Source organism: Haliotis rufescens, unplaced genomic scaffold (genome assembly GCF_023055435.1).
Source record: "Haliotis rufescens isolate VD_foot unplaced genomic scaffold, xgHalRufe1.0.p SCAF_9, whole genome shotgun sequence".
Lineage (NCBI taxonomy): Eukaryota > Metazoa > Mollusca > Gastropoda > Lepetellida > Haliotidae > Haliotis > Haliotis rufescens.
The window spans coordinates 29,951,918-30,096,096 of NW_025964383.1; the positions used below are offsets into that span (position 1 = coordinate 29,951,918).

A 144,179-nucleotide genomic window follows, 5' to 3' on the forward strand; every position below is an offset into this window, starting at 1 on the left:
ATATTGTACTTTAAAATGCGCGCATTCCAGGAAAAAGTCGCAATGTTTCGGTAATGTTTGTGAGAGAGGGAAAGCGATTTTGAAGCACAGAATTAAAGAATGACATTATATGATAAAGAGGTTATCACGCTTGTGTGTTTGGGGATGATAAATATCCTGTATTAGGAATAAACACCACGTATTTAGCTCGCCAAGGCTCGCTTAATACAATGTTTATTCCTAATGCAGGATATTTACCATCCCCAAACACACTCGCGTGATAACCTCTATAGGTCGTTCAGACCACTAGGCATATTTCACATATTGTCTATTAATCTGTGTACAATGGTCAGATAAATAATGGTTTTGTTTTTCTCCAGAACATCCATGACTTGCTTTCGAGAATGTGTGCGCGGGTAGGCCAGCCCACTAGTTGTTAAGTTGACTAGTGATGCTGGGCCCTGTTCCACAAAGCGATCTTAACGGTAAGATGATCGTAACTCCCATACTTTAACATAGGCTTACGACAGTCGTTGCGCTAAGATCGATTTGTGAAACGGGTCCCAGGTTTTAACCACTACGGTCAAACCCACGAGCACGTGCATGGTGCTGACAAACCTAGAAACATAATCCCTGTTACCCGGGATTCGAACCCACGACCATAGGTTTCTAGCGTGCCCAAGGGACGCAACTCTGCACAGCGAATCGCCTAAGAACAAGAGGATCACATATACATTTGTAGTTATCACGCCCTAGAGCCAAATCGGAACTTCCGTAATCCAGCCGAGAAGGCAGTCAGACACATGAGATAACAAACTCCAACCACATTGTTGGTTTAAAGTGTTATCTAATATAGACAAGTAGAGATTGCTGCAGAGCATCAATAGCTCCCCGACATATAATGTTATGTGCAGAGGAAGGAAGTGTAAGCTATGGGAGGAGAGAATTTGTGTTAAGTACAAATTGGTTGTTATTAATGTACTTATCTTTGGAAGGACACTAAAAGAAACAGTGTCTTTAATTGGTCAGCACAAAGAAAACCCAGGCAAGAAAACTGGGCCTGTCAGGCAAAACTTAAAAATACCCACTATTAGTACCAATAAAAAAAAACTATATAGATAACACAACAAATGTCATTCTAAAGCATGCTTTTGCAGCAAATATCAATATTTCTGGTCAAAATGTTGGTTGGGTTAAATAAAGCAAACTTTTAAAATAGTAAACACAAAATATGTAATGAATCCACTCTAAATATACTTCAGTTCAAATGTAAAAATTCACGCAATCATTAATGGATTCCCATTTATCTAGCAGCAAGTTAGGAACATACAGTTTGGTCACGTTATCTATAGATATTGAGAATTATCTTACATATTGTAAAAACAAAGGCCATTAGTCACTTTTCTCAAAACTTCGTTTAAGTAATCACAAACTAAAAATTGAAAAAAATTGTAGATATACAAAAACACCAACCCCATTTGAACAACGTCTCTGTGAAACATGTGATGTCTCAGAAGATGAACAACATTACGCACTGTCTTACATAATACAACCAAGAAAGAGAATCACAAATAATCCCCAATCATATAAAGAATTTGGTACACTCTGTTAAAAGGAGCAGATTCTTAATAAGTTTACCAACAGTTATCCAGAAACAACTTGCAAGATCTGTTAACATATCAACAATTACAAACAAATTCCTTGTACATGTATGTACAACATTACCATAGTTTTGTTCAATTCTCATATTGTTTCCATATCATTATAATACACTTGTTTTTTAAATAAAATTGTTATAATGTACCTCCTTTGAATGTTGAATGTTCCTGTGTTTTTTAATTGTCGTTTATTGTGCATGTATTTTGTAGTTTGTGATTGTGTAATATTGCCACTGTTTCTTCATGGAATTTTCCGCAATACATATCTCATCTAAAACATCTTTGTTGTATAATAGTTTCTTACAGTTGTTTACGGGGGCATGGTTGGCCCAGTCGCCGAAGGCGCTGCAATTCGCTATGCAGAGTTGAATAAGATACGATGTACAGCAATGCAAGGTCAGTGCGTGATTTATCACTTCTATACTACGCCTATAGCTAAAGGAGATAATCGCTCAATGCGCAATTGTTTCTTCTTACAAAACATAGACCGGTTAACTTTAGCGAAATGGGATCATTTTTAGCTCTTTTAAAAACAAAATGATCAAATTTCATGGGTTATCAGCATTACAAAAAGTGACTTAGTCTCAGAATAGCAAGACGATTTTGAAGTATCTCTTATTGCTGGAAAAGATAAACATCAACATTTCACGCACATTTCACATGATTTGTATGTTTCGTTTCGGTAACTGTGTGGCTTGAAATTTCAAAGAAACCAACATGTCGACTTACATGCTAACAAATTAACCTCTCCCGTATACTTCACCGCCTTAAGGGCGGGGAAGAATAATGAAGTTATTATGCACTGGGTATGTTTGGGAGCGAGGATGCTCAGGCTCCCATCAACAATGGGTGATATGATACTCCGCCTTTAATTGAAAACCTGAGTGGAGACTGTTTTGCGAATTGCGAAAGGTTTGTTAAATCATAAGCCGCTCTTGATATTCATATATTATTATTTACAACTATTTGAATTTTACGTGCATGCTGAATTTAAAGTTTGGATATAACATGATCGTTGTTACACGGGACCCAATTACTATGTTAAAGTTCTGTCATGGAAATGCGTGTAATTTTAGTTACACGGGCCAGTATATACATAATGAGATAAGGGCCCCAAACTTACATACTACATATCTACGGTCACATATGAACACACAATGCCATTTAGAAAGTAGTCAAGTGTCACAGACATTATATTTGGAATGACACTTTCTCCGTAAAGTACAGATTCTCGTACTTTTGGGGTTGAGTCCCGTCCATGGGTCAACTCACAAAGAGCCCTCTCTGACTTCTTTGAGTGGCATTTAGAAGTTGGAATGGTAACTAAGACAAAATTGTTATGGATGAGCAACTTCTTTTTTACAATTGGGCGACGTTTCGGTGTAGATTTAACTTAGACAAAATTGTTATGGTGTTATTGTTATTATTTTCGGCGTAGATTTATCTACACCGAAACGACGCCCAATTGTAATAAAGAAGTTGCTCATCCTTAACAATTTTGTCTTAGCCCTCTCTGATTCAAACAGTTGATCTGAGGCCGCTTGACCATGGAACCGTTATTTAAGGAATTATAGAATCGTATTTACCAATGGTCTTAGGCATTTTAAAATAATTGTATGTAAATATATTGGTTAAAAAAGTACAAAGTTGGGGTTTCAAGGCGTAACATATGTTCGAGTGGTGTATAAGGATGTACAGAAACAGCGCCATATATTGTTTAAAGGCTGAACAATGGCCTATTTATGAACATGTGCATTTGGTGCATATCAGAACATGTTTAAGATGTTTGGAAGTGCTAGGTACGTTGGCGATGAAGCTGTGAGTGTTCCAGTGAACTTAAACGCATTGCAAACGCCCCAGAGGAAATATATAAAACTGTGAACACACGTGCTGTGACGGTGAGGTGACTTACTTTAAAAAGTGTATCAATTCATGTAGGCCATACACAACCGAAAAAAACAAAAGCAATGACCCACCTTCAGGTAAAAGTCCCGAAATGAAACGAGGGGTCAAAACGCAAAGTCAATAACGTGTGTGGCCGCCTTGTGAAGCAACGCCAACCGTACAGTGTCTCCTCATAGACCCAACAAGTCTGTGAATAACGTATAGTGGTATCCTGTTCCATTCACGTTGCAGAGCAGTTCTAGTTCCCTGGCTGTATTCATCTGTGCGAGACGTGAAAGACGGTGCCCAAGGTAATCCCACAAATTCTTAATTGGTGAAAAGGCAGTCCAGTGAAGAACTAGAAGGTTGTTTTGCGCCAGAAATTGCGTCGAGACCAGTGCTGTGTGCGCCCGCGCGTTATCCTGCTGGAACGTCGGCAGATCGTGATGTTGAGGAAAGAGTGGGACGAAGTGATATCTTAGAATGTGATCCCTGTAGTACACGGCGTTGACCGTACCACGACAGATATGGGGCAGTGTCCTCCCACTGATACCTGATACCAGCCCACACCACCACGCTTCCACCACCACAGCGGTCTGTCTGTTCAAGGCAGGTCATCAGCGTTCCTCGGTTTAAACGAGAACAGGACGCCATGCCAACGCTGTAATCTCCAGTGACGATGTCCCTCAGCCAAGCACCGGGGATCGTTTCGATGTCATTGCGTCAGGATGGAGCCAACGTAAGGTCGTCTGACATTCAAACCGGGGGCACGCAGTCGAACACATACAGCGTCTGAGCTGTTTTCTCGTCGACATGGAAGTGTTTCGAATATGGCTGCGAACAATATTGGCGATCTTGTCGTGGCGTTGTAACAACGGGACAAGGGCGATCTCTTGTGGTTCCAGTCTGTTGGAATTTCTGATTAAGTCTGTTAATTGTGCAATGATGGCATCCAAACCGTTCCGCGACAACTCGTGACGTCATAAGTAGTGAGTGAGTGAGTCGGGTTTTACGCCGCTTTTAACAGTATTCCAGTTATATCACGGCGTGTAAGCTTAATGTGGGAGGAAAGCCCGAAGTGATGCAGGTCTCAGACGTTTACCACTTCGGTGAAACCGAAGAGCACGGGTATGGTGCTGACAAACCTAGAAACATAATGGGGCGAGCCGGGATTCGAACCCACAATCAAAGGGTTCTGGAGTGCCAAAGGGAATGTATTTACAAGAAGTGAACACCTGTCAACTACTATATTAATATCATTCGGTTCTAAATGCAGTTACTTTATACAATTCATGCGTGTTAATACCATGGAAACAGGTCGCATGAGGGTTTAACTCGAGCTCATAGCTGATTCTTCTTATAAAAGGTCTCCCTATAAAAGACACTTAAGTCCCAATCCAACGTATGATTGTTGTGAGAGGTTACGCCCAGTTAGTAGATGGGCCTTTCTTCATTTTGACATTCGATATGTCCTGTCATTGCATCAAATACAACCGTCGAGATAATTGGGGTCTGGTACGAGTCAATAAACCTACAAGGGACAATGTTAACACACCTTCGTGAAAGAGCAAGCGTGACGCGTGTGTATACGTGTATTTGCACAAAGTTCGAAATGTTTGCATTGTTATTACTGTGCTTCAATTGAAACTACAGAACCGTCAAATGTTTGAAAACGCTCACGGTTTACAGCGCACCCGGTTGAAGGAATGTGCAGTTTAATACCCCGTTCTACCATTCTAAATATATATGTTAAATTATATTTACTCACATCCTTTGCCTGTGTATCTTCGTTGTTAAGATTTCCAGGTGGATATCTACCTAAGGGATAGTCTCCCAGAAGCAGTCCCCGACGGCAGTTTCAAGATGTCCGAGAGGTATGTCCACTAATACTTTTTCTGGCACATTATCAAGTTCTTCAAGGGGGCACGGGTGGCCCAGTCGTCTAAGGCGCCGCGATTCGCTGTGCAGAGTTGCGTCCATTGGGCACGCCAGAAACCTATGATTGTGGGGTCCAATCCCGGTTCGCCCCAATTATGTTTCTAGGTTTGTCAGCACCATACCCGTGCTCGTGGGTTTTACCGAAGTAGTAAACGTCTGAGACCTGCATCACTTCGGGCTTTCCTCCTACATTAAGCTGACACGCCGTGATATAACAGAAATACTGTTAAAAGCGGCGTTAAACCCAACTCACTCACACTCACTCAAGTTCTTCAAAGTAAACAATATCTGAGATGTGGGACCAATAGCTGGCGTCCTTTGCCCAGTATATAACGCGCCTGGGGCATTGGCGAGTAAGTGTAAATCCTGCGCTTCAGACATTCATATATATATACAGACACACAGACACACAGACACACAGACATACACACACTCACATAAGTGAATGCACAAAGTGCAATAATCTAAAGTCGGTGTTAAACCCCATTTCACTTCACCTCACTTTGAAACTAGTGGTTATAACACATTTAGTATGCATGTTCATATGCACCATTGAAATCATGTGAATATTCAATATACAGTCGACCCTCGTTGTGTCGAACTTGGATGTGTCAAATTCGCGGTTGTCTCGAACTTATTTGAGATCCTACGTATCCAAATTAAGTAAATAATTTCCCTGATGTCTCGAACCCCGGATAACTCGATTTTTCAAGGTCTCTGCGTTCGACACAACGAGGTTCGACTGTACATAAGAAAGCCTGCCAGTGTATGCAAATGTAACATAAACACCCTTTTCTCGCAGGTACACAAGTTATGTTCATGCGCACATCGGATAATTGTTTGTTTGGGTCATATAAGGGAATAACAAGATTACATTTGGACGGGTAATGGGTGTTTCAGTTAACGAGTAACATAACATCTTCCCGAGGCACCGCCTCCGTGGTCTAGTGGTAGAGCGTCCGCCCGGAGAGCGGAAGGTCCAGGGTTCGATCCCCGGCCGCGTCATACCAAAAGACGTTAAAAGACGGTGCTTGTTGTTACCCTGTCTGGCGCTCGGCATTAAGGGGCTAAAACAAGGACTGGTCGGCTCGGAGTCAGTATACTGTGTCTGAGTGGGGTATTCATGTTAAACTGCGGCATGGTATCTCGGCTATGGCTAGCACTATAAATCGGCATCAGTCCAGACTAGTACAAGCAGACACACACACACACACACGTGCATGCACGTCGCTATATACGTGCAATAATCTTGGACGCGACGTTAAACCCAATTTCACCTCACCTCACCTCTTCCCGAGGCAAGGGAGTTAACTGACAATAAAAGTTGGTTAGAGGACCAATCTGAGGATTTAAAAAAAAGCGGTATTAAAAGCTTGAAGGACAAATGGAATAAGTGTATTGAGGTGAATGGATATTATATTGAAAAATAAAAGTGCAAAAGATATTCTGCGACTTGGTCTTATATTGAAATTGCAAAACGTATTGAACGCCCCTCGTATCAAGAAGTACCATCTTTTAACGTCTTTAGTTTGACGCAGCCCTGGGATTGAACAACCGACCTTCTGCTCTCCTCCCGGCTGACACTCCATCCAGGACACTACGAAGGCGGTCTTTGAGAGTTGAAGGCGGTCTTTGAGAGTTGAAGGCGGTCTTTGAGAGTTGAAGACAATCTTTGGGAGTTGAAGACGGTCTTTGAGAGTTGAAGGCGGTCTTTGGGAGTTGAAGGCGGTCTTTGACAGTTGAAGGCGGTCTTTGACAGTTGAAGGCGGTCTTTCAGAGTTGAAGACGGTCTTTGAGAGGTGAAGGCGGTCTTTGGGAGTTGAAGGCGGTCTTTGAGAGTTGAAGGCGGTCTTTGAGAGTTGAAGACGGTCTTTGAGAGTTGAAGGCGGTCTTTGAGAGTTGAAGACAATCTTTGGGAGTTGAAGACGGTCTTTGAGAGTTGAAGGCGGTTTTGGGGAGTTGAAGACGGTCTTTGAGAGTTGAAGGCGGTCTTTGACAGTTGAAGGCGGTCTTTCAGAGTTGAAGACGGTCTTTGAGAGGTGAAGGCGGTCTTTGGGAGTTGAAGGCGGTCTTTGAGAGTAGAAGGCGGTCTTTGAGAGTTGAAGACGGTCTTTGAGAGTTGAAGACGGTCTTTGAGAGTTGAAGACGGTCTTTGGGAGTATATATATAAATTATGAATACATTCTGAATGAATATACTCAAGTCTCTTCCAAGATGTAGATGTTGGGACCGACCCATTTGATATTCGGGGTGGGGTGAGGGGTTTGGGTGAAGATGGGGTGAAGGGATGGGGGTGTTTCGGGGGTGGGGGTATGATTTGTGTGGAGACTTGCATGGTCCAGACATCATCTGAGGTTCAGGTTACAGAACTAGCTGTCTTCCTAGATGAGTTCTGACAGCACTGATGGTCTGCGTGTTTATTGACGTCGGATGGAACGTTATGCTAATTTTGTTCAAATTTCTGCATTCGACGGTCGGAGCGTAATGGTGTGGGGAACACATCACAGGACCCCCTAGTGGTCATCGATGGCAATTTGACAGGTGTGCGGGACGGTGTGACGAAGTTACCCGTCCTCGCGTCACTTCAGACCCATGGACATCACATCACTTTACAGTAGGACACTGCAAGCCCTCAAATTTCAGATGTGGTCACAGATGCCATTGCACAAAGGAGCATCCCCACACTCCATTCGTCACCACTCGCCCCTTTCCGTAACCTGCAAGAAGACTCGTCCCCCTATCGATGAATGTTATGTACGGAATTACGACAAACCAATAAGAATGTGCGTATTATTTCAAGTTCTTCGTCACAGAATCCCTGAGAAATATTTTTTACATATGTCGTGCATCTAAAAGTATACCCAAGACACAGTTAAATGTGTCACACTGTAAAATTCCGCACGCCCCGATGTGCTTTAAATTGCATCTGAAATATGTATAATATATATGGGGAAATATATGTAAAACATTACACGAGTTGACAATTGTTTTAGGTATGCCCGTTTGCGCTAAGACGGAACCCGTTTGCAAAAATGTCCATGAGAGGTGCGTCGCTATTCGGCTTGTCCCGGAATAACAGGAGTTGGTCACGAATGCCCACACTCCCTTGGCCTGCGGTTTCATCAGATCTGTCGCCCATCGAACATGTGTGGGATGAAATTAAATGTCGTTTATGCCGACTTCCAAACCAGCTGATGAGGATGGACCAGCCGCAACAAGCCTTGGTCCATATCTGGAATGACACGCCACAAGCCTTCTTCAACAATCATCTGTAGTCAATGAAGCGCTGAACGACATCGTCAGGTTTGTGTCACTGTCAATGATGGTCATAGCGGATACTGATTTGAGAACTGACAATTGAACCTGCGCCACTTTAAGTCTAAGACGACTTGAACAGAGGACATGTGTTCACACTGTCATGATGAATTCATGTTTCATGGACATCAATATATCAAATTCTTTGTTTGCTCCATATGATATCCCATGAGAGTCAGTGATGCACATGAGTAGTATATGCTTACAGGCCAGTATATTTCCACTCGGATAGCCCAGTGGTTAGAGTGTTGGCTCATCACACAAAACACGACACCTCCGTGGTAGAGTGGTCGAGTCTGCCTGAAAAGCGGAAGGGTGGGGGTCTCATCCCAGGCCCCATCATACCCAAAGACTAAGGCTGGGACGGGTAACTCGGGTACTCGGGTCGGGTGGGTCCTGAGTAGGACCCCGGTACCCACAGGACTACCCTGACCATGGCTAGACACGTGATATATTGTTTTATGACAAAAATTATCTAAAACTCATAGGTTACACTATAAGTCACTAATGTTGCCATTTCTTTCTGACAATGCACCTATTCCTTCTGACTTTAATAGGGGCGGTCGGGTAGCCTGTGGTTAAAGCGTTGGCTCATCACGCTGAAGATCCGGTTTTTGATTTCCGACATGGGTACAACGTGTGAAGCTCATTTCTGGTGTCCCCCACCGTGATGTTGCTGGAATTAAAAGATGGTACTTGTTACCATACCTGGCCCTTGGCATGAAGGGGCAAAAACAAGGACTGGTCAGCTTGGAGTCAATAAACTCTGTCAGAGTGGGGTATTCATGTTCAACTGCAGCATAGTATCTCAGTTGTTTGTTTGTTTGTTGTTTAACACCGCACTCAGCAATATTCCAGCTATATGGCGGCGGTCTGTAAATAACTGAGTCTGGACCAGACAATCCTGTGATTGATATCATGAGCATTGATCCACACAATTGGAATACGAGGACATGCATCAACCAAGTCAGTGAGCCTGACCACCCGATACCATTAGTCGCCTTTCATGACATGCACAGCAAGCATGGGTTGCTGAAGACCAATTCTCTCCCGGGTCTTCACGGGTCTAGTATCTCGGTAGGCTAGCAACATAAAATCGGCATTAGTCCGGACTGGTACAAGCAGCCACATGCACACGTCACTATATAAGTGCAACAATCTTGGATGGGACGGTAAACCCCATTTCACCTCACCTCACACCTGGGTTCCATTGCCACATAGATATATCTATTTCTGGTTTACAAGCGAAGTTCTACAGCTGGAATTATGCTCAAAAGCACAAAACCCTGCTCATTCTCAACATGAGCGAAAGCAAAAAAGCACACGGAAAATTTCAATGTCATTACTTTTATTCCATAACATGACAAGGGCAGTATCACACATGATTGTCTTAAACAAAACACACAACAACCATATCATTTCCTCACTATTTTCACATTTCCATCTCAAACAAAACAATCAGAATAGTTCACAAAGCTCACTACATCATATTTGTGATAAAATAGGTACATGTGTACACACATGCACACACATTAAATACACACCTGGAAAATGGCAAAGCACCACTTAGTACGTATTTCCCTAAAAAAACCAAAACATTCATAATAATAGGGGAGTATATGTGGCCAAGTCTTCTAAGGCTGTGCATAGTTGATTGCCTTGAGCACACCACAACCCTGTCATTGTGGGTTCGAATCCCGGTTCACCCCAATTGTTTTTTGGTTTGCCAGCAAACTCTTGTTCATTGTTATTAGATAATCAGTTTTGTTTTCAGTTACTGTTTAAGGGCAAATAGTTTTTTGGTATTCCCTGTCAACAACTTCATGTGATGATGAAAAACCAGTACTTGTCAGTCTAACATAACAGTTCCATTTTTTTGTCATCATGTATCTTGTTTTTGTTTTTTTTAAATGAAAACAATGTCATATGTTTGTTTTTTTGTTAATTTTTTAACGCCACACTCAGCAATATTCCAGCTATATGACGGTGGTCTGTAAGTTATCGAGTCTGGACCAGACAATCCAGTGATTGACAACATGAGCATCGATCCACGCAATTGGGACAACATATGTAAATGTGTCCAAAAGTAACATTAAAGTTCAGGATAAATGAAGCTATGTTTATTCAACCAGCAGTAAAATGGGTACCCGGTAGGATGAGATGGTAATGTGACTGTTAACCTAGTGCTTCATAGGCAGCTTGGGTTGAATACTCTGCAGAGAGCAGAGAATGAAAGTGCACACTGTTCCACTGACTGGGTAATGCTGGTTTGGAACTTTGAGCATGACGGAGCATGGAGTAAATGCTATATAGGAAGCAATATCCTAAAATAAAGAAATGATGCTTACCTGCTATCCAGGTATATACAGGAAATATTTACTATTTAAAAAAGATACAAGTGGTTTAAGATGTAATAAAAACATAAGAAAGGTTTGATTAAATCTTAAGCCAGAAGATATTTGACATCATTCATACATTTGAACAGCAATCATTTTTTAATTTTTTATTTTGGATGCTTGTGTCAGTAATGTTTATGTCAACTGTCTGTTGTTTAATACCACATTCAGCAACATTCCGGTTTTAAGATAGCAGTCTGAAAATAATTGAATCGGGACCAGACAATCTCATTATTGACACTAAATATGCTTCGTGAATATGCCCAGCAATGATTGTTGTTTCACACCACACTCAACAATATTCTAGCTCTATGACCGCTGTCTGGACCGTACAATCCACTGACTGACATCGTGAGAATCAATAGATTCAATTGGGAGACGATGACATGCATCAACAATCAGCGAGCCTGTCTACCCGATACTGTTGGTCCCTCATTTGACAAGTATGGGATCCCGAAGACAAATTCTTAACTTGATCTTCACAGGTGTTGAGTGGAGGTGTATACGCCAAATCCATTGTCAGTAAAGAGTGAATGAGTGAGTCAGATAGTTGGGTTTAAGCCCCTTTTGACAATATTCGAGTTACAGGTATCTCAGGACGTGTCAGCTTAATGTGGAAGGAAAGTGAAGTACGGTAGGTCTGAGATATTGACCACTTGGTGAAACCCAAGGGCATGGTACTGACAAACTCAGAAACAATCACAAGGAGTGCATCTTAGTTGTCAACCAGTGATGAGGGTCCACCGGGGATTCAGTTCCACAAAGCGACCATAACTTCCATATGTTAACGTAGGCTTACAGCGGTCATAGTGCTGAGATCGCTTTGTGGAAAGAGGCCTAGAGTCCACTTGCACAAAGCGCTCTTAGCGCTATGATTATCGTAAGTCTATGTTAAGTATGCGAGTTACGTCGTCGTAACACTACTGTTGCTTTGAAGCCCTGATCCCTGATCTGCCAATGGCAGTTCTCACTGCAATCTAGTAGCTTTCCACACACAGGAAGCCTGGGTTCAATTCCCTACAAGGGTATATTTCGTGCAGAACACCTCTGGTGTCATGGTAACGCTGGCTCACTGCTAAAAACAGCCTTAAACCTCACTCCCTCACTCACTCATACATGGCCATCCATGAAGTCCACATTTCCTGGCTCTCACATCACACATTTCTGCTACGTGATCTGTTGGCTGCTTCATGATATACAGTTGTTTTAGAGTTTTACAATTGTCTGCGTAACTCTGCTATGTACCAAGCAGCCTTGCTCCTTCATCCAGATCCTGTACAAGTGACATCACCAGTGTCTCTGCTGTCGGCGTCTCTCCAAGCATGCCTGGAACAAGCAAATAATTGAACCTAAAATAAACAAGCAAGCTTCTAATCATAACAAGTTTCATACAGACATGGAACACTAAAAGGATTTTTATTGGCTTTTGTAGTTGGGTTATTAAGCCGTAGTCTGTAAATATCTTTTTAAAACCAGCATCCTATATTTTAGACAGAAGACTTAACAAGCAGTGTGAACATCACAAATGTTTCAACAAGATCCATTTTCACAACCAACAAATAAATTAAGTCTATCATGAAGTTTAAGACTTCTATTAACAAGCATACATCATTTTGTACAAATTGTCGATTTTCAAAGCTCTTGGATATTAACACTTAAAGTCAAGGATTATCAAGAAGGACCATACAATTCAAGGCCTTTTCAAGCCTGCATGAACCTTGTATCAATGGCAACAAGTTAGCTTTTTAAGCTAGCATAATTATGCATACCAGGGACGGCATTCCCCTGATTCCTTCACACACCAAGATAGCTATCAACTCCCTCTCCCCAACTCCACGCAAGCCTCTGGTTATTCTTCTACCATCTTCCTGAGGTAAGGGTGTTAACAGACTATAAAAGTCCAGTTTCCACCCTTGCTGAATTAGGCTGGAATTTGCAGGTTCGATCGTATTGCCACTAGTGCCTATTATGAGTTACATCCCTTCTATGTCCCTCCTATATTCCACCTCTCATATCACTTGCATTTGCTTCAAACAAAATGGCGGTGCCCAGTCAAGACGATCTGATCAATAACCAAGATCTGCATTGTAATAAAACGGGTCTTACCCTTCACAGTGCATCAAATCACTTGAGCACCTTGATTAAAAACATGAAAAGATTTGCAAAATTTCTGTTGCACCCAGTACATTGTACACATGCTTTGCAAATCCTGCAGTCGACTGTAATGTACACATTGAAATCTATGTTGTTTACAAACTGGATGACTACGCATAGACTCGTTATTCCAGCCAAATTGAAGCTCCGGAATTCCAGACTGGTTCGGCAAGGGTGGAAACTGGACTATTATAGTTAGTTAACTCCCTTGCCTCGGGAAGATGCTCTTCTACCCTTGTGAGCACTTATTGATTTTCCTGACAGTTGGACCAACATCCTCCTTCTGAACTAGGAAATACAAAGAGCCCCTTCACTGACCCTTCCAGAATGCCCCCAAAAATCAGATCATGTCTCCTTGCCCTTCCTATCTGGAATGATTACTTTTGCTTAAACAGTAAACATACCCAATACAGCCTATTGATTCCCCACGTGCCTAACCTGTATAATTCCCCGGACACCCTGTCAACGCCCCAATTACAGCACATCTGATTCCCCATGTGCCTAACCTGTATAATTCCCCGGACACCCTGTCAATTCACCAATTACAGCATATCTGATTCCCCATGTGCCTAACCTGTTTAATTTCCCGGACAACCTGTCAATTCACCAATTACAGCACATCTGATTCCCCATGTGCCTAACCTGTATAATTCCCCGGACAACCTGTCAACTCCCCAATAACAGAACATCTGATTCCATTTGGGAAACACATGCTTCAACATAAAACCCAGATAAACTATAAGATAGCTCATCTGATTCATATACTTTCCCTGTTTCCCTGAATCTGAGCCTCTTTCCTGTGCCGCTTTGAACACCCTGTCTACCTACCCTGTACAGCTCCCCCGACACCCTGGAACACCCTGTCTACCTACCCTGTACAGTTCCCCCCCGACACCCTGGAACACCCTGTCTACCTACCCTGTACAGCTCCCCCGACACCCTGGAACACCCTGTCTACCTACCCTGTACAGCTCCCCCGACACCCTGGAACACCCTGTCTACCTACCCTGTACAGCTCCCCCTGACACCCTGGAACACCCTGTCTACCTACCCTGTACAGCTCCCCCTGACACCCTGGAACACCCTGTCTACCTACCCTGTACAGCTCCCCCGACACCCTGGAACACCCTGTCTACCTACCCTGTACAGCTCCCCCGACACCCTGGAACACCCTGTCTACCTACCCTGTACAGCTCCCCCTGACACCCTGGAACACCCTGTCTACCTACCCTGTACAGTTCCCCCGACACCCTGGAACACCCTGTCTACCTACCCTGTACAGCTCCCCCCGACACCCTGGAACACCCTGTCTACCTACCCTGTACAAGCTCTGTTGGGGGTGTCTTCCCTCCATGGGCCAGGACCTCCTGCCTGTACAGCTCCCCTGACACCCTGGAACACCCTGTCTACCTACCCTGTACAGCTCCCCTGACACCCTGGAACACCCTGTCTACCTACCCTGTACAGCTCCCCTGACACCCTGGAACACCCTGTCTACCTACCCTGTACAAGCTCTGTTGGGGGTTTCTCCCCTCCATGGGCCAGGACCTCCTGCCTGTACAGCTCCCCCGACACCCTCGAACACCCTGTCTACCTACCCTGTACAAGCTCTGTTGGGGGTTTCTCCCCTCCATGGGCCAGGACCTCCCGCCTGTACAGCTCCCCCGACTCCCTGGAACAAATAAAGAAACATAACCATCATATATACGACTAAAAAGAATTTGAAGAACACCATTTTTATATTAACTAACAGTAATAGATCATGTGTTCTTAAACTTCTTTTGAGTCACATACTTTGGCACATTTTAACAACTCCTTTCCTTTTGGTTTATAGAGTTTGACCGCCCAAAGCCAAAAACATGCAAACCACTATCAGATAATAAAACCATAATAACAGTTAGAAAAAGAAAAACATACAGCTACACTTTTTAAATAATACTTGATCAAGTGTTTGTAGTCTTCACACAAAGAAATCTCTCCGAAAACTAGAGAACTGGTAGGTCTTCACAGAAGCAAATACATGACACCAAAATTGGGTGTACTGTTAAGTGTAAAAAAGGATCCTAAACGTAAGATGAATCAAATTTTATCATGAATAATTAACCTGTAATGTCCTTAAAAAAAGCTGGGGGTAAATTAAAACTTTAATGTTTAACAATGCTAAATCTTGTGAAAGACATATAACTAGATCTCGCAACACAACAAAACCAGTCAGTGTATACTACAGTAATAAAACAAACAAAACCAGCTGGTCATACGTTTCCCTGACAATCTGCATTTGCAAAGAGATTTTTTCACATTTAAGATTCAACTTGATAGCTTGTCTGTCATTTGAGCATTTTGTTGACATCAAGGTTTTTTTCCAAGACATCTGTTGACTTCAAGGGTTTTTTCCAAGACAACTGTTGACATCAAGGTGTTTTTCAAAGAAATCTGTTGTCTTCAAGGGTTTTTTCCAAGACAATTGTTGACATTGAGGTGTTTTTCAAAGAAATCTGTTGACTTCAAAGGTTTTTCCCAAGACAATTGTTGAGTTGAAGGTTATTTCAATCCCTGCATAAACCTTGTTCATATTCAGGATATTTAAAGGTTCCCAGTAATTTTGATGGCGTGGAACTCACCTGCTGAACGGGTTCTGGTTAAAACTCTGGTACCAGATCTTGGATGCCACTGCTCGTGAGAGTAGATATGAGTAATACTTGGCCCCGTAGCCAACCAGATGACCAAAACGTAACTGCCATGCCTGGAACAGTAGGGGGGTTTGACACTGATTTGAACAGTTTGCATGAAAAATCTAAGGACTAACAAGGACTACTACTAAGGACTAACATTTAGCATTTAAATCCTTATTTCAACAAAACATGACGTCATAAATGTTCAGCTTCCTCAGTTTGGACACTTTCTGAGGGAGGGGGGGCAACTATGTATTTTGCAAGAATTTTAGACCATTGACCAATCACAAAGATCAAAATGTAAATACTGCTGAAAACAACTACATCCACCTACTAAGTAAACGTACACGAAACTTCACTGCATTTTTAGATATAATGTCTCACTAATGGCCATAAATATGTGGCTCAATATGGATGCTGTGTGAGTATCTACAGCATAGAGATCGGAGTTAGAATAGGTCTTCAGCAAACCATGCTTGCTGTGAAACGCGACTATGCTTATCGTAAGAGGCAACTAACGAGATCGGGTGGTCAGACTCGCTGACTTGATTGATGCATGTCATCGTATCCCAATTGCGTAGATCGATGTTCATGATGTCAATCACTGGATTGTCTGGTCCCAACTCGATTATTTACAGACTGCCGTCATATAGCTGGAATATTGCTGAGTGCGGCGTTAAACAACAAACAAACTAAAATATATTCTCTGTTCATTTAGCAGCGAATGGGTACCCGGTAGGTTTATATGATAAAGTAAAGGCAAACCTTTCCCTGTGAGTAGAGATTGCAATTGGAATGGGTTTTTTAAAAGAGGTGTCATACAATTTGGGTTTTTTTTCACAACATATTTTTTTTCATGACATTCAGCAATTGTATTTGTTTGCAAAACTCGAGATACAATCAGTTTATCCAGTAATTTCTAGAACAAAATATTTTTTTAAATTATCTCTGCCCTCCCAACCCAAGAACATGAAATGGTGAGTCTCTTACCGTGTTGTCAATGTAGGGCGTGCCATGGTACTCGACCTGCAGATCTGCCAGGACCTGTGTTGTGGACCTTCCTAGAGGGTGGGGCCCATGGTACACTTGGTCCAGGACAGAGTAGAACACCTGCAGCTGCATCTCCTGAAGAAAGTCAAACAAGGTTCTTAAACTGAACAGTCAGACCATCCTTCAGCAGACAACACTTGAAGGAAGTCAAACAACATTCTTCAACTGGGCAGTCTGAATCGCCTTCAGAAGAAAAACGCCTACAACTGCATCTCTTGAATAAAGTCAAACATGATTCTTCAGCTGGACAATCTGGCGGTACCAATTATGGAAGGCCTGTCTGAGGCAGGGTAGCAACAAGTACCATCTTTTTACGTCTTTGGGGCCAGATTGTACCACCGACCTTCCACTCTCCAGTCAGACGCTCCATCCACTACACCATGGAGGTGGTGGACCTTTAATGATTGATAATCATTTGCACATCCTGTGATGATTCCACAAGTCACCTTCTACAGTACTAAGAAAGTCAATAACTTCTTTTTCTATTAAACTGTACGGTTGTGATAAAAAAGAGAAAAGAAAAAAAACAAAACAAAACAAAACAAAGAAGAAAAAAAGAACGTCAATAACCTGTTACATTCCCTGTGTGCAAACAGTCCTGTTACAATGGTCATGTCAGGACTACATATTTGCAATTATTTTCAACCTAATGGTTCATGGGCATTGCATAACTGTGTTAATAATTCCTACCGAAGCAGCAAACATTCTCTTGGACTGACACAGATCTTGGATGGTAGAGGGTGACAGGGCTTCACCAGTCTTGTAGTGTCGGGCAAATGTCGACAGCACCTACAAAGAAGATCATCCGATGACATGAAGGCTACAACCAGATGCTGTTGACGCAGGACACCACTCAGCTATCCAGTAACACACTGTGTTGTATGTAGACAGCATGTTGGTAGTATGTTATTTAACTCTACAAAACGGCACATACTGTCAGGGTACTACATCCATCAAACAAGTCCCTAAGTCCCAAACAATCTATTTAGATGCCGCGTATGACAGCAATGGTTGCTGGTGACCTTAGCTTTGTTTGTTTGTTTGTTTGTTTGTTTTTTAACGTCGCACTCAGACCAGACAATCCAGTGATTGACATCATGAGCATCGATCCACGCAATTGGGTTGGTTGGTTGGTTTGTTGTTTAACGCCGCACTCAGCAATATTCCAGCTATATGACGGCGGTCTGCAAATAATCGAGTCTGGACCAGACAATCCAGTGATTAATATCATGAGCATTGATCCATGCATTTGGGATCGATGACATGCATCAACCAAGTCAGCGAGCCTGACCACCCGATCCCGTTAGTCGTCTTTTACGACAAGCATAGTCGCCTTTTACGGCAAGCATGGGTTGCTGAAGACCTATTCTACCCCGAAATCTTCACGGGTCCCACGCAATTGGGATACGATGACATTGGAGACATGCTCTACCCCAGAATTTGTATGAGGAATCCTTAAAATAAAATATAGCATATCTGTAAAAGAATTGAATCTGTGCTTAATACTGAGTTTACATTGTTTGTTTGATGTTTAATGTCGCACTCAGCAAGGCTCCAGCTGCAGGATGGCCACATGTAAACAATAGAGTCTGGACCTGCCAAACCAGTTATTGATATACTTGGCGTATGATGACATGCGATAAACCAAGTCACTGAGCCTGACAACCCCATCCATATATTATGATCAATAGCATGATTGATATTACATCCTTCATGCAAAGAGGTGAGGGTTTAATGTCACATTCAAGATTATTGCACTTATACAACGATGTGCGTGCATGTCTGTATGTGTGGCTGCTCGTACTAGTGCCGATTTTATAGTGCTCACCCACTGAGATGCCATGCTGCAGTTTAACATGGATATTCCACTCACATACAGTATTCTGACTCCAAGACGACCAGTGCTTGTTTTTTCCCCTTAATGCCGAGCATCTGGCAGGGTAACAAAAAGTACCATATTTCATTATCTTTTGGTATGACATGCCCAGGGAATCAAACCATCAACCTAACGGTCTGGCCAGACATTCTATCCACTGGATATCCCATGCAAAAGAAAGTCCTGTTTTAGACAGCTTGTTGTAAAAGGCGGCTATGCTTGTCGTAAGAGGCGACTAATGGGTCAGACTAGGTTGATGCATGTCATCGTATCCCAAATCCCAGATGCTCATGATGTCAATCACAGGATTGTCAGGTCTAGACTCGATTATTTACAAACCGCTGTCATATAGCTGGAATATTGCTGAGTATGGCGTTAAACAAACAAACAAACAAACAAGCGCTATAAACATATTTGTAGAATTTTCCTATTCGGAATATTCTATAAGTAATACGTTACCACTGTTATACCGAGGCTGTTGTCTCCCACAACTGCTGCTATAGCGAAATCTACCACAGAGATCTCAATTACCTCATGCAGCACGTGCGTAGCCACCTAGCTGCCATGTGACACCCTTCACTCTTGTCTCCTGCGAGAGCAAGTGCTCGGGGGACGGACGGGCGGGCAGCAGCCCAGTGGTAACGTATTACTTATAGAATATTCCGAATAGGAAAATTCTACAAATTACATTAAGTAATACGTTACCACTGTTATACCGAGGCTGACTACCACAGTAGGCGGTGGGGAGCACCTACAACCCGAATCCTGACTGCTAGCGTTCCTTCCGACCAGCGGAAGTAAACACCAAGGCGGAAGCACTCGATGCGCATGCACCTAGCTAGGCGTTACCCTATAGGAATACCAAAGCACTGTCATGCGCATACCGTAAGGCTCAATCGTCATTGCCAAAACGATTGGTGACTCCAAACGGCCCCACTGGATAGGTATTTCATCGCCGCAGCGGATGAGAACACTGTATCCGCGTGAGCTAAATCTTAGATCAGGTTAAACAGTCGAAAAGAGGGAAATTAATTTCCTTCAGACCGTATATCCCAGAGCAAGCCTACTGAAAGTATGCATTAGGCGCGTGACCTAATTCCAGTATTCGTAAGCATGTATCGCAAGGTTGGAATACACGACAGACAATTAAATGCATAATTGTCAAAATACAAATAAGGACAAAACACACATAAAGCCGCCTCACCTGTGGTGTGAGTGCGCTGGTTTGCAGGACCCCCACTCCTGTACCCACGGCGTGGGAACATTGGAGACGACCCAGATTGACCACCGTGCAAGGACTGACGACTGCGGAGTTTGAAATTGCGCTGGACACACCCCCTAGATGACCGCTTGTGCCGCGATCAGCGGCCCAAGACGGTGCACCCCCTCCACGTCTTCATCAGAAACCTTTCTGAGGTAATGATTGGCAAAAACCGAGTCAGAACGCCAGTAACAACCTCGTAATATTCTGTGAACAGAGATATTCGAGTGTAGGGCAAATGTTGCCGCTAGCGCCCTGATCTCGTGCGGGTTTGACCCCGCTACCGGTAACCCCCGAGACCGGTACGCCAGATTGATGACAGAACGAAGCCACAACGCAATCGAGTTGCGAGTTATGTCAACCGTGCGATTAGGGTTACACGATATGAACAGACGGTCACGTCCTTGTCTACGTTCATTCGAAGCCTTAAGATAATACTTAAGGGCCCTAACCGGACACAGCGCTCTGTCCTCAGTATCAGCAGGATGTAAGATTTCTTTGAGTGATCTTACAGTGAATTCTCTCTCCGCTTGCCCGACTCTCTGATTCTTGGCGACGAAGCCCATGAGCAGGCCCAGGCGGACCGCTCCTTCGTCACCCCTATCGAATCGTACCTTGGCGACATCGAGTGCATGAATTTCGGATACACGTGCCGCCGTGGCAAAGGAGAGGAGAAATGCTGTTTTCCAAGTCACATGCCGGAACGAAGCACTATGCAAGGGTTCATACGGAGCTTCCGTAAGTGATTGCAACACTAGGGGGGATCCCAGGCCGGTGCCCGAAGGCGGCCCTTCTTAAGATCGTGCTGTTTGAAACCCTTGATAATACCCCGTATCACCGGCTCTTTGGAGAGACTGGTACCCATAGCAACGTCCCGTACCGTAGCAACGGACGAGACATAGTTGGCAATGGAACCCCCGGAGAGTTTCCGGGTCTCTCGCAAGTGAGACATGAAACGAGCAATATCCTGCACAGATACCTTATCTGGCGAATGAATGTGATGTTTACAACACCACTTCGTGAAAATAACCCAACGTGCATTATACACCTTCTGGGTAGAATCACGATGCATACTAACGTATGCCCGAGACGCCCGGCGAGAAAAACCTTTACTCCTCAGACGCTCGGTGACAACATCCACGCGTGCAGATTGAACTGCCCTGCGTTTGGATGAAGCTGACGGGTGTGAGGGTGGATCAAGAGATCCGGTCTCACAGGCAGTGGGAGTGGCGACTGCGTGACCTGGGTCAGCAAGTCGGGGTACCACGATCTGTTCGGCCACATGGGCGCGATCAGTAACATTCGACAGCGAACTCCTCGAAGCCGGCTTAGAATGTGTGGTATCAACGCTGTCGGCGGGTAAGCATAAGCGTCCAAGCCCGTCCAGTCTAACGCGAGAGCATCGTGATCGATGGCCCTCGGGTCCGGGACTGGTGATACAAACAACGGGAGTTGATTGTTGAACCGCGTTGCGAACAGGTCGACCATCGGACGACCCAAACGTTCGCACAGCCACTGAAACACTACTGGGTTCAGCATCCACTCTGTGGGGCTCGGATCCCGAGGCCTCGATAGAGCATCGGCCAGTACGTTCCGCACACCTGGGATGTGACGGGCGCGTATCTGGCACGGGACACTGTCCACCAGAGCGTAAAACTCGAACGTGAGATCGAGCAGCGAGTGACTGTGGGTTCCCCCCAGTTTGTTCACATAGGACACTACCGTCGTGTTGTCGGTCGCCAGCATGAGCCGGGCGTCGACGAGACGATGCTTCCAGTGATTGACTGCGTTGATCACTGCCTTGAACTCGAGACAATTGATGTGAAGACCTAGTTCGTCTACGCACCACAGCCCCGAGCTCACCTCCCCCTCTAGATGGGCGCCCCAGCCCACTAGAGAGGCGTCTGTATACAGGTTCAACGTGGCCCGGTAGGGCCGCATAGAGACTCCTGATAAGACATTGTAAGGGACCGTCCACCACTCCAGATGCGGTCGGAGCCGATCCGGGAGGGCGACGGTCGCACTGTTCACCTCCGTTGCTAACAACTGGATTAAAAACCGTTGCAGCGGGCGGAGTTGGAGACGACCCCGTACGGTGCAGTCCTGGGCTGACACAAGTAGCCCTAACAGCTGTTCCCAAAAGTGAACAGTCTGTTGCACCGCTAAGACTTTGGCAATCATCGCCTGAATTTTGTGCCACCGGTCTGGGGGGACAAATAGGCGATGGGACACCGTGTTGAACCGACCTCCGATGAACTGCAAGTTCTGAGAAGGGGTTAACTCGCTCTTGGGGAGATTGACAATCCACCCCAATTGCTCCAAGAGCCGACGTGCGAAAACGAGATGGCGTGACAGGGTGTCCGACATTCGATTTGCTACTAGCGAGTCGTCCAGGTACGCGAAGTACCGGACACCCCTCCGGTGGAGGAACCCCACTATGGGGGTGGTTAACCGGGTGAACAGCCAGGGAGCGGACGAAAGACCGAATGGGAGTACAACCCACTCGTAGTGCCTGCCTTGAAAGACAAACCTGAGATACCTGTGATGATCCGAGTGAATCGGAACATGCAGATAAGCATCCTTCAGGTCGATCGAAGCTAGCCAGTCGGCCGGCATGATCAGTGCTTTCAGGTCCGTCAAGCTCAACATTCTGAACTTGGGCGGCTTGCACAGGTAGAACTCGTTTAACGATTTCAAGTTGTGAATCATTCTGAGTTCGGCACTGTCCTTCTTGGGAACGAGAAATATCCTGGAGTAAAACCCCGGTGTTATTTCTGGTAGAGCTAACTCCCGAACTGCCCTCTTCTCCACCAACCTGCCGATGGCATCGGCGAGGAAGGGAAGATCGGTTTCCGAATAGAAACCTGCCGACGGGGCAACGGTGAGCGGCGGATTCGCTTTGAGATCGAGCCGATAGCCGTACCGAATCGTGTTGACCACCCACGGGTCGTCGAACACTTGTTCCCAATTCTCCCAGTAAGTCTGGAGTCTGGCTCCCACTGGGGAAAGAGAGGGGGGCCGGACGGGCTGCGGCAGGCGCAACTGTCCAGGGCCGTGTGACTCGGGTTCGCCTACGGGCCAACCGAAGTTGGCGCTGTCGGCATACGAACCCCTCCAATGAGAGTCACCTGGAGGGGCCCTTGCCGTCCTTAGACGACTTGGGCTTCCCCCAGTTCCCCTTCTTCCCGCGAAAGGGCTGCTGAGAACCCTTACCGGAGCCCTCAGAGCGGGGCTTCTTCCCGGAGGAAGAAGGACCCGACCCCTTAGGCCTGCCGGACGCAGCAACCTGGGGCGCGCTCCGCTTCGGAGCGGCACCCAGGCGCCTATGCAAGGACCCCACAAGATCCAGTGTGTGCCGAGAGGCCTCGGCAGACACAGCGGCCTGTTGTTCCTTCAGAACCCCAGGGATCTTGTTATTAAACAGGGTCCGAGCAGACCAAGGCTGCGAAAGGAGCACCTCCTGATTGGCAGCGTCCAACCCTGAAGCAACCAGATACGACTGGCGCCGAAGAAAATGGCACGTGCCGGAAACAAAGGCCGAAGCCCCGGCAACGTACTCCAGGGAAGCATTCAAACCGAGCAAGCAGTTGTAAATGCGCTGGTCACGGTCCGTGGGAGAACCTTCGACCAGACTGGCCGCCGCAGCCAGGTATGTGTCTCCGTGAGACATAGCCAGCATGGAGTGTCGAGCGAGGGTGTCCAGCTGTTGCAGGGTACCTTGCGGTACCGTGGCAACCGGTGGGGCACGGACCCCCAAACGCTCCACATGGGCTTCCGCAGAAGGACCAGCCTCGGGAAAGGCAAGGTCATGAACTGGGAAAGACCCTTTTCTCCACGACGGGGGAGGTAACGGGAGACCCCGACCGGAGGCAGCCGTGAAGGCTTTCTCCAAAGACGGCTTAATCCCGCGCAGCAAGGTTGATGCCGGGAAAGCCTTGTCGGACGACTCGTCGTATACCTCGGAGGAACCCACGGAACCGTGGATACCCCGCGGTATCGGCAGGGGCTTTGGCATGTCCTCGAAGAGGTCATACACCATGGCCACGCGGTCCTTAACCGATAGCGGAAGCAACGGTTCGGGGGAAGGACCGGTAACCACGGCAGCCGGCGCCGTACCGGTGGACCCCGCGTCCGAACCCGCGGCCACCGAAGAGGCCGGGGACGGAACAGCCAGCGGCCTATCTTGCGATAAGGCCGCCAGCTTGGAGTCCACAATTTGCGACAACAATGCGGCGACGGAAGCCCCAGACAGCCCGAGGGCCGCAAGGGGATCCGCCGCAGCCGACAAGGAGGTGCCCGCACGGGGGCCCCGACCGGACGAACCGGCCACCACAGGGGTGGAAACGGACTGCGCGCACAGCCTGTACCGCTCAAACTCCGCAGGTCCCAGACCTTCGCACAGGGTGCACCGGGTTTCCTCGCAAGGAACCCTGCACCGCGGGCAACGATCGTGGGGATCCCGGGACGACAAAAACTTTCTGCACACCCCACAACTCCGAGGAGCAGGGGTAGAGGGGGTGGATACAGGGGACATATCCATGTCAGACATTGATTGTTTTCTAGAAACAAAGAACAAAACATGGTTACAACGCACGCACCACAATGATTCACAAACGAACATTTTCACAAGAAAATAAACGAGCAATGTGAACATATAACATACACATATAACTTTTACTAAAGAAATAAGTTATGTTAACCCCCAAAACATACAAGAACAGGGGAAATGTAAAACACAACGTGCATACGCGAACCCCGCAAGTATATAGAAAAAAGGGCGGGAAAAATTTTCCGTTTGGCGGGAAAATTATAACCAAGCGTAGCTACCGCAACGCCCCATAAAAGCACAGTTTATTAGAGAATAAACGATAATAAATATCACCAAATCTTCAAGGAACGCTTCAGCAGGAGAAAACACGTCTTGCTAAGCAGACGAAGGAGACAAGAGTGAAGGGTGTCACATGGCAGCTAGGTGGCTACGCACGTGCTGCATGAGGTAATTGAGATCTCTGTGGTAGATTTCGCTATAGCAGCAGTTGTGGGAGACAACAGCCTCGGTATAACAGTGGTAACGTATTACTTAATGTAATTACCCTTGGATCAGCTGCAAAGAACTCCATCAATACTGACGGCACCTCAGCAAAGTCTGTTGAACATCGTGTACCTGCAAGTGATTAAACATATGTAAGGCTGCATAAAAGACATTAAAAGTTTCTCGGGCACATTTAGCTTAACAGTGAGGAGGGAGGCTGGACATTCTTTAAATTATTATTATATTGAAAAAAAGTGATAAGGAAAGAAGGATATCAACAACACAATTGAGCACACAGTGAACTCAGCTCTTTAATACAATGTCAGTTGTCAAGCATGGATAACAGAGTCTGCTATATTTATGTGGAAATCTGAAGAATAGTTTTGATATTAGCAAAAAAAGTGACTGATGCCTGAGAACAAAATTCATTTTTTATTATACATTTTTTGGTGAAATGAGTGAGTGATTTGGGTGTTTATGCCTCATTTAGCATAATCATAGGGACAAAAAAATGAGCTTCACACATTGAACACAGGCCTTAGCATGACAAGCGAACTCTCCAGCCACTAAGTTACGGTACCCCACCGCCCACTGGTGAACAGAAATGGAGAGTGCTAAGGTTCATAAAGGAATGAAATAGCCAGATGAGAATTTCAGTGGCAAAGACTATATTAAGCTATCATTGCCAATGAATTATTTGGAGCGGAAATCATTCTATCTGTTGTGGATAGTGTGGTGCTACCATGGCCATCAGAGCTTTTCACTTTCCTCCATTCAAGTTGTTGTCCAGGATGACAGTACACCGACTTGGAACATGCACTGTCGAATTCATGGGACAAGTTTTCCATGGCCACACTAGAGAGGGGCTAGGCTCTGAACACTATGCTGTACCTGTGACTACATGGCCCAATTCATGGGACAAGTTTTCCATGGCCACACTAGAGAGGTGCTAGGCTCTGAACACTATGTTGTTCCTGTGACTACATGGCCCAATTCATGGGACAAGTTTTCCATGGCCACACTAGAGAGGGGCTAGGCTCTGAACACTATGCTGTACCTGTGACTACATGGCCCAATTCATGGGACAAGTTTTCCATGGCCACACTAGAGAGGGGCTAGGCTCTGAACACTATGCTGTACCTGTGACTACATGGCCCAATTCATGGGACAAGTTTTCCATGGCCACACCAGAGAGGGGCTAGGCTCTGAACACTATGCTGTACCTGTGACTACATGGCCCAATTCATGGGACAGGTTTTCCATGGCCACACTAGAGAGGGGCTAGGCTCTGAACACTATGCTGTACCTGTGACTACATGGCCCAATTCATGGGACAAGTTTTCCATGGCCACACTAGAGAGGTGCTAGGCTCTGAACACTATGCTATACCTGTGACTACATGGCCCAATTCATGGGACAAGTTTTCCATGCCCACACAAGAGAGGGGCTAGGCTCTGAACACTATGCTGTACCTGTCACTACATGGCCCAGTTCATGGGACAAGTTTTCCATGGCCACACTAGAGAGGGGCTAGGCTCTGAACACTATGCTGTACCTGTGACTACATGGCCCAGTTCATGGGACAAGTTTTCCATGGCCACACTAGAGAGGGGCTAGGCTCTGAACACTATGCAGTACCTGTGACTACATGGCCCAATTCATGGGACAAGTTTTCCATGGCCACTATACAGTACCTGGGACATGCTGGTACTTTGTGCGACCAAGCATGGAGTGCATAGCAAGGCCGACCTCATGGAACAAGTTCCCTATCGGAGGGAGTAAGACTGAACACTATACAGTACCTGTGACATGCTGGTACTTTGTGCGACCAAGCATGGAGTACATAGCATGGCCGACCTCATGGAACAAGTTCCCTATCGGAGGGAGTAAGACTGAACACTATACAGTACCTGTGACATGCTGGTACTTTGTGCGACCAAGCATAGAGTACATAGCATGGCCGACCTCATGGAACAAGTTCCCTATCGGAGGGAGTAAGACTGAACACTATACAGTACCTGTGACATGCTGGTACTTTGTGCGACCAAGCATGGAGTACATAGCATGGCCGACCTCATGGAACAAGTTCCCTATCGGAGGGAGTAAGACTGAACACTATACAGTACCTGTGACATGCTGGTACTTTGTGCGACCAAGCATGGAGTACATATTGTGGCCGACCTCATGGAACAAGTTCACTATCGGAGGGAGTAAGACTGAACACTATACAGTACCTGTGACATGCTGGTACTTTGTGCGACCAAGCATGGAGTGCATGGCATGGCCAACTTCATGGAACAAGTTCCCTATCGGAGGGAGTAAGACTGAACACTATACAGTACCTGTGACATGCTGGTACTTTGTGCGACCAAGCATGGAGTGCATGGCATGGCCAAACTCATGGAACAAGTTTTCCATGGCCCCGGGGGTGAGTAAGGAAGGGGAGCGAGACTGAGGGGGTGGCAGGTTCAGCTGGAGGACCACCACAGGGAGCTGGTAGCTGCCATCTCGCTTCTCTCGGCCTCCTTGGATAGTGAAATGGCAGTCCTGTCAACAATAAAAGCACGAGTGAGAAATGCGTGATTGAGAATTGACACTGCTTCAAGCAATATTTCAGCAAAATCAGGTTCTTTTTCTTGTGCCCTTTGCTTCTTGTTGCTGAATGCAGCAACATTCCATTCCAGTCAAACACTGATGTGTCAAACCTGCGGTTGTCTCGGAAAAAAAAGTTTGGTTCCTGCGCCGTCTGTCTTTATTCATCCTTTTCGGTTGTGAGTGAGTGAGTATGGTTTTACGCTGTTTTTAGCAATATTCCAGCAATATCACAGCAGGAGACACCAGAAATGGGCTTCACACAATGTACCCATGTCAGGAATCAAACCTGGTCTTTGTCGTGACGAGGGAACACTTTAACCACAAGGCTACCCCACCAACCCTTTAATGAATGAGATTGTATACACTACATATATGGTCAAGTTACTGAAAATGAGAAAAGAAATCCAAAAAGAATTATGAAAAAAATCCTGATAATCTAAATAAGGTTATTAATGAAAGAACCAGATATAATGTGGGGAAAAGGGAAAAGAGATGCCATGTAAAACTAGCACTGAAGTCACAGCATTGATTCACCGGAAGGTATATAGTTACAGCAGGTAAAAGGCAATGGTTAAATAACATCCTGTCAAAATCAAAGCAGGGCTACAACTCTGCAAACAAGCCACAATGGCTAATTAGTTCGGACCAAGCATTGGAGAACTCCATCCCTGTAGGTCTCTATCAATCACTTCACAAATTCCAGGAAGTTGGTGAGATTGTATCTATATCATGATAATAATACATAATATACGTATGCACCCATGCACACACGTTTTGTAGCATAAGGGCTCCTTTTCTCTGTCTTGGTTCTAGGAAAACCTTTCCTGATGAAACTAAATCCTCAAAAATACAGACTTGTGATGATTCGAGTAAATACACTGAAGGCAGGCAATCAATGTCAAGCTGTCTTGAGTTTCGCGCTACGTTCATGAACAGGGTGAGTGAGTATGGTTTTAGGCTGCTTTTAGCAATATTCCAGCAATATCACGGAGGGGGACACCAGAAATTGGCTTCACACATTGTACCCATGTTGGGAATCGAACCCGGGTCTTCATCGTGACAAGTGAAAGCTTTAACCACTAGGCTACCCGACCGCCCCTTCATGAACACAGAGATGGATCTTGTGACATGACTTCCCCAGTGATGGTGGTGTTCAGGTCCAGGGTACTGATCATATCAGAATGGGCGATCTAACACATCAGATAATCGAGGATGCCGGGACCTTATGACCGTAACGTTACATCCTGACTTTCCAACACTTCTCACGTACCTGGGGTGGTTTTCCTGCTCTTTCAAAAAAATCACAGTAGATGTATCCCTGCACTCCTTCAGCCTCGTGAACCACTGCCTGAAACATGGTATGTGTGTACCTGGTCAATCATTCATCATATAGTGGATAGTATTATTGATGCAAGCCTTGTGAACCACTGCCTGAAACATGGTATGTGTGTACCTTGTCAATCATTCATCATATAGTGGATAGTATTATTGATGCAAGCCTTGTGAACCACTGCCTGAAACATGGTATGTGTGTACCTGGTCAATCATTCATCATATAGTGGATAGTATTATTGATGCAAGCCTTGTGAACCACTGCCTGAAACATGGTATGTGTGTATCTGGTCAATCATTCATCATATAGTGGATAGTATTATTGATGCAAGCCTTGTGAACCACTGCCTGAAACATGGTATGTGTGTACCTGGTCAATCATTCATCATATAGTGGATAGTATTATTGATGCAAGCCTTGTGAACCACTGCCTGAAACATGGTATGTGTGTACCCGGTCAATCATTCATCAAATAGTGGATAGTATTATTGAAGCAAGCCTTGTGAACCACTGCCTGAAACATGGTATGTGTGTACCTGGTCAATCATTTGTCATAAAGTGGATTGTGTTATTGATGCAAGCTTCGTGAACCACTGCCTGAAACATGGTATGTGTGTACCTGGTCAATCATTCATCATATAGTGGATAGTACATGTATTATTGATGCAAGCCTTGTGAACCACTGCCTGAAACATAGTATGTGTGTACCTTGTCAATCATTTATCATAAAGTGCATAGTGTTATTGATGCAAGCTTTGTGAACCACTGCCTGAAACAGGGTATGTGTGTACTTGGTCAATCATTTATCATAAAGTGGATAGTGTTATTGATGCAAGCCTTGTGAACCACTGCCTGAAACAGGGTATGTGTGTACTTGGTCAATCATTTATCATAAAGTGGATAGTGTTATTAATGTTCATACCCCAATGAACTCACACAAAGTGAAAGTCAAATTCTTAAGAAACATGTTCCTGAAAACTGCTTACATCACAACACAAGATGAGGTTAAGCCTCCCCTCTACATTTTGTGTAAAGTGCATGAAATGAGTATAATTCTCATTCACATAATCACATCTACTGTCATGACAATTTCCAAAAGTTTGGCTGACCTCAAATATGGGTGTGGACCAGAAAATCCAGTGATCAATATCATAAGCATCAATCCAAGCAATTGGGATTGATGACAGGCATCAACCATGTCACCCGATCCTGTTAGTCGCCTCTCACGATTATTTAAAGACCGCCGTCATATAGCTGGAATATTGCTGAGTGTGGCGTTAAACAACAAACCAACCAACCAAATCAAATATGGGTGGTGGTTTTACCCAAAAACAATATTTTGTCCTAGTCACACAAATGGAATGGATGGAAATGATTTAAACTGTGAGTCCTGTGGGATGCAAAATAATTAAATTTGTCAAAATAGTAGATTGCATGGTACATATTACTGACAATCTTACAGTCAAACTTCAGGGTGTCAGTGGTTGATTTTCTTCAAGGGAACATTGATATCCCCTCTATACTACTCAAATGCCATGACAGATTAACTACAGTCAAGTCTCGTTAATCCGACACTTGTTAATCCGACAATCGACTTTATCCAACATAAATGATGGGAACCGATTAAATCCATGCTATTTAGACCCGTTAATCCGACAGTCTCGCACTCCAACACACCTAATTTGCAACGAATTGCTGAAATCACTCATTAATCAGTCTCATTAATCTGACACAGTGATTAACATACTCTGTGGTCATCTGCCCGCCAGTACACAGCCCTGTGTTTTGATGTGAGACAAGTTGGCAAGAAGCCTCATATCTAAACGGCTGCAGAGATAAACTTGCTTAACAATAAACAATTACTGCTGTAAATAAACAAAACAGGATTAATCACTTGCCAATATTACCTCAATCTCATTAAAATGGGATACAAGTTCTTTCTACCGCTGAGGACATCCTATTACAGGTCACGTCAGAACGTTCTTTCGCGAACTTTGACCGACCAATGAAATTACTAGGCATTCAATGTTGGCCCAAAAGGATGCTTATGATCCCTTATCCTTTAAGCATAAAACTGTTAATACAGAAATTGTCTCACCAGCTTATGAATGTCATGTGACCAGCACTCCCCCGGCTGTGTTTTCTGCCGCTGCAGTGTGACGTTGTAGAGACTGTGGAACAAGTTGTTGAGACCTTCCATGCACGAGCCAAGGGAGAAGAAGGGAGACAACTCTGTTGAACTTGCATTGCATCTGTTTGAAATATCAATACCAGAAGGTTATATTTTCATTTCTACATTTTCACATCCCGTAAAACAAAGACAAGCACCTTCATACAGACTTTCAAAGAAACTGCTGTAAAACTTTACAGCAAGGAACAAATAATAAATCTAGTCTCTGAAATGAACATATTTTCAGAAAAAGTAAAGTTGTTACATTTTAATATAAAGGAGACTTTCATCATTTTCAGAACTATTCAGAGAGTTCTAACCTACATAGGATTACTAAATCATAGTTTCTAATAGTATGAATATGACGATCCCAAGGATGAATGAACCTACACAGACAGAAAATAACAAAATCACCATGAAAACATGTTTCTTAGTGACCCATGGCAAACATCATTTACACATCCCAACGTGAGGATGCAGACACATAAAAGGGAGGCAAATCTGTACAGATAAGCTACCTGTGCTCTCAAAGCTCCAATATGTTTGTTTGTTTGGCTATATATGACTCAAACATGTAAGTAATGGGCCAAGAGGTAACTGCAGTTTTTTAGTTGCCAGAACTAATTTCAGTTCACAAAGGACAAGGTATGGCCCACATGATTTGGATAATTTAAGAAATGAACACAATGTTTAGAAATTGTTATGAAAAATATTGATAGGTTCCTATGAATCATAACTTGACTCTCCATTTCAACACATGCATGTTCTTGACTTAGAGAACACTGAATGGATAGATAAGGCAGAAATATGTCAAAAAGGCAGATTACAGGAAGTGTTTTCATAATATGTTAAACATGAGCAAGTATCTGACCCAAGCTCACATTCTTAGAGGAAGCAGGTAAACACTCTACAAACACACAGCAGAACGTTTATCTGAGGTCACAGACTTGCTCATCGTCATCTGAGGTCACAGTCTTGTTCAGAGTCATCTGAGGTCATAGTCTTGTTCAGAGTCATCTGAGGTCACAGTCTTGTTCATAGTCATCTAAGGTCACAGTCTTGTTCATAGTCATCTTAGGTCACAGTCTTGTTCATAGTCATCTAAGGTCACAGTCTTGTTCATAGTCATCTAAGGTCACAGTCTTGTTCATAGTCATCTTAGGTCACAGTCTTGTTCATAGTCATCTAAGGTCACAGTCTTGTTCATAGTCATCTAAGGTCACAGTCTTGTTCATAGTCATCTTAGGTCACAGTCTTGTTCAGAGTCATCTTAGGTCGCAGTCTTGGTCATAGTCATCTAAGGTCACAGTTTTGTTCATAGTCATCTACGGTCACAGTTTTGTTCATAGTCATCTAAGGTCACAGTCTTGTTCATAGTAACTTAGGTCACAGTCTTGTTCATTGTCATCTAAGGTCACAGTCTTGTTCATAGTCATCTAAGGTCACAGTCTTGTTCAGAGTCATCTAAGGTCACAGTCTTGTTCATAGTCACTTAGGTCACAGTCTTGTTCATAGTCATCTAAGGTCACAGTCTTGTTCAGAGTCATCTAAGGTCGCAGTCTTGTTCATAGTCATCTAAGGTCACAGTTTTGTTCATAGTCATCTACGGTCACAGTTTTGTTCATAGTCATCTAAGGTCACAGTCTTGTTCATAGTCACTTAGGTCACAGTCTTGTTCATAGTCATCTAAGGTCACAGTCTTGTTCATAGTCATCTAAGGTCACAGTCTTGTTCATAGTCATCTAAGGTCGCAGTCTTGTTCATAGTCATCTACGGTCACAGTTTTGTTCATAGTCATCTAAGGTCAGTCTTGTTCATAGTCATCTAAGGTCACAGTCTTGTTCATAGTCATCTTAGGTCACAGTCTTGTTCAGAGTCATCTTAGGTCACAGTCTTGGTCATAGTCATCTAAGGTCACAGTTTTGTTCATAGTCATCTACGGTCACAGTTTTGTTCATAGTCATCTAAGGTCACAGTCTTGTTCATAGTAACTTAGGTCACAGTCTTGTTCATAGTCATCTAAGGTCACAGTCTTGTTCATAGTCATCTAAGGTCACAGTCTTGTTCAGAGTCATCTAAGGTCACAGTCTTGTTCATAGTCACTTAGGTCACAGTCTTGTTCATAGTCATCTAAGGTCACAGTCTTGTTCAGAGTCATCTAAGGTCGCAGTCTTGTTCATAGTCATCTAAGGTCACAGTTTTGTTCATAGTCATCTACGGTCACAGTTTTGTTCATAGTCATCTAAGGTCACAGTCTTGTTCATAGTCACTTAGGTCACAGTCTTGTTCATAGTCATCTAAGGTCACAGTCTTGTTCATAGTCATCTAAGGTCACAGTCTTGTTCATAGTCATCTAAGGTCGCAGTCTTGTTCATAGTCATCTACGGTCACAGTTTTGTTCATAGTCATCTAAGGTCACAGACTTGTTCATAGTCATCTTAGGTCACAGTCTTGTTCAGAGTCATCTAAGGTCACAGTCTTGTTCAGAGTCATCTAAGGTCACAGTCTTGTTCATGGTCATCTAAGGTCACAGTCTTGTTCAGAGTCATCTAAGGTCACAGTCTTGTTCATAGTCATCTAAGGTCACAGTCTTGTTCATAGTCATCTACGGTCACAGTTTTGTTCATAGTCATCTTAGGTCACAGTCTTGTTCAGAGTCATTTAAGGTCACAGTCTTGTTCAGAGTCATCTAAGGTCACAGTCTTGTTCATAGTCACTTAGGTCACAGTCTTGTTCATAGTCACTTAGGTCACAGTCTTGTTCATAGTCATCTAAGGTCACAGTCTTGTTCATAGTCATCTAAGGTCACAGTCTTGTTCATAGTCATCTAAGGTCACAGTCTTGTTCATAGTCATCTAAGGTCACAGTCTTGTTCAGAGTCATCTTAGGTCACAGTCTTGTTCATAGTCATCTAAGGTCACAGTCTTGTTCAGAGTCATCTTAGGTCACAGTCTTGTTCATAGTCATCTAAGGTCACAGTCTTGTTCATAGTCATCTAAGGTCACAGTCTTGTTCATAGTCATCTAAGGTCACAGTCTTGTTCATAGTCATCTAAGGTCACAGTCTTGTTCATAGTCATCTAAGGTCACAGTCTTGTTCAGAGTCATCTTAGGTCACAGTCTTGTTCATAGTCATCTAAGGTCACAGTTTTGTTCATAGTCATCTAAGGTCACAGTCTTGTTCATAGTCATCTAAGGTCACAGTCTTGTTCATAGTCATCTCAGGTCACAGTCTTGTTCAGAGTCATCTGAGGTCACAGTCTTGGTCATAGTCATCTAAGGTCACAGTCTTGTTCAGAGTCATCTTAGGTCACAGTCTTGTTCAGAGTCATTTAAGGTCGCAGTCTTGGTCATAGTCATCTAAGGTCACAGTTTTGTTCATGGTCATCTAAGGTCATAGACTTGTTCAGAGTCATCTTAGGTCACAGTCTTGTTCAGAGTCATCTTAGGTCACAGTCTTATTCATAGTTATTTAAGGTCGCAGTCTTGGTCATAGTCATCTAAGGTCACAGTCTTGTTCATAGTCATCTAAGGTCACAGTCTTGTTCAGAGTCATCTTAGGTCACAGTCTTGTTCAGAGTCATCTTAGGTCACAGTCTTGTTCAGAGTCATCTGAGGTCACAGACTTGCTCATCGTCATCTAAGGTCACAGTCTTGTTCAGAGTCATCTTAGGTCACAGTCTTGTTCATAGTCATCTAAGGTCACAGTCTTGTTCAGAGTCATCTTAGGTCACAGTCTTGTTCATAGTCATCTAAGGTCACAGTCTTGTTCAGAGTCATCTAAGGTCACAGTCTTGTTCATAGTCATCTTAGGCCACAGTCTTGTTCATAGTCATCTTAGGTCACAGTCTTGTTCATAGTCATCTAAGGTCACAGTCTTTTTCAAAGTCATCTTAGGTCACAGTCTTGTTCATAGTCATCTTAGGTCACAGTCTTGTTCATAGTCATCTAAGGTCACAGTCTTGTTCATAGTCATCTAAGGTCATAATCTTGTTCATAGTCATCTAAGGTCATAGTCTTGTTCATAGTCATCTAAGGTCACAGTCTTGTTCAGAGTCATCTTAGGTCACAGTCTTGTTCATAGTCATCTAAGGTCACAGTCTTGTTCAGAGTCATCTTAGGTCACAGTCTTGTTCATAGTCATCTAAGGTCACAGTCTTGTTCATAGTCATCTAAGGTCATAATCTTGTTCATAGTCATCTAAGGTCATAGTCTTGTTCATAGTCATCTAAGGTCACAGTCTTGTTCAAAGTCATCTAAGGTCACAGTCTTGGTCATAGTCATCTAAGGTGACAGTCTTGTTCAGAGTCATCTAAGGTCACAGTCTTGTTCAAAGTCATCTAAGGTCATAGTCTTGTTCATAGTCATCTAAGGTCACAGTCTTGTTCAAAGTCATCTAAGGTCACAGTCTTGGTCATAGTCATCTAAGGTGACAGTCTTGTTCAGAGTCATCTAAGGTCACAGTCTTGGTCATAGTCATCTAAGGTGACAGTCTTGTTCAGAGTCATCTAAGGTCACAGTCTTGTTCAGAGTCATCTTAGGTCACAGTCTTGTTCATAGTCATCTAAGGTCACAGTCTTGTTCATAGTCATCTAAGGTCACAGTTTTGTTCATAGTCATCTAAGGTCACAGTCTTGTTCATAGTCATCTAAGGTCACAGTTTTGTTCATAGTCATCTAAGGTCACAGACTTGTTCATAGTCATCTTAGGTCACAGTCTTGTTCATAGTTATTTAAGGTCATAGTCTTGTTCAGAGTCATCTAAGGTCACAGTTTTGTTCATGGTCATCTAAGGTCATAGACTTGTTCATAGTCATCTAAGGTCACAGTCTTGTTCATAGTCATCTAAGGTCACAGTCTTGTTCATAGTCATCTAAGGTCACAGTCTTGTTCAGAGTCATCTTAGGTCACAGTCTTGTTCATAGTCGTCTAAGGTCACAGTCTTGTTCAGAGTCATCTAAGGTCACAGTCTTGTTCATAGTCATCTTAGGTCACAGTCTTGTTCATAGTCATCTTAGGTCACAGTCTTGTTCATAGTCATCTAAGGTCACAGTCTTGTTCAAAGTCATCTTAGGTCACAGTCTTGTTCATAGTCATCTTAGGTCACAGTCTTGTTCATAGTCATCTAAGGTCACAGTTTTGTTCATAGTCATCTAAGGTCACAGACTTGTTCATAGTCATCTTAGGTCACAGTCTTGTTCATAGTTATTTAAGGTCATAGTCTTGTTCAGAGTCATCTAAGGTCACAGTTTTGTTCATGGTCATCTAAGGTCATAGACTTGTTCATAGTCATCTAAGGTCACAGTCTTGTTCATAGTCATCTAAGGTCACAGTCTTGTTCATAGTCATCTAAGGTCACAGTCTTGTTCAGAGTCATCTTAGGTCACAGTCTTGTTCATAGTCGTCTAAGGTCACAGTCTTGTTCAGAGTCATCTAAGGTCACAGTCTTGTTCATAGTCATCTTAGGTCACAGTCTTGTTCATAGTCATCTTAGGTCACAGTCTTGTTCATAGTCATCTAAGGTCACAGTCTTGTTCAAAGTCATCTTAGGTCACAGTCTTGTTCATAGTCATCTTAGGTCACAGTCTTGTTCATAGTCATCTCAGGTCACAGTCTTGTTCATAGTCATCTAAGGTCATAATCTTGTTCATAGTCATCTAAGGTCATAGTCTTGTTCATAGTCATCTAAGGTCACAGTCTTGTTCAGAGTCATCTTAGGTCACAGTCTTGTTCATAGTCATCTAAGGTGACAGTCTTGTTCAGAGTCATCTAAGGTCACAGTCTTGTTCAAAGTCATCTAAGGTCACAGTCTTGGTCATAGTCATCTAAGGTGACAGTCTTGTTCAGAGTCATCTAAGGTCACAGTCTTGTTCAAAGTCATCTAAGGTCACAGTCTTGGTCATAGTCATCTAAGGTGACAGTCTTGTTCAGAGTCATCTCAGGTCACAGTCTTGGTCATAGTCATCTTAGGTCACAGTCTTGTTCATAGTCATCTCAGGTCACAGTCTTGTTCATAGTCATCTAAGGTCACAGTCTTGTTCATAGTCATCTAAGGTCACAGTCTTGTTCAGAGTCATCTTAGGTCACAGTCTTGTTCATAGTCATCTAAGGTCACAGTCTTGTTCAGAGTCATCTTAGGTCACAGTCTTGTTCATAGTCATCTAAGGTCACAGTCTTGTTCATAGTCATCTAAGGTCACAGTCTTGTTCATAGTCATCTAAGGTCACAGTCTTGTTCATAGTCATCTAAGGTCACAGTCTTGTTCATAGTCATCTAAGGTCGCAGTCTTGTTCAGAGTCATCTTAGGTCACAGTCTTGTTCATAGTCATCTAAGGTCACAGTTTTGTTCATAGTCATCTAAGGTCACAGTCTTGTTCATAGTCATCTAAGGTCACAGTCTTGTTCATAGTCATCTCAGGTCACAGTCTTGTTCAGAGTCATCTGAGGTCACAGTCTTGGTCATAGTCATCTAAGGTCACAGTCTTGTTCAGAGTCATCTTAGGTCACAGTCTTGTTCAGAGTCATTTAAGGTCGCAGTCTTGGTCATAGTCATCTAAGGTCACAGTTTTGTTCATGGTCATCTAAGGTCATAGACTTGTTCAGAGTCATCTTAGGTCACAGTCTTGTTCAGAGTCATCTTAGGTCACAGTCTTGTTCATAGTTATTTAAGGTCGCAGTCTTGGTCATAGTCATCTAAGGTCACAGTCTTGTTCATAGTCATCTAAGGTCACAGTCTTGTTCAGAGTCATCTTAGGTCACAGTCTTGTTCAGAGTCATCTTAGGTCACAGTCTTGTTCAGAGTCATCTGAGGTCACAGACTTGCTCATCGTCATCTAAGGTCACAGTCTTGTTCAGAGTCATCTTAGGTCACAGTCTTGTTCATAGTCATCTAAGGTCACAGTCTTGTTCAGAGTCATCTTAGGTCACAGTCTTGTTCATAGTCATCTAAGGTCACAGTCTTGTTCAGAGTCATCTAAGGTCACAGTCTTGTTCATAGTCATCTTAGGCCACAGTCTTGTTCATAGTCATCTTAGGTCACAGTCTTGTTCATAGTCATCTAAGGTCACAGTCTTGTTCAAAGTCATCTTAGGTCACAGTCTTGTTCATAGTCATCTTAGGTCACAGTCTTGTTCATAGTCATCTAAGGTCACAGTCTTGTTCATAGTCATCTAAGGTCATAATCTTGTTCATAGTCATCTAAGGTCATAGTCTTGTTCATAGTCATCTAAGGTCACAGTCTTGTTCAGAGTCATCTTAGGTCACAGTCTTGATCATAGTCATCTAAGGTCACAGTCTTGTTCAGAGTCATCTTAGGTCACAGTCTTGTTCATAGTCATCTAAGGTCACAGTCTTGTTCATAGTCATCTTAGGTCACAGTCTTGTTCATAGTCATCTTAGGTCACAGTCTTGTTCATAGTCATCTCAGGTCACAGTCTTGTTCATAGTCATCTAAGGTCATAATCTTGTTCATAGTCATCTAAGGTCATAGTCTTGTTCATAGTCATCTAAGGTCACAGTCTTGTTCAAAGTCATCTAAGGTCACAGTCTTGGTCATAGTCATCTAAGGTGACAGTCTTGTTCAGAGTCATCTAAGGTCACAGTCTTGTTCAAAGTCATCTAAGGTCACAGTCTTGGTCATAGTCATCTAAGGTGACAGTCTTGTTCAGAGTCATCTAAGGTCACAGTCTTGTTCAGAGTCATCTTAGGTCACAGTCTTGTTCATAGTCATCTAAGGTCAAAGTCTTGTTCATAGTCATCTAAGGTCACAGTTTTGTTCATAGTCATCTAAGGTCACAGTCTTGTTCATAGTCATCTAAGGTCACAGTTTTGTTCATAGTCATCTAAGGTCACAGACTTGTTCATAGTCATCTTAGGTCACAGTCTTGTTCATAGTTATTTAAGGTCATAGTCTTGTTCAGAGTCATCTAAGGTCACAGTTTTGTTCATGGTCATCTAAGGTCATAGACTTGTTCATAGTCATCTAAGGTCACAGTCTTGTTCATAGTCATCTAAGGTCACAGTCTTGTTCATAGTCATCTAAGGTCACAGTCTTGTTCAGAGTCATCTTAGGTCACAGTCTTGTTCATAGTCTTCTAAGGTCACAGTCTTGTTCAGAGTCATCTAAGGTCACAGTCTTGTTCATAGTCATCTTAGGTCACAGTCTTGTTCATAGTCATCTTAGGTCACAGTCTTGTTCATAGTCATCTAAAGGTCACAGTCTTGTTCAAAGTCATCTTAGGTCACAGTCTTGTTCAAAGTCATCTTAGGTCACAGTCTTGTTCATAGTCATCTCAGGTCACAGTCTTGTTCATAGTCATCTAAGGTCATAATCTTGTTCATAGTCATCTAAGGTCATAGTCTTGTTCATAGTCATCTAAGGTCACAGTCTTGTTCAGAGTCATCTTAGGTCACAGTCTTGTTCATAGTCATCTAAGGTCACAGTCTTGTTCAGAGTCATCTGAGGTCACAGTCTTGTTCATAGTCATCTAAGGTCACAGTCTTGTTCATAGTCATCTTAGGTCATAGTCATCTTAGGTCACAGTCTTGTTCATAGTCATCTTAGGTCACAGTCTTGTTCATAGTCATCTCAGGTCACAGTCTTGTTCATAGTCATCTAAGGTCATAATCTTGTTCATAGTCATCTAAGGTCATAGTCTTGTTCATAGTCATCTAAGGTCACAGTCTTGTTCAAAGTCATCTAAGGTCACAGTCTTGGTCATAGTCATCTAAGGTGACAGTCTTGTTCAGAGTCATCTAAGGTGACAGTCTTGTTCAAAGTCATCTAAGGTCACAGTCTTGGTCATAGTCATCTAAGGTGACAGTCTTGTTCAGAGTCATCTAAGGTCACAGTCTTGTTCAGAGTCATCTTAGGTCACAGTCTTGTTCATAGTCATCTAAGGTCACAGTCTTGTTCATAGTCATCTAAGGTCACAGTTTTGTTCATAGTCATCTAAGGTCACAGTTTTGTTCATAGTCATCTAAGGTCACAGTTTTGTTCATAGTCATCTAAGGTCACAGACTTGTTCATAGTCATCTTAGGTCACAGTCTTGTTCATAGTTATTTAAGGTCATAGTCTTGTTCAGAGTCATCTAAGGTCACAGTTTTGTTCATGGTCATCTAAGGTCATAGACTTGTTCATAGTCATCTAAGGTCACAGTCTTGTTCATAGTCATCTAAGGTCACAGTCTTGTTCATAGTCATCTAAGGTCACAGTCTTGTTCAGAGTCATCTTAGGTCACAGTCTTGTTCATAGTCATCTAAGGTCACAGTTTTGTTCATAGTCATCTAAGGTCACAGTCTTGTTCATAATCATCTAAGGTCACAGTCTTGTTCATAGTCATCTCAGGTCACAGTCTTGTTCAGAGTCATCTGAGGTCACAGTCTTGGTCATAGTCATCTAAGGTCACAGTCTTGTTCAGAGTCATCTTAGGTCACAGTCTTGTTCAGAGTCATTTAAGGTCGCAGTCTTGGTCATAGTCATCTAAGGTCACAGTTTTGTTCATGGTCATCTAAGGTCATAGACTTGTTCAGAGTCATCTTAGGTCACAGTCTTGTTCAGAGTCATCTTAGGTCACAGTCTTGTTCATAGTTATTTAAGGTCGCAGTCTTGGTCATAGTCATCTAAGGTCACAGTCTTGTTCATAGTCATCTAAGGTCACAGTCTTGTTCAGAGTCATCTTAGGTCACAGTCTTGTTCAGAGTCATCTTAGGTCACAGTCTTGTTCATAGTTATTTAAGGTCGCAGTCTTGGTCATAGTCATCTAAGGTCACAGTCTTGTTCATAGTCATCTAAGGTCACAGTCTTGTTCAGAGTCATCTTAGGTCACAGTCTTGTTCAGAGTCATCTTAGGTCACAGTCTTGTTCAGAGTCATCTGAGGTCACAGACTTGCTCATCGTCATCTAAGGTCACAGTCTTGTTCAGAGTCATCTTAGGTCACAGTCTTGTTCATAGTCATCTAAGGTCACAGTCTTGTTCAGAGTCATCTTAGGTCACAGTCTTGTTCATAGTCATCTCAGGTCACAGTCTTGTTCATAGTCATCTAAGGTCATAATCTTGTTCATAGTCATCTAAGGTCATAGTCTTGTTCATAGTCATCTAAGGTCACAGTCTTGTTCAGAGTCATCTTAGGTCACAGTCTTGTTCATAGTCATCTAAGGTCACAGTCTTGTTCAGAGTCATCTGAGGTCACAGTCTTGTTCATAGTCATCTAAGGTCACAGTCTTGTTCATAGTCATCTTAGGTCATAGTCATCTTAGGTCACAGTCTTGTTCATAGTCATCTTAGGTCACAGTCTTGTTCATAGTCATCTCAGGTCACAGTCTTGTTCATAGTCATCTAAGGTCATAATCTTGTTCATAGTCATCTAAGGTCATAGTCTTGTTCATAGTCATCTAAGGTCACAGTCTTGTTCAAAGTCATCTAAGGTCACAGTCTTGGTCATAGTCATCTAAGGTGACAGTCTTGTTCAGAGTCATCTAAGGTGACAGTCTTGTTCAAAGTCATCTAAGGTCACAGTCTTGGTCATAGTCATCTAAGGTGACAGTCTTGTTCAGAGTCATCTAAGGTCACAGTCTTGTTCAGAGTCATCTTAGGTCACAGTCTTGTTCATAGTCATCTAAGGTCACAGTCTTGTTCATAGTCATCTAAGGTCACAGTTTTGTTCATAGTCATCTAAGGTCACAGTTTTGTTCATAGTCATCTAAGGTCACAGTTTTGTTCATAGTCATCTAAGGTCACAGACTTGTTCATAGTCATCTTAGGTCACAGTCTTGTTCATAGTTATTTAAGGTCATAGTCTTGTTCAGAGTCATCTAAGGTCACAGTTTTGTTCATGGTCATCTAAGGTCATAGACTTGTTCATAGTCATCTAAGGTCACAGTCTTGTTCATAGTCATCTAAGGTCACAGTCTTGTTCATAGTCATCTAAGGTCACAGTCTTGTTCAGAGTCATCTTAGGTCACAGTCTTGTTCATAGTCATCTAAGGTCACAGTTTTGTTCATAGTCATCTAAGGTCACAGTCTTGTTCATAATCATCTAAGGTCACAGTCTTGTTCATAGTCATCTCAGGTCACAGTCTTGTTCAGAGTCATCTGAGGTCACAGTCTTGGTCATAGTCATCTAAGGTCACAGTCTTGTTCAGAGTCATCTTAGGTCACAGTCTTGTTCAGAGTCATTTAAGGTCGCAGTCTTGGTCATAGTCATCTAAGGTCACAGTTTTGTTCATGGTCATCTAAGGTCATAGACTTGTTCAGAGTCATCTTAGGTCACAGTCTTGTTCAGAGTCATCTTAGGTCACAGTCTTGTTCATAGTTATTTAAGGTCGCAGTCTTGGTCATAGTCATCTAAGGTCACAGTCTTGTTCATAGTCATCTAAGGTCACAGTCTTGTTCAGAGTCATCTTAGGTCACAGTCTTGTTCAGAGTCATCTTAGGTCACAGTCTTGTTCATAGTTATTTAAGGTCGCAGTCTTGGTCATAGTCATCTAAGGTCACAGTCTTGTTCATAGTCATCTAAGGTCACAGTCTTGTTCAGAGTCATCTTAGGTCACAGTCTTGTTCAGAGTCATCTTAGGTCACAGTCTTGTTCAGAGTCATCTGAGGTCACAGACTTGCTCATCGTCATCTAAGGTCACAGTCTTGTTCAGAGTCATCTTAGGTCACAGTCTTGTTCATAGTCATCTAAGGTCACAGTCTTGTTCAGAGTCATCTTAGGTCACAGTCTTGTTCATAGTCATCTAAGGTCACAGTCTTGTTCAGAGTCATCTAAGGTCACAGTCTTGTTCATAGTCATCTTAGGTCACAGTCTTGTTCATAGTCATCTTAGGTCACAGTCTTGTTCAAAGTCATCTAAGGTCACAGTCTTGGTCATAGTCATCTAAGGTGACACTCTTGTTCAGAGTCATCTAAGGTCACAGTCTTGTTCAAAGTCATCTAAGGTCACAGTCTTGGTCATAGTCATCTAAGGTCACAGTCTTGTTCAGAGTCATCTAAGGTCACAGTCTTGTTCAGAGTCATCTTAGGTCACAGTCTTGTTCATAGTCATCTAAGGTCACAGTCTTGTTCATAGTCATCTAAGGTCACAGTTTTGTTCATAGTCATCTAAGGTCACAGTCTTGTTCATAGTCATCTAAGGTCACAGTTTTGTTCATAGTCATCTAAGGTCACAGTTTTGTTCATGGTCATCTAAGGTCATAGACTTGTTCAGAGTCATCTTAGGTCACAGTCTTGTTCAGAGTCATCTTAGGTCACAGTCTTGTTCATAGTTATTTAAGGTCGCAGTCTTGGTCATAGTCATCTAAGGTCACAGTCTTGTTCATAGTCATCTAAGGTCACAGTCTTGTTCAGAGTCATCTTAGGTCACAGTCTTGTTCAGAGTCATCTTAGGTCACAGTCTTGTTCAGAGTCATCTGAGGTCACAGACTTGCTCATCGTCATCTAAGGTCACAGTCTTGTTCAGAGTCATCTTAGGTCACAGTCTTGTTCATAGTCATCTAAGGTCACAGTCTTGTTCAGAGTCATCTTAGGTCACAGTCTTGTTCATAGTCATCTAAGGTCACAGTCTTGTTCAGAGTCATCTAAGGTCACAGTCTTGTTCAGAGTCATCTTAGGTCACAGTCTTGTTCATAGTCATCTTAGGTCACAGTCTTGTTCATAGTCATCTAAGGTCACAGTCTTGTTCAAAGTCATCTTAGGTCACAGTCTTGTTCATAGTCATCTTAGGTCACAGTCTTGTTCATAGTCATCTAAGGTCACAGTCTTGTTCATAGTCATCTTAGGTCATAATCTTGTTCATAGTCATCTAAGGTCATAGTCTTGTTCATAGTCATCTAAGGTCACAGTCTTGTTCAGAGTCATCTTAGGTCACATTCTTGTTCATAGTCATCTAAGGTCACAGTCTTGTTCAGAGTCATCTTAGGTCACAGTCTTGTTCATAGTCATCTAAGGTCACAGTCTTGTTCATAGTCATCTTAGGTCACAGTCTTGTTCATAGTCATCTTAGGTCACAGTCTTGTTCATAGTCATCTCAGGTCACAGTCTTGTTCATAGTCATCTAAGGTCATAATCTTGTTCATAGTCATCTAAGGTCATAGTCTTGTTCATAGTCATCTAAGGTCACAGTCTTGTTCAGAGTCATCTTAGGTCACAGTCTTGTTCATAGTCATCTAAGGTCACAGTCTTGTTCATAGTCATCTAAGGTCACAGTCTTGTTCATAGTCATCTAAGGTCACAGTTTTGTTCATAGTCATCTAAGGTCACAGTCTTGTTCATAGTCATCTAAGGTCACAGTCTTGTTCATAGTCATCTAAGGTCACAGTTTTGTTCATAGTCATCTAAGGTCACAGACTTGTTCATAGTCATCTTAGGTCACAGTCTTGTTCATAGTTATTTAAGGTCATAGTCTTGTTCAGAGTCATCTAAGGTCACAGTTTTGTTCATGGTCATCTAAGGTCATAGACTTGTTCATAGTCATCTAAGGTCACAGTCTTGTTCATAGTCATCTAAGGTCACAGTCTTGTTCATAGTCATCTAAGGTCACAGTCTTGTTCAGAGTCATCTTAGGTCACAGTCTTGTTCATAGTCATCTAAGGTCACAGTCTTGTTCAGAGTCATCTAAGGTCACAGTCTTGTTCATAGTCATCTTAGGTCACAGTTTTGTTCATAGTCATCTTAGGTCACAGTCTTGTTCATAGTCATCTAAGGTCACAGTCTTGTTCAAAGTCATCTTAGGTCACAGTCTTGTTCATAGTCATCTTAGGTCACAGTCTTGTTCATAGTCATCTCAGGTCACAGTCTTGTTCATAGTCATCTAAGGTCATAATCTTGTTCATAGTCATCTAAGGTCATAGTCTTGTTCATAGTCATCTAAGGTCACAGTCTTGTTCAAAGTCATCTAAGGTCACAGTCTTGGTCATAGTCATCTAAGGTGACAGTCTTGTTCAGAGTCATCTAAGGTCACAGTCTTGTTCAAAGTCATCTAAGGTCACAGTCTTGGTCATAGTCATCTAAGGTGACAGTCTTGTTCAGAGTCATCTAAGGTCACAGTCTTGTTCAGAGTCATCTTAGGTCACAGTTTTGTTCATAGTCATCTTAGGTCACAGTCTTGTTCATAGTCATCTAAGGTCACAGTCTTGTTCAAAGTCATCTTAGGTCACAGTCTTGTTCATAGTCATCTTAGGTCACAGTCTTGTTCATAGTCATCTCAGGTCACAGTCTTGTTCATAGTCATCTAAGGTCATAATCTTGTTCATAGTCATCTAAGGTCATAGTCTTGTTCATAGTCATCTAAGGTCACAGTCTTGTTCAAAGTCATCTAAGGTCACAGTCTTGGTCATAGTCATCTAAGGTGACAGTCTTGTTCAGAGTCATCTAAGGTCACAGTCTTGTTCAAAGTCATCTAAGGTCACAGTCTTGGTCATAGTCATCTAAGGTGACAGTCTTGTTCAGAGTCATCTAAGGTCACAGTCTTGTTCAGAGTCATCTTAGGTCACAGTCTTGTTCATAGTCATCTAAGGTCACAGTCTTGTTCATAGTCATCTAAGGTCACAGTTTTGTTCATAGTCATCTAAGGTCACAGTCTTGTTCATAGTCATCTAAGGTCACAGTTTTGTTCATAGTCATCTAAGGTCACAGACTTGTTCATAGTCATCTTAGGTCACAGTCTTGTTCATAGTTATTTAAGGTCATAGTCTTGTTCAGAGTCATCTAAGGTCACAGTTTTGTTCATGGTCATCTAAGGTCATAGACTTGTTCATAGTCATCTAAGGTCACAGTCTTGTTCATAGTCATCTAAGGTCACAGTCTTGTTCATAGTCATCTAAGGTCACAGTCTTGTTCAGAGTCATCTTAGGTCACAGTCTTGTTCATAGTCATCTAAGGTCACAGTTTTGTTCATAGTCATCTAAGGTCACAGTCTTGTTCATAGTCATCTAAGGTCACAGTCTTGTTCATAGTCATCGCAGGTCACAGTCTTGTTCAGAGTCATCTGAGGTCACGGTCTTGGTCATAGTCATCTAAGGTCACAGTCTTGTTCAGAGTCATCTTAGGTCACAGTCTTGTTCAGAGTCATTTAAGGTCGCAGTCTTGGTCATAGTCATCTAAGGTCACAGTTTTGTTCATGGTCATCTAAGGTCATAGACTTGTTCAGAGTCATCTTAGGTCACAGTCTTGTTCAGAGTCATCTTAGGTCACAGTCTTGTTCATAGTTATTTAAGGTCGCAGTCTTGGTCATAGTCATCTAAGGTCACAGTCTTGTTCATAGTCATCTAAGGTCACAGTCTTGTTCAGAGTCATCTTAGGTCACAGTCTTGTTCAGAGTCATCTTAGGTCACAGTCTTGTTCAGAGTCATCTGAGGTCACAGACTTGCTCATCGTCATCTAAGGTCACAGTCTTGTTCAGAGTCATCTTAGGTCACAGTCTTGTTCATAGTCATCTAAGGTCACAGTCTTGTTCAGAGTCATCTTAGGTCACAGTCTTGTTCATAGTCATCTAAGGTCACAGTCTTGTTCATAGTCATCTAAGGTCACAGTCTTGTTCAGAGTCATCTAAGGTCACAGTCTTGTTCATAGTCATCTTAGGTCACAGTCTTGTTCATAGTCATCTTAGGTCACAGTCTTGTTCATAGTCATCTAAGGTCACAGTCTTGTTCAAAGTCATCTTAGGTCACAGTCTTGTTCATAGTCATCTTAGGTCACAGTCTTGTTCAAAGTCATCTCAGGTCACAGTCTTGTTCAAAGTCATCTAAGGTCACAGTCTTGGTCATAGTCATCTAAGGTGACAGTCTTGTTCAGAGTCATCTAAGGTCACAGTCTTTTTCAAAGTCATCTAAGGTCACAGTCTTGGTCATAGTCATCTAAGGTGACAGTCTTGTTCAGAGTCATCTAAGGTCACAGTCTTGTTCAGAGTCATCTTAGGTCACAGTTTTGTTCATAGTCATCTTAGGTCACAGTCTTGTTCATAGTCATCTAAGGTCACAGTCTTGTTCAAAGTCATCTTAGGTCACAGTCTTGTTCATAGTCATCTTAGGTCACAGTCTTGTTCATAGTCATCTCAGGTCACAGTCTTGTTCATAGTCATCTAAGGTCATAATCTTGTTCATAGTCATCTAAGGTCATAGTCTTGTTCATAGTCATCTAAGGTCACAGTCTTGTTCAAAGTCATCTAAGGTCACAGTCTTGGTCATAGTCATCTAAGGTGACAGTCTTGTTCAGAGTCATCTAAGGTCACAGTCTTGTTCAAAGTCATCTAAGGTCACAGTCTTGGTCATAGTCATCTAAGGTGACAGTCTTGTTCAGAGTCATCTAAGGTCACAGTCTTGTTCAGAGTCATCTTAGGTCACAGTCTTGTTCATAGTCATCTAAGGTCACAGTCTTGTTCATAGTCATCTAAGGTCACAGTTTTGTTCATAGTCATCTAAGGTCACAGTCTTGTTCATAGTCATCTAAGGTCACAGTTTTGTTCATAGTCATCTAAGGTCACAGACTTGTTCATAGTCATCTTAGGTCACAGTCTTGTTCATAGTTATTTAAGGTCATAGTCTTGTTCAGAGTCATCTAAGGTCACAGTTTTGTTCATGGTCATCTAAGGTCATAGACTTGTTCATAGTCATCTAAGGTCACAGTCTTGTTCATAGTCATCTAAGGTCACAGTCTTGTTCATAGTCATCTAAGGTCACAGTCTTGTTCAGAGTCATCTTAGGTCACAGTCTTGTTCATAGTCATCTAAGGTCACAGTTTTGTTCATAGTCATCTAAGGTCACAGTCTTGTTCATAGTCATCTAAGGTCACAGTCTTGTTCATAGTCATCGCAGGTCACAGTCTTGTTCAGAGTCATCTGAGGTCACGGTCTTGGTCATAGTCATCTAAGGTCACAGTCTTGTTCAGAGTCATCTTAGGTCACAGTCTTGTTCAGAGTCATTTAAGGTCGCAGTCTTGGTCATAGTCATCTAAGGTCACAGTTTTGTTCATGGTCATCTAAGGTCATAGACTTGTTCAGAGTCATCTTAGGTCACAGTCTTGTTCAGAGTCATCTTAGGTCACAGTCTTGTTCATAGTTATTTAAGGTCGCAGTCTTGGTCATAGTCATCTAAGGTCACAGTCTTGTTCATAGTCATCTAAGGTCACAGTCTTGTTCAGAGTCATCTTAGGTCACAGTCTTGTTCAGAGTCATCTTAGGTCACAGTCTTGTTCAGAGTCATCTGAGGTCACAGACTTGCTCATCGTCATCTAAGGTCACAGTCTTGTTCAGAGTCATCTTAGGTCACAGTCTTGTTCATAGTCATCTAAGGTCACAGTCTTGTTCAGAGTCATCTTAGGTCACAGTCTTGTTCATAGTCATCTAAGGTCACAGTCTTGTTCATAGTCATCTAAGGTCACAGTCTTGTTCAGAGTCATCTAAGGTCACAGTCTTGTTCATAGTCATCTTAGGTCACAGTCTTGTTCATAGTCATCTTAGGTCACAGTCTTGTTCATAGTCATCTAAGGTCACAGTCTTGTTCAAAGTCATCTTAGGTCACAGTCTTGTTCATAGTCATCTTAGGTCACAGTCTTGTTCAAAGTCATCTCAGGTCACAGTCTTGTTCATAGTCATCTAAGGTCATAATCTTGTTCATAGTCATCTAAGGTGACAGTCTTGTTCAGAGTCATCTAAGGTCACAGTCTTGTTCAAAGTCATCTAAGGTCACAGTCTTGGTCATAGTCATCTAAGGTGACAGTCTTGTTCAGAGTCATCTAAGGTCACAGTCTTTTTCAAAGTCATCTAAGGTCACAGTCTTGGTCATAGTCATCTAAGGTGACAGTCTTGTTCAGAGTCATCTAAGGTCACAGTCTTGTTCAGAGTCATCTTAGGTCACAGTCTTGTTCATAGTCATCTAAGGTCACAGTCTTGTTCATAGTCATCTAAGGTCACAGTTTTGTTCATAGTCATCTAAGGTCACAGTCTTGTTCATAGTCATCTAAGGTCACAGTTTTGTTCATAGTCATCTAAGGTCACAGACTTGTTCATAGTCATCTTAGGTCACAGTCTTGTGCATAGTTATTTAAGGTCATAGTCTTGTTCAGAGTCATCTAAGGTCACAGTCTTGTTCAGAGTCATCTGAGGTCACAGTCTTGTTCAGAGTCATCTGAGGTCACAGTCTTGGTCAGAGTCATCTGAGGTCACAGTCTTGTTCATAGTCATCTAAGGTCATAGTCTTGTTCATAGTCATCTAAGGTCACAGTCTTGTTCAGAGTCATCTTAGGTCACAGTCTTGTTCAGAGTCATCTAAGGTCACAGTCTTGCTCATAGTCATCTAAGGTCACAGTCTTGTTCAGAGTCATCTTAGGTCACAGTCTTGTTCAGAGTCATCTAAGGTCACAGTCTTGTTCATAGTCATCTAAGGTCACAGTCTTGTTCAGAGTCATCTAAGGTCACAGTCTTGCTCATAGTCATCTTAGGTCACAGTCTTGTTCAGAGTCATCTAAGGTCACAGTCTTGCTCATAGTCATCTTAGGTCACAGTCTTGTTCAGAGTCATCTTAGGTCACAGTCTTGGTCATAGTTATTTAAGGTCGCAGTCTTGGTCATAGTCATCTAAGGTCACAGTTTTGTTCATAGTCATCTTAGGTCACAGTCTTGTTCATAGTCATCTTAGGTCACAGTCTTGTTCAGAGTCATCTTAGGTCACAGTCTTGTTCATAGTCATCTAAGGTCACAGTCTTGTTCATTAGTCATCTAAGGTCACAGTCTTGTTCAGAGTCATCTTAGGTCACAGTCTTGTTCAGAGTCGTCTTAGGTCACAGTCTTGATCATAGTCATCTAAGGTCACAGTCTTGGTCATAGTCATCTAAGGTCACAGTTTTGTTCATGGTCATCTAAGGTCATAGACTTGATCAACGTCATCTAATTTTCCAGCAATATACAGCCAGAGACATGGGCATGACAAGCAATCGCTGTCACCACTAGGCTACCCCACCGCCCCAAGCTGACTGAAGCATAATCACCTCTCCTGCCTGCCAATGGCTGAGTAGTAAGGTGGGTCCCATGGCATAATACGCTGCAACAAAACAGGGAAGAACCATTGCAAGTACAACTGTGAATGTCTGGTAGCATAAGGACATCACCTGTTTTAATACTCAAGAATGTATTTTTTAGAGTTAAAATATCATTTATTCTTATCCTGACTCATACTATATGCTTATCTCATGTCATTTCCGAAAGGTAGTGGAAACTTCCTGTGCTGTGTTCCCGGAGAACAGAAAGAACATCTCACCCGAATGCAGCCCTAATTGCAGTGTCAAAAAAGACTCAAAACAATCGAACATTATTAAGTGTTTGTGATCTATTCTACCCAAGGTTCCTACTGGTAAATAGACGACTATTATATATCAAAAATATATTTTAAAGTCATAGAAATACATCATACAGTAGCCATAGCAACAGGAGTTTTGGTAAAACAGCAGTTGATACAACACAAACAAGAATAAGACAAAATGTATAAATGATGATATGCTTGCCTTATTAGGTAATAAAGTAGACACGCCTCACCTGATCGGAACTTGAGTGCCTCTGCTTCAGGTGGAGAATGTCTACGTAGTCCTTGCCAGCTCTGAGAAGACATGTATCATCATGATGATGATATTCATTGTTTGTATTGTTACGAAATTAATCAAGAAATCTTTCAGTTTAAATCAAATAACAAATTTGGGGGTGCATTCACAGTGAATGAGTCGGATTCATCCTGCTTTGAAAGTATTTCAGTTGTGCAACAGTGTTTCAGCTCAATGTGGACAAGAGCCTGAAGCTGGTTTTGTTTGTTTGTTTGTTTGTTAGTTTGCTTAACACCACACTCAGCAATATTCAAGCTAAATGACGGCTGTCTGTAAACAATCGAGTCTTGACAAGACATTCAAGTGAATGACCTCATGAGCATCGATCTACACAACTGGGATACGATGACATGTATCAACCATGTCAGCGAGCCTGACCACCCGATCCTGTTAGTCGCCTCTTACGACAAGAATAGTCGCCTTTTAAGGCAAGTATGGGTTGCTGCAGACCTAGTCTAACCCGGATCTTCCCGGGTCCAGTGAGTGTGTCAAATAATGTTGAGTTCCTATGACAGGCAGTGAGTTTGGGGTCTTAGAAGGCCTATCTGCACTCATGCAATCCGGAGAGATCTGGCAGTTTACACTTTTCACTGACACAGTTTTCATAAAATCTGACATGTAGGTCGGATCTTGTAATTTTAATAGGAAGATTCTGGTCCTGTTGACAGTGCCCTTACTCTTACCTATGTTTTAGCTTGTTGGAAAGGTTCCGTAAGAACTTCATCACAGACTCTGTGAATATCCAGAAACATATTGTTATCAACGTTTAATAGATGGGTCACTTTGAGAGATAAACTAAGGCATCTTTGAGGCAACCATTGCATTTGCCACCTGAAGAAAGACGTGGCTTTGTCTGGTTTCCATCTTACAGCCTAAACGTGGACCCTTTCCCATGTGTGAAAATTAAGTGAGACACTGTCTTAGTACGTTAAGGGCAATTGTCTCCGTACAATCAGGGTAATTGTCTTAGAACAATAAGGGTAATTGGGTAATTGTCTCCGTACAATCAGGGTAATTGTCTTAGAACAATAAGGGTAATTGGGTAATTGTCTCTGTACAATCAGGGTAATTGTCTTAGAACAATAAGGGTAATTGGGTAATTGTCTCTGTACAATAAAGGTAATTGTCTCAGTACAATCAAGATAATTGTCTTGGAACAATAAGGGTAACTGTCTCAGTACAATAAGGGAAATTATCTTAGTACAATAAGGGTAATTGTCTTAGTATGGTAAGGGTAATTGTCTAAATATGATAATCAGTACAGTTAGAATTGAATCAAACTGCTATTTAGCCCAAATTAAGACCCTCTAAAGAACATAAATGTGCTCCTGAGGCAATAACTAGAAGGACATAGTCGCACAAGTACTCTTTCACAAATGAGTGAGTGAGTGAGTTGGGTTTAACGCCGCTTTTAACATTATTCCAGTTATATCACGGCGTGTCAGCTTAAAGTGGGAGGAAAGCCCGAAGTGATGCAGGTCTCAGACGTTTACCACTTCGGTGAAACCCACGAGCACGGGTATGGTGCTGACACACCAATCGCAGCGCCTTAGACGACTGGGCCACCCGTGCCCCCCTTTCACAAATGAAACTGAAATACATAGACAGGACTAATTCATATTTAGTGATGTAGCAACAATATGGTTTAATGTTGGTTTAATAGTTTAACGTTGCAGTCAGCAATGTTCTAACTATATCACAGCGACTCATCAATGCTCCAGTCCAGAACAGTGACAAAGCATGATCAGTGATCTCCACCATTCAACCAGCCACATCACCAAGATGTTTGTTTGTTTGTTGCTTAATTCTGCACACAGCCTTATTCCAGCTGTATGACACAGGTCTTTAAATAATTGGGGGCGGTCGGGTAGCCTAGTGGTTAAAGCGTTCGCTCGTCACGCCGAAGACCCGGGTTCGATTCCCGACATGGGTACAATGTGTGAAGCCCATTTCTGGTGTCCCCCGCCGTGATATTGCTGGAATATTGCTAAAAGCGGCGTGAAACCATACTCACTCACTCACTTTAAATAATTGACTTTGGACAAGACAATCCAGTGATAAGCAACAATCTATGTCATAGGGATACGATGACATGCATCAACCCAGTAAGTGAACCTGACCACCTGATCCCCTTAGTCGACTCCTAAGACAAGTATGAGTTGCTGAAGACCAATGCTAAACCGGATCTTCACAGGCCTATACACTAGAGGCTGCTCCAACAGTGAGTGAGTATGGTTTTACACGACTTTTCACAATATTCCCGCAATACCACAGTGGAGGACACCAGACATGGGCTTCACACATTGAACCCACGTGAAAACTGAACCCGGAAACATGGAGTCGAGGACTCTAAATAACAAGAACATACTGAGAACCTCTTCTTCCCTGGGATGACCTGTTTCAGTGACTCACCACACACAGTGACTCAACACACACAGTGACTCACCGCACACAGTGACTCACCGCACACAGTGACTCACCGCACACAGTGACTCACCGCACACAGTGACTCACCGCACACAGTGACTCACCACACACAGTGACTCACCACACACAGTGACTCACCGCACACAGTGACTCACCGCACACAGTGACTCACCACTCACAGTGACTCACCACACACAGTGACTCACCACACACAGTGACTCACCACACACGGTGACTCACCACACACGGTGACTCACCACACACAGTGACTCACCGCACACAGTGACTCACCGCACACAGTGACTCACCGCACACAGTGACTCACCACACACAGTGACTCACCACACAGTGACTCACCACACACAGTGACTCACCACACACAGTGACTCACCACACACAGTGACATTACTGGGGTTGCACAAGCCATTGCGTCAGACCAGGCATTAATCTACGATTCGTAATTGGGATACGATGACATGCATCAGCCAAATCAGCAAGGACGACTACCCGATCCAGTTAGTCGCCTCTTTCATCAAGCATGGGTTGCTGAAGACCAATCCTTACCCGGATCTTCATGGGTCCCATAACATGAATTGGGAAATTGGTAATTCTAATTTCAACAAGCATGGGTTGCTGAAGGCCAATCCTTACCCACATCTTCATGGGTCCCATAACATGAATTGGGAAATTGGTAATTCTAATTTGGACCTTTGGTTCAGACTTGGGGCCAAATATCGGCCTCTGAGCCTGTCTAAATAAATCACTGCAGACAGAAATCTATCACAACAGTGGTTCATTCCGGTTGCGAGACAAGATCCTTCTGACCTGGGTTTTCCAGTATCGTGCCCCTGGTGGCTCTATGAGCGTAGGTCGGGAAGCCGACAAGTTCGGCCAACTGGTGTCGAGCGCGTAACAGTGCATCTAGGATCTCCAACTGGTGCTGGTCTGGATACAGAAATGTTTTATATGCCGTCTCTCGCACCTGAAACACAATACCACCAATGTAGATCAGACAGGAATTTATCCAGGACTTTACACTATGTGCCTTTGGCAGGCAAATTGAGAAGACATAGTTAATTTGTTCTCATCTTCCTAAATTCCGTGGAATACTACTCAAACGAAGTTAAAAGAACATACAATCTTTTCATGAGACTATAGTTAGTCTATCATCTCATGACAGATTAACTATTGTCATCTGAAAAAATTGGGTGTCCTTTAACTTCTTTTGAAAAGTAACAAAGAATCTTGGTTCTCAGACACCGCCCGCTTTATCACAAAGTCCACTGCACGTTTCGTTTTTATTTCCATTTTTAAAACAAACTAAAAATCCTTAAATATTCCAAATCCAACAGTAGTCCAATACTGTATTCCACTATTTTACTCATCAATGAATACGTTTATGTAGGGAGGCCCTTTATTTGGTTACACAACTGTTTATTTGGTTGAATACTAGTTTGACACCCCCCCCCAACCCCCCCAACCCCAAAAAAAGACAACGCCCACCCGCACTATATTTTCAAAAACCATTGCCTGAGAACCAATTCTTTTATTTTATTAAGCCTAGTATAGTATGAATACATAATGCCATTTACAAAGCGGTCAAATGTAACTGATATTATATTTGGGATAGCGCTTTCTTGGTAAATTTCAGATTGTACTATTTTTGGTTGAGTGAGTGATCAAACCCAGTCATTGAAAATCAATGTGCTTTCTTATGTACTTAGTGATGAAAAAAATGTACTTCGTGACCCGTGAAGATCCGGGGTAGAATAGGTCTTCAGCAACCCATGCTTGCTGTGAAAGGGGACTATGCTTATCGTAAGAGGCACCTATTGGGATCGGGTGGTCAGGCTCGCTGACTTGGTTGATGCATGTCATTGATCCCAATTGTGAGGATCGATGCTCATGATATTAATCACTTGATTGTCTGGTCCAGGCTCGATTATTTACAGACCGCCGTCATATAGCTGGAATATTGCTGGGTGCGGCGTTAAACAACTAAGAAAAAAACAAAAACAAACCTACTTGGTGATGAAAAACATTATTTTGAAAAATAAAATCAATATTTCAAATTTAAAAGTGAAGTATCACTTTCTGACAAACTACTTTCAGACTGCTTCAATGAACCTACAGTTTCCAGAGTGAGACCATGACGATCATCAGGAACGTACACCACTAATAGGATAGTAACTTTCCCTGCCAAGTAACATGTTCATCTCATCGAGGGACCCGACAATGTTGATAGTTTCACGAGGGTCATAGCCATGAGTGCAAATGTCAATTTTTTCACATTCAGATCTATTTTCCTTAGACGCTTAATGAAAGGCAACATCGTTGAACAGCCGCAACTGACCATCAGCAATCATTGACATGTCCTGACCTGTAAGAAAGATTACTGAGACTAGTGAAAGGAGACTATCCTTGTCCCGTGGTCTGTCACTCACCACGTCGCTGTAGTGGTCGGAGCACAGGCCTGTCACGTAGGTGTTGTCGCCATCCACGTTGAAACTGTAACAAACACAAGTTGTTAATGTTGCAGCCATGTGGTGAGTGAGTGAATGAGTGAGTTGGGTTTAACTCTGCACAGCGATCAAGGGTCCTTAGAGGAGTGAGTGAGTCTGGTTTTACAACGCTTTAAGCAATATTCCAGCAACATCGCAACCAGAAATTGGGTTCACACATTGTGCCCATGTGGGGAATCAATCCCGGGTCTCCCCACCACCCCAGGGTTCTTACAGGAAGTATAAGGTTTAAAATAAAATAATGAAAAGGTTTACTGTCCTGTAAGATTTGATAATTACTTAAATCACAGGACCATTACATTTCTTGTCAAGAAATAAGTTCAATGAATATTGTGCATCCCTTGCGATGCAATGTATGCTTTTCTGCAGCTATTCAATACATTTGTGTTAAACCCAGGGTGCTGTTGTACCAACCAACCTACAACCTAAACATATTTTTATTGCAAATATAAGGCACTTGTGATGTGCATCATTCCAGGTCGCCTTATACACGGAGTATAGGATTTTGGGTTGATTTTGAAGGCGTGTACAGGGGGGTCGTCTTATACGTGGGGTCGCCTTATACACAGCAATATACGGTATGCGCTATGTCTATTATAAGGTATGGGAGTAACGACAACCTTAGTGCTAAGATTGCTTTGTACAACAGCACCTGGGTCATCTGTGCGATGACGCCACACCATGCTACACACTCCCCTGTCTACAGAAGGGACATCTTGGGCTGAATAGTAGGGTACTGAGACCTGTTTCTTTTACATTAAATATGACCATGCTCAATCACACATTGGGAGCCAATGTACAAAACAAACTTAGCTTTATGTCTATGTTGAGGTATGGGAGTAACGACAACCTTAGCGCTAAGATCGCTTTGAACAGCACCTGGGTCATCTGACGCCACACCATGCTACACACTCCCCTGTCTACAGAAGGGACATCTTGGGTTGCCACACATTGACAGCCAATGAAACGGGGGCAAAATGCTAAAATGGGCTTTCAAACCATGGACCTTTTGATGCAAGTTTGGACACCTTGTCCCTAATACCAAAGCGGTTACCACCATCAGTAACCAAGCTAAGGTTGTCCACTCCACACCTGACTACAGAAACAATGTAGATTTTGACCATGCATAGGACATAGTGAATGTGCAATAAACATGATACAGACAACAGGCTCGATGACTATGACAACTGTCGGAATCATGTGGTACTTTCATCTAATTCAGAGTGAGTGATTGAGTATGGTTTTACGCAGCTTTTAGCAATATTCCAGCAATATCACGACGGGGGACACCAGAAATGGGCTTCACACATTGTACCCATGTCGGTTATCGAACCCGAGTCTTCGGCGTGATGAGCGAATGCTTTAACCACTAGGCTAACCGACCGCTCCCCATCTGATTCAGATGTTATTCAGAATAGAACTAATGAAAAATCCATTTGAGGCCAGTTAAAGAAATAGTTATGTTTTTCATGCCATTTTAAACAAGTCATCAGAAGATGTCAAATTCCCAAGGGCCCCACAATAGCAAAAGGCAGCACTTCAGTCCCTGGTAAAACATGTACCAAGTTTGCATGGGTGGGTGGGGAGTAACGGGGGAGGGAGGGAAGGAGAAACAGAGGGGGGGAGGAGTAAGTGAGTGAGATAGTGAGTGTGTGTGTGGGGGGGGGGGGGAAGATGGGGGTATTGGGTGGGTGAATGAGTCAGTGAGTCAGTGAGTGTGTGTGTGTGTGTGTGAGTGAGTCAGTGAGTGAGTGTGGGGGGTATTGGGTGCGTGAGTGAGTCAGTGAGTGAGTGTGGGGGGGGGTATTGGGTGGGTGAGTGAGTCAGTGAGTGAGTGTGGAGGGTATTGGGTGGGTGAGTAAGTCAGTGAGTGAGTGTGGGGGGATATTGGGTGGGTGAGCGAGTCAGTGAGTGAGTGTGGAGGGTATTGGGTGGGTGAGTGAGTCAGTGAGTGAGTGTGGGGGGGTATTGGGTGCGTGAGTGAGTCATTGAGTGAGTGTGTGGGGGGTATTGGGTGGGTGAGTGAGTCAGTGAGTGAGTGTGGGGGGGTATTGGGTGCGTGAGTGAGACAGTGAGTGAATGTGGGGGGGTATTGGGTGGGTGAGTGAGTCAGTGAGTGAGTGTGGGGGGGGAATTGGGTGGGTGAGTAAGTCAGTGAGTGAGTGTGGAGGGTATTGGGTGGGTGAGTAAGTCAGTGAGTGAGTGTGGGGGGGTATTGGGTGGGTGAGTGAGTCAGTGAGTGAGTGTGGAGGGTATTGGGCGGGTGAGTAAGTCAGTGAGTGAGTGTGGGGGGGTATTGGGTGGGTGAGCGAGTCAGTGAGTGAGTGTGGAGGGTATTGGGTGGGTGAGTGAGTCAGTGAGTGTGGGGGGGTATTGGGTGCGTGAGTGAGTCATTGAGTGAGTGTGTGGGGGGTATTGGGTGCGTGAGTGAGACAGTGAGTGAATGTGGGGGGGGGTATTGGGTGGGTGAGTGAGTCAGTGAGTGAGTGTGGGAGGGGGAGGGGGGTATTGGGTGGATTAGTGAGTCAGTGAGTGAGTGTGTGGGGGGGTATTGGGTGGGTGAGCGAGTCAGTGAGTGAGTGTGGAGGGCATTGGGTGGATGGGTGAGTCAGTGAATTAGTGTGTGGGGGGGTATTGGGTGCGTGAGTGAGTCAGTGAGTGAGTGTGTGTGGGGGGTATTGGGTGGGTGAGTGAATCAGTGAGTGAGTGTGGAGGGTATTGGGTGGGTGAGTGAATCAGTGAGTGAGTGTGGAGGGTATTGGGTGGGTGAGTGAGTCAGTGAGTGTGTGTGGGGGGTATTGGGTGGGTGAGCGAGTCAGTGAGTGAGTGGGGCGAGGGGGGGGGGGGGGGTATTGGGTGGGTGAGCGAGTCAGTGAGTGAGTGTGTGTGGGGGGTATTTGGTGGGTGAGCGAGTCAGTGAGTGAGTGGGGGGGGGGGGGTATATTGGGTGGGTGAGCGAGTCAGTCAGTGAGTGAGTGTGTGTGTGTGTGGGGGGGGGGGGGGGGTATTGGGTGGGTGAGCGAGTCAGTGAGTGAGTGTGGGGGGGGGTATTGGGTGGGTGAGTGAATCAGTGACTGAGTGTGGAGGGTATTGGGTGGGTGAGTGAATCAGTGAGTGAGTGTGTGTGTGTGTGTGTGTGTGGGGGGGGGGATTTGGGTGGGTGATCGAGTCAGTGAGTGAGTGTGTAGGGGGGATATTGGGTGGATGAGTGAATCAGTGAGTGTTGGGGGGGGTATTGGGTGGGTGAGCGAGTCAGTGAGTGAGTGTATGGGGGGGGTATTGGGTGGGTGAGTGAATCAGTGAGTGTTGGGGGGGGTATTGGGTGGGTGAGCGAGTCAGTGAGTGAGTGTGTGTGTGGGGGGGGGGGGGGGGGGGGGTATTGGGTGGGTGAGTGATTCAGTGAGTGAGTGTGTGAGTGAGTGTGTGGGGGGGGTATTGGATGGGTGAGTGAATAAGTGAGTGAGTGTGTGGGGGGGTATTGGGTGGGTGAGTGAATCAGTGAGTGAGTGTGGGGGGGGGGGGGGGGGTATTGGGTGGGTGAGCGAGTCAGTGAGTGAGTGTGTGTGGGGGGGGGGGGGTATTGGTCGGGTGAGCGAGTCAGTGAGTGAGTGTGGGGGGGGGGGGGGGGGTGTTGGGTGGGTGAGTGAATCAGTGAGTGAGTGTGGAGGGTATTGGGTGGGTGAGTGAATCAGTGAGTGAGTGTGTGTGTGTGTGTGTGGGGGGGGGTTATTAGGTGGGTGAGCGAGTCAGTGAGTGAGTGTGTGGGGGGGGTATTGGGTGGATGAGTGAATCAGTGAGTGAGTGGGGGGGGGGGGGGGGGGGGTATTGGGTGGGTGAGCGAGTCAGTGAGTGAGTGTGTGGGGGGGGTATTGGGTGGGTGAGTGAATCAGTGAGTGTTGGGGGGGGTATTGGGTGGGTGAGCGAGTCAGTGAGTGAGTGTGTGGGGGGGTATTGGGTGGGTGAGTGAATCAGTGAGTGAGTGTGTGGGGGGGGGGGGGGTATTGGGTGGGTGAGCGAGTGAGTGAGTGAGTGTGTGGGGGGGGGTATTTGGTGGGTGAGCGAGTCAGTGAGTGAGTGTGGGGGGGGTATTGGGTGGGTGATAGAATCAGTGAGTGAGTGTGGAGGGTATTGGGTGGATGAGTGAGTCAGTGAGTGAGTGTGGGGGGGGTATTGGGTGGGTGAGTGAGTCAGTGAGTGAGTGTGTGGAGGGTATTGGGTGGGTGAGTGAGTCAGTGAGTGAGTGTGGGGGGGGTATTGGGTGGGTGAGTGAGTCAGTGAGTGAGTGTGTGGGGGGGTATTGGGTGGGTGAGCGAGTCAGTGAGTGAGTGTGGAGGGTATTGGGTGGATGAGTGGGTCAGGGAGTGAGTGAGTGTGGGGGGGTATTGGGTGGATGAGTGGGTCAGGGAGTGAGTGTGGGGGGTATTGGGTGGATGAGTGAGTCAGTGAGTGAGTGTGGAGGGTATTGGGTGGATGAGTGAGTCAGTGAGTGAGTGTGGAGGGTATTGGGTGGATGAGTGGGTCAGGGAGTGAGTGTGGGGGGGTATTGGGTGGATGAGTGGGTCAGGGAGTGTTAGGGGGGGTATTGGGTGGGTGAGTGAGTCAGTGAGTGAGTGTGGGGGGTATTGGGTGGATGAGTGGGTCAGGGAGTGTTAGGGGGGGTATTGGGTGGGTGAGTGAGTCAGTGAGTGAGTGTGGGGGGTATTGGGTGGATGAGTGGGTCAGGAAGTGAGTGAGTGTGGGGGGTATTGGGTGGATGAGTGGGTCAGGGAGTGAGTGTGGGGGGTATTGGGTGAATGAGTGAGTCAGTGAGTGAGTGTGTGGGGGGGTATTGGGTGGGTGAGTGAGTCAGTGAGTGAGTGTGGGGGGTATTGGATGGATGAGTGAGTCAGTGAGTGAGTGTGTGGGGGGGTATTGGGTGGGTGAGTGAGTCAGGGAGTGAGTGTGGGGGGTATTGGGTGGATGAGTGAGTCAGGGAGTGAGTGAGTGTGGGGGGTATTGGGTGGATGAGTGAGTCAGTGAGTGAGTGTGTGGGGGGGTATTGGGTGGGTGAGTGAGTCAGGGAGTGAGTGTGGGGGGTATTGGGTGGATGAGTGAGTCAGGGAGTGAGTGTGGAGGGTATTGGGTGGATGAGTGAGTCAGTGAGTGAGTGTGGGGGGTATTGGGTGGATGAGTGGGTCAGGGAGTGTTAGGGGGGGTATTGGGTGGGTGAGTGGGTCAGGGAGTGAGTGTGTGGGGGGGGTATTGGGTGGGTGAGCGAGTCAGTGAGTGAGTGTGGAGGGTATTGGGTGGGTGAGTGAGTCAGTGAGTGAGTGTGGGGGGTATTGGGTGGATGAGTGGGTCAGGGAGTGTTAGGGGGGGTATTGGGTGGGTGAGTGAGTGAGTGAGTGAGTGAGTGAGTGAGTGAGTGAGTGAGTGAGTGAGTGAGTGAGTGAGTGAGTGAGTGAGTGAGTGAGTGAGTGCCTTAGACCACTCAGCTTCAAGAAGCAAGACCTGAACTGCATCACTCACCAATATCTGAGATTCTGTGGCAGTTTATCTTTAGGTACAGAGGATGGACTGTGTGTTCGTTGAACAAAGTAACTCCCCAGCATCAGGATGTTTTCGTTCAGCTTCACAAACTTCTCTCTCTGAAACAAGATCAAGTCAAAATTGCTTAACCCGTAATCAGCAACATTCAAAGTGTGTCCCGACCGACATAAACAGTCGGGCGAGGTAAACCAGTGGTTGACACAAAGCTAGATTGAAACCCATCTTTGTAACATCATTTTGATGAGAAACGATTTTTATACTGTAGAGTAGCTACGCACTGGAAGAAGGAATAAAATCTTGGTACAATAAAAAGCCAATTCCTATGTCAATAAGAAATCAATTTTACCACAGGAAACGGGTTGTTTGGTAGGCATATTTGAAATTTAAAATTTGAAATCTTGCACTGCATGTTAGGTTCCAGATTTAATTAAGTGAGGTTAAATCTACAGGTAACCTAGCCCACATTGAAAACAGATTATGTTTATCTCCTTAAACAAATCATCATAAATACTGAGGACTAAAAACTAACAGTAATGCATCACATTTCATCCAAACATGATTTCAACCAAAATAGAAACATCACTGCCAAAGTTCAAATTTCAGAGATGTCTACATAGACCAAAATGCATTTAAAGAGAATTTACAAGAACAGTGAAAAACAAGATGAAACTCTAAAATACTGTCGACAACCACAACCAAATGAACATCGCCAGACATTTTGGCTCAGTAATAGCAGTTGATAGGCGATTCATACTGCACAACAGATTCAAACCTCTCGAGCAAATTGAGGAGTCATCATTGGTTGTAAGAAGCATGGAAAGTTTCAGCTTCATTGGTCCATTGGTTTCTGGAGGCGGTCGGGTAGCCTAATGGTTAAAGTGTTCGCTCGTCACACCGAAGACCCAGGTTCGATCCCGACATTTCTGGTGTCCCCCTCCGTGATGTTGCCGGAATTTTGCTTAAAGCGAGATTAGGGCTGGGACAGGTAACTCGTGTCACGTGGATACAGAGTAGGACCCGGGTACCAACAGGACTCCCCGGACCTGTGGTTAGTCACGTGATATATTGCTTAATGACTAAAATTATGTGGAACTCCATGGTTCCACAAGTCACTAATGTTCGCATTTCTTTATCACTATGTACGCATTCCTTCATGCATGAATAAAGATAAAACCAGTCAACTTCAGTGTATGCATGACCAGATCGATTTATATGTGTATATAAATACCTTTTGCCAGGGCTACAGTCAAACTATTCCCAACTGGACATATTGTACCTCTCTCTTGAGATCTACAGTGAGTACCAAGTAGGGTCGGGTACGGTTATTGGGGGGTGGGTACCCGGGTAGTAAATTTAGACTCGTCCCAGCTCTAGTGGAGATTACCAACAAGGCTGTACCTTGTCAGCCGGTAAGTGAATCCCGCTTTGTTCGAAGTCAAACATGAAGAGCTGGGCCACCCTGTTGTCCACATCGTCAGTGGGCACGGAGTCTCCGTTGTCTATCACCGTCTTGAGGGCCTGGTGGAGACCAGTGTCGGTGTTCAGTCTGCAAGGACAACACAAATACAACCTGGCATTAAACACTGCTTAAAGGGGAAGTGTACACGCAAAAATTACTTTCTTTCTTTTTCTAAACAAAACGCAATTTTAGAATTAATTAGTATCTGTGTTTGAAAATATACACTCATTTTTTTCACAGTGAAAGTAGGAAGCTCACAATAGTGTGAAAATGATATGCCGTTATGAGGCCTTCGTTTTTCGAGCTAAACAGGCCTGAGTTATCCCCCTTAGATTATGACGTAATTGGTGCCAATTCAACTGGGTCCCTGTCTATTCTCAACGCAAAAGATATCAAGTACCAGTTTGCGGTAAAACAACATGGCCTACGACACACTCCGGCGCAGTAGTGACTCAGCATAACACTATGCTGGCTGGCATCTGAGACGCTAGAATCACACACCTGTACCTACACCACGTGAAGCGGCTCTAACAAAGCATGATGACGTCATAATGTTTATCAATTGGCACCAATGACGTCATATTGCAAGGGGCATAAGCCATGGTGTTTTTGTTGTGGAAATAGAACACTTGGTAAATGTGAAAAATATAAATCGTTTTAATGCGAAAAATATGTTAATTAATTGTGATATTTTTATATTTTTGTCTATGACACTTCTAGGTTAACACTTTTAATGTGGAAAAAGTACAAGAAAAATAGGTTAATTTCCGTGTGAACTTGCCCTTTAACAAACTTCCAGCAATATCACGGGGACAATCACCACTTTAAGCATCATCATGACATGTTCTTCCCTGGAATGCCCACATGGTGACTGAGATTCCCTACTAGTCAGTGTTCCCTCTTACTGGTAATTACTATTTTTTACCAGTAAAATAAATCATGGACTGATAATTCATGTGACAATTAGTCCCCATGGACCGGCAAATAAGTACCTTATACCGTATTTGACGTAATAAGCGCCCACGGCGATATTTGCTAATATATTGGCTAGTGAACATTCCTAATTAGCACCCCTTCCAATTGATCAATGTACACAAGACTTATTTGTTCGTGTATAATACGCACTCATGTGTTATATGCACCTTAATTATGGGCAATTAAATTCTAGAAAATTTATCTGTTGTGTAGGATACGCACATACTTTTCTTTTGTATCATTTCAGGCTGTCAGAATAAACTACGAAATTTACAATCTTTCAACCAAAATTATATTCTAATAAGAGCCCCCTATTTCTAATTTTGAGAGAGCCCCAGGCGCTTATTACGTCGAATACGGTAATCTTTGTTGTTGAACAAAAGATCGGTGATAATCAATAAAGTATATTTTTTTAACAAAGTCAGCTTGTCTTTTATCAAAGTTTCCCGTTGTCTTCTTTTAGTGCAAGTAAATAACATTTTGATTTGGGGTAAAATATCTATTTTTAGAGACTTAGTCTCATGTGAAATGTTGAACATGATGTTGAAAGAATTAAAATTGTTTTCTTTGTTCAAAATAGGGACTGCCAAACTTTGAGGGGACTGGTAGTTTTTAGAGTTGCTATTCCACTTGGACTGGCGGTTTCAAAAGCCAGAGTGAGCACTGCTTGTCTTACTTTTCAACAAGTCCGGACAGTCCAACGCAGGCCTCCTCCGCAGCCATGGAGTAGTCCTGATCTGGGTGAGACACTCGCACAAAGTCTGCCTGCAAACAGGTGAACACACACTCACAACTATACCCAGTACACAAGAGCTTAATGCTAAAGTATCGTTATGCTTAGGGGGACTATTGGGCTCTTTCCACTATTGGGGGCGGTCGGGTAGCCTAGTGGTTAAAGCGTTCGCTCGTCGCGCCGAAGACCCGGGTTCGATTCCCGACATGGGTACAATGTGTGAAGCCCATTTCTGGTGTCCCCCGCCGTGATATTGCTGGAATATTGCTAAAAGCGGCGTAAAAACATACTCACTCACTCACTTTCCACTATTGTGATTGTAATGTTATAGTCGTCAACTATTGCATTAGAAGTAGTGGGACAGAAACCAACTTTAAGGCTTGATAATTATTTTAATCATTGTAATGGAAATGAATAAAGTATTGCTGACAATCACAAAGAGGTCTATTTTCCTCCCTGTGGCATCTGAAATCAAAGGGAAGTAACTCAAATCTGACGTCATAATCTTTGTTAACCAACCACACAGGTAGGTCATATATTTGTATAATATATGTTGGTTTGTTGTTTTACGCCGCACTCAGCAATATTCCAGCTATATGACGGGCGGTCTGTAAATAATCAAGTCTGGACCAGACAATCCAGTGATTAATATCATGAGCATCTATCCACGCAATTGAGATCAATGACATGCATCAACAAAGTCAGCGAGCCTGACCACCCGATCCCGTTAGTCGCCTTTTACGACAAGCATAGTTGCCTTTATTGGGAAACATGGGTTGCTGAAGACCTATTCTACCCCCGGATCTTCACGGGTCGCATAATATATGTATTATTTTATAACTAATTGCAAACTATCAATTGTAATGCATACTATCGATAATACTATTGGCATTACCAAATTCCTATCGATTAAGTACTATTGTAACATATTCCTCCCTGTGGCTAGTCAAATTCAAGGGAAGTTACACTAATCTTAAGATGTCAAAATCTTGTTATTAAAAACTGGACACTCAGGTAGGTTTGAAATTTACATAATATGTGTATTATTCATAACTAATCACAAACCATAGCTTGTTATGCATCAATGATATCGATGATACCATTGGCATTGGCGATGATACCATTGGCTATGTAGTACTATTGTAGTGCAAACGATTGTGATAGTTCGATATATATCGTTACACTATGAAGTTGTAGCAGGATTACAAGGGGTACATGGATTTTATGCGTCCAGCGTTGGTTAGGTTCTATACCATGATCTGGAGGCGAGTGGTATAAAACCTAACAAGAAACACATAAAACTTCATGTACCCCGAGTGATCCTGCTACAACAGATATATCTTAGGCTTAAAAAAATAATAGAGTTGGTTCTCGGGCAAAGGCTTTTGAAAATATACCAGTAGTGCGGGTGGGTGGTGGTTGTTTTTTTGTTTGTTCAAACTAGTCTGGACCAAATAAGCAGTTGTGTACCATCAACATGGCAAAGGGCCTTCCTACATAACAAACAGCTCCTATTGCCACCATGACCATAGCAGGGGATGCCTCGTAAAGCAGTGCACATGTAAAGGGAGGTAACTGTGTGCCATATTGGATCAGATTGTTTTCAAGTAATAGGACTTTTTTTTTTTGAAAATGGAAATAAAAACGAAAAGTGTGGCGGACTTTTGCAGGTGGTGCTTGAGAACCAAGACTATTATTTTTTTCAGCCTTACAGATGTCGCCGGATTTATTAGTTGCCAAGAGTTATCTCTTTTTCATTTTACGGACGCTTCATCTCTCAATCTTACTCCTGGTTGTCTTACCATCAGTATCTCGTGCTAATACCTGGGGTGTGACGTGGACACTTTCAAATGCCACTTCATGTCACACCATTGTCGAGGGAAGACATTCTTTCTTCCTCGACACATCAATTCATGTTGATGTAATTTATATATTTTTACAGGTATGTACCCGTGTCTATCTACTTTCTTTATGGAAATCTAGTCAATAGAATAGGTAACGCGATTGTAGAAACTAAATAATTAATGTTGTAAATTGTGAATATCATACTCGGTCTAAAGGCATCGCGTTGCACGAGATTACTAATTCAAACACTAAGTTTAAAGCACCATCCTGTAAGATTGTGAGTGAAAGATCTGGTTAAGTTCCATTTGTTTATCATGTATATATATTTTATTATTACATGAAAGATCATAAAAATGTTACTTTGTTTATAATGTGGTGACGTCACACATAACGTGTGCCGCCGAAATCATTTATTGCTGCATTTATAGTATATAAAGTAACAGCGTTTGAATATTATATTGTGCCATGCTATGCAACGTAATAAAATGCGACTTCATGTCACGCCATTGTCGAGGGAAGACATTCTTTCTTCCTCGACACATCAATTCATGTTGATGTAATTTATATATTTTTACAGGTAATAAATCCTTTTATACCTCATCCGCACCGCCTCAGTTCCCTCGATTACATCGTTGGCAGAACCCGCGACAAAATGGCGCCCGAACAGGGACTGAGGTAGAGCCACAACATCATTAACAACGTCATCACAACATCAACATCGTCGTTATCGTCCACGTGATCATCGTTTTCAACCATATCATCCTTATCACCTGAATCACCTTCACAGACTTTTTAAGTATATACTTTGACATTTTAATGATTTTATAATCATAAATCTATATTGTCAAGCTGTGATAATTTATATTCAGACATTGATATTCAAGGACGACTGTGATATTCAAGGACGACTGTGATAGACATTATATGCAGGCAAGTGTGCATTAGAATATCTCCACCTGTACTTGTGTTGTACGCTTCTCATGGCGATGGACTCCGAACACTTCCAGAAATGTTAACATTATTTTTTACAATCTGCAAAGATGAACTTTAACGTCTGCTGATTGACTATTACACTGCTGATTTCACGCTGGAAATGTGTATGCCGTGGAAATTGGTGATATCTATACTGCATGTTTATGCTTTACTACCAGCTTTATCTATTTATTAGTATTTGTGCGCACTAGGTCCTGTTGCATGTATATATATATATATTCTTATAAATCCATATAGTAGATACTTCAAGTGTTTATTATGTGATGATAAGAATATTGACTAACACTGCAGTTATTTATTATTAGTTAGTTGATACTTAGTCTGAGATAAACATTAGTGTTTAGCTTTAGTTATAAATATTAGTCTTAGATATTGGGAGACAATTAGACAATCTGTATAAACGATGTCTACTTAGATAATTGTCTCATCTTGGACTTTGTTATTCAATTTCTTAGATTATTTCTTAGTTTATTTCATTCTTCAATATCTTAATTTAGCATTAGTTTTAGTATTTACTTCATTGGGTGAATGAGAATGATCGCGACCCACATCACCGGCATTAGCACTTACTAATGTAAACAAGCACTTGTTTTCGCGTCACTTTTCGCGTTCCGTGCCTTCACTTCGCGTGTTTACATCCGGTTACGTAACTTGTTCTTGACTACGCGTGTTTACATCGGTACTCTGCTTCCGCGTTATAGAAAATCTTATTTAATAAAATCATGTAGGTTTCATACTGAGTTTTCTTTTAATAACTGGTGACACTATTCCTGACTTTGTCATTGGTAATTACCTCCCTTTGCTACACACTGTAGACTGCTATACATTTGCTCTTCACTGTATTATGCTTTACATTTTATTGCTATGAACTGACGTTTGTGTTACACAGTATCCTTAGTGAATCAGGCGATATTGGTTGGCTGTCACATCCGTGGGTTGTGTTTGGTTGGTTTGCTCTTTCTGAGTTGGCAGTAGGTCTTGTGTATACACAAGCTGGTATTATTTTTGTTCGTTATATTGGCTTCAGTTGGCGTGGCACTTGGTGTGTTCCTTGTTTATCACTGAGGATAATCGGAACTTTGGTGATTGTGCATCTGTTGTTCTGGCAATAGATAGTCCTGTATCCGTACTTCATCGTTCAACATGGCTTCTGGAGGTGAGAACTGGAATGATGACAGGCCAATAACACAGGAAGACGAACAGAAGATGTTAGCATATCTCACTACCACTGGCCGGTATAACATTCATCCTGTACCCCCTTCCTTCTTGCTTCACCAAAGCAACGTATCTACGCCAGTACATAAAAGGGAGCCCATCACGCCAAGACATCTAGGATTTCAACCTGGACACACCACTGATCAACATGTCCCTACAAATAGATCACCATACGAATACAGGGGATCTCTCAACCAGCAGATGTACCAATTTCAGTTGCCTAGGATTTCCCACTTTTCCGGAGAAACCCCTGTACCGAAAACGGAGTCATCATTTGAAACTTGGAAATGGGAAGTCAGATGCCTCATTCGAGATGATGCTTACCCACCTGCTATTCTGTCTCAGGCTGTGAGGAAGTCCCTCAAAGGTGATGCATCAAGTGTTCTTCTTTCACTAGGTGACAAGGCAACAGTTGACACTATCGTGAGGAAACTGGAAGGACTATATGGCACGGTGGATAATCCGGAATCCCTGATGCAAGCTTTCTACACGACTCGTCAACAGGAATCTGAATCAGTTGCATCATGGGGAATTAGATTGGAAACCCTACTACAGAGAGCCACAGATAGAGGAAGCTACATGGATGCTACATCGAGAGACAGTATTCTGAGGAATAAATTCTGGAGTGGATTATTTCGGGAAACGTTAAAGAATGCTACCCGGCCTTCATTTTACTCAGGACAGGATTTTGAGGATCTTCTGCAGACCACAAGAGAAATTGAATGTGAGATGCAAGGAGAGCCACATCCAAGGATGAGATCCAAGGTCCAACAGCAACCACACGTCATGGATAGGAACCCCACACCAGATACAGATGTTTCTGCCAAGATATCTCAGCAGCTATCAGAAGTTATAAAGAGACTGGACAAGCTGGAACCAGCGCAGCCAAAGCAACAGCCCCAGACGGACAACAAACTTCTGAAGCAGATCTTGGATAGACTTTCAGTATTAGAAGCCCGGAAGGATTCTTCTACAGTTACAGGTATCCCAGTTAGAGGCAGAGGTCGTGGTAGACTTGAACGTGGGAGACGTGGTGGATCTTTAAACTAGAATGGCCTACTGCTGAAGGGCTAGTAGAGGCCAATGGAAGTGATAGCCCTAACCCAACAGATTTACATGACAGAATGATCGGAGAGGCTAATGAAACTCAAGTAGTCATCGCTGGCATTAAATGTTCTGCACTTTTAGATACAGGATCCCAGATTACAACTGTCAGTCAAGCCTTTTACAACTCTACATTATCAGAGATTGAATGTCGGCCCCTAACTGAGTTTGAACTTCAAATAACTGGAGCTGGAGACACTAACATACCTTACTCTGGATACATTGATGTATCAATCTACATTCCTTGCTATGATGTCGAATTGCAGATTCCTATACTAATAACCAAGGATACAAAATACAACAAGGACATCCCTGCAGTGATTGGCATCAATGTTCTCAAGAGATTAAAATCCAGAAACCAGGAAGGAGGAAAAGGATTACCAAAGGAATGGACTACTGCACTGGATTCAATTAGTTACAACGGCATTCTAGGAACAGTCAAGTCTACCAATGATAAACCTATCATTATTCAGCCAAATGAGATGGTCACCCTCAGTGGAGTTATTCGTCATAGTCCAGGGAATTACACTGCTGTTACTGAACATCTTGAAGTTGAATACGACATGCATACAGGTTTGTCTGTTTGTCCACGCCTAGTTGAAGTTGGAAAACATGGAAAGTTATCCAGAATACCAGTTCGATGCTGCAACCTGTCTGCAAGAGTCATCACCATCCGTCCAAAGACCAGACTCTGTCAACTCCACCAAGTTCGTGTCATTACACAAGTGCCCCTGGATGTATCTGCTAATAAGACGAATCATGTATCAGAGGACACAACAGATACTTCTTCTCAGCACTGCAAATCAAGGATTGATCTCTCTGACAGCCATCTTGATGACCCACAGAAGCAAGTAGTCTCTGACATGCTACAGCGTTGGGATTGCATCATGTCTTCAGATATCACAGACTTAGGTTGTTGCAACACTGTGAAGCATGGAATCAGGTTGACAGATGATACTCCTTTCAAGCAGCCACATCGAAGAATCCCTCCTGGATTATTTGAAGAAGTAAGGGAACACCTACATGAGATGATAGCATGTGGAGCCATTAGAGAATCTCACAGTCCCTACTCATCTAATGTGGTGTTAGTCCGCAAACAGGATAACAGTCTACGTTTCTGTCTTGACATGAGATTGTTGAATTCAAGAACAGTTCGGGATTCCTACTCAATTCCAAGAATTGATGAAACCTTAGATTGTCTGTCTGGATCGAGATGGTTCTCCAAGTTGGACTTGCGCTCTGGATACTGGCAAGTTGAGCTTGAGGAAAAGGACAAGGAGAAAACTGCATTTTCCGTTGGACCATTAGGTTTTTATGAATGTAATAGAATGCCATTCGGTCTAACCAACGCTCCAGCAACATTTCAAAGGCTCATGGAGAAATGCATGGGAGATTTAAATCTAAGAGAATGTCTCATCTACCTTGATGACATCATCATCTTCTCAAGCACAATTGACGAGCACTTGGAAAGACTGGAAGCAGTATTTCAAAGACTCAGAAATAACGGACTAAAGCTAAAACCATCTAAATGTCAGCTTTTCAGAAAAAGGGTGAAGTATCTTGGTCACATTGTATCTGTTAATGGAATCGAGACTGATCCAGAGAAGATTAGTGCTCTGAAGACCTGGCCAGTACCACAGAATACAGAAGATGTTCGCAAATTCCTAGGATTTACTGGGTACTACAGGCGATTTGTGAAGGATTTTGCCAAGATCACTAAGCCACTCAATGATTTGCTCGTAGGACAACCCAAGAAGAAGAGCAGGCGACCTACAAAAGAGATCAACAATTGGATCTGGTCAGGAGAACAGCAAGCAGCATTTGATACTCTCATCCATCATTTAACGCAACCACCGATACTCGCCTATGCTGATTATTCCCTGCCTTTTGAGGTACACACAGATGCAAGCGGAGCTGGACTTGGAGCAGTTCTTTATCAGAAGCAACAAGGATGTTTGAGGGTTGTAGCCTATGCCAGTAGAGCTCTACGGAAGAGTGAGAAGAATTACCCAGCTCACAAACTGGAATTCCTGGCACTCAAGTGGGCAGTAACTGACAAGTTCCACGAATATCTCTATGGAAACAAGTTTGAAGTGAAGACGGATAATAATCCTTTGACATATGTCCTCACTACTGCTAAACTTGATGCCACTGGACATCGCTGGCTAGCAGCACTTTCAGCATATGATTTCAAGATCATTTATCGCCAGGGAAACAAGAACCAAGATGCAGATGGATTGTCCAGACGGCATAATCATGGAGCTGATTTAACCAAACTGGATGTTCCAAGTATCAAGGCCATCTGTCAAGTTCACCAGGCGATAGGTACTCATGCTGAAAGTCTCACCTTTCATGAGGAGGCCATATATCCAGAGGAACCATCCCTGCCTTTAGCCTCGAAAGAACACAACTGGAGGAAAGAACAATCACTGGATAAAACACTTGCTCGGCTGATATCACTTTTGAACCTAGGACACAAGCCAACAGCACGCCAACGTTCTCTTGAAGATCAATCCGTCAGGAAACTCCTTCTGGAATGGGACAAGTTTCTTCTAAACAAAGGAGTTCTCTATCGAAGTGTGAACAGTTGTGATGGAGTTGTACATCAAATTGTGTTACCAACCATACACAAGGAAACAGTTCTCAAGGCCATCCATGATAATTCAGGACATCAAGGCAGAGACCGTACTCTCGACTTAATTCGAAACAGGTTCTTCTGGACTGGCATGAATGAAGATGTAGAGAGATACATTCGTAAATGTGGAAACTGCATCAGACGAAAATCACCTGTAACAAGGAAATCAGCTGAGCTAGTCAACATTCAGACAACCCAACCAATGGAACTAGTGTGCATGGACTACTTGCAATTGGAGGAATCAAAAGGTGGATTTGGGAACATTCTTGTGATCACAGATCATTTTACAAGATATGCTATTGCCATACCAACCAAGAATCAATCCGCCAAGACAACAGCAAGAGTTCTTTTTGATAATTTCCTTGTGCACTATGGATTTCCAGCCAAACTTCACAGCGACCAAGGGAGAAACTTTGTAGGCAATATCATCAAGGAGTTATGTCAACTGACAGGAATTCGGAAGACTCGAACCACACCATATCATCCCCAAGGAAACGGAATGTGTGAGAGATTCAACCAGACTCTTCTGAACATGTTGGGAACCCTTGAAGAAGATAAGAAAACTGACTGGAAGACTTATGTTTCTCCACTGGTTCACGCCTACAATGCCACAAAGCATGAGAGTACAGGATACTCACCTTTCTACCTTATGTTTGGTCGACATCCACGCCTGCCTGTTAATGCTTTCCTTGGAGTCAAGAAGATTGGTGATGACCACACTACCACGACTGAATATATCAACAAATTGAGAAAGAGATTAAACTTTGCTTATGAAAGTGCATCACGTGAAGCCCAAAGAGCTGGTCAACGTCATAAGAAAAGATATGATGCCAAAGTGCGTGCCTCAACTCTCCAACCTGGTGACCGTGTCCTTGTTCGTCTTGTAGGACTTACTGGGAAACACAAGCTTGCTGATAAGTGGGGACGGGATGTGTTCCAAGTTGTAAACCAACCAAATAAGGACATCCCAGTATTCACCCTGCAACAGGAAGATGGCAAAGGACTGAAGAAGACACTTCATCGGAACATGCTCCTGCCACTTGTGTCAATACCAGCGGAACCAGTGTTTGGACATCAGAAAAACAATGAAAGAAAGGCAGGGACGAAGAAATCTGTATCCTTGAAGGTGAAAGAATACCAAGAACTCATGGAGTCAGAAGACGAAAATGCCGAGGAAGTATTTGTATTGTTACCAGATCCGATTAGTCCACCAGTGTCTCAGGTTACTGGATCCAATGGAACTAACTTTGGTCGAGATCTAGAAGAAAGAACTGAAGCTAATAGAGAGGAATCCATGGAAACAGTAGGAACTGTGATTGAGCTTGAAGACTCATTTCCTGCTGACACGTCTCCTGGACCACCATCTAACAGTTCTCCAACACGCTATACTTCCAGCCCTCCTGAACAGTCATCTGCTTCAGCGGAAGAGGAGCCCGGTACAACGTCTGCTCATGACGAGGATGTAGTTGCAGACTCCACTGATCATGTGTCAGAACGGAATTCTGATATGGGGAGGCCTACCCGTAACAGAGCTCCTCCGTTTTGGCTCAGAAATGGCAATTGGGTAACTGACTACAGTATTCTTGCCAAATCATCTGTTTCCTCTGATAAAGATGTTTTCATCATCGGCCGCTGGTATCTCTGAATCGTTTGAGGTTTTTGTATAGTTGTGTTGTTAACTTTCAAAGTTGTGGACTCATAATGTGTGTAAGTAGTTGTATAAAGGTTTCACTTTTCTCTGTTTGGATGCTTCAGCGCATTTTAATGTTGAGGACAACATTTCTCAAAGGGGGGGAAGGTGTCGCCGGATTTATTAGTTGCCAAGAGTTATCTCTTTTTCATTTTACGGACGCTTCATCTCTCAATCTTACTCCTGGTTGTCTTACCATCAGTATCTCGTGCTAATACCTGGGGTGTGACGTGGACACTTTCAAATGCCACTTCATGTCACGCCATTGTCGAGGGAAGACATTCTTTCTTCCTCGACACATCAATTCATGTTGATGTAATTTATATATTTTTACAGGTATGTACCCGTGTCTATCTACTTTCTTTATGGAAATCTAGTCAATAGAATAGGTAACGCGATTGTAGAAACTAAATAATTAATGTTGTAAATTGTGAATATCATACTCGGTCTAAAGGCATCGCGTTGCACGAGATTACTAATTCAAACACTAAGTTTAAAGCACCATCCTGTAAGATTGTGAGTGAAAGATCTGGTTAAGTTCCATTTGTTTATCATGTATATATATTTTATTATTACATGAAAGATCATAAAAATGTTACTTTGTTTATAATGTGGTGACGTCACACATAACGTGTGCCGCCGAAATCATTTATTGCTGCATTTATAGTATATAAAGTAACAGCGTTTGAATATTATATTGTGCCATGCTATGCAACGTAATAAAATGCGACTTCATGTCACGCCATTGTCGAGGGAAGACATTCTTTCTTCCTCGACACATCAATTCATGTTGATGTAATTTATATATTTTTACAGGTAATAAATCCTTTTATACCTCATCCGCACCGCCTCAGTTCCCTCGATTACATCGTTGGCAGAACCCGCGACACAGATATGTTTTAATATGACATTGTAAAAGAATTCAAACAAATTCAAAATTTATAGAAAACAGCTGTTCGATTGAAGTTAACCTTGTTTTGTCTCTTGACTTGCATGACTCGGAAAATGCGTACGGCTTTTTGCTTTTAGTGGGTATAAGGGATTTATTTTGCCTCTCAAATCCACTTGCAGCCTCTCTTGCTCGTGGGGATATAAGGGATTTATTAGCCTACTGAGATGTGTATTCCCCTCCAAGGCGGGATACATCATATTTTATTAAGATCATGTCGACCAATCAGATATCATCATTCTCACATGGAGGTATGATAATCCCTTTCCTGTTGAAGTCCACCATCCACACCAGGAATAACCACACATAAGATCTTAATTTGAAGTATCTTTATGATGCAGTAAGCCATACACACCAGGATAAACATACATAAGATCTTAATTTAAAGTATCTTTATGATGCAGTAAGCCATACACACCAGGATAAACATACATAAGATCTTAATTTGAAGTATCTTTATGATGCAGTAAGCCATACACACCAGGATAAACATACATAAGATCTTAATTTAAAGTATCTTTATGATGCAGTAAGCCATACACACCAGGATAAACATACATAAGATCTTAATTTAAAGTATCTTTATGATGCAAGTAAGCCATACACACCAGGATAAACATACATAAGATCTTAATTTAAAGTATCTTAATGATGCAGTAAGCCATACACACCAGGATAAACATACATAAGATCTTAATTTAAAGTATCTTTATGATGCAGTAAGCATTACACACCAGGATAAACATACATAAGATCTTATTGTTAAAGTATCTTAATGCTGCAGTCTGCAATCAACACCAGGAATAAACATACATAAGATCTAATTGTTAAAGTAACTGAATGCTGCAGTCAGCAATCAACACCACAGAGACAATCATTTAGTTGTAAGACACAGACAGAGACATGTGTGTAACCAGTTATATACAATTTAAAGCACTAATCCACAATATGCTGACGATTGGTTGATATACCACAAGGGTAGCCTGACAGAGGGTAAAAACGTCCTGTAATGTTCTTGGGAATTATATTTTTTCTATAAATAACTCAGCCTTTCATTCGTCACCAGTACCACTTTCATTCGTGCGTTCTTTCCATCTAGATGTTTGAAAACTTTGAAATTGGCTACTGAGCCACTGATTGTAAAATAAACAGGTGTGGATCCCAGACATTTACCACTGAGGTGAAACCAACAAGGTACAGGCATGGTGCTGACAAACCTAGAAACATAATCAGGGTGAACCAGGATTCAAACTCACAATGATAAGACCTATCTATGTGCCAAGTTTGGTGAAAAAATATGGTATGGTTTTCAAGATCTGCTCCGGAAACGAAATGTGACGGACGGACGGACGGATGGAAGGATGGAAGGACGGAAGGACGGACAGATGGCACCCATGCCTATATCCCCCTACCACTTCGTGGCGGGGGATAATAACCCAATTAAGATAGAAACCCTAGAGTAAAAACTCAATAGCTCAAAAAGTTATCTGGAGCTCTGTCCACAATCTGGAGCCATTGTAACCAACTGATTCCAACTACCTACCATGTCTGCTACCTTACAAAGGGTATCGGACAGCTCATCAAACACCTCCACCATCTTGCGTGTCCTGTGCGGACTGGTTGCTTCTTCCACCAGTTTCTCCACTTCATCACAGGCTCGTTGCTGGAGTAGATAGAACCCTCGGAAGTCGGTCAGTTCAGGGATACAAAACAGGCCCTGTAATAAGAAAGGTGAGGTGAGGTGAGGTGAAATTGGGTTTAACGTCGCGTCCAAGATTATTGCACTTATATAGTGACGTGCATGTACATGTATGTGTTTGTGTGGCTGCTTGTACTAGTCCGGACAGATGCCGATTTATAGTGCTAGCTCACTGAGATACCATGCAGCAGTTAAACATGAATACCCCACTCAGACACAGTATACTGACTCCGAGCCGACCAGTCCTTGTTTTAGCCCCTTAATGCCGAGTGCCAGACAGGGTAACAACAAGTACCATCTTTTAACGTCTTTTGGTATGACGTGGCCGGGGATCGAACCCCAGACCTTTCGCTCTCCGGGCAGACGCTCTACCATTAGACCACGGGGGCGGTCTAATAAGAAAGGCCAACTGAAAGTCGTTTGTCATAATGATCAAGCCTGATCTAATTGTGTATCCCATATCCATTCTATAACATCTTCCGTAAGGCTTATACAAAGGGAAGCCACTCCCATCTAGAGTATAAAGATTTGCTGCCCTTGAGATATCCAAAAGGTCATTGACGTTACTAATTGATTGCAGACAGGTTTTTATCCTTCTCTTGATTAGCGAAAAGGTATGTTGTTTCACACTTCTTTCAGCATTGAGTTGGGTGTGAATAGTACTTTTAGCTATCAACTCGATAGTTATGTGGTTAACTATCACAATTAACAATATTCCTGACGTTAAATCGTTGGGCAGTTCTTTGGGTTGATGAAGTGTCAATTCAGATCATAAAGTTTAACAAAATAAAGAGGCAATGTTTGAACATAATGCAGATTATTTATGTGAAATAGACCCTGTCTTGCATGCAAATTTGATAAGTTTACTCAGGGACTACAACGAACTTAGATACTTGAGATTGGTCCAGACCAATTGTAGGTTTGTAAGTTTCCAAACTGAGTAAGCATATTGAGATTTAAAAAAAAGATGAAATAAAGTTTCAGATGTATATAACGGTTCTAAATACAGGCTTGACTCTGGAAATTAGCTCTGTTGTACGCATGCTGAAAAAGCTTCATTGGGTATTTACGAGTGCTGTTTTCAAACAATTTAGTTTTTCATTTAATGCATGCGTTTCTGTACGCAAGTTAATTGAAAGTAATTTGGTTTTGAATAGTTTTTGGGGTATTTTACGCAAATACGCAGCTAGCTGTAGCTCTGTACATAAGATTATTTATACACAAAATGCAATTTTGTAAAATGAAACTTGCACTTTTTGTAAATCTTCAAGTGAAAGTATATTCCATGTTTATATTGAATGTGATGCTACTAATGGTTTCTGGAGAGAACCGGAACAACGACTGAACCAGTTCCTTCGAGATATGCTTCATGTTACTGCATTTGCCATTCTGTTTGGTTTTCAAGAAAATATGAAATGACATAATTACATATTACTGTTAGCAACAAACATACTCATATATCAAGTATTAAAAGTGTAAAACCACTGTTGAACGCTTCATGTGGTATCTATGGTCTGTATGCAAAGTAAAAACATCTATTGCAATGATAAGAAACAGATATCTTAATTACCTACAGAAATGGAAACCACTTGCAGATAACATTTTGTAATATATCAAAAGTATTCATTTCATTTCCATTTTAAAAACAACTTTCAATATTCTGCGTCTCGAACACTGTGAAATGCTACAATACTTAAGAACAACATGATTTCACCAAAATTATTGTAAACGAAAATGTGGTTACATACCAGCTTGAACAACAAACAACAAAAGAGCACCCATCCCCCCCGCACATCATTTTCAAAGGCCATTGCCTGAGAAACAATTCTTTTATTTTTTTAAGCCTTAATGTGTGTCATTTGTCATGTAGCCTAATCTAATGTCTGTTGTTCATTTCAAGCTGTTTTGTTTGTCAAAAAAATGTACATGTATCATCCACTGAATATAAAAGATATCATATTAGTCTTGGGAAATAATATAAAAAAGAAGGAAACAAAAAGAAACATAATTGGGGCGAGCTGGGATTCGGATCCACAATCATGGGTTTCTTGCAGTCCAAGGGAGGCAACTCTGCACAGCTACTTAGCCATTCATGCGCCCCCCCCCCCCCCCCCCCCCCCCCCGCGCTATCTGTTTTTGTTGAAATTTACCCTACAGTCCAACTGTATACTGCCTCAATGGAATCACGCCTGTTGATAGTTTACTTAAACAGATGGCAAAAAAAATAACTTCAACAATATAAAAGATAAAAAATAAAACTCCTCACACTTCTGAAACAAATAAAGAATGAAAGTCTAATATTAAATAACTTACCATGGCCTCTAGGGCTGGGACGGGTAACTCAGGTACTCATGTCGGGTGGGTCCTGAGAAGAACCTGGGTACCCACAGGACTACCCGGACCCGTGGTTACATAGATAGATAGATACATGTATCTAAACAGCTTTGGCCAAGGCTGCGGTAAAACAATTCCAAAACGGGCATTTTGTACCCAGCTCTTGAGACCTACAGTGGGTACCTGGGTAGGGTGGGGAAATAGGGGGTCGGGTACCAATTTTTTTAAGCCCTAATGGCCTCACAAAACATAACACTAATGCTAATACCGTATTCGACATAATAAGCGCCCACGGCGATATTTGCTAATATATTGGCTAGTGAACAATCCCAATAAGCACCCCTTCGGGTTGATAAATGTACATAAGACTTATTTAATCATGCATAATACGTTTGTTATATGCACCCTTAATTATGGGAAATTAAATTCTGGAAAATTATATCTGTCGTATATATAAACATTTCAGGCTGTCAGCATAAACCACGAAATTTACGATCTTTCAACTCTGTTGTTTTCCACCAAAATAATATTCTTATAAGAACCCCCTATTTCTAATTTTGAGAACGCCCTGGGCGCTTATTATGTCGAATACTGTAAAACTACTCTCATGCCAATAACACTTACAGCATTTCCCTTTGTGAGGCTGAGGTTGAGAGCTCTGGCAGGTTTAGCATTAAACGCTGAAGCCAGGGGTGACCATTTGGACACCCACCTTCGTCCCCACCCCTGGGACAACTGACCCAGCTTGGTGTACAGGGGTCTCATTCCTACAGCCATTTCATTTCTGGCATCTTACAGTTGGTGATGACAAATCTGAAAAAGCAAACATATACAATTGAACAAACAGATGTGACCAAGTTGAGTTTAGAATCTCAGCCAGTGTAACTATTATTAGAGTGAGTTGGACTTTAGGCCACTTTTAGCAATATTCCAGCAATATCACAGCAAGGACACCAGAAATGTGCTTCACACATTGTAACTATGTGGGGAATCGCTCGCTGACTTGGTTGATGCATATCATCATATCCCAATTGCATAGATCGATGCTCATGATGTCAATCACTGAATTGTCTGGTCCATACTCGATTATCCACAGATCGCCATCATATAGCTGGAGTATTGCTGAGTGAGGCATTAAACAACAAACAAACAAACATCTTAAGGTTATTCTATTCTGCATTTACATTTCTTCTGTAAAAATGTTCACAAATCTCAGCCAATGCTTTTATATATTAAAGATTTATCAGCGTAAATGTTCTTTGTTTCAATTCATCAATAGTTTATCTTTCAGCTTGTTAGCTTTATCCAAACATGAGTAAATTCTTAAAAAATGTGAACTTTGAATACAGATTCAAGATTCAAAAAAAGATTTGGTGCTGTTTTCGTGGGGTCCACCATCATCATTTCTAAAATTCTACTGGTTTTTGGATTCAATCTGGAATCCTTATTCAGTGTTCAATGTCAATGAAATAGAGTATTTGAACATTTGGAGGTATACTCTCTTCTATTCATGTGTGTGTGTGTGTGGGGGGGGGGGGGGCAAGTCAGGGTAGCCTAGTGGTTAAAGCGGTTGCTCGTCACGGCGAAGACCCGGGGTTCGATTCCCAACATGGGTACAATGTGTGAAGCCCATTTCTGGTGTCCCCCGCCATGATATTGCTGGAATATTGCTAAAAGCGGCGTAAAACCATACTCACTCACTCACTCACTATTCATGTGGGTGGTCAGAGGAAATCAGGGGATGGTCACAAAAACCATGACAGTCTGATAAAAAAGGGTCATGAATAAGTTCAGTGTTCCCGCTGGCTTTTGAAACTGCCAGTCCTTGTGGACTGGCAACTCTAAAAATTACCAGTCCCCCGTAATTACTGCCAGTCCCAACTTTCAACAAATATAAAAACGTATCAAACTTATTTGGTTTTAATTCTTTCAACTTCATGTTCAGTGCAAAGATGTCATCTCTGAAGTAACTTAGTTAGATCTCTACGTCATTCACACAAACTACAGTCACAATTTTCTCTTTGTTTTTTTAATATTTCGAGACGAAGTCGCTACAAATGGATATTTAACCTAGAAATAGACAAGGGGAAACACTGATGATGACAGACAAGCTGACTTGGTTCGAAAAATGTACTTATATGAATATCACTGATGTTTTGTTCAACAACAAAGACTTATAAGTACTTTATTTGCTGGTCCACAGGGACTGGCAGTCACATGAATTACCAGTCCAAGCCTACTTTTACCGGTAAAAAATTGGTAAATACCGGTAAACGGGAACACTGAAGTTATCATTAAATAATAAGATACAAACTATTTTGGCCTTTAGTCTTTTTAAGAAGGGTCATGAAAAAAATATAACATAGGGAGGGTCATCCAAATAAGATGACTAGCATATCATGGGGGTGGTCATTATTTTCTGTACTTTTGTGCATCTTATTTATAGGGAACACCTGGCTAAGTGGGAAGAAAGAGATTGGTATGTAGATTTTCGCTTTTTTAATGCCTTGAAGCCAATCACAGATGAAGAGGTGCTCCTCATTAACCAACATTTCTGATGGGAAGACCTGTACCCCAATAGACCTATTGTGGTTCCTACATATTAGGGCTGGGACGAGTCCAAATCTACTACCCGGGTACCCAAACCCCTATTACCCAATACCAGATACCCGATGTAGGGTGTATGTAAATTCATAACCCAAACGAATTCATACCCCTAGGAATGAGAAATTTCGTACCCCAAACAGAAAGTAATTTTGGAACCCTGTGCACTAAGCAATGAATTACGCTATATATAATATTAATTTAGATTTAACATGTAATTTAAATGGACTGCTCCACCGTGACATCACACAACTCGATATGGCAAGAGATGTCATCTTGTACACATAGCAACATGATAGTTTCTTAAACAACATTTTCTAGCGATGAGAACAAAAAGAAAAAACAGCAGATAGTGTTGGGTACAGGCCGTAACAGGGTACTCATAGCCATGCACAGCATTGACTTTTAATACAGTGTTCCCATTTGCCGGTAAATACTAGTTTTTTACCGTTAAAACTGGGCTTGGACCGGTAATTCATGTGACTGCCAGTCCCTGTGGACTGGCAAATAGAGTACCTAATAAATCTTTGTTGTTGAACAAAACATTGGTGATATTCATATACCGAGGTAAGTATATTTTTCAAATGAAGTCAGCTTGTCTGTTACCTTCAGGGTTTCCCCTTGTCTATTTTTAGTGCAAGGAAATAACATTTTGCTTTGGTTCGAGGTTAAATAGAGAAACTTGTGAAATGTGTGAATGACATGTAGATCTAACTAAGTTACTTCAGAGATAATGTCATGGTGAATGAATTAAAACCAGATAATTTTTATACGTTTTTTTAATTTTTGAAAGTTGGGACTGAAAAAAAATGAGGAGGGGACTGGTAATTTTTAGTGTTGCCAGTCCACCAGGACTGGCAGTTTCAAAAGCCGGCGGGAACACTGTAATAGACTATTCCATATTTGGAGTTATTTTGCAATTCATCGTTCTCATTTGAATCCAAACGGACTAGACACTATGAACATCAAAATTGGCAGACAGAACACACTGGTGCAGGCTAAAACGGCACCTTTGCCAAACGTCACCGATTTCGCAGGCGAAAACGGCATCTCATTTGGCAGAAACACCTATTAATTGTCAGGTGAAAACAGCACCTTTATTTTTAACAATGATAAGAAAGATTTATGGAGTAGTATATATGCTTTATTGACATGCTTTATTTCGTTGTGTTGTAGTATATGTTTTCCTTGAGCGGGGACACGGTCTGTTATCCGGAAAAACATTCTTGTGATGTCGGCTGCCAGCAGAAAGGGGAGATATATATCAAATATATATATCAAATATATCTATAAAATTACTATTTATTTCCAACTTACTAAAATCAATATTAAATATATAGTATACCTGTAGTCCAATTTCTTGACATTTCCACCATAATCAGTTTCAGTTTGACATTGAGTTAATTTGGGTAAAAGAACTTAAAACTTCAAAGCATGTAATGTTTCAACGATAAGTTTTGTTGCACCTCCCAATCAGAGTCGGTGAGTAAACTGGAGTAGCCTAGAGGCTAATTTCTAATGTAAACTTGTTTTAAGGTGATTAACATTTCACAATTATTTGTTTGCAATTGACCATGTACGTGAGTTAAATTTCATATATTTTACTTCAAAGCATGTAATGTTTTCTCAATAAGTTTAGTTGCGCCTCCAAATCAGAGTTGGCGAGTAGAGGCTAGTTTCTAATGTAAACTTTTGTTCAACAAATCATAATTATTTGTGTTTGAAACTGACCATGTGAGTTTAATTTCATGTATTTGAGTTCCAAGGTAAAAAAAATAATAAGGTGCCGTTTTCGCCTGGCAATAGTAGCCGTTATCGCTTTAGGCGAGGTGACGTTTTCGCCAATCGGTGCCGTTTTGCTGGGGTGCCGTTTTAGCTATAACCCGAACAAACACTGGACCCAAGCAGACGTATCATGCCTCCAAATGAATGGCATTGCTTAGGTTTAGCGTGACACTGAAACATTCACACGTGGATAGATATAATCCTACCTTTGAATGCTGACATTGGCCAGATTTACGAAATAAACTTGACAGATCAACTGTCTTTTTTGATACATATAATTTGTAAACAAACGTAGGAAAGAAAACGGAAGTCATGCGCCTAGATCTTCATCTCGTAAAGTCTCTAGAAGTAACGTTGATTCTCGTCATAAGCAAGTGTCATGGCGGCTGCTAGGTTGCCTCCGCATGTTCTAGAGACGTTGTTTTCTTATTTGGACATATCCGATCTTAGAAATTGCTCTCTTGTATGTAAAAACTGGTATAAATTTTTAAACGACGAAAATAACGATGTATGGAGGTTACACTGTGTGAGAAAATTAGCAGAAGAGGCCTTGAAATCGGATTTGTTGAGTAATGTTCCAACTTACAAAGCCAAATTACGTGCGTTTTATCACTCCTGGAATCCAAACGACTGCTCAAGAAACATATATGTGAAGCCAAATGGATTTACAATTCATCGCAACCCAGTTGCACAAAGCACAGATGCCGCAAGGGGCAAGATCGGCTTCAGGACAGGTCGACATTGTTGGGAGGTTTGGTGGGAAGGGCCACTCGGAACTGTGGCAGTTATTGGTCTTGCCACCCAAAACTCTTCCATGCAAGTTCAAGGATATGTGTCGCTAGTAGGAAATGATGATCAAAGTTGGGGATGGAATCTTGTAGATAATCATTTAATACATAATGGAGACAGCCAAGGCAATTATCCTCTATTGAACAATGCACCTAAATATCAGGTATGGGTTGGACTTCTTTCAAGTTTCATTCATAAGTGCCAAATGTTTAACAGTTACCAATGTTTGTGTCACTTAAAGTATATATTGCAGCATTGATCGTGTAGGAATATATTTGGGATTGGCTATATATTGTTGTTGTTTTGTATCTAGTGTATGGTGGAGATGATGAAATTACAACTGTGTCGATGACCTCGTTAAACACTTCCTGCAACATGCTGAGGGACTGCATAATGCCTGTCACACGTGACTTTCATTCATAACAGATTCTTTCACTGAGGAATGTTTGCATGGGCCATGCAAGCAAAGTAGGCCAGTCATCAAATAATTAGTGATTGCCAGCATGGATAGAAATGATATCTTATGACATGTTTTGTGAAAATAATGATGATTCAAACAGTGTAAAAAGAGTGGGCATGTCAGCAGGGTAAATATACTGTCTTATTGTAGTTTTATGAGACAACCATATTTCAACTTCATATGTATGATTGTATCGAGGAACAGGCATGCAACTTGTTCTGTTGGTGATATTTCACTGCTTTCTGAGTACAATTGCATTTGTTTTTTATTATCAGATTATATTAATCGTTAAATGTGTCATAACTGTTACCAGTACAGCTGTATGGAGTTCAATAAGTACATTTTTTTAAGGAAAATATATGATCAGTGTTAAGGATCACTGCTTCCACTAGGATTTGCTAAACAACTGCAAAATACAAATATTTAGATTTTTTCACATCTTAAGCATGTCAAGGTGTAAATATTCAACAAAATGTAATCTTTACGTTCTCTGAAAGATAACCAGAATAAAACGCTTGATGTTATCCTGTAAAGATTTTCAAAGAGTGAGGAAGTTTTGTCATAACACTGCCTGATAACCACTGTTCAAAGCTATATATGCAAAATCTGATTGCATGTTATTCTTGAATCAGCAAGTTAGCCTGGCCAGGGTCAATGAAGAATTCCACAGAAAGACAGTGTAAGTTAGGCATGTTACCGGTAAGCATGGTAAGAAGCACAACTGCAATAATTAAGTATTGATGGGTCACTTGGACATAATGTGTCACCTCTGGTACTTGTCGGTTACAGCTCTAAAAACTATGAAAGTGCTAAGTCATTCTGATTCAGATAATTGTCCCAGAGGTTAAGATTACTTACTACCTGAATGGCATATCTTATACGTATATATATATTATCTTCATACATAACAGTCTTCGAAATTAATCATGACAGTCCGGGGATCTACTTAATAAAGCTAATGTTAAACATCTAAGGAATCCCTACATTTATGTACCACATGGGTAAACATCAACTTGCTTAAGAACTCAAGGGGGCATGGTGGCCTAGTTGCCTAAGGTGCCAAAATTCTCTGTGAAGAGTTGCCTCCCTTAGCATGCTAAGGCACACCAAAACCTATGATTATGGGTTCAAATCCTGGTTCACCAAAATTATGCCACTTGTCTCCTGACAATATTTTTTAAGGTGCCATTTCAAACTTTAAGGAGCCACTTTGAATTTGGCTTACAAAGAATTTATTATTTTAGAAATAAGATGAGAAAATATTCCAATTGTTCTAATGTGTCTGCACAAGAAACTTTGAAACTAAGCATGCTAAGTGGAACTGTGCAGTGTTACTGGAAAGGTACAATACATTTTTAAACAATATGTAGCGAAATATTTATTTGTATGTCGGGAAAATTGGGTAAAAAAATATAACAAGTTATATTATTATTTTTATCGTTAAACCTACAAATGAGACATAAATTCAATCACAAATGCTGTTTTCGTTCCAAATTTATTGACAAAACAGCAGAAATGTGGAAGTGTTTTTTCTCTCTCATTATCTAGCCATTGTCCATGACAACAAAATAACGGCAACTAACAATGCTGACTTGGACATCGTAATTTTTACTTTGATATACATGGTATACAAATAGGAGGGGCGGTCGGGTAGCCTAATTGTTAAAGCTTTCGCTCGTCAAGCCGAAGACCCGGGTTCGATTCCTGACATGGGTACAATGTGTGAAGCCCATTTCTGGTGTCCCCCGCCGTGATATTGCTGGAATATTGCTAAAAGCGGCGTAAAACCATACTTACTCACTCACTCACTCACAAATAGGATGTGCTTGTCAGTCACTGTCAAACACTTGAGCTCCCATTAGTATCGCAGTATGTATCATGATACAGGTACCTGTATGACAGTGTATTAAAATATAATATTTGGGCCAGTACACAACCCTAGGGCTAATAGCACAGAGACCCAGCCTGGAAGTGGTCGCCACTCAGTGAGTCTTAGCCCAGTTAAGATCATATCGTCATTTAGGCGTTAGGTGATATGTGTACGACAATCCATCTGTGTCGTTTTGAACTAATAGGATTACCACGATTACTGGACGTTATTGATTATCATGATTATGCGAGTGGTACTTATCAACAGGATTGTTCCGCTTCGTATGGTGCATCCCCATTGTACACCTGCAGAAGTGCCAGTCGGTAGCATTAGAAGAACACACTGTACTTCACAATATATCTGTTATGTAAATCTCCAGTATTGTTCAAGTGGACAAAAAGGTCAGAAGGTGAATTCAATAATTGTGTCAGAACTAAGACGAAACGCAAGTGATTTTGCACATGTTGCAAGGATTTTAAGTTACGTTCTCTTGGGGCACACACTGTAGGAGAGCACATCATTTTGTCAAGAATTTAGAATTTTTATAGCCTGTTTATTCAGCTATATGTGACACTGCATTTTAATGCATTAATGGAAGACTGTGTTTTGTGGCCTTAAACAGTTATAGATATTATACAAATAATAACAAATTGGTGAAATTGTAATTTCCTAATCAAGTGTTTTATCAAAATTTGCTGTATTTTTTGGGTCTGATGTCTACCTTTGAGAAGAAATTCTAAAATATTGTATTTGCTGTTCAAGTGGTCTGGAATAGGTCTTCAGCATGTTCAGTAACCCATGCTTGTCGTAAGAGGCGACTAACGGGATCGGTGGTCAGGTTCGATGACTTGGTTGCTGCATGTCATTGGATCCCAATTGCGTGGATTGATGCTCATGATGTCAGTCACTCGATTGTCTGGTCCAGGCTCAATTATTTACAGACCGTCGTCATATAGCTGGAATATTGCTGAGTACTGTGTTAAACAACGAACAATCAATGACCTAGAGAGACCTAGAGAGAGTACAGATCATGGTTTTCACTGTCGGTTCACCATGAATTAGGGCGGTTGTATAGCTCAGTGGTTAAATCCTGCCCGTCGCTCCGAAGACTAGGGCAAGCTCCCCAAGAAGGGTACAATGTGTGAAGCCCATCTCTGGTGTCCCCCACAGTGATGTTGCTAGAATATTGCTAAAAGCAACATATAACCATACTCACCCTAAATTACATGTATGCCCCTTTGAAGATTCTGTTTTGACTTGGTCTTCAGCAACCCATGTTTGTAAAACGATAACAGGATCTGGAGGTCAGGCTCACTGACTTGGTTGATGCATATCATCGTATCCCAAATGCATGGATTGATGTTCATGAAGTCAATCACTGGATTGTCTGGTCCAGACTAAAATATTTACAGACTGCCATCATATAGCTGGAATACTGCTGAGTTTGGCATTAAACGATAAGCAAACTTGATGAAACTTAGAAGTCTATGGAAACAACATCTTTATTTTGTGACGGTAACAACTCGGCCAATATTTTATTTGAACGTAGCGTTTTGGAAACCAGAATTTACTTGAGGGAATAACGTTATTGAGTGAAGGATCCAAGCTTCCATTTTATATGTGTGACTCATCAATTATTGCAGAGGACAATGGTGATTTGTATTCGTGTTCGTGTCCTGATACCAAAACAACTCTCTTAGACTGCTGTTGTCATTAATAATCAATGCATACTACTGCTTAACCATGTTGACACAGCATACCGTATTCAACGTAATAAGCGCCCCGGGCGCTCTCACAATTAGAAATAGGGGGCGCTTATTAGAATATTATTTTGAGTTGAAAGATCGTAAATTTCGTGGTTTATGCTAACAGCCTGAAGTGTTATGAATAAAAAAAGTCTTGTGTACATTGATCAATCGGAAGGGGTGCTGATTGGGATTGTTTACTAGCCAATATATTAGGAAATATTGCCGTGGGCGCTTATTGGAGCGGGGCGCTTATTACGTCGAATACGGTATTATTCTTTTACTGGGAGTGACCCTGCAAAAGTAACCGCACAGTTTTCCATAGATCTGGGAGAATGGGCTGATGGACTGAATGGTAGAAATGGGATATGTATCTTGTGTTGTAATGGCAACATGGATGAAACATGGCCCTAAACCAATCTTACTTCACTCTTTCCCTTGAGATCGGGGGTGGTCGGGTAGCCTAGTGGTTAAAGTGTTCGCTCATCACGCCGAAGACCCAGTATCGAATCCCGACATGGGTACAATGTGTGAAGCCCATTTCTGGTGTCCCCCGCCGTGATATTGCTGGAATATTGCTAAAAGCGGCGTAAAACCAAACTCACTCACTCACTCACTCCTTGAGATCGAAGTTGTCATGGTTTAAAATCAGCTTCAGTAAAAGTTCACTGGAGATCAAAGTTGTCATGGATTAAAATCATCTTCAGTAAATTGTCACTGGAGATCGAAATTGTCATGGTTTAAAATCAGCTTCAGTAAAATGTCACTGGAGATCGAAGTTGTCATGGCTTAAAATCAGCTTCCATAAAATGTCACTGGAGATCGAAATTGTCATGGTTTAAAATCAGCTTCAGTAAAATGTCACCAGAGATCGAAGTTGTCAAGGTTTAAAATCAGCTTCAGCAAAATGTCCCTGGAGATCGAAGTTGTCACGGTTTAAAATCAGCTTCAGCAAAATGTCCCTGGAGATCGAAGTTGTCATGGATTAAAATCAGCTTCAGTAAATTGTCACTGGAGATCGAAGTTGTCATGGCTTAAAATCAGCTTCCATAAAATGTCACTGGAGATCGAAATTGTCATGGTTTAAAATCAGCTTCAGTAAAATGTCACCAGAGATCGAAGTTGTCACGGTTTAAAATCAGCTTCAGTAAAATGTCCCTGGAGATCGAAGTTGTCACGGTTTAAAATCAGCTTCAGTAAAATGTCCATGGAGATCGAAGTTGTCACGGTTTGAAATCAGCTTTAGTAAAATGTCAATGGAGATCGAAGTTGTACAAAATGTTTCGCTTTCCAAGTTGGATAAAAGTTAAAACACTTATCCTCAGGTTTGATGCCCCTTCTTTTTATTCCTTGGATTCATGTTTTAAATCTTATTAAACCCTCTGACATGTTTTATCCTATCCGTAAAACCCCATATCACCTCACCTCACCTCACCTCACCTCACCTCACCTCACCTCACCTCACCTCTTCACTGAGATTGACGTCACGCCAAAGACCCGGGTTCGATTTCCCACATGGGTACAATGTGTGAAGCCCATTTATGGTGATATTGCTGGAATATTGCTAAAAGCGGCATAAAACCATACTCACTCACCCACTCACTGAGATGTTTACTTGACTCATACTGTGCGTTAAGGGACTGGTCATTTATTATCTATTGAGTATAGGGGGAGCTGGTGAGAATATGGGAGGGACAAAAATTACTATGCTGGGGCTGGAGGAATATTGCATAAAAATGGGGGATGGGCCAGCAAAATATTAGGGGTGACTATTAGTCTGGAAATCACTATTTTGATAACTATTGATATTGAAAGAAACTATTGCGATAAATATCGATATTTTTCAGTGCATCATTTAGGTGGATTTTAGAGTTGAATTAAACCTTGGAACTGAAGTTTCCTTTGAATGTGATGACCATAAGACTTCCAAACACTCAATTTTCAACCTAAGTTTTTCACAAACTCTACTTGACTGTCACCCTCCGCCATTTTACTTGAAGAAAGACTGGTTGCTAAGCATCAAGGGCAGTTAACTCTAATCCTCACTCGGCTGTGGTCGCGAGTGTGTTTCGGTGACTCAATCGCATTATATGGTAAATACAATCGAAACTATTGATATTCCTAACTGAAATCAATACTATTGATATTCCTAACTGAAATCGATACTATTGATCGGAAACTGATTTAACAATCGATTTATTGACCTTAAGTGCTTAACAATAGCAATATACCGATATTTCGATTTATCATGACACCCCTACAAAATATACAGTCTGATGATCAATCCCACAACCCCCATTCTGTGATCAATGAGCTGTCCCTACAAACGGGGAACCCATCTTGAGCCTGAGACTCTTCCTGGGGCAAGGGCGTTAACTGACTATAAAAGTCGAATTTCCACCCTTGACGAACTAGGCTGGAATTCAGGAGTTACATTTTGGCTGGTCTAACGTGTCTATGTATAGTCAAGTCAAAATCACTTAACAAACTACATGGATTTCAACGTGCAGATTTCAGTCGAGTGCATGATTTGCAAAGCATGTGTACAGCCAACTGGATGTTGACAGATATTTTGCAAATCTTTTAATATTTTTAATCAAGGTGCTCAAGTGGTGCACTTCACGGGTTAAAACCCATTTTATTACAATATAGTACATACCCATGAAGATCCCGGGTTAGAATAGGTCTTCAGCAACCCATGCTTGTTGTGAGATCAGGTGGTCAGACTTAGTGACTTGGTTGATGCATTTTATCGTATCCCATATATCGTATTGCATAGATTGAGGCTCTGATGTCCATCACTGGAAAGAATTCAATATTAAAGATCATGGTAATTTTGCTGGAATATTGCTGAGTGCGGCGTTAACAACAAACAAACAAAAGCTGTGTTCACATATTTCTTTACAGATGTTTGTTTACTAACCGAGTGCAAGTATCACACACATGAACTCTACTGCAGTGAATAACGCATACACAAGGCTCTTCAACTCACTTATTGTTAATTAGACATATATTGCACTGTTGTGAATCTATGAGACACTCGGGACAGCTCGCAAACAGATACAAATTAGATTTGTTCGTTTGTTTGTTGTTTAACACATACTCAGTAATATTCCAGCTATATGACGTCAGTCTGTAAATAATCGAGTCTTGACGAGACAATCCAGTGATTGACATCATGAGCATCAATCCCAGCAATTGGGTGAGCGAGCCTGACCACCCGATCCCGTTAGTCATCTCTTACAACAAGCATAGTCACCTTTAATGGCAAGCATGGGTTGCTGAAGGCCTATTCTACCCCGGATCTTCATGGGTCGATACAAATTACAAGTCACCTGAAACAGCATTTCAAGTAGAAATAGTTTTCAAAAATGTCTACTCGGTATATAATTACCCTATAGACTAGACCCAAGGAGTAAAAACTTATTAAATACCCAAAGAAAACCCAATGTGAATGATAACTTTGGAGTAAATACTCAATGGCTAAAAAGTGATCTTTACCCCCAAAAGGAATTTGTTTACAAAATATACCGCAGTGTGCCTATCTGACCCCAGGAACAGTTAACTGCTTTTGGCACTCTTAGAACAAATAATTTCGAAATATGAAGGGTAAATATGGTTTCTTCAGGTAGATATTTCTGGCCCCTTCCTAGCCAGGTCTGTGGATGACTGCTGAGGAGGAGGCTATGGAGAGATCATTTAGAGTAGTTGCATGGGGGAAACAGTTCTGAAATCAGTTATGCATGAAGAAAGTTCTCCTGCATCTGTTAACATGGTTAAGCAGGTGGTTTACTGTTATACCACTCCTCTGGTGAATTGTATGAGGTAGCTATGTCATCAGTTCTTGTGGCCTGGCCTTGAAGGGCTGGGGTCGAGAGTGTTGTTGCTGATGTGATTAGCGACAAATACTGGGGTAATATTATCAAATTTCTGTGGTAAAATGAACAAACTTCTGCAGCTTATATTACAAACTTCTCACTAAAAATAAACCTTCCCTTCTATTGTTTTCCTTACAAATTTTATTCTCTTGCATTTAGACATACCTACCCAGGACCTAAAAGGGCAGGGGTATTCCGTCCCTCTGTCCGTCCTTTCGAGATCCATGAAGATCCGGGGTAGAATAGAACTTCAGCAACCCATGCTTGTCGTAAGAGGCAACTTACGGGATTGGGTGGTCAGGCTCGCTGAGATGGTTGATGCATGTCATCGATCCCAATTGTGTGGATCGATGCTCATGATATTAATCACTGGATTGTCTGGTCCAGCCTTGATTATTTACAGACCGCCGTCATATAGCTGAATATTGCTGAATGCAGCGTCAAACAAATCAACCAACCATCCTTTCGAAGACATTTTTTGTGCAACCTGTAATCAGGTATGTGAAAACTCCCGCCAAAGGCACTTAATTTACAAGATAAATCACTGGGTATTTATTGCTTTTTATATGCTAGTCCCCTCAGACTCCCAGGAACTTCCAGTGTCATGCCAGGAATACCAAAAAGGTTTCACTGGAACCAGATAGACTTCGAAAAGCAGGGTTAGAAACAAACAGTTTTTGTCCACTATGCCTTATAATGATAACATACAGCAAAACCCTTAAAATAGGGTTTCTACTAGTCCTTAGGATACCTTTACTATTGGGCAGTTTGGTAAGGACTACGGGACTAGTGCCAATTTCTAAAGCTGGACAAGTGGTTCCATTGCTGACCCCAATCATTTGCTCTTCAAATCATGAATAAGTACAAATATCTTTTGTATTTTTTCAGGTTGGTGAGAGGATACGAGTGATTTTAGACTGTGAAGACAATACGTTAGCTTTTGAAAAAAATTATGAATTTTTAGGTGAGTACCTTTTTAGATCTTGTGAATATAACAATTATCACCTTACTGAACACAACTTACTCACCCACTGTTAGTCATGCCAGGAAACTGAACTTAACTCACTCACCCATCCTCAGTCATGCCAGGAAACTGAACACAACTTACTCACCCGCTGTTAGTCATGCCAGGAAACTAAACACAACTCACCCACTGTTAGTCATGCCAGGAAACTGAACACAACTCACCCACTGTTAGTCACTCCAGGAAACTGAACACAACTCACTCACCCACTGTTAGTCATGCCAGGATCTACTGAATACAACTCACTCACCCGCTGTTAGTCATGCCAGGATCTACTGAATACAACTCACTCACCCGCTGTTAGTCATGCCAGGATCTACTGAACATAACTCACTCACCCACTGTTAGTCATGCCAGGATCTACTGAACACAACTCACTCACCCATCCTTAGTCATGCCAGGATCTACTGAACACAACTCACTCAACCATACTTAGTCATGCCAGATTCTACTGAACACAACTCAACCATACTTAGTCATGCAAGGATCTACTGAACACAACTCACTCACCCGCTGTTAGTCATGCCAGGAAATACTGAACACAACTCACTCACCCGCTGTTAGTCATGCCAGGAAATACTGAACACAACTCACCCATACTTAGTCATGCCAGTATCTACTGAACACAAATCACTCACCCGCTGTTAGTCATACCAGGATCTACTGAACACAACTCACCCATACTTAGTCATGCCAGGATCTACTGAACACAAATCACTCACCCGCTGTTAGTCATGCTAGGATCTACTGAACACAACTCACTCAACCTCTGTTAGTCATGCCAGGATCTACTGAACACAACTCACTCACCCGCTGTTAGTCATGCCAGGATCTACTGAATACAACTCACTTACCCGCTGTTAGTCATGCCAGTATCTACTGAACACAACTCACTCACCCGCTGTTAGTCATGCCAGGATCTACTGAACACAAATCACTCACCCACTGTTAGTCATGCCAGGATCTACTGAACACAACTCACTCACCCGCTGTTAGTCATGCCAGGATCTACTGAACACAAATCACTCACCCACTGTTAGTCATGCCAGGATCTACTGAACACAACTCACTCACCCGCTGTTAGTCATGCCAGAATCTACTGAACACAACTCATCCATCCTAAGTCATGCCAGGATCTACTGAATACAACTCACTTACCCGCTGTTAGTCATGCCAGGATCTACTGAACACAACTCATCCATGCTTAGTCATGCCAGGATCTACTGAACACAACTCACTCACCCATCCTTAGTCATGCAAGGATCTACTGAACACAACTCACTCACCCATCCTTAGTCATGCCAGGATCTACTGAACACAACTCACTCACCCGCTGTTAGTCATGCCAGGATCTACTGAACGCGACTCACTCACCCATCCTAAGTCATGCCAGGATCTACTGAACACAACTCACTCACCCATCCTTAGTCATGCCAGGATCTACTGAACACAACTCACTCACCCATCCTTAGTCATGCCAGATTCTACTGAACACAACTCATCCATGCTTAGTCATGCCAGGATCTACTGAACACAACTCACTCACCCGCTGTTAGTCATGCCAGGATCTACTGAATACAACTCACGCACACGCTGTTAGTCATGCCAGGATCTACTGAACGCGACTCACTCACCCATCCTAAGTCATGCCAGGATCTACTGAACACAACTCACTCACCCGCTGTTAGTCATGCCAGGATCTACTGAACACAACTCACTCATCTTTAGTCATGCCAGTATCTACTGAACACAACTCACATACCCGCTGTTAGTCATGCCAAGATCTACTGAACGCGACTCACTCACCCATCCTAAGTCATGCCAGGATCTACTGAACACAACTCACTCACCAATCCTTAGTCATGCCAGGATCTACTGAACACAACTCACCCATACTTAGTCATGCCAGGATCTACTGAACACAACTCACTCACCCGCTGTTAGTCATGCCAGGATCTACTGAACACAACTCACTCACCCATACTTACTCATGCCAGGATCTACTGAACAAAAGAGGCATTAATCCCATTTCACTCACAAATCCTTTTGCTGTCATTCTGCATATTTCCAGTTTTCAAAAGAAAAAGAAAAACAAATAAATACCTGTCAAACCTACTATATTTAGATGGCTGAAATAAGAAAGCCACATGTTTTCCCTAGAGGAATTGTTACACACCTTCTGATGACTGTCTTCTTGTTTCAGGAGTAGCTTTTCGTGGTTTACCAGACACACATCTTTACCCTTCTGTGTCGGCCGTGTATGGCAACACGGAAGTCTCAATGGTTTACCTTGGTCCACCGCTGGATGGCTGACGATGTGCTCGTGCTCCAAGGGGGGCCGTACAGACTCTGCAGATAGTGAATATTATAAACTGGGCACCATATGCCCTTAAATTCCATTCTTGTCAACTGATTGGCGATGGATGACAGTGTGCTTGCCAAGGAGCAGAAGAGAATGTGATCATCTTGTCATCAAGGGCTCATTTGGCCCTCAAAGTATCATTCTATTCACGTGACCGGCAACAAACTGTTTTTCGTCACAGCGCAGCAGACAGATGTTCACATCATCAAGGGATCAGACCGAAAATTCCATTTTTATCACGACTGGCAATCTGGTGTTGCCTGTGAAAGAGCTGTGCAGAGTCAAAAGCTGATTCTCAACTGACCAAAATAATTCCATAGTAACATCAGGGGGCACCTGCCAAATAGGCAGCAAAACTGTCTATGGTGATTGTCATGCCACATTTGACAAGCTCATATATTCCAGATGTGTCATTATGTGAGAATATTGTTCTTAGAAATGTTGTTGTCATGGCAACTGATTCTATAGATTCATTGTGGGAAATTTGTTCTTCTCTATGACTAAGTTACCTATGCTTTGACATCTGCTTCCATAGTAGTTCATGTCCAAATTCAGTGTCGGAAACTCATGTACATGCTGCAGCCATTGTCAGATTGTGTGCCCCAGTATTTAAATGGACGAAAAGTTGTTATTTCTAAAGAGTTACAAGTCCTGTTGAAATAATAAGTACCGGTATTCTGATTCAAACACTGGAAATTGAGTCTGTCTGAATGTTTCCAAATGCATTTTGTATAGAATCTATATATTTTTCAAAGCTGTTGTCAGAAAATACCCAAAATATTCCCTGAAACGTTGATCAACCATAGATGTATACATCAAAATGAACCAGGTGGACAGAGGGTCTGGCACCCTCGATGATCCAGGGTGTCATATGTCGATCATATATTTATGAAAAATACCCAAGACCCTTTCACTACCAAAGTTTCTTTTTAAATTGAATTACACTGTGCTTACAATAGACATACAATAATTTAAAACTAATGTTCAAGAGACAATCCAAAGGAAGTTACTGATATTAATCATAAGGGACCACTTGTGAATAGAGCATATGCCTGGATCTCAGAAGGACGGTGGTTTCATCCATGGCCGTGTCGTACCAAAGACGTTTAAAGTTGGTAGTTACCCTTCCTGGTGCTCGGCATTAAGGACACAGAACAAGGACTGATCACATCGGAGTCAGTATACTGTGTCTGAGTGGCGTATTCATGTTAAACAGTGAGCTAGAATTACAAAATCGGCAATAGTCGGGACTAGTACAAGCAGAGACACACACACGTGCATGCACGTCGCTATATATGCGTGTTATAATCTTGAATGAAACGGTTGACCCCATGTCACCTCGTCTCACTTTAATCAAAGGTGAGGTGAGGTGAAATGGGGTTTAATTTTACCATCAGAGAATAATCATCAATGACAGTAAAAAATTAATGAATCCTCTTAGATTTTATTGAAAAAAATAATTTTAGTCTGAAAACATTAGGCTGAAATACCAAGGCATGACTACTGAAGTTAAGCGAAGCACTCTGTGTCCCATAAAGACAGCACAGCTGGCGTAATGGTCTGAGGTGCCACAATTTGCTGTGCAGAGTTGCATCCCTTAGGTATACCAGATTCGCAGGGAATATTTTGGGGGTTGTCAGCGCCTAGGCCTAGCCGTGCTTGTGGGTTTCACCAAGGTGGTAAAGGTCTAAGACCTGCATCACCTGGGGTCTCCTCCCACCTCAAGCTGACATGCTGTGATATAACTGAAATACTGTTCAATGTGGCATTAAAACAAAGTCACTCTTTTGTCTCCGAAACCACAGAACTATTATCAATTCCTTGGTAGGATCCTAACCTATCGTTGTTCCAGTTGATTGGATCAACACTTGAGCAGATGACTTGAATTAATTTGAACATCATTTGTGTGATTTACCAGCCACAGTTACATAGATATTTGTGACAACCTGTGTAAACATTCATTCACTTGCCCTCCCAAATGTAAATATATATTTTTAGACTTGATCAGAAAGTGACACATAATAGCATAATATGCCATTTACAAGGAATGAGAGGAAAGAGGTATTAGTAGAATCATGGGCTCAATAGGGGGAAATGATAAACCTATTGGCTGGCCTTTTCACTGTATTTCTTGAATGTGTCAGAGTTGCCTCCCTTTGTTCAGCTGACATGAGGCCTGGTTTGTGAGCTGAATCTAAAAAGAAACTTTGGCCAGCTTTTGGAACTATTTCTGTCCATCTGTCACATGATACAACACAAAACAAATCTGCAGCCATGACCCTGATGTAAATCCTGATTTTTTTCATTTGTTTTGCCTTAAAGTTGACATCAAAATTCAGGAACTGGGAAAATATCCTTAAAGTCATTACTCATCAAGAGGGGGGTGGGATTTCAAGTCATCTCAGGCAACTCAATTTACAGAGTTGCATTCCTAAGTTATGCCAGGATTCACTGATTCTGGGTTCAACTCCAAGATTTGCCCTGAGTGTGATCCATTCTTTGTCAACAACATACCCATGCTCGTGATTTTTTGGAAAAGCCATAAACTTCACTCTATCCAACTGTATGAAGTTATCATTGTGTGATATAACTGAAATACTGTTCAAAGTTGCCCAAAACACAAGACCCTCTCTCAATAGACCATTACCAAAACATATTGACCAAAGAGCACCTGTGTGTTAAAACACATGATTGTATTAGTCTGTCAAAGTTGTGTTGAGGTTTTGTGATTTTGCTGTATGAATAAATGACATCATGCACCATATGTATGTGAAAATGCGAAAGACAGGAACAATGTTTGTGAAATATGCTGTTGGAAAGCTGGTAAAGGGAGATAACTTTCAATATGAGTAACCTCCCTTTGTGTACCTGCACTGGCATTGAAATCAATCAACAGTTTCAATAAAATAACTCAAGAGAAATCTATTGTTGAAACATCATCATTAATATCACAAAAGCAATAAAGGTTCCAAAAGAATGGCTTTCCAAAAGAATGCATATTAAGACATTGCAAAGAATAACTTAAAGCATGGGGGATATGATTGTACTGACAAATGTTTACAGTTGATGACAATGTTATTTCTAGTGTGTTTCTATGTTCTGAGCAGACCTGGTGATAAAGGTCTGTTCCTGTGTGATTTCTTCATTAAGAGGAGGTGTTCCAGTTACTATGGTTACAGTCTCTCAACATCAAAAAAAGTTGGAATAAGTTTGTTCCAGCAGAGATGACTATAAACAAGTTGATATGAATGCATTTGTTTGTGTGTCTAGATAGAAACGGGTAAGGTAGTCAGATCATAGGAAACTGTGTCCTTTGGATCAAAGACCTTCAGGGTTCTTTCCTCCGACTAAATGGGGATTCCGGGGTAAAACAAGATCCCCAGCAACCAATTCTTGATGTAAGAGATAACTTAATGGATCTGGTCTTCAGGCTGGTCTTCTCAGAAACCATTGGAAAATCATTTTTTATGAATGTACAGAGACTGTGTTTATGCTCCTTCTCTACTATGAAATTAGTATTCAAAATTGCTGTAAGCCGTCACCAGAAATAGGGTGTACGAAATCAGTGGAACTGTAAGTGTTAAAACATGCGAGTGAGGGGCCTATTCAAGTGAGTGGCTTCATCCTTAATGTAATTCTGGCCTACATTCTCTCCCATTTAGAACCATGAGTGGCATGAGGACATATTCATCATCTTAAGTAAAGATCCGGGGTAGAATAGGTCTTCAGCAACCCATGCTTGCCGTAAAAGGCGACTAACGGGATCGGGTGGTCAGACTCGCTGACTTGGTTGATGCCTAGCATTGATTCCAACTGCGTGGATCGATGTTCATGATGTCAATCACTGGATTGTCTGGTCCAGACTCGACCCCCGTCATATAGCTGGAATATTGCTGAGTGCGGAGTTAAACAACAAACAAACAAATAAGAGCTTTTCAGAAGACATTTCTCTGTCATTACCCAGAAAATTAACCAAAATCCTTTCCTCCATCCAAGAAAAGAAAGATGATGTTTGTGTTCCTTGTCAGTTATTGTAGAGGGTCAAGATGTGATGCGACTGTGGGGATTGGTGGTTGGAATTAGTTCCCAGGAACCTATGGTCTTCATAACAAGTGACTTCATGGATCAGGTAGTCAGCCTCTGTGACATGGTTGATAGCGATCATCGTGTCCCAACGGTGTGGGTCTCATTGCCCATAAAATCAATCACTGCATTGTCTGGTCCAGACTCAATTATTTACAGGCTGCGGTCATATTGCTGGAATATTGCTGAGTGCGGCTTTAAACATCAAATAATATGTGATGACTTATTGTGTGAAAAGATGTGCCTCGTGTCTGTGGATCAAATATTACATGTACCTGAATGACGGTCCTTGGTTGGCCAGCACCAGGCCTTGTAAGAAGTGAAATCTATGACCTACATCACCTTTAGTGTTACTCCCAACTGTACCTGACTATAGGATGTGAAGATGGGATAGGGTAGCCTAGTGGTTAAAGCGTTCACTCACCAGCCTGAAGGCCCAGGACTGACTCCCAACAATAATGTGGAACTCATGTCTGGTGTTCCTGGAATGATGGTGTGATGGAATGTTGCTAAAAGGAGAGTAAAACCCAACAGGCTCACTCACTAAATAAATAAATGAATAATGTGTAATAAAAGATGTGTTGACTCCTAAACTACTCAAGCAGTCCATAGTGATAATACCCATGTGAAACCTGTTCACATTTTAGTATGTTTAGACAAAATAATTGTCTCTTTATGCCCAGGGGGCGGTCGGGTAGCCCAGTGGTTAAAGCGTTCGCTCGTCACGCCGAAGACCCGGGTTCAATTCCTGACATGGGTACAATGTATGAAGCCCATTTCTGGTGTCCCCCACCGTGATATTGCTGGCATATTGCTAAAAGCGGTGTAAAACCATACTCACTCATTCACTTTATGCCCAGTGTAGGGCAGCGGGACTAAGGGTTGAAGTGTTGGGCTCCCATTGGGACCTGGGTTAGATTCCCCGGCATTTCAGTCGATAAATTGTTTGTCCATGTACCTAGAAATTGGAACACATCCTCTTTGTTTTACTGTCATCTCATTATTGTAAATGTATCTTTTACATATTCACTGGACTTCTTGTCAGAAATGATCTTGAACAAGAGGTTTGTATTATATTGTCAGCTTGATCCTGTTGATCGACCGTGTATATTTTATATTTCTAAGTCATAGTGTTTGTGTATGCCAGTCTGAATGACATCTGCTTAAATAGTCAAGTGCTCATCGATGTGTCTGTCGTTTTTTTAACTTCGGTCATACAGAGGATGGCAGGATGGATCAAATGCTCCAAGTCCTCTTATGTCAGCATATGGTATGCAACATGCACAACCGTCTTGATACTCATTTCTCCAAGTCCTCTTATCAGAATATGGTATGCAACATACACAACCGTCTTGATACTCATTCCTCCAAATCCTCTTATCTCAGCATATGGTATGCAACATACACAACCGTCTTGATACTCATTGCTCCAAATCCTCTTATCTCAGCATATGTTATGCAACATACATAACCGTCTTGATACTCATTCCTCCAACTCCTCTTATCTCAGCATATGGTATGCAACATACACAACCGTCTTGATACTCATTGCTCCAAGTCGTCTTATCTCAGCATATGGTATGCAACATACACAACTGTCTTGATACTCATTGCTCAGAGTCCTCTTATTTCAGCATATGGTATGCAACATACACAGCCGTCTTGATACTCATTGCCCCAAGTCATCTTATCTCAGAATATGGTATACAACATACACAATCGTCTTGATACTCATTTCTCCAAGTCCTCTTATCTCAGCATATGGTATGCAACATACACAACCGTCTTGATACTCATTGTTCCAAGTCCTATTATGTCAGCATATGGTATGCAACATACACAACCATTTTGATACTCATTGCTCCAACTCCTCTTATATCAGCATATGGTATGCAACATACACAACCGTCTTGATACTCATTGTTCGCAGTCCTCTTATCTCAGCATATGGTATGCAACATACACAACCGTCTTGATACTCATTGCTCCAAGTTCTCTTATCTCAGCATATGGTAAGCAACATACACAATCGTCTTGATACTCATTGCTCCAAGTCTCTTATCTCAGCATATGGTAAGCAACATACACAATCGTCTTGATACTCATTGCTCCAACTCTTCTTATCTCAGCATATGTTAGCAACATACACAACCGTCTTGATACTCATTGTTCCAAGTCCTATTATGTCAGCATATGGTATGCAACATACACAACCATTTTGATACTCATTGCTCCAACTCCTCTTATATCAGCATATGGTATGCAACATACACAACCGTCTTGATACTCATTGTTCCAAGTCCTCTTATCTCAGCATATGGTATGCAACATACACAACCGTCTTGATACTCATTGCTCCAAGTTCTCTTATCTCAGCATATGGTAAGCAACATACACAATCGTCTTGATACTCATTGCTCCAACTCCTCTTATCTCAGCATATGGTATGCAACATACACAACCGTCTTGATACTCATTGCTCCAACTCCTCTTATCTCAGCATATGGTATGCAACATACACAACCGTCTTGATACTCATTGTTCCAAGTCCTCTTATCTCAGCATATGGTATGCAACATACACAACCGTCTTGATACTCATTGCTCCAAGTCTCTTATCTCAGCATATGGTATGCAACATACACAACCATCTTGATACTCATTGCTCCAAGTCCTCTTATTTCAGCATATGGTATGCAACATACACAACCGTCTTGATACTCATTGCTCCAAGTTCTCTTATCTCAGCATATGGTATGCAACATACACAACCGTCTTGATACTCATTGCTCCAACTCATCTTATCTCAGCATATGGTATGCAACATACACAACCATCTTGATACTCAATGCTCCAAATCCTCTTATCTCAGCATATGGTATGCAACATACACAACCGTCTTGATACTCATTTGTACAAGTCCTCTTATCTCAGAATATGGTATGCAACATACACAACCGTCTTGATACTCATTGCTCCAACTCAACTTATGTCAGCATATGGTATGCAACATACACAACCGTCTTGATACTCATTGCTCCAACTCATCTTATGTCAGCATATGGTATGCAACATACACAACCGTCTTGATACTCAATGCTCCAAATCCTCTTATGTCAGAACATGGTATGCAACATACACAACCGTCTTGATACTCATTTGTCAAAGTCCTCTTATCTCAGCATATGGTATGCAACATTCACAACCATCTTGATACTCATTGTTCCAAGTCCTATTATCTCAGCATATGTTAGCAACATACACAACCATTTTGATACTCATTGCTCCAACTCCTCTTATCTCAGCATATGGTATGCAACATACACAACCGTCTTGATACTCATTTCTCCAAGTCCTCTTATCTCAGCATATGGTATGCAACATGCACAACCGTCTTGATACTCATTTCTCCAACTCCTCTTATCTCAGCACATGGTATGCAACATACACAACCGTCTTGATACTCATTGCCCCAAGTCCTCTTATCTCAGCATATGGTATGCAACATACACAACCGTCTTGATACTCATTGCTCCAACCCCTCTTATCTCAGCACATGGTATGCAACATACACAACCGTCTTGATACTCATTGCCCCAAGTCCTCTTATCTCAGCATATGGTATGCAATATGTACAACCATCAGTATCAAGTTAATGATTGGTGCAATGATCAAGACAGGACATACGGTTTGCATGTACTTATCCAAAACAAACATTTGCTCAGAAAAAACCCATAAGTAATAGCAAGTGTATCTTCTGTTGCGACGTTCACACTCCGATGTGGGTTTTACAGGTTTTCCTGGAGATTATTGATGCATGGGTGGTAACAAGTAGAACGACCGTCAGCTGTATCTGTGAGAAAAGACATATCAGTATTAACGAAGGATACAGGACCATTCCTTAATGTTGTGAAAGAGATACTGTTAATGCCCAATGTGTAAAACAGATAAGTGTGGATATTTCTGAATTGTTCACAATGCAAACTCAACTCAAACTCTAATTCACTTTATTACAGACCCGTGAAGATCCGGGGTAGAATAGGTCTTCAGCAACCCATGCTTGCCGTAAATTGCGACTATGCTTGTCGTAAGAGGCGACTAACGGGATTGGGTTGTCAGGTTCGCTTACTTGGTTGATGCATGTCATCGATCGTATCCCAAGTGCCTGGATCGATGCTGATGATGTCAATCACTGGATTGTCTGGTCCAGACTCGATTATTTACAGACCGACGTGATATAGCTGGAATGTTGCTGAGTGCGGCGTTAAACAACAATCCAACCAAACCAAAACCACTTTAAAACAGCTTTAGATTATTTACAATGATATATGAACCTCCCATAAGTATACATTTAAATTGAACATGGCACTGACAGGTGATACAGTAAGCACTACACTCCTCGGTTAACCTAGTCATTTGTTCAATTTGTCTATTTTGTTTAATTGATAAACATGTGTGTTCAGATTTGAAGGTATCATTGAGTATTTGATGCCTCAAGATCCGTGGAGGGGGCACGGGTGGCCCAGTCGTCTAAGGCGCCGCGATTCGCTGTGCAGAGTTGCGTCCCTTGGGCACGCGAGAAACCTATGATTGTGGGTTCGAATCCCGGTTCGCCCCGATTATGTTTCTAGGTTTGTCAGCACCATACCCGTGCTCGTGGGTTTCACCAAAGTGGTAATCGTCTGAGACCTGCACACTTCGGGCTTTCCTCCCACATTAAGCTGACACGCCGCGATATAACTGGAATACTGTTAAAAGCGGCGTTAAACCCCAACACACTCACTCACTCACTCAAGATCCGTGGCGATTCCGGTTAGAACTGGTCCCCAGCAACTAATGCTGTACGAGGCGACTTCGATCAGGTGATCAGGCTCAGGCCCAGAGAGACCCGTGTCGATTGTGGTTCGATTATAACAACTAATGACCTTACTTTAGCTAGCTGTAGCGTGACTACACAGACAAAGTGCCGGAGAAACGAGACTGTGAAAAGTTAATGTTCACTGTAGCACACAGGGGAAAGAAGAGAGATTTTCCCGTCTTTGCACGCAGAAGAGCTATAAGCTGACTCGTGCTGTTGCGGTGACAAGTAGTTGACAGTGAAGATGACTTCTGCTATACAAAATGCAGGAATTTGGGAATGGTGTAATAGTGGTAGTATTCTTAGAATTATTAACAATGATAACTATTGTTTCTATGACTGTGGGTTCGAATCCCGGTTCGCCCCGATTATGTTTCTAGGTTTTGTCAGCACCATACCCGTGCTCTTGGGTTTAACAAAAGTGGTAAACGTTTCAGACCTGCATTACTTCGGGCTTTCCTCCCACATTAAGCTGACAAGTCGTGATATGACTGAAGTACAGTGCACAGTGGTCTTAAACCCACCTCACTCACTCACTCCAATACTATCGCTGCCACCAGTCACAGCTCCCCACTGTGCTATGATGCCTTCAACCATGTCTGGAGTTCAACTCAAAACCGCATGACCGTTATGTTCAGAAACAAGTGATGACTTAGTGACGCCGAATACACTTTACCAGTTACTTTATTTCGTTTGTTAGTCAGTTTGAATTTATATTTCATTTCATCTCTCATGTAAGTAGTGTAGTGGTAGGGGAAACCGGAATTTCCTTTAACCTGTAATCCTGAACCAGTTTGATTGAAGTGATGAAGTAAACAATTAAAGATGGTGGCATCAGTATGGCTTCAATTTCCTTTCATTATTGAAGTATGACGTTCCTTAAACAGAATTCTTTGCTGGGCCCACCTATAGGACCGAGGGGATTATTTTTGTATATTCAGAGCATTTCCAACCCCTTTCCAACGATGCATTACGCCTAATGTTTATTCAAATACCCTACCATAAAGAGGAACAGTACGTTATTTACGTTATTTTCATTTATGTCCATCACAAAAAAACGACAATAAGGTTGTGACGGTGTGGGCATATGAAAAAGACACTACGATGGGTTACCTAGGATTGATGAAGAATTTTGCCAACGGTCAAGGCATGGAGAAATTGGTGACTTCCTTCCATAAAGTCCAGGCTACCAGTTCTCACTACTCAAGGAAGTTAAGATCAAATTACTGCTAAACGCCTGCCACAAGTACATGTGACGAAGTTGACAACCCCCCCCCTCCTTCCCCAACACACACACACACACACACACACACACACACACACACACACACACACACACACACACAGAGTCACACACAGTCACACACACACACACACACACACACACACACACACACACACACAGAAATGTTATAATACACAAATTGTCATACGATATAGGATGAAAAATTAGAAAAATGTCCAATGATTCCAACTGAGTGAACCTGGGGACAAACAATTTCACCAATTTCTTTGCACTCAAAGGGCATTAAATTCCAGGAAATAACTAAAGTTCAATACCCACATTGGATTTGCTGTTAGCATAAACAGTTTAGAAAATCGCCATAAAGGGACATGACTTATTCTCCAATGACTCTCTTACAACTTGAACGAAAGCTAGCCAGTTAAGGATTACAAAAGAATCTGAGTCACTGAGACACACGTAAATCCCCAAACACACATACTTGACACTTAGGGGGCACTGGGGTAGCCTTCTGGTTGAAGCGTTCGCTCGTCACGCCGAAGACTCGGGTTCGATTCCCCACATGGGTACAATTGCTGCGATATTGCTAAAAGCGGCGTAAAACGATACTCACTCACTCACTACCAGACATTTAACATTATATACTCAGATATACATCACATTGAATAAATTGCCATATTTTTTAATCGGTAATGAATATTGAAAGTTGTTTTCAAGTATCAAAATACTTATGAAACTATAATACTGGCACAGAAATAGTACGATGTATTTGTTGATTTGTTTTCAAAGCACGTCATACGACGCTTGCTCAAAAGTTGCCTTTGCCTTTTCATGTGTTTGTGATGGTGCTACCTGTGGGGCAGGATACGCTCACGTTTTCGCAAGCACCTGGTATCATCACTTTTTGATATTTATTCATAAAAACATGCTTATGATATAGTCGATGTCTTATGATTATATAAATAATAATAAGTAGAAGAAGAATTATTATAATGTGCCACCTTTCACGCAACATAGCATGCTCAAAGCTTTGACATCCCACATACATATGTAAACAAGAGTTAATGGCTGAGCTATCAAACAAAGATGTTTTAAGTCTTGAAGTGTGATGGGGCTGTTTGGAGGGCAATTGGAAGATCATTCCATTTGTTTTACAGCAGTTACTTGCGAAGTTTGGTCACCAAAGGATTTAATTTTATGTAATGGTTGTGTGGCTGTTCAATGCCGCGCCCTGTGTACAGGCGACTAGGACATCGGTAACATCAGCTCTCAATCCTGCCTGTTTAAGCACCATTTGTAGTGAGTGAGTGAGTTGGGTTTAACGCCGCTTTTAACAGTATTCCAGTTATATCACGGCGTGTCAGCTTGATGTGGGAGGAAAGCCCGAAGTGATGCAGGTCTCAGACGTTTAACACTTCGGTGAAACCCACGAGCACGGGTATGGTGCTGACGAACCTAGAAACATAATCGGGGTGAACGGGGATTCGAACCCACAATCATAGGTTTCTGGCGTGTCCAGGGGACGCAACTCTGCACAGCGAATCGCGGCGCCTTAGACGACTGGGCCACCCGTGCCCCCCGCACCATTTGTAAGTAGCATAACCATTGACATAAGTCATAAATTTGGTCGGAAATGTAAGAATTATATCAAAATGTTTCATGACGATTTCTCATATATGTCATGGTGCAAACCATTTCAATACTTTTATTTAAAATAGTGCCAACCAGTTCAATACTTTTATTTTAAACTTCATTTATCTTAAATACCTAATTGGCTCAATATGTTTCCAAGTGCAAGGAACTTCTATGCCCTTTGTCTGTTTAATATATTCAGCAAACATTCTGCATATCCCCTCTTATCATAAGCCCCTCCGGGCAGGACCCTTAATCTCCAGCGCTATCTATAAATCTCAGTTAACACCTCTTTACGTCGCCGGATGTTACGTATATACATACACGTGGGTCAATGACCCTGCCTCACGTCATGCAATACCTCTATCTATGAAACCTGACTGACATGGTCAGTCAGGGAGACAGGCAGATCATCGACTCGTGTAAGTGACAGAGCGGCTCTCTGCAACCTGGAACATTGGCCGCTGGGTCCCGGTGTGCGTTCTGTCACGTTATTATCAACCTGTACCATTTCGACCTACAACAATACACATGGCTGCTGTCGTCTAAACTTTGTCTTCCGTCTTTACCTGAGCTACCATCCAAGGGCCGAAACCTACGCCCTTGGACATGTTCATCAGCCATGACAGGAATAAACTGCCTCCGAGGCCTAGTGATTAGAGCGTCTACCGGAGAGACGCTAAGTGGATTCAACAAGGTCTGGTCGGCTCGGAATCAGAATGCTGTGTCTGACTGGGGTTTCCATGTTATGGTGACGTTAAACCCAATTTCGCCTCATTGCCGTGACAGAAATACTAGTAAAGCTGAAGGTGCCATGAAAAACATATCTATCACTCACAATCTCATTAAAATGTAGAAAAATATCTTACACTCCCCATACCAGTACATCTGAGAATATGTATGACTCGTTTCAGATGTAGCAAGTTTAAACTTGCAATTGACTTGGGGAGATACACAAATGTCCCATACACTGAACGATTATGTAATTATTGTATAGAAAATGGTATATCTTTTATTGAAGATGAATTTCATGTTTTACTTGTATGTGAGCGTTATTCAGCCCTAAGAAATATGTATCTTAAACAGTATATCAAGTTTCAAAATGTAACATCTTTTACTGAAATTATTTCATCAGAAAACTTTGATGTTGTATATAACACATGTTTATATCTATATAAAGTCCAACGGCTAAGAGAAACTTAAATCGACTACTTCCTTGGCATGCGTAGTTCATGCAATCAACCATTGTCTGTATTATGGGCCTATGGCCTTCTTACTGAATAAACTGTCTGTCTGTCTGTCTGTCTGTCATTAAAATCAGATCTTAGTCGAGTCTCGCTATGGCTAAACAAAGATCCGAGGACATCCAATTACGGGTCACGTCAGAACGACCTTTCATCCAACCAATCAAATCGTCTCTTACCAGATCATGAAAGTGACAGTCGGAATGTGTTTTCTAACACGGGGTATTCCGAACAACAGTTACGGCCCGTACGACTGATTCCGTCAAAATCATCGCCTCTCTCTCGCTTCCATGGGATAAACACGTAAACGAAAGAGGCGTTGCACGGTTCGTGGGAAGCACTGCCATACAATCTCAACCATATATTAGACATTCCCGAATGTTCGTTTTTTCAATTTTTCAAAATTTTAATCGAGAACTATGTCAACAGTTTTTTCAGGCGAAGTCTAAAATGGATGTCGCCACGTTGAAACGAGTGCCGTAAAGCGAGAGAAAACTGCTTTCTAATTGGCTGATAGTCTTGTTAGTCATTTCAGTGGTCGGTCAAAGCTTTTAAGTACGCGAAAGGTCGTTCTGACGTGACCCGTAATGGGATGTCCACAGATCTCTGTTTAGCGATAGCGAGTACTAGGATCTGATTTTAATGAGATTGGATCACTCAGAGCTTTTCCCATATAACTATTTGGATTGCTACTGTTAATATTAATTCAGCTGAGATTAACAAAAACAAATGTTTTGGTTGGCAATGAACGATGATGGTACAGATTTGATTTATTCATTGCAATACGATCATCATCACATTGGAGATTTTACGTGCGCTTTCCGACTCAAGCGTATTTCGCAATACGAGGTTAGAAACAAAACTATGACAAAGTGTTTGGAGGATTACAATTCCAAACATAATTTCTATGTGGAAGTAGTTTTGTTTTCAGATGAGAGACCTATATTAGCACATCAACAGTTTTATACTTACATGGCTCAAAGTATAATTTTGAATATGTTAAAAATGCTCTGACGGATGATGGAAGTATTAGAAGTAGAAACAGTAAATCGAGTGGAAATGAACAAGGTAAGGACCTTCCTTTTCTACAGATATGTTTTATCATGCTGCTGCTACCACAGAGCTGTGTTCTGGTAATGTGAACCTGGAGGTGGTAACAAGGAGATAACATTTTGATTTCCTGACGAAAAATGTTAATACCCCCCGACCCCCCACTCCACAAACACACGGACATATACTCTCACGCAAGTTCAGCCTAGTCAATAGTTCACACACCTTAGCAGCCCCCCCCCCCCCCCCCCCCCCCCCCCTTCCCTCCTTCCCCCATATACATGTCCCAGATCAGCGAGTCACAAAAATTCAACTCGGTCACTCAATCACACGCATTATTCATTATGACCCACACACATTCAATCATGCACAAGTTCAACCGTGTCAATCAATCAATCTTTATTCAATCTGCCCAACCCTACCTAGCACACACCCATATACGCCCCAAGTTACACCATGTCGCACAGTCATGCATATACTTTAATCCCGTCATTCTGTGTATCCCCAATCCCCTTGGTCAGTCTGTCATATTTCAAATTTTCTACTTAATCACCTTCTCTCACAAATAATATTCAACATATGAAACACAGAATTATACATAAGGATATTGTTCACTAAAAACAGATATTTTTATATTATGGTAGTTTGAATAGGCAAAAACTACTAATCTACTTAATCACATTCTCTCACCAATAATGTACAATATATGAACATAGAATTTTACCTAAGGATATTGTACACTAAAAACAGATATTTTTATATGATGGTAGTTTGGATAAGCACAAACGCCTTTTGCTGTACATAGTGTGCAAACATTGAGATAACTGCTACTGAATATTGTCAAAATTCAAAATTTGAAAATTCAGTGAAATTTGTTTCTTGTATTTTAGCTATGTTAAATATAGACAGTCTGATATTTTTTATAGAAGTTGCATTCTACAACAAAATGAAATTCATCCTCTACGGCTTGCTTGTCACAGAGAGTAAATAGTCTTTCTGAAAGAGGAGTGATGGGCTTGGTATATCTTCCACATTCTATATTAATTGGCAGGTTCCCACAACGCAATGATGCTAATACACTTCTATATTGCCTTGGTAGAGACATTTTAACATAATGGCATGTTTCAATTTCTTGTTGAAATAATCTATAAGTTCTTAACTTGTTTCCATTTGAATTATTTTTGTCATTAAATAGGTCTGAATACCACTTCTCTCTGTCTTTCTTATCTAGCTCCTCCAATGCTTGATCAAGGAACACTGGCCGGCTTGTGTTATTACAGTAATCATATACAGTCTGGACTCTATTGGTGATAGCAAGCTTTTTAACCATGACCATAACCCTGTAGTCCCATGATGATTTCCGCCCTACTGACCACCTGTGAATGATACCTATTATTGAATCTTGTTCGGCTGTGACAGCTCTATGAAAACATCTAAACACTTCAACTTGAATCTTAGTCTGTTGATTTCTCCATCCCATATCACCTCGTACAGCAATATTTGAGCTATTTTTCCGAACATCCAGGAAACATCGACAGGCTTTGTTTTGTATATCGTTAATTTCTGTATAAGTGTTCATACCCCACACACTGGCGCTGTAGTTGAGGACAGGTTGAACATAGCTGTCAAACAATTTAGTAAACACTTCATGACTTAAACCACCCATGTTGTTGAACTTGGCTAGCACAGCCCCAAGGGCTCTATTTGCTGATATACAAATTTCAGTCACAGTTTTTTTGTAATTACAATGCTCATTCAGCCACATGCCAAGATACCTGTATTCCATACAGTAATCAATATTGATTTCACCACAAGTAAACTGGTAAGTTCCCATAGGGATAGATACTGGTCTGCAATGCATAATCTTTGTCTTATCTTTGTTTACTCCAAGTTTCCAATGTTTAGACCAGTCAGCGAGACCATTAAGACGCTTCTGCATGTTATATTCATCCGGAGCTATGAGCACAACATCATCAGCATACAGAAATAGTGAAATGTTCAAGTTATCAATATTAATACCACATTTCAGGTCACTGATTTTATCTGCCAAGTCATTTATGAACATTGAAAATAAAGTTGGCGACAAACAGCAGCCTTGTTTCACACCCATGGAGACATCAAACCAATCAGTTCTTTCTGTATTGACCTTTACACAACATTTCACTCCTTGGTACAGAGACTGAATGGCATTCAGTATAATTCCGTGAATTCCAAATTGTTGTTTCAGTTTGAACCATAGTAAATTTCTTTGCACAGAGTCAAAAGCCTTTTTCATATCAATGAAACACACAAATTTTGAGAGTCTCGACATCTATCTGTTGTATAATATTTTTGTTAAGGACTGTAAATGGTCTTGACAGGATCGTCTCTTATGGAATCCATTCTGTAGTTCTGTTAAATAACTGTTGGTTTCTAACCAGTTACTTAATGAGAGTAGATTATATCATGGAGGATACACTTGTGGGAGAGGGGTCTACTAATTACCGTACCACAGGAAGAGACCTGTAGACACACGGGGCACGGGGTTGTGTGTAAGATAGCCGTCGCATAATGGCCGCCAGGAGTGGTAAACATTGAGCTAAAGCAGTGTTGTTTTCACGGGCCTTTTGAATACATTCCCAGCGCTGTTGTCCATATATCTTCTACTTGATCCTGGATACATCATTTTGGCATTTACAATAATATTATGTATTTTTCAACGTACATTAATGGTTTACTAGTCATATATTTTAGAGTATTTGTCAATTGTGTTGTTCTTACAAGCAATAATTGTAATTTGTGGTGACATCTAAATATAAAACGTCTCATTTATAACATGAAGTAAGTACGACAGTAAATAATAATATTCAAATGGCATTAAAATACAATGATAACAAGATTCATATGTAACCCTAAAGCCTGTGTTCCACATTCATAGCCAGGAGGACAGCTACTGACTATACAAAGGGAAGAAGCTTGCCCTTACATATATGTGGAAGAAATTGGAAATGGCTGAACCTGTAGACAGCGTCAAATCCGTGATGGATTTGACAGATCTCACAGGGTAACATTCAACAGGCTCTTTACCTTGTTATCATGTTAACATTTTGTCTTAGCAGTTTAGAAAAAGAGAAGATTTTTCAAGTGAACTACATTGGAAAATGAGAGAAGAAATTAATTGTCAATGTTTTTTATCATAAAATCTCTCTGGTCAGTAAACAACAGTTGTTATTTTAATACTTTCAAGAGGAATCCCAAACCTTCTCTTACTCTGTTATGATATATAATGTCAAAGTGAAAGCAAAAAAACATTAACGTGCAACAAAGCATTTTCCATGGACTTGTTTATTTGCTATTTTGATATACATGTGTTCAGATTGATTGAAAAATATATAATATCAACTATAAATTTCTTCCGCGTGTGAATGCGTGTAATACTTGCATATTGGCTCCCCAGTTCTCATAATGCTTCATATGAAAGCAAAATTGTGTGTTTGATTAACATTATCTCTTATGTCAGTGACTGATTTCAAACCGCATTTAGCCTATATATAAGGAATGTAGCAGGCAGTGGATCTTCCAGTTGGCTAACTTACTGTTGGTAATATCCGTTTTCCTTTAGCAAATAAGAGGATAGTTAGTCACAAAAATATACGATATACAACGCATATTTGCACAACTATCACAAAACCATTCGACAATGGCACCGCATTAAACCCCGCGGTAGACTGGACTCATTGTTGCATATCAAGGTACCAATTCATCGGTCACGGGGTTTTCTTATGTATATGTGCCCAGTGTATCCACAATTAACTAGAATGTTTCATATCTACAAAAATGTATATGCGTCAGTGTGGTTTATCAACACATGTATAATGCTTATTTACGCTTGGTGTGCCAGACTGAAATTGAACATTATGACAGCGTCAGCAGGGATAATAGAGGCCATAAGACGTGGCCTATGAAGATCATACATAAATATGTTTAAGTTGCATAGGCAGCAGGCTAGATTATTTACAGCAATACAGTTCAAATACTGTGTTCAATAAAAGTAAACGTTGATTTTTAACACACTTATTTTTGAACGATTAAACAAACTGTGGACTTTGAAGACATTTTCGCTTATTGTAATGAGATCAAGGTAAAAAATCATACCTTTCTCTGAAATCCACGGGCATAGTTGCTGTCAAACATAAGAACGTAATCAGGGCGGCCAGCTTTGACTTGTCATATGCCTTAAAGTGAATTTAAACATGTCAAAAGCGATTGACCCTACAATATAGGGTAATTTACTCCAACGTTCTAACTGCCAATCGTCTTAACAGGACCATAACGTTTGTTATATATCGACTACCTGTCTCTATGTCTTAAGTTGTTAATCGGTAACTGCGGTCCAAATTTATCAACTTATTCATCTATTGTTGCAAACATGACTGATTTGTTTACACAATAAAAATTCCAATTGATCATGCACTACTGAGGCAGTCAAGCACCCGCATAAGAAATATAAAAGCAGCCATGTTACATGTAGTCCCAAAAGCTGACAATTATTTCGCCGCAATATAACTGAAAAAATGCTGATGTGACGTGACATATAAACTTACCCACAGACAATACATTTTTTCCAGAGAGTGTAGCACAATTTTATCAAAGTTTTATTGACAATTTGAAAAACTATAATAATGTGAATATTAAAATTCATCATCACTTTTCAAGTTTACAAAAATGTAACCAGTTGGAAGATGTCACAGATAAACAAGGATTCTAACTAAGTTTGATCGTCACAGGTTTATCCCCAATTTGCCAGTACAATGCAGAGGATTAACAGTTATTGTGAGTGAGCATGGTTTTACGCCGCTTTTAGCAGTCACTGTGTTTATATAAGCACAGAAGTCATGCCAAAAAAGCTCACAGTAGTTAGTGAGTAAACTCAACTGAGGATTTTACAAGTATCTATCACAACCTGTGAATAAACTCAGTTCACTGAAACTTAAATAATTAATGCACTTGCAGTGACCAGTTAACAAGCAATCAGTGAGATAGTATATAAATACTGGGAACGCCAAACAACTTCATTGTAAATAGACAACTGCACCTGTGAATGGTCAAGGTTTTACATACCGAGTGAAACAAAGACGAGGTGCCAGCCTACACTGGAAATGCTGTATGCTGCATGTCCAGCCTCCATCAACACCTCTAGTGATCTTTTTGCGATTCCGAGCCTTGCGCATAACCATTGTCATGACCTGGTTGAGTGACTTCCTTCCATCAACGTGAAATGATTACCCACAGAGAAAGAAAGGATTAAAATCCTAAAGATATCCTATCCAAATGGTATAAGTACACACAACCAATTTCCTCTAATAGTAAACTGTCACCTTTGGTATCCACAACAATACTCACCATGGTCAATGGGCAAATGTAAAAATCACAAACCCTAACGAGATTCTGTCTACATGGTCACACCGGGTGATTGTGAAGTTCTAAAATTCCATCAACAGTTTGTTTGTTGTTTAACGCCGCACTCAGCAATATTCCAGCTATATGAAGGCGGTTTGTAAATAATCGAGTCTGGACCAGACAATCCAGTGATTGACATCTCGTGCATCGATCCACGCAATTGGGATACGATGACATGCATCAACCAAGTCAGCGAGCCTGACCACCCGATCCCGTTAGTCGCCTCTTATGACAAGCATGGGCTGCAGAAGACCTATTCTACCCCGGATCTTCACGGGTCGGATCCTATTCAAGCACTATCCACACATAACATCCATTGTGACAATGGAATAGTTTCATCATACATCATTATCATGTTTTTTGCATGCAAGTCATTGGTTCAATGCATAGAATAACAGATAATCAAGTATTAGCTTGGACGTCGTTTTAAAAAGGTGCCCTCGCAACGTTGCATAAACAGTTGTTGATCAAATTCTGATTTGAGTCCTTGAGAGGCCGAGTCGTCTAAGGCTCAGCAATTCACTGTGCAGAGTTAGGTCCATTGAAAACATATGATTGTTAGATCGAATCCCGGTTCGCCCCGATTACCTTTCTAGGTTTGTAAGCACCACACCCGTGCTTGTGGGTTTCACCAAGGTGATAAATGTTTGAAACCTGCATCACTATGGGCTTTCCCCCCACGTCTAGCTGGCACGCCGTGATATAACTGGAATACTGTTCAAAACGGCGTTAAACCCAACACACTGACTCACACAAATCCTGACTTCAAATGTGAGGTGTCCTGTGTCAGGATTACATATATGGTTCAATGTTCAGTGTTTCATGATATATGACTCATATCATGAGCATTTATCCACGCAATTGGGATACGATGTTAGCGAGCCTGACCATCCGATCACTTTAGTTGCCTCCTACGACAAGCATAGTCGCCTTTTACGGCAAGCATTGGCTGCTGAAGATCTATTCTACCCCGGATCTTCACTGGTCACGAACCGACCTGATGACATATTGCTTTGTATATTATTACACAATATGCTGGCCAGGTCTCCCCACGTACATCAATACATTGATTAGACCATATTGATATCCTATTTGATGCTGACCGCCTCCGTGGTCTAGTGGTAGAGCGTCCGCCCTGAGAGAGCCACACAAACACACACGTGCATGCACGTCGCTATATAAGTGCAATTATCTTGGACGCGACGTTAAACCCCATTTCACCTCACCTCACCTATTTGATGCTAATGTACCAGTAAGTTGGTCAAGCCTTGCTTTTAGGAGACTTACATGTTTTCCATTTTAACATAGATTACTAATGTTGTTGATTGGATATATACCAATTGTTGGATGCATCGTTAATGATTTGGGGATTATGTGACATCTTAAAAATGCAGTAATAGGTGCTCTTTTACAACAATTCGCAATTCAACGTTTGCCATGTCACATCAGATGTCGATTCTCTAAATTTAATTGCTCGATATTTTTATAACAGTTCATTAATCATCAATCAATGTTATAATACCACTGGATAGTTGATGAACGTGTTATACATGTCACAAACGGGATCAAAGGCATTGCTCCATTCCACATGTATCTTGTAATATACAGCAAACGCCAACACCATTCCCTGATAAATTAAATTAATGTGCGTGAGTGTTACACACAGTGTAAACGCTAAAATTAGAACTTGGAAATAAAAGTGACATCCGGGTCCATTCTACGAGTGCGACCATATCAAGTGTTCATGAATTACTGTGAAAAGTAGTGATGACATCAGATGTTTTGCGAAAAGGTGCGATTTTTCTGGCCCACCCATTGCGAACACGTGTAAAGGCAAGTCAACGTCTCACATGAAAATGATGGCCTGAATGTGAGAATGTTATTAATTGTAAATAAGTCAATAAAAGTTCAAGCAGAGATGATGTCAGTTCACAAATGGGCCTTGTTCTCGGTAGCTATTGAGACCACTACGTGACTCCGAAACTGATCCGCATCGTCCCGGCATGGATTGAAGAAGGCTTTGGGTCCTAGCTATATCAAATGTTCTGTGGAGTTAATGTCTGGCGATTTGGACAGCCATGTGAAAGCGGTAATGTAATGTATTCCTAGGCAAGAGTGGAACGTGCAGTCCGGCATTATCTCCTCTGAGCATTTCATGGTCAATAATAAGAACCATGTGTAAAACTTGATCCCTGTGACGAAAAGCTATTATAATTGTCCCGTTTACACAAGATAGGATATCCACAATTATTCTTTTGCACGTGCAGTGATGTGTGGTGTATTATGTTGAATTTTGTTTAACGACACAGTAAGCAAAAACTGACAAGCTAGCGACGGAAATTATATTTTATATTATTGTGTAGCAAGCAGAGGCATAGGCACATCCAGGGTTTCTGGTGTCATCACCCATCAATTACCTGTAGACGCATGTTTCCCGAACTGATCAACAAGCAGCACATAGTTAAATTACATTGACTGATTATTCTGCAATTTTAACATTTTACGTCCGGAATAATGCTGAGCTCTCTCATTCACCCGAGTGACTCAGAATTGGTGATATGTAGTCCCAGGAACTGGCTACTTTTTATGTTTCACTTTTTGTTTCCTTATATTTCTTACTTCCTCTTTTTTTCGACTGATGTTTTTGTAACGTTAAATAGCCGAATAAAACAGTGGCTGTTGATGCGTCTTTTGTCCTCAAAGCGTAAGTCACTTCGCTAAAATATTCTGATCTGTCCATGTTGTGGTGTTTGCTCATTTAGAACGCTGAGTTTTGCTGTACACATCAGTGGAAACATTTTCAATAAAACTAAGCTGCAGGAACTACTTTCTTTGTGTTTCAATGAGTTTCCATAGAAGAGAACATATGTCATTTCTTGCCAAATATTGAATGAATGGAGCACGTTTGATCATTTATGTCAGGTTAGTTGATGAGAAAACATTATTTGAACAGAAACACCCTGATACATCCCTTCTCAGGTGGTGCGTCACACGTTTTACGTGAATATTTCACCTTGAATACCAATCGTGGTGTGAAGATATGTGTGATCATTTTTGTTAGAAAATCAAAATTAAATGGCATTGCGAGAGTTGTTTGCAAACAAATGGACTTTTGTTTTTAAACAAATGCATTGTCAACTGACAGCGAGAGCACTGTATTTTTTGTAGCCTAATTTTCGAATTTGCTAGGTTTTATATTTTATCATCTTACGGACATTTGGGTTCTCCTACGTTCTGTACCGCTTCAGACGTTTCCTCCGCATGAACCTACATGTAACACGCTGGGATATAACTTACATGAAGGAGAGGCGATACAACTTTGGAATGGTCAGCAGTCCGAACATGACCATAAAGGGATCGAGCCTACAGGAACACACTTAATAACATTGGAAAGTTTATGTTCCTCAAATGAGATCAAATGAATTTCTGAAGAAAATTCTGACTGATTTGTTTTGTACTGCAGAAATTTCTTGAAGAATCTTTTTTATACCTCCAGAAATTTCTGCCAGACATTTTTTATTTACCACTTTGTATTTTGTACTTAAAAATATCGCTCAGCAGTCAGTTTTGTAGTAAACACCACGTTGGTGTTGAAACATTAGGCTCTGTGGTCAATCAATACATTTTGCAGTGAGAGAAAATCATTTGGCCTAATAGACTAGGGAATCATATCAAGATTTTCAACAAATCATTTTATACTGTCACATGGCTTCAAATGCCCGATTAGCTACAATGAAAACCAATTAGTGGATTTTTCATACTTTTATTATACATGGTTTGATACAGAAAAATGGCGTGACACTATAGTTCATGCAAATCAGCCTCACAAGTATGATATTGAAACCACCTAGTCCCCAGCGAAAAACTATAGTGGCAGTATTCACAGTAGTTGTAAGTGTGGCATCACGTTCGAGTGATTACAGAATGGTGCACAATCATTCAGGGCACAACTGCGAGTTTTCCAGGTGGTACCCGGTCCAAGTAATGTCCATCACAGTGGCCTTTGTCAGGTACCAACTACTTGTCCTCCACAGCTCCTTCAAGTCTTGGTGGATCAAGTGATTCATACTGAATGAAAAAGAAAGACAACGTTACAAGAAAGCACTTACAAACTGGTGACATGTAGAATTAGTATTGTCGCAACATTGATTTTCTGCCATCAGCGCGTTTTGTTTCTCATAATTAATGCTTTCTGTCTCTGCTAATCAATTTGAATGGCACTGACAGCATCGAAGCCATGCATTTCAGACTTCATCTCGCCATGGATGTTGATGAAACAACCGCGACCATAATTTTAAAGGTTTAAATTGTTACAATATTCCCAGGTGTATGGGATCCATTTCTACCTAATGGCACTTAAAAAACAGTTCTGCACCAACATTACTAAGAAAGGTGTTGGCACTTCCAGTTAAATGACAACATTTCCCATTTGGAAAGAAGACAACTTCAAAACAGAAAGTGCTATTCCACTAGCTACCATAAACAGAAAGTTATAAACACTTTTGGTGTAATGACCTTGACCTCAATTTAAGAGAATCACATGTTTGATTATTTTTAATTGAAAACATAGGTGTAAGCTCTTACAAACATGTTATACACACACATTATTTCCTCAGTACAGAAAGGAGCAGGAGTACCTTAAGACAGACCAATCCAGTGAACTTGATCTTCATAGTGAGTGTGTTGGGGTTTAACGCCGCTTTTAACAGTATTCCAGTTATATCACGGCGTGTCAGCTTAATGTGGGAGGTAAGCCCGAAGTGATGCAGGTCTCAGACGTTTACCACTTCGGTGAAACCCACGAGCACGGGTATGGTGCTGACAAACCTAGAAACATAATCGGGGCGAACCGGGATTCGAACCCACCATCATAGGTTTCTGGCGTGACCAAGGGACGCAACTCTGCACAGCGAATCGCGGCGCCTTAGACGACTGGGTCACCCGTGCCCCCTTGATCTTCATAGAAGGTCACTCAAAACCTCACCACTTCAAAGCGCCGCCCTCAGGACGTCGTCCTTCCACAATTGGTGATGAGAACTGGCTGTAAAATCATAATTGCTGAACGAGTAACGTGCCAACCAATCGATCTTAGGAATTAATTGGTTTGTGTCATTTTAATGTTTTTCAGTGCCATGTCCAGAGAATCTAGAATACACTTAACAAAAACAAACAAACAAACATAAATGCTTACCTTCGACGTAAAAAAAACATTTGGGGGATTATTATGGAAAATTGCATTTGGTTGCCTAGTCATTTGGACCTTCCAGTAGGTCTTCGTCATTTCAATTAATTGTAACTACATTGAACGCTTTTTATTATTGGTGGAATCCAATGTCACAACGAAAATATGGTACATGCTTTTCATTGAAAATAGGTCACTGTGACCTAACAAATATCTGCAGAAATAGACACTGAAGGGAAAGGCACTGTTCTGCCTCCAGGGTGTCCTCGTGACAGTGACACTGAATATCTTCTGGCAATCATTTCCTCAAGAGGTCTCGAATAATTTCGTGACAGTGAATTATCACTGAATATCTTCTTAGCAATCAATGCTTCGAGATTAACTCTTGGAACTCTCATACCTCTTCATGACAATGAAGTGTCATTGAAAATATTCTTCGCAATCAATGCCTCAAAACGGCCGATTGGAATCCTTCTGTCTCCAGGGTGTCATCGTGAAAGTGAAGTTCCACTAAATATATTCTTGGCAATGAATGCCTTGATATGTCCTCATGGAAATCTTCTGCCACCTGGGTGTCTTCATGACAGTGAAGTGTCATTTAAATTTTTTAGTAATCACTGCCTGGAAATGGCCTCTTAGAACTCTTCTGCATCCAAGATGTCTTCGTGACAGGGAAGTGCCATTTAAAAAAAAATGGCAATCAATGCATCGAGATGTCCTCATGGAACTCTTCTGCCTCCAGGGTGTCTTCGTGACGAAGAAGTTTTATAGAATATATCCTCAGCAATCAATGCCTCGAAATGTCCTCTTCTGAATCTCTTCTGAATCGGGGTGTCTTTGTGACAGTAAAGTGTCACTCAATATATTCTTGGCAATCCATGCCTCGAGATGGAATTCTTCTGCTTCTGTATTCTTAACAATCAATCAATTGAAATGTCCTCTTAGAAACCGTTTGCATCCAGGTCTTTGTGCCAGTAAAGTGCCACTCAATGCCTCGAAATGTCCTCATGGAAGTCTTCTACCTCCAGGGTCTCTTCGTGATAGTGAAGTTTCACTGAATGAATTCTTAGCAATCAATGCCTTGAAATGTCATCTTCACACTCTTCTGTCTCAAGGGCGTCTTCGTGACAGTGAAGTGCCACTCAATTTAATCTTGGCAATCAATGCCTGAAGATGTGCACTTTGATCTCTTGTGCCTCCAGAGTGTCTTCGTGACATTCAATTTCCACTGAATATCTTATTAGCAGCATCATTGCATTCATAAGTCTTCTTGACCCTCTTTTGCCTCCAGTGTGTGACCGTTGTTGTCCAGTGGTCGGGCATGCTTCAGGCGGATACAAAGAGGCTGACACTGCCTCTGACAACCAAACAATCCCAGATTTTGAACCTAAACCTAAAGAATTTGGAAGTGTCTTTCTAACAAGTAATGCGTCTACGTGCAGGTTGTTAGTGCGGGTTAGTACAGGTTAGTGGAGTGTTTAGTCTCTGAACCTAACGTGCCTTAGAAGCATACCCGACCGGGGTTCAAAATCTGGGATTGTTTGGTTGTCAGAGGCAGTGTCAGCCTCTTTGTATCCGCCTGAAGCATGCCCGACCACTGGACAACAACGGTCACACACTGGAGGCAAAAGAGGGTCAAGAAGACTTATGAATGCAATGATGCTGCTAATAAGATATTCAGTGGAAATTGAATGTCACAAAGACACTCTGGAGGCACAAGAGATCAAAGTGCACATCTTCAGGCATTGATTGCCAAGATTAAATTGAGTGGCACTTCACTGTCACGAAGACGCCCTTGAGACAGAAGAGTGTGAAGAGGACATTTCAAGGCATTGAGGTCTCCAGAGGTCTTATTTGGGTACCAGTGACCATGGGAGGTGGGAAACCCGGTCCTGGAGAGTCTCCTGGTGATGTCTTTTGCCTCAAGGATGTCTTATTGGCAGACATATTCCTATAGAGGTCTTCTTGGTCATTTTCTGCCCCCAGAAGTCTTGTTGGCACTCTAATGCTTCCAGCATTTCTTCGTGACAGTCAATTGCCACTGAACAGCTTCTTGGCAAACATTGCCTCCAGACGTCTCCTTGCAACTCGTCTGTGTCTCTTCTGTGATTTGTTACAGACTATTCTTTTGTCCATCAATGTTTCCAGAATATATCTCGGCACTTTTCAGCCTCGATGGTATCGTCGTGACAACGAAGTTCCACTTAAAATATTCTCAGCAAACAATGTCTCGAGATGTCCTCTTGGAACTCTTCTGCATCCAGGGTGTCTTCGTGACAGTGAATTGCCACTGAATATCTTCTTAGCAATCATTGGTTCAAGAGTTCTAGGATGTCTTCTTTACAGTGAATTATCACCGAATATCTTCTAGGAAATCATTGCTTCATGAGCTGCAGGACGTGTTCGTGAAAGTGAATTGTCACTGAAAATCTTCTTGGCAATCATAACTCTGACTTATTGGCCCTGTACAGCCTCCAGGGTGTCTTCGTGGCAGTGAAGTGTCACTGAATATCCCTTCAGCAATCAGTGACTTGAAATGTCCTCTTAGCACACTTCTGCCTTCAGGTTGTCTTCGTGAAAGTGAATTACCACTGAAGATATTCTTAGCAATCAATGCCTCGAGATGTCCTCATTGAATTCTTCTGTATCCAGGGTGTCTTCGTGACAGTACTAACGGAACGCTTCTGCCTCCAAGGTGCCCTTGTGACAGTGAGGTGTCATGTAATATGTTACTAGCAATCAGTGCTTCGAAATGTCGTATTAGATCTCTTCTATGGTGCCTTCGTGACAGAGTGTCACCTGGTATATTTTTGGCAATCAATGCCTCGAGATGTCTTCTTGGACCTCCAGAGTGTCTTCGTGACAATGAAGTGTCACTTAATACCTTATCGGCAATCAATGCCTCGAAATGTCCTGTCAGAAATCTTCTGCCTCCAGGATGTCTTCGTGACAGTGAAGTGTCAGTGAATATCTTTTTAGCAAACAGTGATTCGAAATGTCCTCTTAGAAATCTCCTCCCTGCATGATGTCTTCGTGACAGTCCCTAATGGAACTCTTTAACCTCTAGGGCGTCTTCGTGACAGTGAAGATACATTGAATTAATTCTTAGCAATCAATGCCTCGAAATATCTCCATTATGCTTTCGTGACAGTCCTAATGGAATTCTTCTGCCCCAAGGCTGTCTTTGTGACAGAGAAGTGTCATTGAATATACTCTCAGCAATCAATGCCTCGAGAAGTCTTCTTGGATCTCCTGTGCCTCCAAAGTGTCACTGCATATCTTTTTGGCAATTAATGCCTTGAAATGTCCTCTGAGAAATCCACTGCCTTCAGGATGTCTTCGTGACAGTCCTAATTGAACTCTTCTGCCCCAAGGGAGTCTTCGTGATAGGGAAGTGTCACTTGATCTATTCTTGGCAATCAGTGTCTTCTTGGATCACTTGAGCCTCCAGGGTGTTTTCCTGACAGTGAAGTGTCATTGAATATATTCTTAGCAATCAATGCCTCGAAGTGTCCTCATGGAATCCTTCTGCCTCCTAGGTGTCTTCGTGACAGTGAAGTGTCACTGAATATCTTCTTAGCAATCAATGCCTCGAAACATCGTCTAAGAAATCTTCTGCTTCCAGGGTGTCTTTGTGTCAGAAAGGTGCCACTTAATACATTCTTGGCAATCAATGCCTCGAGATGTGCAGTTTAATCTCTTCTGCCTCTAGGGTGTCTTCGTGACAGTGAAGTGTCATTGAATATATTCTTAGCAATCAATACCTCGAAATGTCTTATTAGATCTCTTCTGCGGTCTCTTCGTGACATTGAAGTATATATTCTACCTCCATATATATATTCTTAGCAATCAATGTCTCGAAATGGCATTAGAACACTTCTTACTCGAGGGTGTCTTTGTGACAGTGAAGTGCCACTCAATATGATCTTGGCAATCATGGGGCGAAATGTCCTCATGGAACTCTTCTGCCTCAAGTGTGTCATCGTAACAGAGAAATGTCAAGGAATATATTTTTGGCGTCCAATGCTCCTTTTAGAACTCTTCTGCCTCAAGCGTGTCTTCGTGACAGAGCCATGTCAAGGAATATATTCTTGGCGACCAATAATCCTTTTAGAACTCTTCTGCGTCAAGTGTGTCACCGTGACAGTGAAGTGTCACTGAGTGTATTCTTAGCAATCAATGAATTGAAATGGCCCCTGGGAACTCTTCTGCATCCAAGGTGTCTTCGTGACAGTGAAGTGTCACTGAATGGTTTCTGAGCAGTCCATGAGTCGAAATATCCTCTTCAAACTCTTCTGTCCCAAGGGTGTCTTCGTGACAGTGAAGTGGCACTCAATATACTCTTGGCAATCAATGCCTCGAGATGTCATGAAGCTCTTCTGCATCCAAGGTGTCTTCGTGACAGTGAAGTGTCACTCCATGTATTGATAGCAACCTATGCCTCGAAATGTCCTCATGGAATTCTTCTACCTCCAGGGTGTCTCTGTGACAGTGAAGTGTCACTGAACGTATCTTCAGCAATGAATGAATAGAAATATCCTTTTCAAACTCTTTTGTCTCAAGGGTGTCTTCGTGACAATGAAGTGCCACTCAATATAATCTTGGCAATTAATGCCTCGAGATGTCATCGAATTCTTCTGCATCCAAGGTGTCTTCGTGACAGTGAAGTGTCAATGAATGTATTGTTAGCAATCAGTACCTTGAGAAGTCATGGAACTCTTCTGCATCCAAGGTGTCTCCTTGACAGTGAATTGTCACTGAACGTATCCTCAGCAATGAATGAATAGAAACATCCTCTTCAAACTCTTCTGTCCCAAGGGTGTCTTCGTGACAATGAAGTGCCAATCAATATAATCTTGGCAATTAATGCCTCGAGATGTCATAGAATTTGTCTCCATCCAAGGTGTCTTCGTGACAGTGAAGTGTCACTGAATGGTTTCTGAGCAGTCCATGAGTCGAAATATCCTCTTCAAACTCTTCTGTCCCAAGGGTGTCTTCGTGACAGTGAAGTGGCACTCAATATACTCTTGGCAATCAATGCCTCGAGATGTCATGGAGCTCTTCTGCATCCAAGGTGTCTTCGTGACAGTGAAGTGTCACTCCATGTATTGATAGCAACCTGTGCCTCGAAATGTCCTCATCGAATTCTTCTGCCTCCAGGGTGTCTCTGTGACAGTGAAGTGTCACTGAACGTATCTTCAGCAATGAATGAATCGAAATATCCTCTTCAAACTCTTCTGTCTCAAGGGTGTCTTCGTGACAATGAAGTGCCACTCAATATAATCTTGGCAATTAATGCCTCGAGATGTCATCGAATTTTTCTGCATCCAAGGTGTCTTCGTGACAGTGAAGTGTCATTGAATGTATTGTTAGCAATCAGTGCCTCGAGAAGTCATGGAACTCTTCTGCATCTAAGGTGTCTCCTTGACAGTGAAGTGTCACTGAACGTATCTTCAGCAATGAATGAATAGAAACATCCTCTTCCAACTCTTCTGTCTCAAGGGTGTCTTCGTGACAATGAAGAGCCACTCAATATAATCTTGGCAATTAATGCCTCGAGATGTCATAGATTTTTTCTGCATCCAAGGTGTCTTCGTGACAGTGAAGTGTCACTGAATGTTTTCTGAGCAGTCCATGAGTCGAAATATCCTCTTCAAACTCTTCTGTCCCAAGGGTATCTTCGTGAAAATGAAGTGCCACTCAATATAATCTTGGCAATTAATATAATCTTGGCAATTAATGCCTCGAGATGTCATAGAATTCTTCTGCATCCAAGGTGTCTTCGTGACAGTGAAGTGTCACTGAATGTATTCATAGCAATCTATACCTTGAAATATCCTCATGCAATTCTTCTGCCTCCAGGGTGTCTTCGTGACAGTGAAGTGTCACTGAACGTATCTTCAGCAATGATTGAATAGAAACATCCTCTTCAAACTCTTCTGTCTCAAGGGTGTCTTTGTGACAATGAAGAGCCACTCAATATAATCTTGGCAATTAATGCCTCGAGATGTCATAGAATTTTTCTGCATCCAAGGAGTCTGCGTGACAGTGAAGTGTCACTGAATGTTTTCTGAGCAGTCCATGAGTCGAAATATCCTCTTCAAACTCTTCTGTCCCAAGGGTGTCTTCGTGACAATGAAGTGCCACTCAATATAATCTTGGCAATTAATGCCTCGAGATGTCATAGAATTCTTCTGCATCCAAGGTGTCTTCGTGACAGTGAAGTGTCACTGAATGTTGTCTCAGCAATAAATGAGTCAAAATATCCTCTTCAAACTCTTCTGTCTCAAGAGTTTTTTCGTGACAATGAAGAGCCACTCAATACAATCTTGGCAATTAATGCCTCGAGATGTCATAGAATTCTTCTGCATCCAAGGTGTCTTCATGGCAGTGAAGTGTCACTGAATGTTTTCTGAGCAGTCCATGAGTCGAAATATCCTCTTCAAACTCTTCTGTCCCAAGGGTGTATTCGTGACAATGAAGTGCCACTCAATATAATATAAGCAATCAATGCGTCGAGTTGTCATGAAGCTCTTCTGCATCCAAGGTGTCTTCGTGACAGGGAAATGTCAAGGAATGTATTCATAGCAATCAATGAGTCGAACAATCCTCTTCAAACTCTTCTGTCTCAAGGGTGTCTTCGTGACAATGAAGTGCCACTCAATATAATCTTGGCAATTAATGCCTCGAGATGTCATAGAATTCTTCTGCATCCAAGGTGTCTTCGTGACAGTGAAGTGTCACTGAATGTTGTCTCAGCAATAAATGAGTCAAAACATCCTCTTCAAACTCTTCTGTCCCAAGAGTTTTTGCGTGACAATGAAGAGCCACTCAATACAATCTTGGCAATTAATGCCCCGAGATGTCATAGAATTCTTCTGCATCCAAGGTGTCTTCGTGACAGTGAAGTGTCACTGAATGTATTCATAGCAATCTTTGCCTCGAAATGTCCTCATGGAATTCTTCTGCCTCCAGGGTGTCTTCGTGACAGTGAAGAGTCACTGAACGTATCCTCAGCAATGATTGAATAGAAACATCCTCTTCAAACTCTTCTGTCTGAAGGGTGTCTTCGTGACAATGAAGTGCCACTCAATATAATCTTGGCAATTAATCCCTCGAGATGTCATAGAATTCTTCTGCATCCAAGGTGTCTTCGTGACAGTGAAATGTCACTGAATGTATTCTGAGCAATCAATGAGTCGAAGAATCCTCTTCAAACTCTTCTGTCTCAAGGGTGTCTTCGTGACAATGAAGTGCCACTCAATATAATCTTGGCAATTAATGCCTCGAGATGTCATAGAATTCTTCTGCATCCAAGGTGTCTTCGTGACAGTGAAGTGTCACTGAATGTATTCATAGCAATCTATGCCTCGAAATGTCCTCATGGAATTCTTCTGCCTCCAGGGTGTCTTCGTGACAGTGAAGTGTCACTGAACGTATCCTCAGCAATGATTGAATAGAAACATCCTCTTCAAACTCTTCTGTCTCAAGGGTGTCTTCGTGACAATGAAGTGCCACTCAATATAATCTTGGCAATTAATCCCTCGAGATGTCATGGAATTCTTCTGCCTCCAAGGTGTCTTCGTGACAGTGAAGAGTCACTGAACGTATCCTCAGCAATGATTGAATAGAAACATCCTCTTCAAACTCTTCTGTCTCAAGGGTGTCTTCGTGACAATGAAGTGCCACTCAATATAATCTTGGCAATTAATCCCTCGAGATGTCATAGAATTCTTCTGCATCCAAGGTGTCTTCGTGACAGTGAAGTGTCACTGAATGTATTCTGAGCAATCAATGAGTCGAAGAATCCTCTTCAAACTCTTCTGTCTCAAGGGTGTCTTCGTGACAATGAAGTGCCACTCAATATAATCTTGGCAATTAATGCCTCGAGATGTCATAGAATTCTTCTGCATCCAAGGTGTCTTTATGGCAGTGAAGTGTCACTGAATGTTTTCTGAGCAGTCCATGAGTCGAAATATCCTCTTCAAACTCTTCTGTCCCAAGGGTGTATTCGTGACAATGAAGTGCCACTCAATATAATATAAGCAATCAATGCGTCGAGTTGTCATGAAGCTCTTCTGCATCCAAGGTGTCTTCGTGACAGGGAAATGTCAAGGAATGTATTCATAGCAATCAATGAGTCGAACAATCCTCTTCAAACTCTTCTGTCCCAAGGGTGTCTTCGTGACAATGAAGTACCAATCAATATAATCTTGGCAATTAAAGCCTCGAGATGTCATAGAATTTGTCTCCATCCAAGGTGTCTTCGTGACAGTGAAGTGTCACTGAATGTTTTCTGAGCAGTCCATGAGTCGAAATATCCTCTTCAAACTCTTCTGTCCCAAGGGTGTCTTCGTGACAGTGAAGTGGCACTCAATATACTCTTGGCAATCAATGCCTCGAGATGTCATGGAGCTCTTCTGCATCCAAGGTGTCTTCGTGACAGTGAAGTGTCACTCCATGTATTGATAGCAACCTGTGCCTCGAAATGTCCTCATCGAATTCTTCTGCCTCCAGGGTGTCTCTGTGACAGTGAAGTGTCACTGAACGTATCTTCAGCAATGAATGAATCGAAATATCCTCTTCAAACTCTTCTGTCCCAAGGGTATCTTCGTGAAAATGAAGTGCCACTCAATATAATCTTGGCAATTAATGCCTCGAGATGTCATAGATTTTTTCTGCATCCAAGGTGTCTTCGTGACAGTGAAGTGTCACTGAATGTATTGTTAGCAATCAGTGCCTCGAGAAGTCATGGAACTCTTCTGCATCTAAGGTGTCTCCTTGACAGTGAAGTGTCACTGAACGTATCTTCAGCAATGAATGAATAGAAACATCCTCTTCCAACTCTTCTGTCTCAAGGGTGTCTTCGTGACAATGAAGAGCCACTCAATATAATCTTGGCAATTAATGCCTCGAGATGTCATAGATTTTTTCTGCATCCAAGGTGTCTTCGTGACAGTGAAGTGTCACTGAATGTTTTCTGAGCAGTCCATGAGTCGAAATATCCTCTTCAAACTCTTCTGTCCCAAGGGTATCTTCGTGAAAATGAAGTGCCACTCAATATAATCTTGGCAATTAATATAATCTTGGCAATTAATGCCTCGAGATGTCATAGAATTCTTCTGCATCCAAGGTGTCTTCGTGACAGTGAAGTGTCACTGAATGTATTCATAGCAATCTATACCTTGAAATATCCTCATGCAATTCTTCTGCCTCCAGGGTGTCTTCGTGACAGTGAAGTGTCACTGAACGTATCTTCAGCAATGATTGAATAGAAACATCCTCTTCAAACTCTTCTGTCTCAAGGGTGTCTTTGTGACAATGAAGAGCCACTCAATATAATCTTGGCAATTAATGCCTCGAGATGTCATAGAATTTTTCTGCATCCAAGGAGTCTGCGTGACAGTGAAGTGTCACTGAATGTTTTCTGAGCAGTCCATGAGTCGAAATATCCTCTTCAAACTCTTCTGTCCCAAGGGTGTCTTCGTGACAATGAAGTGCCACTCAATATAATCTTGGCAATTAATGCCTCGAGATGTCATAGAATTCTTCTGCATCCAAGGTGTCTTCGTGACAGTGAAGTGTCACTGAATGTTGTCTCAGCAATAAATGAGTCAAAATATCCTCTTCAAACTCTTCTGTCTCAAGAGTTTTTTCGTGACAATGAAGAGCCACTCAATACAATCTTGGCAATTAATGCCTCGAGATGTCATAGAATTCTTCTGCATCCAAGGTGTCTTCATGGCAGTGAAGTGTCACTGAATGTTTTCTGAGCAGTCCATGAGTCGAAATATCCTCTTCAAACTCTTCTGTCCCAAGGGTGTATTCGTGACAATGAAGTGCCACTCAATATAATATAAGCAATCAATGCGTCGAGTTGTCATGAAGCTCTTCTGCATCCAAGGTGTCTTCGTGACAGGGAAATGTCAAGGAATGTATTCATAGCAATCAATGAGTCGAACAATCCTCTTCAAACTCTTCTGTCTCAAGGGTGTCTTCGTGACAATGAAGTGCCACTCAATATAATCTTGGCAATTAATGCCTCGAGATGTCATAGAATTCTTCTGCATCCAAGGTGTCTTCGTGACAGTGAAGTGTCACTGAATGTTGTCTCAGCAATAAATGAGTCAAAACATCCTCTTCAAACTCTTCTGTCCCAAGAGTTTTTGCGTGACAATGAAGAGCCACTCAATACAATCTTGGCAATTAATGCCCCGAGATGTCATAGAATTCTTCTGCATCCAAGGTGTCTTCGTGACAGTGAAGTGTCACTGAATGTATTCATAGCAATCTTTGCCTCGAAATGTCCTCATGGAATTCTTCTGCCTCCAGGGTGTCTTCGTGACAGTGAAGAGTCACTGAACGTATCCTCAGCAATGATTGAATAGAAACATCCTCTTCAAACTCTTCTGTCTGAAGGGTGTCTTCGTGACAATGAAGTGCCACTCAATATAATCTTGGCAATTAATCCCTCGATATGTCATAGAATTCTTCTGCATCCAAGGTGTCTTCGTGACAGTGAAATGTCACTGAATGTATTCTGAGCAATCAATGAGTCGAAGAATCCTCTTCAAACTCTTCTGTCTCAAGGGTGTCTTCGTGACAATGAAGTGCCACTCAATATAATCTTGGCAATTAATGCCTCGAGATGTCATAGAATTCTTCTGCATCCAAGGTGTCTTCGTGACAGTGAAGTGTCACTGAATGTATTCATAGCAATCTATGCCTCGAAATGTCCTCATGGAATTCTTCTGCCTCCAGGGTGTCTTCGTGACAGTGAAGTGTCACTGAACGTATCCTCAGCAATGATTGAATAGAAACATCCTCTTCAAACTCTTCTGTCTCAAGGGTGTCTTCGTGACAATGAAGTGCCACTCAATATAATCTTGGCAATTAATCCCTCGAGATGTCATGGAATTCTTCTGCCTCCAAGGTGTCTTCGTGACAGTGAAGAGTCACTGAACGTATCCTCAGCAATGATTGAATAGAAACATCCTCTTCAAACTCTTCTGTCTCAAGGGTGTCTTCGTGACAATGAAGTGCCACTCAATATAATCTTGGCAATTAATGCCTCGAGATGTCATAGAATTCTTCTGCATCCAAGGTGTCTTCGTGACAGTGAAGTGTCACTGAATGTTGTCTCAGCAATAAATGAGTCAAAACATCCTCTTCAAACTCTTCTGTCCCAAGAGTTTTTGCGTGACAATGAAGAGCCACTCAATACAATCTTGGCAATTAATGCCCCGAGATGTCATAGAATTCTTCTGCATCCAAGGTGTCTTCGTGACAGTGAAGTGTCACTGAATGTATTCATAGCAATCTTTGCCTCGAAATGTCTTCATGGAATTCTTCTGCCTCCAGGGTGTCTTCGTGACAGTGAAGAGTCACTGAACGTATCCTCAGCAATGATTGAATAGAAACATCCTCTTCAAACTCTTCTGTCTGAAGGGTGTCTTCGTGACAATGAAGTGCCACTCAATATAATCTTGGCAATTAATCCCTCGAGATGTCATAGAATTCTTCTGCATCCAAGGTGTCTTCGTGACAGTGAAATGTCACTGAATGTATTCTGAGCAATCAATGAGTCGAAGAATCCTCTTCAAACTCTTCTGTCTCAAGGGTGTCTTCGTGACAATGAAGTGCCACTCAATATAATCTTGGCAATTAATGCCTCGAGATGTCATAGAATTCTTCTGCATCCAAGGTGTCTTCGTGACAGTGAAGTGTCACTGAATGTATTCATAGCAATCTATGCATCGAAATGTCCTCATGGAATTCTTCTGCCTCCAGGGTGTCTTCGTGACAGTGAAGTGTCACTGAACGTATCCTCAGCAATGATTGAATAGAAACATCCTCTTCAAACTCTTCTGTCTCAAGGGTGTCTTCGTGACAATGAAGTGCCACTCAATATAATCTTGGCAATTAATCCCTCGAGATGTCATGGAATTCTTCTGCCTCCAAGGTGTCTTCGTGACAGTGAAGAGTCACTGAACGTATCCTCAGCAATGATTGAATAGAAACATCCTCTTCAAACTCTTCTGTCTCAAGGGTGTCTTCGTGACAATGAAGTGCCACTCAATATAATCTTGGCAATTAATCCCTCGAGATGTCATAGAATTCTTCTGCATCCAAGGTGTCTTCGTGACAGTGAAGTGTCACTGAATGTATTCTGAGCAATCAATGAGTCGAAGAATCCTCTTCAAACTCTTCTGTCTCAAGGGTGTCTTCGTGACAATGAAGTGCCACTCAATATAATCTTGGCAATTAATGCCTCGAGATGTCATAGAATTCTTCTGCATCCAAGGTGTCTTCATGGCAGTGAAGTGTCACTGAATGTTTTCTGAGCAGTCCATGAGTCGAAATATCCTCTTCAAACTCTTCTGTCCCAAGGGTGTATTCGTGACAATGAAGTGCCACTCAATATAATATAAGCAATCAATGCGTCGAGTTGTCATGAAGCTCTTCTGCATCCAAGGTGTCTTCGTGACAGGGAAATGTCAAGGAATGTATTCATAGCAATCAATGAGTCGAACAATCCTCTTCAAACTCTTCTGTCCCAAGGGTGTCTTCGTGACAATGAAGTGCCACTCAATATAATCTTGGCAATTAATGCCTCGAGATGTCATAGAATTTTTCTGCATCCAAGGAGTCTGCGTGACAGTGAAGTGTCACTGAATGTTTTCTGAGCAGTCCATGAGTCGAAATATCCTCTTCAAACTCTTCTGTCCCAAGGGTGTCTTCGTGACAATGAAGTGCCACTCAATATAATCTTGGCAATTAATGCCTCGAGATGTCATAGAATTCTTCTGCATCCAAGGTGTCTTCGTGACAGTGAAGTGTCACTGAATGTTGTCTCAGCAATAAATGAGTCAAAATATCCTCTTCAAACTCTTCTGTCTCAAGAGTTTTTTCGTGACAATGAAGAGCCACTCAATACAATCTTGGCAATTAATGCCTCGAGATGTCATAGAATTCTTCTGCATCCAAGGTGTCTTCATGGCAGTGAAGTGTCACTGAATGTTTTCTGAGCAGTCCATGAGTCGAAATATCCTCTTCAAACTCTTCTGTCCCAAGGGTGTCTTCGTGACAATGAAGTGCCACTCAATATAATATAAGCAATCAATGCGTCGAGTTGTCATGAAGCTCTTCTGCATCCAAGGTGTCTTCGTGACAGGGAAATGTCAAGGAATGTATTCATAGCAATCAATGAGTCGAACAATCCTCTTCAAACTCTTCTGTCTCAAGGGTGTCTTCGTGACAATGAAGTGCCACTCAATATAATCTTGGCAATTAATGCCTCGAGATGTCATAGAATTCTTCTGCATCCAAGGTGTCTTCGTGACAGTGAAGTGTCACTGAATGTTGTCTCAGCAATAAATGAGTCAAAACATCCTCTTCAAACTCTTCTGTCCCAAGAGTTTTTGCGTGACAATGAAGAGCCACTCAATACAATCTTGGCAATTAATGCCCCGAGATGTCATAGAATTCTTCTGCATCCAAGGTGTCTTCGTGACAGTGAAGTGTCACTGAATGTATTCATAGCAATCTTTGCATCGAAATGTCCTCATGGAATTCTTCTGCCTCCAGGGTGTCTTCGTGACAGTGAAGAGTCACTGAACGTATCCTCAGCAATGATTGAATAGAAACATCCTCTTCAAACTCTTCTGTCTGAAGGGTGTCTTCGTGACAATGAAGTGCCACTCAATATAATCTTGGCAATTAATCCCTCGAGATGTCATAGAATTCTTCTGCATCCAAGGTGTCTTCGTGACAGTGAAATGTCACTGAATGTATTCTGAGCAATCAATGAGTCGAAGAATCCTCTTCAAACTCTTCTGTCTCAAGGGTGTCTTCGTGACAATGAAGTGCCACTCAATATAATCTTGGCAATTAATGCCTCGAGATGTCATAGAATTCTTCTGCATCCAAGGTGTCTTCGTGACAGTGAAGTGTCACTGAATGTATTCATAGCAATCTATGCCTCGAAATGTCCTCATGGAATTCTTCTGCCTCCAGGGTGTCTTCGTGACAGTGAAGTGTCACTGAACGTATCCTCAGCAATGATTGAATAGAAACATCCTCTTCAAACTCTTCTGTCTCAAGGGTGTCTTCGTGACAATGAAGTGCCACTCAATATAATCTTGGCAATTAATCCCTCGAGATGTCATGGAATTCTTCTGCCTCCAAGGTGTCTTCGTGACAGTGAAGAGTCACTGAACGTATCCTCAGCAATGATTGAATAGAAACATCCTCTTCAAACTCTTCTGTCTCAAGGGTGTCTTCGTGACAATGAAGTGCCACTCAATATAATCTTGGCAATTAATGCCTCGAGATGTCATAGAATTCTTCTGCATCCAAGGTGTCTTCGTGACAGTGAAGTGTCACTGAATGTTGTCTCAGCAATAAATGAGTCAAAACATCCTCTTCAAACTCTTCTGTCCCAAGAGTTTTTGCGTGACAATGAAGAGCCACTCAATACAATCTTGGCAATTAATGCCCCGAGATGTCATAGAATTCTTCTGCATCCAAGGTGTCTTCGTGACAGTGAAGTGTCACTGAATGTATTCATAGCAATCTATGCCTCGAAATGTCCTCATGGAATTCTTCTGCATCCAAGGTGTCTTCGTGACAGTGAAGTGTCACTGAATATTTTCTGAGTCCATGAGTCGAAATATCCTTTTCAAACTCTTCTGTCCCAAGGGTGTATTCGTGACAATGAAGTGCCACTCAATATAATAAAAGCAATCAATGCGTCGAGTTGTCATGAAGCTCTTCTGCATCCAAGGTGTCTTCGTGACAGGGAAATGTCAAGGAATGTATTCATAGCAATCAATGAGTCGAACAATCCTCTTCAAACTCTTCTGTCCCAAGGGTGTCTTCGTGACAATGAAGTGCCACTCAATATAATCTTGGCAATTAATGCCTCGAGATGTCATAGAATTCTTCTGCATCCAAGGTGTCTTCGTGACAGTGAAGTGTCACTGAATGTATTCATAACAATCTATGCGTCGAAATATCCTCATGCAATTCTTCTGCTTCAAGGGTGTCTTCGTGACAGTGAAGTGTCACTGAACGTATCCTCAGCAATGATTGAATAGAAACATCCTCTTCAAACTCTTCTGTCTCAAGGGTGTCTTCGTGACAATGAAGTACCACCCAATATAATCTTGGCAATTAATCCCTCGAGATGTCATAGAATTCTTCTGAATCCAAGGTGTCTTCGTGACAGTGAAGTGTCACTGAATGTATTCTGAGCAATCAGTGCCTCGAGAAGTCATGGAACTCTTCTGCATCCAAGGTGTCTCCGTGACAATGAAGTGTCACTGAACGTATCTTCAGCAATGAATGAATAGAAACATCTTCTGCAAACTCTTCTGTCCCAAGGGTGTCTTCGTGACAATGAAGTGGCACTCAATATACTCTTGGCAATCAATGTCTCAAGATGACATGGAGCTCTTCTGCATCCAAGGTGTCTTCGTGACAGTGAAGTGTCACTCCATGTATTGATAGCAACCTATGCCTCGAAATGTCCTCATGGAATTCTTCTGCCTCCAGGGTGTCTCTGTGACAGTGAAGTGTCACTGAACGTATCTTCAGGAATGATTGAATAGAAATACCCTTTTCAAACTCTTCTGTCTCAAGGGTGTCTTCGTGACAATGAAGAGCCACTCAATATAATCTTGGCAATTAATGCCTCGAGATGTCATAGAATTCTTCTGCATCCAAGGTGTCTTCGTGACAGTGAAGTGTCACTGAATGTTGTCTCAGCAATAAATGAGTCAAAACATCCTCTTCAAACTCTTCTGTCCCAAGAGTTTTTGCGTGACAATGAAGAGCCACTCAATACAATCTTGGCAATTAATGCCTCGAGATGTCATAGAATTCTTCTGCATCCAAGGTGTCTTCGTGACAGTGAAGTGTCACTGAATGTATTCATAGCAATCTTTGCCTCGAAATGTCCTCATGGAATTCTTCTGCCTCCAGGGTGTCTTCGTGACAATGAAGAGTCACTGAACGTATCCTCAGCAATGATTGAATAGAAACATCCTCTTCAAACTCTTCTGTCTCAAGGGTGTCTTCGTGACAATGAAGTGCCACTCAATATAATCTTGGCAATTAATCCCTCGAGATGTCATAGAATTCTTCTGCATCCAAGGTGTCTTCGTGACAGTGAAGTGTCACTGAATGTATTCTGAGCAATCAATGAGTCGAAGAATCCTCTTCAAACTCTTCTGTCTCAAGGGTGTCTTCGTGACAATGAAGTGCCACTCAATATAATCTTGGCAATTAATGCCTCGAGATGTCATAGAATTCTTCTGCATCCAAGGTGTCTTCGTGACAGTGAAGTGTCACTGAATGTATTCTGAGCAATCTATGCCTCGAAATGTCCTCATGGAATTCTTCTGCCTCCAGGGTGTCTTCGTGACAGTGAAGTGTCACTGAACGTATCCTCAGCAATGATTGAATAGAAACATCCTCTTCAAACTCTTCTGTCTCAAGGGTGTCTTCATGACAATGAAGTGCCACTCAATATAATCTTGGCAATTAATCCCTCGAGATGTCATGGAATTCTTCTGCCTCCAAGGTGTCTTCGTGACAGTGAAGAGTCACTGAACGTATCCTCAGCAATGATTGAATAGAAACATCCTCTTCAAACTCTTCTGTCTCAAGGGTGTCTTCGTGACAATGAAGTGCCACTTAATATAATCTTGGCAATTAATCCCTCGAGATGTCATAGAATTCTTCTGCATCCAAGGTGTCTTCGTGACAGTGAAGTGTCACTGAATGTTGTCTCAGCAATAAATGAGTCAAAATATCCTCTTCAAACTCTTCTGTCTCAAGAGTTTTTTCGTGACAATGAAGAGCCACTCAATACAATCTTGGCAATTAATCCCTCGAGATGTCATAGAATTCTTCTGCATCCAAGGTGTCTTCATGGCAGTGAAGTGTCACTGAATGTTTTCTGAGCAGTCCATGAGTCGAAATATCCTCTTCAAACTCTTCTGTCCCAAGGGTGTATTCGTGACAATGAAGTGCCACTCAATATAATATAAGCAATCAATGCGTCGAGTTGTCATGAAGCTCTTCTGCATCCAAGGTGTCTTCGTGACAGGGAAATGTCAAGGAATGTATTCATAGCAATCAATGAGTCGAACAATCCTCTTCAAACTCTTCTGTCTCAAGGGTGTCTTCGTGACAATGAAGTGCCACTCAATATAATCTTGGCAATTAATGCCTCGAGATGTCATAGAATTCTTCTGCATCCAAGGTGTCTTCGTGACAGTGAAGTGTCACTGAATGTTGTCTCAGCAATAAATGAGTCAAAACATCCTCTTCAAACTCTTCTGTCCCAAGAGTTTTTGCGTGACAATGAAGAGCCACTCAATACAATCTTGGCAATTAATGCCCCGAGATGTCATAGAATTCTTCTGCATCCAAGGTGTCTTCGTGACAGTGAAGTGTCACTGAATGTATTCATAGCAATCTTTGCCTCGAAATGTCCTCATGGAATTCTTCTGCCTCCAGGGTGTCTTCGTGACAGTGAAATGTCACTGAATGTATTCTGAGCAATCAATGAGTCGAAGAATCCTCTTCAAACTCTTCTGTCTCAAGGGTGTCTTCGTGACAATGAAGTGCCACTCAATATAATCTTGGCAATTAATGCCTCGAGATGTCATAGAATTCTTCTGCATCCAAGGTGTCTTCGTGACAGTGAAGTGTCACTGAATGTATTCATAGCAATCTATGCCTCGAAATGTCCTCATGGAATTCTTCTGCCTCCAGGGTGTCTTCGTGACAGTGAAGTGTCACTGAACGTATCCTCAGCAATGATTGAATAGAAACATCCTCTTCAAACTCTTCTGTCTCAAGGGTGTCTTCGTGACAATGAAGTGCCACTCAATATAATCTTGGCAATTAATCCCTCGAGATGTCATGGAATTCTTCTGCATCCAAGGTGTCTTCGTGACAGTGAAGTGTCACTGAATGTTGTCTCAGCAATAAATGAGTCAAAACATCCTCTTCAAACTCTTCTGTCCCAAGAGTTTTTGCGTGACAATGAAGAGCCACTCAATACAATCTTGGCAATTAATGCCCCGAGATGTCATAGAATTCTTCTGCATCCAAGGTGTCTTCGTGACAGTGAAGTGTCACTGAATGTATTCATAGCAATCTTTGCCTCGAAATGTCTTCATGGAATTCTTCTGCCTCCAGGGTGTCTTCGTGACAGTGAAGAGTCACTGAACGTATCCTCAGCAATGATTGAATAGAAACATCCTCTTCAAACTCTTCTGTCTGAAGGGTGTCTTCGTGACAATGAAGTGCCACTCAATATAATCTTGGCAATTAATCCCTCGAGATGTCATAGAATTCTTCTGCATCCAAGGTGTCTTCGTGACAGTGAAATGTCACTGAATGTATTCTGAGCAATCAATGAGTCGAAGAATCCTCTTCAAACTCTTCTGTCTCAAGGGTGTCTTCGTGACAATGAAGTGCCACTCAATATAATCTTGGCAATTAATGCCTCGAGATGTCATAGAATTCTTCTGCATCCAAGGTGTCTTCGTGACAGTGAAGTGTCACTGAATGTATTCATAGCAATCTATGCATCGAAATGTCCTCATGGAATTCTTCTGCCTCCAGGGTGTCTTCGTGACAGTGAAGTGTCACTGAACGTATCCTCAGCAATGATTGAATAGAAACATCCTCTTCAAACTCTTCTGTCTCAAGGGTGTCTTCGTGACAATGAAGTGCCACTCAATATAATCTTGGCAATTAATCCCTCGAGATGTCATGGAATTCTTCTGCCTCCAAGGTGTCTTCGTGACAGTGAAGAGTCACTGAACGTATCCTCAGCAATGATTGAATAGAAACATCCTCTTCAAACTCTTCTGTCTCAAGGGTGTCTTCGTGACAATGAAGTGCCACTCAATATAATCTTGGCAATTAATCCCTCGAGATGTCATAGAATTCTTCTGCATCCAAGGTGTCTTCGTGACAGTGAAGTGTCACTGAATGTATTCTGAGCAATCAATGAGTCGAAGAATCCTCTTCAAACTCTTCTGTCTCAAGGGTGTCTTCGTGACAATGAAGTGCCACTCAATATAATCTTGGCAATTAATGCCTCGAGATGTCATAGAATTCTTCTGCATCCAAGGTGTCTTCATGGCAGTGAAGTGTCACTGAATGTTTTCTGAGCAGTCCATGAGTCGAAATATCCTCTTCAAACTCTTCTGTCCCAAGGGTGTATTCGTGACAATGAAGTGCCACTCAATATAATATAAGCAATCAATGCGTCGAGTTGTCATGAAGCTCTTCTGCATCCAAGGTGTCTTCGTGACAGGGAAATGTCAAGGAATGTATTCATAGCAATCAATGAGTCGAACAATCCTCTTCAAACTCTTCTGTCCCAAGGGTGTCTTCGTGACAATGAAGTGCCACTCAATATAATCTTGGCAATTAATGCCTCGAGATGTCATAGAATTTTTCTGCATCCAAGGAGTCTGCGTGACAGTGAAGTGTCACTGAATGTTTTCTGAGCAGTCCATGAGTCGAAATATCCTCTTCAAACTCTTCTGTCCCAAGGGTGTCTTCGTGACAATGAAGTGCCACTCAATATAATCTTGGCAATTAATGCCTCGAGATGTCATAGAATTCTTCTGCATCCAAGGTGTCTTCGTGACAGTGAAGTGTCACTGAATGTTGTCTCAGCAATAAATGAGTCAAAATATCCTCTTCAAACTCTTCTGTCTCAAGAGTTTTTTCGTGACAATGAAGAGCCACTCAATACAATCTTGGCAATTAATGCCTCGAGATGTCATAGAATTCTTCTGCATCCAAGGTGTCTTCATGGCAGTGAAGTGTCACTGAATGTTTTCTGAGCAGTCCATGAGTCGAAATATCCTCTTCAAACTCTTCTGTCCCAAGGGTGTCTTCGTGACAATGAAGTGCCACTCAATATAATATAAGCAATCAATGCGTCGAGTTGTCATGAAGCTCTTCTGCATCCAAGGTGTCTTCGTGACAGGGAAATGTCAAGGAATGTATTCATAGCAATCAATGAGTCGAACAATCCTCTTCAAACTCTTCTGTCTCAAGGGTGTCTTCGTGACAATGAAGTGCCACTCAATATAATCTTGGCAATTAATGCCTCGAGATGTCATAGAATTCTTCTGCATCCAAGGTGTCTTCGTGACAGTGAAGTGTCACTGAATGTTGTCTCAGCAATAAATGAGTCAAAACATCCTCTTCAAACTCTTCTGTCCCAAGAGTTTTTGCGTGACAATGAAGAGCCACTCAATACAATCTTGGCAATTAATGCCCCGAGATGTCATAGAATTCTTCTGCATCCAAGGTGTCTTCGTGACAGTGAAGTGTCACTGAATGTATTCATAGCAATCTTTGCCTCGAAATGTCTTCATGGAATTCTTCTGCCTCCAGGGTGTCTTCGTGACAGTGAAGAGTCACTGAACGTATCCTCAGCAATGATTGAATAGAAACATCCTCTTCAAACTCTTCTGTCTGAAGGGTGTCTTCGTGACAATGAAGTGCCACTCAATATAATCTTGGCAATTAATCCCTCGAGATGTCATAGAATTCTTCTGCATCCAAGGTGTCTTCGTGACAGTGAAATGTCACTGAATGTATTCTGAGCAATCAATGAGTCGAAGAATCCTCTTCAAACTCTTCTGTCTCAAGGGTGTCTTCGTGACAATGAAGTGCCACTCAATATAATCTTGGCAATTAATGCCTCGAGATGTCATAGAATTCTTCTGCATCCAAGGTGTCTTCGTGACAGTGAAGTGTCACTGAATGTATTCATAGCAATCTATGCCTCGAAATGTCCTCATGGAATTCTTCTGCCTCCAGGGTGTCTTCGTGACAGTGAAGTGTCACTGAACGTATCCTCAGCAATGATTGAATAGAAACATCCTCTTCAAACTCTTCTGTCTCAAGGGTGTCTTCGTGACAATGAAGTGCCACTTAATATAATCTTGGCAATTAATCCCTCGAGATGTCATAGAATTCTTCTGCATCCAAGGTGTCTTCGTGACAGTGAAGTGTCACTGAATGTATTCTGAGCAATCAATGAGTCGAAGAATCCTCTTCAAACTCTTCTGTCTCAAGGGTGTCTTCGTGACAATGAAGTGCCACTCAATATAATCTTGGCAATTAATCCCTCGAGATGTCATAGAATTCTTCTGCATCCAAGGTGTCTTCGTGACAGTGAAATGTCACTGAATGTATTCTGAGCAATCAGTGCCTTGAGAAGTCATGGAACTCTTCTGCATCCAAGGTGTCTCTGTGACAGTGAGGGTCACTGAACGTATCCTCAGCAAAGAATGAATAGAAACATCCTCTTCAAACTTTTTTGTCTCAAGGGTGTCTTCGTGACAATGAAGTGCCAACCAATATAATCTTGGCAATTAATGCCTCGAGATGTCATAGAATTCTTCTGCATCCAAGGTGTCTTCGTGACAGTGAAGTGTCACTGAATGTAATTTTAGCAGTCCATGAGTCGAAATATTCTCTTCAAACTCTTCTGTCTCAAGGGTGTCTTCGTGACAATGAAGTGCCACCCAATATAATCTTGGCAATTAATGCCCCGAGATGTCATAGAATTCTTCTGCATCCTAGGCGTCTTCGTGACAGTGAAGTGTCACTGAATGTATTCATAGCAATCTATGCCTCGAAATGTCCTCATGGAATTCTTCTGCCTCCAGGGTGTCTTTGTGACAGTGAAGTGTGACTGAACGTATCCTCAGCAATGATTGAATAGAAACATCCTCTTCAAACTCTTCTGTCTGAAGGGTGTCTTCGTGACAATGAAGTGCCACTCAATATAATATAAGCAATCAATGCGTCGAGTTGTCATGAAGCTCTTCTGCATCCAAGGTGTCTTCGTGACAGGGAAATGTCAAGGAATGTATTCATAGCAATCAATGAGTCGAACAATCCTCTTCAAACTCTTCTGTCTCAAGGGTGTCTTCGTGACAATGAAGTGCCACTCAATATAATCTTGGCAATTAATGCCTCGAGATGTCATAGAATTCTTCTGCATCCAAGGTGTCTTCGTGACAGTGAAGTGTCACTGAATGTTGTCTCAGCAATAAATGAGTCAAAACATCCTCTTCAAACTCTTCTGTCCCAAGAGTTTTTGCGTGACAATGAAGAGCCACTCAATACAATCTTGGCAATTAATGCCCCGAGATGTCATAGAATTCTTCTGCATCCAAGGTGTCTTCGTGACAGTGAAGTGTCACTGAATGTATTCATAGCAATCTTTGCCTCGAAATGTCTTCATGGAATTCTTCTGCCTCCAGGGTGTCTTCGTGACAGTGAAGAGTCACTGAACGTATCCTCAGCAATGATTGAATAGAAACATCCTCTTCAAACTCTTCTGTCTGAAGGGTGTCTTCGTGACAATGAAGTGCCACTCAATATAATCTTGGCAATTAATCCCTCGAGATGTCATAGAATTCTTCTGCATCCAAGGTGTCTTCGTGACAGTGAAATGTCACTGAATGTATTCTGAGCAATCAATGAGTCGAAGAATCCTCTTCAAACTCTTCTGTCTCAAGGGTGTCTTCGTGACAATGAAGTGCCACTCAATATAATCTTGGCAATTAATGCCTCGAGATGTCATAGAATTCTTCTGCATCCAAGGTGTCTTCGTGACAGTGAAGTGTCACTGAATGTATTCATAGCAATCTATGCCTCGAAATGTCCTCATGGAATTCTTCTGCCTCCAGGGTGTCTTCGTGACAGTGAAGTGTCACTGAACGTATCCTCAGCAATGATTGAATAGAAACATCCTCTTCAAACTCTTCTGTCTCAAGGGTGTCTTCGTGACAATGAAGTGCCACTTAATATAATCTTGGCAATTAATCCCTCGAGATGTCATAGAATTCTTCTGCATCCAAGGTGTCTTCGTGACAGTGAAGTGTCACTGAATGTATTCTGAGCAATCAATGAGTCGAAGAATCCTCTTCAAACTCTTCTGTCTCAAGGGTGTCTTCGTGACAATGAAGTGCCACTCAATATAATCTTGGCAATTAATCCCTCGAGATGTCATAGAATTCTTCTGCATCCAAGGTGTCTTCGTGACAGTGAAATGTCACTGAATGTATTCTGAGCAATCAGTGCCTTGAGAAGTCATGGAACTCTTCTGCATCCAAGGTGTCTCTGTGACAGTGAGGGTCACTGAACGTATCCTCAGCAAAGAATGAATAGAAACATCCTCTTCAAACTTTTTTGTCTCAAGGGTGTCTTCGTGACAATGAAGTGCCAACCAATATAATCTTGGCAATTAATGCCTCGAGATGTCATAGAATTCTTCTGCATCCAAGGTGTCTTCGTGACAGTGAAGTGTCACTGAATGTAATTTTAGCAGTCCATGAGTCGAAATATTCTCTTCAAACTCTTCTGTCTCAAGGGTGTCTTCGTGACAATGAAGTGCCACCCAATATAATCTTGGCAATTAATGCCCCGAGATGTCATAGAATTCTTCTGCATCCTAGGCGTCTTCGTGACAGTGAAGTGTCACTGAATGTATTCATAGCAATCTATGCCTCGAAATGTCCTCATGGAATTCTTCTGCCTCCAGGGTGTCTTTGTGACAGTGAAGTGTGACTGAACGTATCCTCAGCAATGATTGAATAGAAACATCCTCTTCAAACTCTTCTGTCTGAAGGGTGTCTTCGTGACAATGAAGTGCCACTCAATATAATCTTGGCAATTAATCCCTCGAGATGTCATAGAATTCTTCTGCATCCAAGGTGTCTTCGTGACAGTGAAATGTCACTGAATGTATTCTGAGCAATCAATGAGTCGAAGAATCCTCTTCAAACTCTTCTGTCTCAAGGGTGTCTTCGTGACAATGAAGTGCCACTCAATATAATCTTGGCAATTAATGCCTCGAGATGTCA

The 144,179-nt window shown here is 42.0% G+C and overlaps 3 protein-coding genes across 3 annotated transcripts in view; 1 reads left to right on the plus strand and 2 right to left on the minus strand.

The window, feature by feature from the left end:
* Positions 1 to 4,169, minus strand: part of LOC124130910 (glycoprotein 3-alpha-L-fucosyltransferase A-like) — a 15,901-nt gene extending 11,732 nt beyond the window's left edge. Inside the window, exon 1 of the mRNA XM_048391351.1 lies at positions 3,614 to 4,169. The gene's annotated coding sequence lies outside the window, so the exon portion shown is untranslated. The remainder of the gene's footprint in view (positions 1 to 3,613) is intronic.
* A 5,936-nt stretch (positions 4,170 to 10,105) lies between these two features.
* LOC124130913 (mitochondrial intermediate peptidase-like) lies at positions 10,106 to 83,724 on the minus strand. Its single transcript, XM_048390590.1, has 20 exons — positions 83,601 to 83,724; positions 79,630 to 79,818; positions 76,516 to 76,689; positions 64,485 to 64,573; positions 62,773 to 62,920; positions 61,354 to 61,472; positions 55,768 to 55,831; positions 54,149 to 54,305; positions 51,580 to 51,628; positions 50,835 to 50,895; positions 50,291 to 50,343; positions 31,241 to 31,394; positions 29,081 to 29,158; positions 27,558 to 27,762; positions 25,277 to 25,347; positions 17,737 to 17,835; positions 16,987 to 17,121; positions 15,946 to 16,067; positions 14,923 to 14,996; positions 10,106 to 12,496 (listed from the first exon to the last, which is right to left on the minus strand). The coding sequence occupies exons 2-20, from the start codon at positions 79,780 to 79,782 to the stop codon at positions 12,408 to 12,410; spliced, it is 2,094 nt and encodes a 697-aa protein (XP_048246547.1). The 5' UTR covers positions 79,783 to 79,818; positions 83,601 to 83,724; the 3' UTR covers positions 10,106 to 12,407.
* A 48-nt stretch (positions 83,725 to 83,772) lies between these two features.
* Positions 83,773 to 100,787, plus strand: LOC124130915 (F-box/SPRY domain-containing protein 1-like). Its single transcript, XM_046493971.2, has 3 exons — positions 83,773 to 84,346; positions 93,025 to 93,100; positions 95,364 to 100,787. Exons 1-3 carry the CDS (start codon positions 83,774 to 83,776, stop codon positions 95,471 to 95,473), a joined length of 759 nt encoding a protein of 252 aa, XP_046349927.1. The 5' UTR covers position 83,773; the 3' UTR covers positions 95,474 to 100,787.
* Positions 100,788 to 144,179: the final 43,392 nt, after the last annotated feature.

Bases quoted from the DNA above. Each gene is read 5' to 3' on its own strand.
- LOC124130913 (XM_048390590.1), bottom strand. From the start codon at position 79,782: ATGGCTGTAGGAATGAGACCCCTGTACACCAAGCTGGGTCAGTTGTCC. The intron at 62,921-64,484 runs GTAAGACAAGCA...TTGTCCTTGCAG, and splicing joins CTGTCCGGACTTGTTGAAAA to ACTGAACACCGACACTGGTC. The intron at 50,896-51,579 runs GTAAGAGTAAGG...ATGTCTTCTCAG, and splicing joins TCCAACAAGCTAAAACATAG to AGCTGGCAAGGACTACGTAG.
- LOC124130915 (XM_046493971.2), top strand. From the start codon at position 83,774: ATGGCGGCTGCTAGGTTGCCTCCGCATGTTCTAGAGACGTTGTTTTCT. The intron at 84,347-93,024 runs GTATGGGTTGGA...GTATTTTTTCAG, and splicing joins ACAATGCACCTAAATATCAG to GTTGGTGAGAGGATACGAGT. The intron at 93,101-95,363 runs GTGAGTACCTTT...TTCTTGTTTCAG, and splicing joins AAAAAATTATGAATTTTTAG to GAGTAGCTTTTCGTGGTTTA.